This window comes from Ammospiza caudacuta, chromosome 2 (assembly GCF_027887145.1).
Source record: "Ammospiza caudacuta isolate bAmmCau1 chromosome 2, bAmmCau1.pri, whole genome shotgun sequence".
NCBI lineage: Eukaryota > Metazoa > Chordata > Aves > Passeriformes > Passerellidae > Ammospiza > Ammospiza caudacuta.
In genome coordinates this window covers 112,598,556-112,729,205 of record NC_080594.1, presented here as the reverse complement: position 1 = coordinate 112,729,205, position 130,650 = coordinate 112,598,556, and the positions used below count along the sequence as shown (strand labels likewise).

General features: G+C 40.7%; 3 protein-coding genes across 3 annotated transcripts; 2 read left to right on the top strand and 1 right to left on the bottom strand.

Annotated features, from left to right (window-relative positions):
- The first annotated feature begins 3,927 nt into the window (after nt 1-3,927).
- On the top strand, nt 3,928-9,245 carry LOC131571930 (cilia- and flagella-associated protein 251-like). Its single transcript, XM_058824689.1, has 4 exons — nt 3,928-4,437; nt 4,656-4,695; nt 5,946-6,028; nt 6,985-9,245. Exons 1-4 carry the CDS (start codon nt 4,087-4,089, stop codon nt 7,204-7,206), a joined length of 696 nt encoding a protein of 231 aa, XP_058680672.1. The 5' UTR covers nt 3,928-4,086; the 3' UTR covers nt 7,207-9,245.
- Nucleotides 9,246-16,731: 7,486 nt separating this feature from the next.
- On the top strand, nt 16,732-55,635 carry SRPX (sushi repeat containing protein X-linked). Its single transcript, XM_058799960.1, has 10 exons — nt 16,732-16,801; nt 36,574-36,633; nt 42,203-42,394; nt 42,997-43,173; nt 47,773-47,899; nt 49,643-49,764; nt 50,394-50,573; nt 51,074-51,207; nt 52,530-52,651; nt 54,674-55,635. Exons 1-10 carry the CDS (start codon nt 16,732-16,734, stop codon nt 54,852-54,854), a joined length of 1,365 nt encoding a protein of 454 aa, XP_058655943.1. The 3' UTR covers nt 54,855-55,635.
- A 10,702-nt stretch (nt 55,636-66,337) lies between these two features.
- On the bottom strand, nt 66,338-117,625 carry SYTL5 (synaptotagmin like 5). Its single transcript, XM_058800118.1, has 17 exons — nt 117,507-117,625; nt 107,808-108,023; nt 96,180-96,292; nt 94,780-94,909; nt 92,825-92,950; nt 89,850-89,979; nt 87,707-87,836; nt 85,626-85,732; nt 81,665-81,757; nt 77,786-77,851; nt 76,641-76,819; nt 75,214-75,316; nt 72,901-73,062; nt 69,609-69,717; nt 68,234-68,369; nt 67,145-67,353; nt 66,338-66,553 (listed from the first exon to the last, which is right to left on the bottom strand). Exons 1-17 carry the CDS (start codon nt 117,623-117,625, stop codon nt 66,411-66,413), a joined length of 2,271 nt encoding a protein of 756 aa, XP_058656101.1. The 3' UTR covers nt 66,338-66,410.
- Between the last annotated feature and the right edge of the window lie 13,025 nt (nt 117,626-130,650).

Here is a 130,650-nt window from a genome sequence, read left to right as displayed (position 1 = left end):
ACTTCAGTATGTTTTCTTCCATAATATTTAAGGCATAACTATTTTTATAGTTCAGTTTTTGACATTTAACAGTGGAAACTCCCATCTGACATAAAACTTGTTTCCAGTGGTTTCACTGCACAGAGTGCCTGAAATTACAAGTGCAGCATTGCCTTCATTTTCCAGGACACTCACACAACAGCAGCAGCATTAAGGGAGTGTTAGAAGTATCAGGTAATCCATGTTAAGTGCTCTTAACATAAAATTGTGTAATTGGGAAACCAATATAACCTAGTAGAAACCTAGGTGTTAGCTTTAGACAAGTTATGGTGGCAGGCTCAGTTTTTTGCAGGAAACTCTTCTAAGTGTATTTAGCTGAGCCCTTCTGTTTGTCTCTGTGACAATATAGAAGGAAAGCTTAGTTTGGCTCCTTATTGCTTGTAAGTGGAAGGATAAGCTGCTAAATCTCTCATTGGAGTACTCATGTCTTTGAATTTTGTCAGTCTTTTTAAACTTGACAGCTTTCTTTAATCATTAAAGTAAGGGATATTTCTCTAAGGCTTAGAGTGGCTGAGCGAATAACTCCTCTATATTAATAGCTACAAAATGAAAGCCAGTTCAAATACCTGATGACAAGTGGCTAACACTATGTGGACTTTAAGGTTTTAAGCTGTCTCTGGAACTGTTTAGTAAGAAACAGTATGAACCTTAGCTTTTTCAGCAGTTCTGTCAGGCAGTATTTCCAGTCACTTCACATCAGATGCCTTGACACCCTGATCAGTATCAAGAAAATGTTACATGGCTACCCAACCATGTACCTCTAACCTACAAATGGTAAACTGAGCTTTTTGGTTTTGGGTTTTTTTCACTCATCTCTACATAAGATCAGGGTTGGTGTTACTTTCAATGCTGTTTTAGTAAAATGTTAACCCAGTGCATTTTCCCAGCATGGACAGTTCGGGAGTGACGTGGATGTGCACTAGGTTTTTGGAGAGCAGAATGACAGCTACCATAGGGCATGATTCCTCTATCTATTCCTCTTCAATCCTGCATCAAAGCAAGAAGATAGTCTGTAGAATGTGTTTTGTATTTGTCTTTACCAGTGCTCCAGGAAGTTCAGGCCCATATGAAGCATTATGACTATTGCCCAACCTCCTTGGACTAACACCCACTTACTCAGAGTCTTCTGCTTCATAGAGAAAATCCTGTTTGGTATTTATACCATTCATTTATCCTATAGACATGTAAAAGGGACATGAGAATGCTTTTGAGCATGTCAAGCTAATGAGCTGGGCAGGTAATGGAGAAATCTCTTCCTTAAATGATTAAAAACTCTGCTAAGCAATTGCTGGTTTATGGCTGCTTGGCAGAACACCACACAGCAACAGACGTGTAGCTACCTATCTCATTCTCAACTCTCTTTAATAACCTTCTGTGTGGATTTTTAACAGTTTCCAAGGCAACTGGAAACAAAAACATCTCTGTAAAGTAGAGCTTCCTAGAACTCTCCACTTCAAATGGTACACATAGTAGTTACAGCTTTCTCTTCACTGAGTTTTCACCAGATTTTAAAAAGATCTGCAACTAAATTTCTCCCATCAGTGGGACATTTTGAGATTTTCTTCTCTAGAAATATAAAATGATCATGGCAAACATTATTTTGACTCCTTGAGGAGATGTGGAAAGATACCATAAGCCTTCCCTTCTCAAATGCTAATTATGAGCAGCCCATCTGGCAGAACTGTTTCCATAAACTAAGCAGGAGGGGTCTACAATGAAACAATTACAGAAATACAGAGAAACCTAGTTGGCAGCTGTTGTTTGAGCAAGATCTGCCATGAGATGTGTCTCAGTCTTCAGTGAGACTTTTAGCCAGAGCATGGCATCAGGTGAGACAACAGTATAGAACAGAGGGAAGTTCTTTCCCCTCTCTCCTGTGGACATAGGACCATATTTTTTGTAGAGCAATTTGAAAAGAAATGTCTTTATTCTGTATTAACCTGCCCAAAGAAAAGTCAGCAGCAGCCATTTTAGCAGAAGACAGTTATACACCCTGAGTTATACCCACTAAAGCAATATTTTTGCCAAAACCAGTGCAAGTAAAGTCATTTGTCCCCATAAGCTTGGAAACAGCAAATTTATATTCAAGAACGTCTAGTTATGAAGGTCTGGATTTATAGGAAAACCAGAATAAATGCATGAAAATAAATCAGCAAAGACAACTCTTCAAAAATATGTGTATTGTGTTAAATCTGCAAGGCTGTATTTTCTAGATTGCTGTTCTGCTGTACTGATTTGTTATACTATAGGTACAAAATGTTTAAGGCTGTTTCATAGTAACAACCACAGTTTTGTCCTTGAAGAAAATGGAACCTCAAGCTTAAATGAAACCAGTTTGAAATATTTCACGTGTATGCTCTCTACTACTTTTGACTTTGTATGCATGACCTTGGCACAGACAGCTTCTCTCTGTCTCAGCTTTAGAGGTATTGAAGGTATTCTTTCAGCATTACCTTTTTATGAAATGGAATTTAGAGTGAAATAAGAAAAAAAAAACCCTAAAGCATGATGAAAGAGAATAATGAAGAGATTATAGGTATATATATGCATATAAGTATACATATATATGTACTTTAATTAGTAGCCTAGGTTATTAGATTATTAAATTCTTCAGGTATAAGTTTGAATGGTCAGATGATGCATCCTTTAAGGTAAAAGCATATGTGTAGTATAACAATCTCAGATCCTTCTCTGCCATTGGTAAAATCTCTAAATCATGCCTGTAAATGGGCAAGGAGAAATAACAGTAACAGAACTGTGCTGTCAGAGTTATGATGCCAAATTTGCTATTTTAGGAGTACCAGATGAGGTGACAGCCAGAGACACCTGTGAAAAGCTGCAGTAAATGGAAATGGGGTCACTCTGGGAAGCTGTTCAGTTAAACAGGTGGCTTCCTTGGAGTAAAAGGAGTGTCTCTCTCCTCCATTTTTTGTATTTTGGATGAAGAGCATGGCTCAAATAAATTCATCTAGTGTGATTTAAGTGCTGTAGGCTGTGAGCTGGGCTCCAGAATGATGCAGGTCTCCATAAGTCCCCTGTAAGGATGTCTCAGATTCCTGAGATATGTGAGTTGGGCTTAGCAAAGGAGTTCCACTAAAGGTCTCTGTGTTCAAACTTCACTGGTGGTCTCCTCATCACCAGCAAGGACCTTCTAATGACCATGAGAGCAGCTGGAGAGACAACAGGCAAAAATCCAAAGAAGTAAGAGAGAATAGGGAAAACATTAACAACAGATGGGAGACAACATTTGGAACCAGCTGTAGGAAGGAGTTCAATGTAAGACTCCTTACCACACTTCCAAAAGGGTGTGCAGATACTTCCCACCACTTTGCACAGTGACCTTGGCTGCAGTGGAACACAAATGTTCTCCTCTGGGCACTGCTGTGCCTTCACTTGAGTTGTCCTTGGAAGCCCTTGGCTTAGGCCTTTATATTCCTGCATTGGGATGGAGAATGCATATTTAAATATTGCATTTTATGCTGTTATAAGTACATACTGGCATAATAATGACAGTCTGATTGAAGGGAGTAAGAAGGATATAATTGATTCATTTTTCCACACATTTTACAGAAATAGCATTCGTGCTTTTAAATATTTATTTTATAACGACCTTGGCCATTTTATTTTTACTATATTGAAGTTTATCTTAGGCTGAAAATAATTTAAATTCAAATTACAATATCTGTACTGAATCACATGAATCAAAGCTTTGTATCTGGCATTTCTTCATTAATTTTCTTGAGAAAAAGATTTGAATTTTTTTTCAATGTTGGAATTATTACTGCTTGTGTCAATTATGCTCATTTAAAACATTTAAAAGAAATACTTTATTTCCAGAAATAATTTATTTTCATTGCTTTTTTCTTTAAGGAGGCACATATTGGCAAAACATAAGTTAGCTGCACTCCTAATGTTCCCTGGAGGTCAGTTTTTTAAAAACGGATTAAAATTAGCGAACTTTGATTGAGATCTCCTGTGCCTGTTCTTATTCTATCTCCTTAGAACATTCCCTTTTGAGTTTTCTTGTTAGTCAAATTCTGATGTGTGATGAACTGGTATGGGATGAGGATCATGATCATTCTACACCTTGAGTTTCAAAATTATGTTTTGGCAATTTTGTCCAAGGAACAAAACTTCTATGGAGATGAAGAAATAGATGATGATGAGGAAGAAGAAGAAATAGAAGAAGTAGAAGAAATAGAAGAAGTAGAAGAAGTAGAGGAAGTAGAAGAAGTAGAGGAAGTAGAAGAAGCAGAAGGAAAAGAAGAAAGAGGAGATGAAACAAAAGAAAGCATAGAGAAAAAAGAGGGAAAAGAGGAAAAAAATGAAAAAGAAAAGGATCGTAAATCACCCGAGGGAGAGACAAGCAGTTCTAGTAGCACTGTGGAAACTGGAGAGGTAAAGTTATTTACTCCTATTAAGTTACAGGTCTCTGAAAGAATTTGGTTCTGTAACTAACTTGAGTTTGATACATGTGTACCTATCCTGTAAATGCAAAGTTGTTGTTTGGGGTGGTTTTGGTAGAGGAAGAAACACATATAGGTGTTAATAGTTAAACTTTTTTTTCTTTTTAACAATTTTGAAAGAGTTGTTTGGTTTTGTTTTTTGGTCTATAGACAGAGGAGACTACTCAGAAAGAGACCATCGTTCAGCAGGGTAAGAATACAATTCCCAAGAATTGTACATTCTAAAGACAGATAAAAGTTTTCTAAATGACATTATAAAAATACTGGACAACACTGTCCTTGTTCATAGTTGGCAAAGCAGTTCTTGAGAGGTAATGAAATTTGAGGGGCAAACCCCTATTATTAACTGTTAATGATTTGAAAGAAATAAATACTTTTCCCAGTCATGTGCAGGAAGTCCATGAGGACTTTCTCTTAGCAGGACTGAATCCTGTGCAGTGCCAAAGTCATGGTAATTTTGTTGTCTCTCAGAAAACTTCTTTAGGTGCCCTGTGCCTCAATTCAGTCAAGAAGCTGCTCATAATTCTTCCCCATCTTTTTCAGCTGATATTTGCTCATTCTATTCACAGAGAGATTATTTTAGGTGAGATGTGATAATTGCTGAACACTATTCAGGATGCTGAATATGTAAGTCTAGAAGCTCCTTCCAGTTTTCATGGCAGTTTATGGAAACTGAATATTCCTTTATAAAAGCTGGGGAACATGTAATTGGGTGCCCTATATGTATAGGACTTTTTTTTTTTTTATTTTAGAAATTTGGAATAATCTAAAATAGTTCTCTTGAAAGAAAATAACAAGTGTGGTATAAAACAGACCACAGCCCTTATAATGAAGAAGCTATGCCATTTATTTTCAATATTATAATGGAAATCGCTTGTACAGAAGGGATGCTAAATATTTTTCCATTATTCAGTGATTTGGAAGTTTTGGTATTAAGTTTGAAATGTATATGATTCATACAGGGAATATAGGAAAATTTAAGCACAGACACATCAACTGAGATGGAAAGTTTTCCTTTTCCCAGAATTGTTTCTATGGAATAAAATTCATGCTGAACTGTAACTCCTGCCCTAAAATCATCTTTGCCAAATTAGAATATACTTGCAAATAAGTGTGCAAGACATTGTCTCCTGTCAGCAAGAGGAAACTGTGAGTGTCAAGTAAAAATATTTCCTATATTGTCACTGCTGTAAGTGTTCTATTCTTAAAAATTGAGCATCTGGAGAGTAATGTCAGGACAATATATGGAGAGATTAAAAAATAAAAATTGTCTTTTCAGGCTGGGCATCAAGTTTTACTGAATATTCTGATTGTTTTTTCCATTTTATTTAGCTCTACTTCAAAAATAATCTGAAGAGTAATTATTTCTGCTTTTCTGTGATATTTTTCTGATTTCCATGAATCAGAAGAAATTTTATATAAACATTTATGTTATTGTAGAGAAGGAAAGCACTGACAATCATGCTGTGAACAGTTCTTCAGAGAACACTGAGGACCAAAAAACTGGAGTGGGGAGAAAAAAGGTTTGTGGCCTGATGATTCTTTCTAACTTTGCCAGTGACCAAGAAGCCAGTGGGCAGTTACCAAAGCAAATACCTCAACTCATATCATGTGCAAAGATAATTAAACTGCTGAGCAACCTGTTTAAGACTTGATTTTATTTTTTGATAAAATAATTTTAAAATGTCCAAATAATAGAAATTAGTTAAAGCCCATTATGACCTCTTAATAGAGGCATGTCCCTGAGAGAGAGATTGTTCATCACATCATGAACTGGTGAGGTGAAAACTTAGGACTTGATTCCTATGGGACATTATCTAAAAAGATTTCCCCTCCTATTTGCCTCTGAAAGCAGTAGCTGAGCTCATTACTCTGCATCTATTTGCAACATACACTGATTTTATCATCAAATATATCTCTCTATATAGGTGCATGAGCATGTTGAGGAGTAGAATTTCTTACAGGTTTTAGGATTCAGAGGCTCCTGCAGAGGCTGCTGAGTTTCCTGTTGACCAAAGGCCCTAAGCAGTACTTAACTTTAATTTTACTTTAACTTTGACACCAGTGTGGTCTCAATGAGCACAAGCACTGTCATTTATGGCAGTACACACATTTATCAGCAGGCACAGTGAGCACTTTCTGGGACTTCATGTTTGGACCTTGCCTCAGGTTCTTATTTGGAAGAAACCAAAATAAATGCACCACTCACAGCATTTTGTACAAACTGTACAATGTGTAATTTGACAAATTGCAATCACTTGAACTTTTCTGATTGCCATGTGCTATTTTAACACATTTTAAATTTTGCAAATGTTTCTCAACATTTTTTAGTGATTTTGTTTAAAAAAAATAATATTTTACCAAGGAGAAATCTGCCAACCTCATTTAACTTTGATATCTACTGGGTTTGTGTTTTTTAATCTTGAATTTCACTGCTAACTGTTTCAGACATATCCTTTACCTGTTTTTTTCACTCCAGTTTTCCCTGTTTAAGCGAAAGCCACTGACAAGCCAGAAGAATGTATGTAGCAGAAAGGAAGACAACTCGGCAAAGCCACTGCAGAGTGAAGAAAAGGAAAAGGAAGATTTAACTGGTGAAAGCAATAAAGATGAAAATCAGAATCATACACTGGAGAATTCCAGTGAAACTGTGACTAACCAGGACAGAAGGATGAAAGTTAATACATGTACATTGCTGTAAAACTGTTGTAATATAAGAGAATGTGACAGTCTTAAAGCATACAGTGCAATTTTTACTTGAAAACAGATATGACTCGAGATGTTGATGGCTGCTTTTTTTAATTGATTGGATTGCTGTAATTTTAAATAGGCAGATGATTTTCTTGGTATTTATTGGTAATTTTAATAGGTCAAAATTATATACTTATCAGCACCTTGCTGGAGTTCTGTGGCCTTACCTGTTGATGTTCTAAAGCAAAATATGGGGGTTTTTAATGTGAAGAGTTGAATACAGGCATTTTATGGTTTTTGCTAAATAATTTTCTTCTGTTTCAGTCTACAGAGTACCACTTTCAGCATGACACTCTTGCAAAATTATAATATTCTATATATTACTTGGTTTAACAAACTAGTCAAGAATATTTAAGGTACTCAGAAATATACATCTTTCTGTTTTGACATAGAAAAAATAGCAGTAAAACTTTCAAGTTAACTTGTAGGCCATTATGGAAGAAGTTACTTGAGTATGTGCCTAATTTCACTCATGGCAGCAGTCCCAGTGGAAACTGTGTAAGGATGGAAGTATCCTGCCAAACTGGGACAGGGAGAAAGCTTTTATTTCTGAGAAGTGCTGAAAACCTTTGCTCCTGCTGAAATTGGCATAAGCTGATGGGCCTCTCTCCTACGGGATCAGGCCCAGGGAAAACTGGAAACCCTCATTCTTGTTTCACTTGGATTCTAATCCTGTATCCTCTAAATATCCACACCTTAATGTGAAGCTTTTCTCACAGGAAAATAATGCAACCAGAGGTGCTGTGGCATCAGTATGACAGGCTGATCATTATGGGGTAAATATTCATGTTTTTCTCAGGCAGACTGGCTTTTCTTCAGAAGGAAACAGGAGGAGCCAAAAGTCAGTACAAATAAAAACTGCTTAACACCACTGTAGCATTAAGAAGCAGGAGTTCTTTATTCAACCTGATGCTCAAGGGGATATTTCCTCTAAAATATTGTGCAGGCTGAGTACAGAAAAGGCTCCTGTTTAGATACTGTATTTTTCATACATAATCATTGATTTTCCCAGAAGAAACATACACATGACAAATAATTTCCCTGAAATCAAGAATATATTTTCCCTCCCATTTACACACATTCTTCTGTCCTGGAGGTCACTCTGCTGGTCCCTGGTGGTCAGTGACCCCTCAGTGATCCCTGACCACACAGTGAACTGGTGAAAGGTGGGACAACTGGGCTGGTTGCTTTCCAGTTCTTCCTTCAATTTCCCCAGTTTCAGAGTTGCTTAAATTTTATACAATAGGTCAGAAGTGTCCAGAATTTATTTAATCCTAGGAGTTGGTTCACCTGCATGCTTTGTCCTTTTAAGTATGGCAGGTGCCCAGATTCTTTCACAGGGCATCCTCTGTGCTACCACAATCATCATACTAAAAACCTGGATGCTTGGCTCATCCTTTGCCAGAGTTAATTAGGATCCTTTTGGGTCTTTTATTTTACTTTGGGCTACTCCTGGGTTCTGCAGTGAACCTTACATGAGGGGTTTTTCCTCCATTATATTTACATATTTTCTTATTTTTCTGAATGCACATGTGGTTTCTGTTCCACTTGGATACTGTTGAGAAGAGTAAAGTGGAAAAGGAGAAATAAAGTAAATGGTGCCCTCATTAATTTAAATAAACTTTAATTTTTTTTTTTAATGGGAGATCAGTCGCAGAAATTGTTACTGTAAGAACAATTTCTTTTTTAAAGGTGAAATAATTTAGTGAGAAATATTACTTTAAAATGGGAATTACCCTCAAATCTAACACTACAGAAGTTTATGCAATGGACTGCAAGCTGCTGTATGTCTGAGCAGTTTCAGGGATTGGTACATTTTTCTTGTCCACATACTTTGCTCAACAAGAAGCAGGAATATATTAACCCATTCCAATGTCTTTTCTACATGTCTTCATTTTTAATAAAAAAGATTAAACAAATAAAACAATTTATATGTGCATATGTATTAAATTATAGGGTTTTCTAACAAGTTCACAATATTTATATTAAAAATGTGAAGATTTTTTATTACTGAAATGTTTTCTTAAACAGATGAGTAGCAAAAAATTTTATAAACATTTCTAGTACATCTTTCTCTGGTTTTTTTTCTTACTTTCCCAAAAATTGTCAACTTAAATATTTAATTCTCATTTTTATAGTCCTGCCATACAATTGAGATTGTGCTTTAGAATTGCTGGGTTTCTAAAATTTCACCACTAAACCTATCACTAGGTGGAGTTTGTGCTCTTCAAAGGTGTCACCAGCCCCTGGAGCCAGAAATTCTCCTTCTCATGGCCCCTGAAAGAAGTTAAAGATAGTCATTCTGTATCAAATTTTCTGTTTCCAAATTCTCAGAAAACTTTATGTTTTCTGGCACATTGCTTTTGGCATTAAAGTACTCTGCTACCTCAATGTATTTATATAGTGCATTTTGAACGTTTTCAACTGTGTGTCCTTGTAAAAATATAAAGATAAAAAAATACAATTACTCATTTATTTCCAAGTATACATAGATGGACGGTGGTCAACTTCTGATAAATCTAGGTATACATGTTTTATTTAAATTGAAGTGGAATTAGAGCACCTTGCATACACAGATATACATGTAGGTGCACTGAGACATATATGTGTATATTTATGGACAGAGATACACAGATATATGTGTGAATGTGTGTGTGTGTGTGTGTGTGTGCACATGGATGATCAAATGTGTGCCTGACCTCCTGAAATTTCCATTTAATCCATATATTTACATATGCACATTTACTGACTTCCAGAAGCATAGGACTCATTTATGCAGCTGCTGCACCCATGCAAGTTTGTGGTAATTGAAATTTAAAAAGGAGAGAACATGAAAGAAAGCTGATTTAGACGCTATTTTATATGCCCAAAGTTAATAACCATAATTAATTTTGTGCAACTTCTTCCTTTTTATTCCACATCTTACTTGTACAATATGCAAAATACATCCAGTCTTTGTCCCTGGGGAATATTTTATGTCATGTTTTGACATTAGGGTAGTTGAAGTGAACTGAATCCCTGTCATGATGGTAAACCACTCTAAGTCCGGATAATCAAGAATACAGAAGCTAATCTTGCATGACTATAGAGAGACTAAGTATGGGTTCTTAAAACATACTCATGTACTCAAGCTACTTTAGCTCTTTAAACTAGAAATATAAATATAAATATAAACATAAATATAATATTTCTAAATTCCCTCACAGTGCTTTTAGAAACTATAATATACAACTCACTACTTAGGGGAGTTTACAACATTTGCACACTGTGTTATGTCTAAATTCCTTTAAGGGCCTAAATAATGTTTTGATTAAGTATAATGAGACCACCATCAGTGCTCAGTATCTCATAGTGATGAGCTTTAAAGTTCACACCTATCTGCCCTTCAAGACTGTTCTGGAATTACATTTTATTCATGCTATGTAATTACCATTTTTTTTTTTTTCAGGACCAGATTGTAATGACTCAGCAAAAGCCTTGCAAAATCTAAATCTGGATAAACTGTAGTTTTTTGATTTGTACACAAAGAAGTTTTTATTCTTGAGACCATTCTCATTTAATCTCGGAACAGTTTAGACACAGCTGTTTCCAATCACCCTCATCAAAAGCTGAAGAGATATTAAGTTAGAATTTTAAGACATGTTGACAGCATCAAGAAAATAAAAAATACAGAGATTTTGTTCTTCAGTACATTTATTATACATGAGACCATGATTTAGCATTTACCATGATGATTTACCACATACTGATGCATCAGTCAGTGTCTAACTGGGAATGAAATATTGTATTCCCCCCAAAATTTTCTGTTTTTCTGGCTGCCTAAGACACACCAGTCCTTCCAGATGGAATGGAAAAAGGGAACTGGTGCTCTCCAAGATTTGCTACATGTGTACTCCATCCATGGGCTTTCTGCATGCCTGACCCAGACCTTCATATTAAAATTTTCCACAGCAAGGGTTTTGGCAGTGGAAAAGTTACTCTTGACATCTGCTTTGTGCCATTTTTAGGACGCCACCTTTACTGGGACGAGCCAAGGAGATTTCTTCAGATCACTGACATAGGGAGCAAGAAAGTGCTCAGGGATGGGACACACAGAGACTGCTGCCCTGAAGAAAATTTCACTTCCCTCAAATATGCTATTTTTACAGTCAGGGCAGTATCTTCTTTTATATTTTTGACAAGGAGTATGCCATTGAGGTTTAAGTGTGACCTAGGAAAGAAAGTTATTAGGATATATTAATTTTAAGTTTATTGTTTCACACAAGAAACTATGTGATCATGATCTCTGTTATTTAAGTTCCCAGAACAAGAATTTCCATTGGTGTACACCTTCCTGACATTTTTAGCCAATGCTGTCCTCTCCTAGGCTGGCCTCTAGTGTTTCTTTCCTGTCTGTCACTTCAGGAAAGGCAGCTTCCTATTAACAAATGTGAATATGTCACTTAAAATGCAAAGTTAGCCAAGAGCCCTGTACAGGCATGCCCATGGGCAGGGGAGATGCCCTCTGAAAACTGCACTGAGTGAAGAACCAGCTCTGCATGAAGGGATGATCTTGGGCTAGCAGTGGTGTTTCTTGGCTAGCGCTGGGGTTCCTGTCATGAGCTGACAGCAGCAGCACAGTGTGTGAGGAATTTTGTCCATCATTCCTCAGAGAGCACCCTACATGACACTCACCCACCTGCCTCTTTCTGCCCATGCCTTCCTCTGAATAATTTTGCCTTTTTTCCTCTTCGTGCCTTCACAACAGCAGCACCTATGGAAGGTCTGTTCTTCCTGCCTGCTGTCTCCACAAGTCGACCCCAATCTTTGCTTCTATTTCAGCCTCCCTCTCCCAGATTCTGTCAGAGTTTCTGTATCATTATCACCACTAGTAATGGAGGGATGGGACAATTTTCAGGCTAAGAACCATTTATTTCTCAGATAAACATCAGTCTCAGTGAGATTTTAAAGGAGCAAGTATCCAGCCGTAGCTCAAGAGCAGTCACAAGTTCTTTGTTACAAGACAATATTGAACTTTCTAATCCAATGGACAGTCACTACAAGGTTGATTTTGCTTTTCTAACCTATCACCTTTACTCACTTCTACCGCACTGTGGATATTTTGACCCAATAGGTTATCATCACATGTATGCACATACGCTTCTATTATAACTTTTAAATTCTAAACTTATTTTATACAGTACATTACTATGCTATAGACCCTTCACCATCTTACCCAATACAATTTCTTACTTACTTAAGGTATATTCTTACAACTATAGAAACATAAGTTTAAGGTTTTTCTACTTAATGTCTGTGCACTGAATTTTTACATCAATCCAAGCTCCTTCTAAGTCTGCAGATCAAACACTTCAGTGTCTGTGGAAATTTCTGTTTTTCCAATTCCCACATTTCCAACACTGGAGTGCCCCCCACAGAATGGCTCTGAGTGGGATCCCAAAGGGATGAGTGTCTGAGCACAGCCCATGTGCAGCAGGCTGACATCCAGAGGGAAAAATTTGGCCACAAGAGCTGGCAGTGACCACCAACTGGAAGGAGGGTCTGGTAACAGTAAATGTTGAGTTACAAATCAAAATGTTGAGTATTTTTAAGTGCCACTGCCACTAAAAATGATGACAAAGTAATGATAAGCTCCAAGAATTCTAGGAATTGTACAGAAGAAAAGCATTATTATGATTATAATTTTATTTTAAGACTGTCTATTTCTGCAGATATTTATAAGAGTAATTCTAAGTATCAGAGCATTTGCATTCAGTCAGGCAATTCACTGGACTAAAACTGTGTGGTTTGGATTGGGGCCCTATTTGTCATCCTCTTATGATGAATTAGACCTTACTCAACAAAAGCTTCATTACACACATGTGGATTGTTTGGGTATTGTTTTTATTTCCTTATCATTCTTTTACTATTTGGAGAAAAAATATTAGATTGTTACACATTATTAAAATTTGATTTTAATTAGTTTCTCCTCTCCTTCAAAAGTTGTATTTTTATTATCACTGTAACTACAGTCATTACAGCTATTTTGGTGCAGAGTAATACAATTATACTTCTGAACTGCTATTAAAAAAAGCAGAAAAGAAAAATTATGTAATTATATTAACTCTTTGACATAACAAGAATAATTCTTTAAGCCTCCAAGAGCATGTAACTTTGTTTTGAGATTTATTTTTCTATTCAACCAAGACATTTTCACACATTTCAGTCCTCTAGTGTTGCTTGATTTCAGTCTTGAAAATTTTCTTTCACCTCTGAACCGTGAAAACCGGAATTTTCCATGAAAAGCAGACTGGTTAATTCTTGTGTAATACCAGGAGTACCAGGAACTCCAACTCACCACAAGCTTAAATAGTTAGAATTTTTTTCTATAAAAATTAAAAGCTGAACTGGGAAAAAAAGAAATGGACTGTGCCTTCCAATTCAATACATGTGACATTTGTTTAATTCATTCATAGTTCCATACACTTTCTCCTATTAAAAGGTCCCTTAAGAAAACTACAAAAATCTAATTTGTTATTAGAACTTCAACACTTTTTTTAAAGTTGCCTTGAATTTGCCTTTCAAGCCCCAGTCTTTTGGGTGATTTCACATTGTTTTCATTTTATCAGTCATGAAGAATGGATGTTACATTGCTCAGAGCAAACTGGAGTCTGGATGAAGGCACATCTGGGCAATGGCATTTTTCCAAAGTTCATTTCAAATGGGCCATGAAGGATGCATTCCCACTGCTACTTATGCTCACACTTTTGTGTAAATTTGAGCTCTAAGTTGCAGACTGTGTTAGCTCTTAAATCTGTTGCCTTTCTCAGGGCAGTTGGGACCCTCCAGATGCTGGATGTCAGAGGAAAAGCAGCATTGCAGGCACGGCTGCTCACAGTGCCCACTGCAAGAGCCCTGTTCACAGGACAGGCAAGACAAAGAAAAAATTCTGCAATCATCAGTGGTCATGTTGTTTGAGCAGATGGAATTGCACATGCACAATCAGGAGCAACAGGAGAGCAGTCTGAGGTCCCACTGACTCCAGGGAATCAAACAGGATTCTTGCCTGTACTAATTCAGACTCCACAGCTGCAGTCACTGATGGCATCTACTACTGAGACCTCTCTCTCTCACGCTGAGGAGACAGCCCACCAAGGAGGGTTTGCCACCACAATCATGACATTTCTGCACCCTGAAAAGGCTCAACAAGGCTGCCCAGGAGAGGGGCTGTGACCTCTGGGCAGGGTGGTGCTGGGACAGCTGATGGAGAAGCTGCAGCTGCATTCACACTTCTGGCAGTGGCTTCTTGACCGATGCTCTCATAGCAGTACAGATCTTGAGCTCACAGAAATACCTAAATGAAGGCCAGTCTTTTGGAAATGGGCAGCCACAAGGACAATACACAAAGGGAAAGCAAGAGATACCTGACCCATTAAGATCTGCTTCAGGTACCTTTATTATTCAATATCAGAACACTGAACTCTCAGCAAAGCTTTGCAGCACAGATAAACTGATTAAAGCACTCCTTTTCCTGATGTTCTTCTTTAACTAGAGCAATGTTAGTATTTTAACTCTTCACATGTGGTAATCTAAGAATTCCTTAGGCTGTTAAATTGCAGTTACTCTGATGACACTGACATTGGTTTTGTTAACATCTTTCATTTTTTTTGGCAAACAAGTTCAAAACGGATTATTGAGCCCAAGCACACTCAGACTCCACCAGGACTGGGCAGAGAACTTGGAGAACAGTTTGTGCTGAGGCCCCAGTGCCACCCAACCCCACCAGGAATTTCACCCCAGAGGAGCTCTAGCACTCACTCCTGTGCACACCTCAGCCTCAGACAGCAAACTGGGGGACCCAAGTGGGGAGGTATCCAGGGGCACTCCTGATCCAAAGGAAAAGTCAGATGAAAAGAAAATGCTTGGAGAAAGCTGCCAAACACAGCACTCACACAGATTTTTATTTTAATTACCAGCAAGATGACATTTTTCTTAGGTCATTTTGGTGTAACCAGCCTCAAAGTGTGGCAGAATTGTCACCTTCTTTTGTTTCCAGACTAACATTTCCCCTTGAGGAGAGTCTCCTTCCTCTGCAATTCTGTCTCTTATTTTTAAAGAAGTATTCCTTTCCTGACTAGATGGTATTTCACTATTTGTCCAGGAAACAGCACAGAATGTGGAAGGGACCCTCAGAACTCCCTGGGCTCACTCCTCTGTACCACCCCAGCACACAAACTCTGGCTGAAGCTGCTTTCACACACCTTTATGGGCTTTTCCCACATCTTTGCCAGTTTAGATTACACATTAAATGCTCATGGTAGGAAGTGCAAAAAGAAAGAAACCCCAAATCTACCTTTAGTTAAGCTGCAGGGTTGACAGATGTCAAATCAAAAGTGTTGGAACCTATGATGCTCTGCCTGAAGCCTCCACCTCCGTGGGCTTGGAGGGTCTGGGGAATTTGCTTTCATGTGAAAGGCAGTAAGAAAAGCCTCTAGTCTTTGTGGTTATGGAACAAAGCCTGAAAATGTAACTCCGCATCACCCTGGCAGCTCAAAAACCTAGTGAGAAATGTGATGACACCAAACTTTCTTTTCTTACTCTCATGACTTGGGGATTTTTTTTTTTTAAACATTTAAAGCTGGCCATCTGCAAACTGCTGAGCAACCAGAGCAGTTCATCTTGAGAAATACAGTCTATTTCCTTGCACTGCTGCCTGCAAAATCCCAGGCATGCGTGGGCAGGGCACTGCCACCGGGATGGGATGGGATGGGAGGGCATGGGATGGGATGGGAGGGCATGGGATGGGAGGGCATGGCATGGGATGGGATGGGGGCCGGCAGCATGAAAACTCCCCAGGGAGGTCCTACCATGCCAGAAATGTTACCGGAGGGAGCAGGAGGGGTTCATCCTCCCCATCCTGCCCTTGTTCACTGGGAGCCTATTTGCCTTGCTTCCTGCCTTGGAAGGACAGACGGGAGGACATCGGGACAGACACACTGTCCTGGCTCATGGCACCGAGCAGGGACCCCACTGCCGGGCTGCCTGAACAGCAGCGTGGGCAGCAGGGGCAGGGAGGGGATTGTGCCCCTCTGCTCTGCTTAGCCCCCAGCCCGGATGGTGCATCCAGCTGAGAACCCCCGCACGGGCAGGCCGTGAACCGGCCGCAGTGAGCCCCGAGGCGGCGGGACTGGAACGAAGTGATCTTTACGGTCCCTTCCAGCACAAACCATTCTGATCCTGTGATTCTGTAACCCCTGTCCGAGCCAGGGCACCACCGGGCCACTGGGCAGCAGGAGCCCCTCGGCGGGGACAACACACGGCACACCGGAGTCCCGGCGGATCCCAATCCCGGCCCGGGAGGCGGTGCCGGGCAGCGGGAGGAGTCTTCCCAAGCGCCCGGGAGCCGCTCGGTGAATGGCCCCGTCCCATTCCTTCTCCTCCTCCTCCTGCTGCTAGCTGCTGGAGCCCCGCGCCGGGCAGAGCCGCCGTGAGGAGCATGGGGAGCTGCTGGCTGTGCCTCGCCGCGCTGCTCGCCCTGGGCGCCCGGGCCAGCCTGGCGTACGAGGGTGAGGAAGGGGCGGCGGGGCCGGGGCAGGGGCAGGGCCGGGAGCGGGGCCGGGCCGGGGGCGGCGGGAGCGCCGCGGTGTCCGCGGCAGCCTGAGGGGCCGGGGCCCGTCCTGCTCACTCGCTGCCGACCCGCAGCGCTTTGTGCCTCGCTCTATGTCCGGTCCAGTCCGGTCAGCGTGGATGGAGCTGCGTCCTGGGTGTGGAGAACCGCGTTGCTACTGGAGTACTGGGTGCCAGGAAAACTTCCCGCCGTGCCGGGTTTGAGCCGTGCCGGAGCGGGCTGGTGGCAGCTCCCTCTCACATCTGCACCTCCGTGCCGCCGCCGTGGCACTCGGAGAGAGGAGGTGACAGCCGCTCAAAGCTGCTGAACAAGAGAGGCTCTGTGTTGTCCCTAAGTGTAAAGTGTAAGTCCGATGGGCCAGCCCTGCCTCAGCAGTTTTTGGTGCCCGGGTGAGACTGCATGCAGCAAGGTAATATCTCTTTTTAATGTGAACAATGAATGGGTGAGTCTGCCTCGTTTCTTAGGCACCTGGTACATTAAAAAATGCACGCTGATGCCATTTCACTTCTAAGTGTTTGTATTTCCTGTAGCAAAATTTAAATGAGCTCAAATTTAGGTTCCATTTCCATGCAAAAGGAAAGGGGTATGTGATTTCTGCCTGTTCTAAAGCAGATGCATTTTGTCAGATTAGACACTTCTGATTTGGTAGCATGGCAAACAAAGCCAGTGTAAACTGCCGTGCCCTGGTTGTGGTTTAACAGGTGTAGCAGTGAGAATTTGTGGTCAGAACAGAGCCTTTCATGTCAGTGGGTATGGATTCAAACTGATGTGTGTTACTGGCATGAAGGGGAAGGGCAGCAGTGAACACGGGAGAAAGGTGTCTTAATACAACTTACAGCTGCATGTTGGTGATATCCATATTTTGTTTCCTGGAGCTATCCCTGCCTAATACGTAGTTCTGTCCGTGGAGGGGTGTAAAGTGGCATAGGGGTGGTATTTGTGAGTTGACGTTTTGCTTTCCTTATTTTCATTGGCGGGTTAAGAGTGGCTTTTTTCCAAGGGGGAAGATGTTGGAACATGTTTATGCTCTTTCTTTACCAAACACTAAAGTATTGGACACATCAGTTGCTAAATCAACAAAGACCACAGAAGTTCCTGTCCTGGCATTTCTCTGAGGATTATTGTACTGCCAAATTCTCTTTATTTTCTTAGGAAGATGAGTGAATGGCTTTAGTTTGTGGTTCATGTGAATGTCAGTCTTCAAGTAGTTTACAGAGGATGCTAATATCCTATCCTCTGTTTTCCTAAAAGGACAAATGTAACCTCTCTAATCTCAAAAGTCTTAAGTTTTGCATGTAATCTTCAAGTTGGCTGCACAAAAGCCTGCTTGTTTCATCTTTCACTCATTTGAAAGTCCAATTTCCTCCTCATGCTTAGTGTCAAAGGCTCCAAAGAGCTTAAATCGTCAGCAACTGTAATTGTAAACCCTAATATTAAGTGAATGTTTCATGTTACTTTTCTTCTGTTTATTTTTACTAGAGAAATGTGGTATTCTTTCACATCCTTATTCCCAGTATGGAATCTAGTGAAACTGTTAATGGGTTTTTCTCTAATGGTACTGTGTTGGTGTATAACCATGCACATTAGGTACAGAATGCCACTAAGTAAACTAAAATGGACTTAAAAAAAATAAAATCTGTACAGCACGTGTGTGTGGGGCCCTCTTGATTATACAGGCACAAGCTTATTGAACCATTATCAAGATGTTGACACTTTGTAGGCAAAGCCAAGCAGCCTGTTTTGGATTCATGCAAAATGTTTGTAATTCAATAGTAGATTGTTCTTTAAATATCAGAAATAGTCCAATCAGCTCTTGAACTCATAATTTGATAACACTGAAGTTTCTGGTGTAGGAAAGTTATGTTCCACAATTCCAAAGACTATGTTAAACACCACACTAAATATGTGTAATTTTCATGCCCTAAGAATTCTGCTGTCAATTTTTTGATGGCAGGCAAGTAGAAATCAAGCTGGTATTCCACCTGGGAAATTGTAATTGAACTAATTATCTACGTGACATAAGAACGAAAACTGAGAAATATCCAAATAATTAAAATTCTTAAAATACTTAAAAACCTTTGAAGCAGCAGCTGTTTTAACTGTAACTGTATTTTCATATTTTCAAGTTTTGAAAGGATGCTGTGGATTATCACATTGATACATTCAAAGCTAAGAAGGCACTGAGGAAATCTCTCTGGTGGCACTACTCAGAGGAAAGTCTGTTTTCTCCTCAAGAACAGTTTAGAGATGCAGCTTTTGGTAGTTAAAACGAGAGTAAAACCTTTTTCCTAGGGGCTGAAGAGGGAAATGTGCCCTTGGAGCTCTTCAGAGACTTTCTGTGGTGCTGGGGAGGGTACAGCTGTCCATATGTACATTTTTATGGGGATCACTTGTTCAGTATTTGGGGGGTGTGAAGGTGAAATCAAGTGGCACTGTATGATGGAAGGCTGTGGTAGTTGTGTCTTACACTATTGGTAGATGAAAAGAAAAGCTTATCTATGATAGAATGAATGGGTTCTGTGCATTGGAACAGGGTACTTGTGTGAAGGGCCATGAACCTTGAGGGAGATGTCACTAAAATCACTTGAGAGCCATGTAATATTATGGAACTATTTTCAAAAGCTGTATGAGATTTAATTCAAAGAAAACAATATATACATAAGCACCATATGCTTATAACCTATGTATATTCTGGATTAAATATGGGTAGATGGAAGTCAGGTTGTGGAAATGGTGGTTCTCAAAGCTGTGTGCTAGGTCAAGAGCTCATCTGTGAGTGAGACTGCTGAGTGCCTCAGCCCTTCAGAGACAGGCAGTTCTCACCCAGTAGTTTTTATGCTATAAATAGACAAAGGATAGGAGGACAAAACTGAAGGAAGAGAATATTTAAGACTGCTTAAAGTCAAATTGCAGGCTTAAAAAAAAAACCTGGCATCACAATGATTTGATTCCTGCTCCATCAGACCAAGCTGCAGAATGGTCCAGAAGCAATCTCCAGGGCCCTGAGCAGCTGGTGCTCTGCGGTGCCAAGGGTGGGGCCTGTTGTGTCAGCTCAGAGTTCTTTTGTTGTATTTTTCTTCTAAACACAGTTTGCTGGCTGCCTTGGCCGTTCTGGGTGACAATTTGTATGCACAGGATCCAGTGTGGAGCTGCAGGCGCCGCTCGTGACCATGGTGGGCACAGACCTGGAGGTGTTGTGTGCTGGCCAAACCCAGCATGGGAATGAATGGTCTAAGGAAAGGTGTCCTGGTCCACAGCAAGGGGCTTGATCAGCTTTAAGATCCCTTCCAATCCAAGCCATTCTATGATTCTGTGATGTTCTGAATACAAGCAGGTGTTCTAAGGCACGACTTCATCCACAGTTGTGCTTTGGATGGGCTGGCTCTGTCTAAACAAGCTCCAGTTACCTGGACAGTTGCATATGAATAAGACTTCCAGCAGCATTCTCAAGTGACCTCAGGCGTAACAGATATGTCATATTAATATCAATCAATAATGTTAACTCATCTCCTGACACTGCTTTCATATATTCCTGAGTGAAGTGGAGCGTTTTCATGAGCTGTAGTAGTTGCCTACTGAAAACTCCTTGCAGCTTAATAAGCATTACCAAAGCAGTACATTTTTTCCTGAGTGGTCCTTAAATAATCAGGTCATTGCCTCCTCTCTGCTCAGCCTGCTCACTCTTCAGCAGCACCTGGGGGTTTCAGTGCAACTGAAATCTCCAGGGTAAGATCACATAAACAGAGAGTGAAATTAAGGATATTTCAATGAGTTGTTGAACTGTCCTTTCTCTCAGAGTGAAATACACCTTGCCAGAAAGCACAGACAAATTAAGTGCATTTAATGTCCTGGGTAGCCAAGTCTGGGCAAGCACTGGAGGTGGTGCAGGAGGTGCCATAGAACCATCAATGACAATTTTTTTCATGTCTGTAAGCTGCTGTACCCCTTTTCTTGGTCCACTGCAGCAGTAAGTCTGGCATGACAAAGGCTTGCCAAACATCTACAGTGTAAAATCTTGCATTTGAGATAGCCATCAGTACATGTCCTGCCCTCCTCTGGGTGAGCACCCCTGGCTGTGAGTTAACAGGGTGGTTTCCATGGGATCACAAGCCTCTGGGGAAGGGGAGCCTGCTAGTGAGCCAAACCAGGACAAGATTCACATGAACTGTTCTTGGATGTTCTCCTGTGCCCTCTTGTGGTATTTGATGTGAAATAGGCACTGAGGGTGGGTCCCACCTTGCTGCTCTGGACAGTGCTGTCTCTTCCAGCCTTCTGCACATCCTCACTGCCCTCCTTTTGCCTGTTGAGCATTGGCTCAGTATTTGGGAAGAGCTGCCGACCCCTCCTGGCAGTGTGCAGGGCGAATTACAGGCTGGGAGAGGGAAACACCTCCAGCCATGGCAGAGTGCTGAGCTTCTGGCAGCCTGTGCAGCTCAAGCTGGGGGTGGCTGGACATTTTTGGCAAAGGTTTTTGCCATTGGAGCAGATAGTTTCTGTAACTTCATGCTTTTTTGCTTGCTCAGTGAAAATACGTCTTCAGCCAAGGACAGATGACATCTGTGGGGTTCAGGTGGGCTGCTCGAAAAGACTCAAGTTTTTCTGCCTGATACATAGACCTGAAAAATAAAGAATGCTTGAAATTTTGGGTTGTTCTTCTGGGACACTAGACGGTTATTATGAGCTGTTTTTGAGGAGAAAAAAGAAGACCCACAACAAACATGCAGGATGGGTGTCATAAAGATTCTTGATTGCATTCATTTGTTTGAAACTGGTGAGTAAGTGTCTCTTTATGGGTGGATACATCTTTGATTTGTATAGTCTTTGATTTGTGATGTGCTGCTATGTGTCCTTCAGGGAGACACAGAAGAAACTTCTGCAGCTTTGCAGTAAGATATATAACATTAAAATTTATCTTAGTACTATCACTTGCTTCAGATCTTGCAGTAGATAAAAAAATGCATGTGTGAGAGTACTGCACATGTGAAGACTGGATGATTTAGAAGTTTTGTAAATCTTGTTTTGAAGATTCTGAAACTACTGTGCTGTTGATATGGAAGGAAACTCTTTCTTTCCCATTGTGCAAAATTTAAAATTTGTCACAACTCTGAATAGACACATCTCCTTATAATTTGAGCAGCATGAATGAAGACATCTGATTTTTTTCTTCCCTACGTCTTGCCCTCTTCTTGTTCTTTTGAGGAAATGCCATTGTTATTTAGGGTACTGGATTTAGATGTGTTGCACACACATTCACAAGAATAGCACTGCAGTTTGGAAGCAGTGCTGCAGTCAGGCTTTGGCAGCCATGCCGTGTTGTGCTGCCTGGTTTACCCAAAGCCTACACTTAACCAGCTTGGGCTGGCAACATGATTCACTCAGCAAAGTCTGTCTCCTTTTAGGCTGTGTCAAGAGAGTTTTAACCTGCCAGGGTCTGTGCTCCATCCTGGTGTCCCTCGGAGGTTTTTTGTCAGACTTCCTGATGCTGACTGGCCAGATGGGGGAAAATGCTGCTTCCAGCTCCTGCCTCAGTTAAATTGTGAGCCTCTGCCTGTTGGAGTTTTCTTTGGAGTTGTCAACTCAAATATAATTACTCAGTTTGAGTCTGCCTGTCTTGAGTCCATCCATTGTGGCTTTCTAGTTATACTGTGTGATTTCTTAGTGAAAGGGCCCCAAATTAACATGCCTCTGTACAGCTATTCCTGAAGATTAAAACCATGTTGGCTTGCATTCCCTGTTCTAAACTGCCCAGGGACAGATACCAGAAACATTGCACCTGAGTTATATGTCATAGTGAAATGTGTAAATAAGAAAACCATCCCAACAAAAAATATAAAGGTATTTCCCATACTTGCTGGGAAAGGAGTGGATGTGAGTGCCCTGTGCTGAAAGCAGGTACCTTTCCTATTACTGTAATAAGAAAAAAAAAACCAGATGACTTGCTGAAGTCACCTGAACAGGTGACTTGTTTCTTGTGAAGGCATCTGACTGGTAGTTTGCTTCAGCTTTGCAGTACTGATTTCTTTTTACTCACATTAAAGCAGTTGATTGACCTGTGTCTGCATTCCCTTTGTAATATGGTTTGTGCAGAGAGTTTTGACTGAAGACATTCATTCAGCTGCAGTTATTGCCATTGCACCATATCAAGTAACACCATGTGTGTGTATTTAGTTATAGAAATGCTACAGGTGGCTTTTGTGTCTCTTTGGAGTTGAAAAGGTGACCTGGACCTGGTTGTGGCTCTGGGCATTCCTGTGTGCTCTTCTGGCTTGTCTTTCCATTGCTCTCCTTATTGCTTCAGTTAAAGCTTCTGGGTGTGCATCCATTTTGGTGGGTGTCTGGAACAATATTTTGAGTTTCTTGTTGGTACTTGACATTTATTATAATGAGGTAGGAAATACATATCTGGGAGGAACAGGAGATAACCATAACTGGAAACTTACTTTGACTTAGAGTTTAGGGAAATTTCCAGCCAAGTACATCAAATCCTGAGTGTTTCTTTAATAAGGGAAGGCAGCATTTGCAGGAATGCCAGCAGTGTTCCTGGTATATCACTGATACCTCTGTTTCACCAGCGCTCTGGAAGCTTGCAGTGTTTGACTATCTGACAGCTTGTCATCTTTTTGGAAATTGGAACACCTGAATTGTGTTTTGGTCCTGTTTTTAGGAGAAGTGTTTCTGACTGGGGATTCTGTACCTCTCTCTAACTGCATGTCAAAACCAAAAATATTAAACTGTACCTTTAGATGTCTCCAAGGCATTTCAGACCTCTTGGATACCAGGAACAGCATGAGACATGCACTGCAGCCCTTTAAGTACTTTTGTTTCATTCTTATCCAAGCCCATTCTTTTGCAATATTTTTGTCTGCCATATTGTAGGCAAGTCATTAATATGTGTCATACTTATAAAATCACTCAGACATTTTAGCAATAATATGCATTAAAAGCCATAATTTTTTTTTTTGTGTGTGTAATAAAAAGCAACTTTTAACTCTGCAGAAAGATAATGTTGATTTATGGCTAATTTTCATATTGGAAGAGTAAATTGGTTTGCCAAAACAGGTCAGTCCAAAGGAATTGAAAGTAAGTCCTCCATCTGAGTTAGAAAACATTTCCCTATTTGTAAGCCCATCACAAGGAGTATGGGCATACATTTACTTGCAGTGCGTGAATTTTGTGTCTGAAGTACAATCCTGGTCTCTGTTTATTCTTCTGCCATTAACAAAGCTTCTCTTACTGCACAAAGACCATGAGAAGCCAGGACAGGCCACAGAAGAGGATCAAACTTGTAGTATGTGACACATGAGAATAAAATGAAGTATTAATGGTGGATTTTGTGGTGTAGGTGGTGTTCAGGGTTCCAGTTCACAGGAAGCCATGCTCTCCAAAATCCTCTTGGCCTTTCTTGTATGAAGACACCATGGTAAGTGGGGCTGACAAATGGCTACAGAAGTGCACAAATGGAAGAGAAAAGTAAGACCTGATTGCTGCAAAGATGAGTAATTTAAATAAAGTTCAACCTGCAAGTCCTGGGTACCTGTTCCATTCCACAAACTCCTCACCCTCCTCCCAAGCCCTTTTCAGAGCTGATGCAGCAACTCATGTTTTGTGTTTTAAACATTACTTTTAAAACCATGCTACTCAATTCCTAGTCACCTCTCATTTCCAGTGTGCAGAGAGTTGTGAGGAATCCCAGCCATTGCAGTGAGGCACTTTCTGTGTGTGGAGGGGGCAGCTTGGCAGGCACCATGGTGCACAGCAACTCACGAGTTCAGACAGCACTGCAGCTTCTGGGCTTTTACTTGTCAGCCACCTGCAATGAGAGCATTCCAGCCCTGTAACAGGCTCCTGAAACTCTGACAGCTGGAGCAAGCTCCCAGCAGCAGCTCCCTGATGGACTGCTCCTGCTGACAGCTCCTTGCCAAGGCACAGGGCTGTCGAGGGATGGTTGAAACAAGCTGTGCTATATCTGCTTTTTCCCAGAAAATGTTTCCTGTTCCCAGACTGAGCTGGGTTAGTGTCAGGTGTTGCTGGAGGTTGCCCTTTGGCTGTTTTCTTAGTGTCAAAAGTTGAATTTGTGTCAGGTTGCTGTTAAATCCTTACAAATGAGAGGCTGTGACTGCACAGGGGCAGAGTGGCCAGAGGCAAGTGCCTGGGGAGCTGCTGTGTGCAGCTTGTGTGACCCTTTGCCTTCTGCCAGGACTCCCTGCCAAACACAACATCCCATTTCCCGCCATGCAGTGAGGCCAGTACAGGCCTGTGATAGTAGCAGCCAGGGAGTGATGCTGTCTTTTGCACACAAGACACACCACACTGTGAAACTGACTGTACAGGATGTTTCTCATTTTTTTGTGTGTTATAGTAAAATTTTGTAAGAGGTGAAACTTTAAATCATGGAAAGGAATCAACTCAGAAGCACATTTTTACATAGACAACTCTGTGTATCCTTTGGTTATTTGGTCTGTCTGCAATGGAAATCCATGTCAAATCTTGGAGCATTTTTAATGACATGGATTCAGATTTACAAAGGGAAGGTGAGAGCATCAAATCCAGGACTATGAGCACTTGATTTCATGTTTGGGTGGTCCAAATCATTATGGCTTTTTACAAAACCTGTGTTCCTCAGCTGAAGAGGTGATTTTTCTATGAAATGTTGTACCTGGTTGAGATACATAGGAAACTGCAAAAGTGATATTTTTCAATTATTAAAAAAAAAAAGGGGGGGGAAGATTCAAATTTTTCTTCACAGAAGACTTCAGGGTGAGGTTTGTCCTGGTTCTGTGAGGGCTGGTAGTGGGACAGGGATCTCCAGCAGCCCAGAAGCATGAGCAGAGCTGGGACAGGCATCAGCTCTGGCTGCAGGGACAGGGGCACCCCGAGGCCAAGCCCCTGTCAGGGCTGGAGCTGCTGTGAGCATTATGGGCAGTGATACATCTCACATGTTTGGGTAAAATTCCACATTATTTACAGTGTATTAACTCTCAGTAACAATTTAGGCAGTGGTTTCATTTTTTCATGAGAACTATTTCTAGCTTTGTACCTTTTTTGTGGATTATTTTTCCCCCAGTGTGTTTCACATGCTCCCTTTTTACATCCCTCTCTGGTCCACGTGGCAGATTTGCAGATTGTCAGTCTGCTTTTAATGGCAAGCCCTGAAACATCACAAATCAGTTTCTCAGACTTTGATGCTTCTGTGAGAGGAAACAGTGAGAAATACAATGGCATCTCAATCCTGCCATTCTGAGGCAAACACCGATCCTTGGTGTATGTTTCCAGTGTCTTTGACTACTGTAATATTTTGACACTCAGAAGAAACTGGTGTAACAAGAATACCACCAAGTCTGTACATCTGTTGTTTAAAAATATCTGTTCTGCTCCAAGTTTCTCTTGTTTTGTTCTTGGGGTTTTTTCTCTGACAGTCTTTAGTTGTCATCCCAAAGATGTTTATGAAACTTGAGAATTTTTTCACTACTAAACTGATTTTGTGGAAACTAAAATTCATAGAACTGACTATTACAGGATAATACACTAATTATGATAAGAACCTGACCTTGGTAATTTGAAGCTGTCTGGCAGCTTTGCTTGCTGCAGCTGGCCATTCCTGCCAGATGTTGTTCATCAATCCCTGCATATCAGCCTGCCCTTAATGAAAGGGACCCAGAGCATGGCCATCCTTATTAGGTATCATAGCTGCACCAAACACAAACTTCACATTTCCCTGCTGAGCCCTGCAGCTTCCCAGCACGCTCTGTCCTGGTGTCAGGAGGCTGGGGCTGCACCTGCCACTGCACTTTTAGGAGCTGAAGGAAACAGGGCATCATCATCCTTCTTGCTGAGGACCATGGTGCTGGCCATACCTCTTGTATTTTTTGTATTTAAAACCTTTTTATATAAAACCAAGTTGGCCGTGTCCATGTTCCTCTTCTTTCCAAACAGGTTTCTTTTAGGGTTCCTTTTTAGGAGCTTCAGTCAGCTCTCCTGTTTCTAGTAGTGGCCAGTGGATTTTCCATTGCCCTTTTCCCTCTCCTGAAGAAGCAAGATGTAATTCTGGAAACATGGCCTCAGTGTGTTGAGGTCATTAAGTTTGTTTAAGTTATTATATTGGTGTTCCCTGGTCTCCTTTTGCCTTAAACTGGCAGTTAGGGTTCCAAAGGCAGAGGAAACTGAATATTATTTTGATTTCCTTTTATTTATTTACTTTCTAGTTTGGGGCATTTGCAGTTCCTGAGCATTGTCTTTGGCACTATGGCTATGTGTGTGGATAGATAGATTAGATAGATAGATAGATAGATAGATAGATAGATAGATAGATAGATAGATAGATAATCATAGAATATCCTGAACTGGAAAGGACCCACTGGGATCATCAAAGTGCAACTCCTGCTCTGCACTGGGCAGCCCAAAGAACCACACCTGACAGCATTGTCCAAATGCTTCTTGAGCTCTGTCAGGCTGGTGCTGTGAGCACTGCCCTGGGGAGCCTGTTCCATGCCCAACCACCCTCTGGGGAAGAACCTTTTCCTTTTATCCAACCTAAACCTCCCCTGACACAACTCCAGGCCGTTCCCTCAGGTCCTGTCACTGTCCCCACAGAGCAGAGATCAGTGCCTGCCCCTCCTGTTCCCCTCACAAGAAGCTGTGACTGCACTGAGGTCTCCCCTCAGTCTCCTCCAGGCTGAACAGACCAAACACCCTCAGCTGCTCCTCACTCAGCTTCCCCTCAAGGCCCTTCTCCATCTTTGTAGCCTCCTTTGGATGTTCTCTAATACCTTTATATCTTGTTCATATTGTGGTGCCCCAAACAGTGTGTATCATCAGTGAAGCTGGATCTTCTAAGCCAATATCCTCTCAAATGACCTTGGCAGCCACTCTTTCAGAAGGAAATTTGTTTACCCTCTTGATTTTGATGGAAGTGAGAGCATCTTCCTGATGGGGATTTGCCACTGACATGAATATTAATGAAAAAAGAGCAAGGGTTTGTCTCAAATATTCCTTTAAAATCTAATCAGCATTATTTTTTGCTGGCTCTGTGAAAAGAAATTTTGACTCTACCTTAGGATGTGATTAACATTGATTATTTTAAACAAAAGGAGCAAGCTGCTTCTCAAGAATTGGTTTATACAACTTCTGTGCTTTTGGTTGTATTAAATACTGTTTGTTGTGAGGCTGTTTTTAATGCTATTCTTTGTAAAAAAAATTAAATTCCTATCTCCTGTGTCCTGACAGCAGTTGCTTACCTTTTCCTTCAATTATTGGTTTGCTATTAAATTTGAAACTCCTGTACATCTTCTTTTGGATTTTGAGTTCCACCTGTTTTTCTGTTGTCTTTGCTCAGTTTTTGTCCTGTTGACTGCCCTACTTCCCCTGGAGTTGTTCTTTCAGCTGTTCCTCTCTGGTGCAATGCCTGCTTTTTCTCTACTCTTGCAAAGCACTAGTAAAGCATGAGCAGAAGTAGTCCTGGAGTCCTTAAGTCCCTATTTTCTTCAAAGAAGGGTGCTTGCTGCCAGCTTAGGGTTTGTAGTATTTCTGTGTTGCTTCTGACAGTCTGTGTCTCCACTTACTAAAGAGCAGGAGGAGATCACTGTCAGCAACATCACATTTTTCCACTCCCCTTCTGTTTTCTAGGAACTTGTTGGAGAGTTTCCTATATATTACAGACAGCTCCTGATGCTAGTTTTCAAGTGTTGGTGTAGTGTCTGACACTTGAAGCTGAGATTTTTCATAGGGAGCCTTTCTTTTAGTCTGCTCATAAAATCTGGAAAACCTTTTTAAAATGGCAGAGCTTCAGAAATAACGTGTCTGAAGGTTAAAAAACCCCAGTGTATCTGGTACTGTAGTATTCAAAGTTAGAGGCTGAGATGTGCCAGTTTCCAGTGTCAGCATTAAAAAGAAAAAAAGAAAAAAATTTCTTCCATCTGCCACCAATTCAGAATAGATCAGGATTCGTTTTCAACCTCCTCCTTTGGAAAGTTATCCAAAGTCCACTGGAACTCGTCATTAGAGAGACTTTCAGCTTAAATGGTCTTTATTTAATTAAACAGTTACTCATAGTCCTACCTCTTTTCAGTCCCTTATTAGCCTTCCATAGGTGACTTGCTGGTTTTGTGTTTTCAGTGTGCTCCTAAAATGTAAGCCTATGTTGAAGACTCTTAACATCTTAATGTAAGGGAAAAAACCCCGTATTGAAGTATGTTCACAGGAATTATTTCTCTGTTTTCCATTCAAAGTCACTCCCTTCTTCCCACAAGTGAGAGTCCCTTGCTCCTGACTGCAGTGACAATGTCTACATGGATTAACCACCATCTCATGGTGTGGAATAACCACTGAGACACCGCTCCAGGCTCTGACCCTTCACAAAAAACAGTCTTTGCAGAGCCTCCTATATTTTGTCAGACACAGAGTGCAAATTCTTCTGTATGGAACATTCTTCTATATGCATGGACAACCCCATAGCTGCTGTGCCTATTGAAGGCTAAGCCAGAGTTTAGGCCTAGCAGAAAACCTATACCTAAAGCTAAACTAAACTAGAAAAGCATCTGTGATAAGGGTAACAAATATATTTTGCAGTATGCAGCTAAATGTCTGTGTTTTGTGTAGATGTCATGCAGCCATACCTTCCTTAAACCTATTGACTAAAGGATGTACATTTTGTTCAGCTGTATTGGTTTGCATTTTAGTGTTCATGACACTTTTCATCCTCTCTGTGGTAACAGCCTGTGACAGTTTCTGATCATAAAGAGAGATGCTGCCACTAAATGTTTTAGCATTATTTATAGATGAGTACCTTAAGAAAAAATCAAACTTTTAATTCCTCACAGCCTGAACAAGGGAAACATTTTTCTCTCATCTCATCCATGTTAGTCTGCTGCTGGCATAACGAGGTGCCTTTCCAAATGATCAGTGACTTCTTTTGTTTGCCTGCCTTTTCAGAGTTTTTATTTTATTTTGCTGTATTTCACTTTACTGAAAGTTCCTTATTTAGGTGGAGCCCTTTAAAAGGGAGGAAATAAGCTTTTGAACCTTCTCTTGGTAGCTTAAAAAATCAGGGAAGCTAACTCTTCTTTTTCCTCGGCTCCTCATTATTTAAGTCTTTGGACAATGAGTCAAATCAAACAAAAACCAACTCACTGACCGGGCTGAAAATCAATATCACTTGAGGGCAGTCTTCATGTATGTAATAGTCAGATTTTTCCCTTTGAGCCAAGCTGCCAGCTTGATCCCATTCTCTTGATGAATCATTGTGGCACCTTGTGGCTCATACTGCTCAGCCACCAAGGGAACATGGCTTATGTGGGAGACAAGGATCAACAGAGGAGATGACTGATACTTTTCTTGAAGTTGCACTGATGTTAACTCCCAAATGTATCTTTACTGGCCTTTTGAGCTTTTTTTTTTCCCCCCACAGTAATCAGCACTTTATTCCAATAGCAGAGGCCTTTCATCCATATATTTCACTGGTTTTTGGTCTACATTTTCCTCAATTTTCTGTTGAAAACCCAATTTGAGATGTATACACGTTTGATAACTTAAAATTAAATTAAATTGTCACTTTTCATTGAATCACCCAAAATGTCACATCACAAAAGCAATTCAGGGCAAACCAGAATTTCCAGAATTAGGATTCTGGAGTTTTCTTTAGAATTTCCAGAACTAGTATTCTGGAAATACCTTGTTTGTTTTCATTGAATATAAGGACACCATTTTCATGAAGAATATATTTTTTTTTAACAGCTTCAAATGAATAGTATTTAAAAAACAACCTTTGGCCATTTAATGGTGCAAATTGCAAGCAGCATTTGAACATACTGCTCATTCTAACACTAAACACCTGATTACAGGGGGAGCAAATTCATTTGCAATGGAGCAAGGTATGCAGGAGCAGCCTGGGACTGCACTAAGGTTCCTGGATCTTATGGAGGTGTTGGCAAAGAGGTTTGTAGCTTCTTGTTATGTCTGCCAGCTTTCCCTTGACTGCAGCTGTGTTACAGCACTTCTGCCTGCATTGAGTCAGAGCCACTTCAGCCACTTCCACTTTTTATTGCCAGTCTGGAGTGGGAAAAATAAACCAAAATCAGTGGTGGAAAATGTTTTGCTTTGTTTGCTGTATCTAAGGTATCCACATGTGTCCATAAAAGGAAGCAGAATACAGAATTGTATTTTACAGAACTTTTCTGGACTAGCACTAACTTCTGTATCCATACGGTTTCCATCTCACCACTGATTTTTCTGAGAGTAAACTGCATGGGCATGGCCATCTGCTTCTGGATATGGCACTGAGGTGAAGGAAACTCCTTGATCAGGAGTAGTGCTTTTTTTTGTTGCACAACATTTGCCAACACATGAAACAAGTTTTATTTTGTTATCTGCCTTCTATGCAGAGCGATAGCTCTCTGAAAATGTAATTAATCTGTTTGGAAACACCTTCAGGACTCAGTGTCAGCTACAGTGTTTGTTCATAGTCACATCGGTCACAGATGGCAAGGGAAGAGGAAAGAAAGAATCTTTTGGAAGAACCCATGCCTGCATTTTCCTAATCCAGTTAATGATTTCTGTGTTATTGGGTGATTTTACTTCACAAATCATAAACTACTGCTGGCATGCAAACTTCAGGCATCTCTGACCTCTTTTGAGCTTGATAATTCTGAAGTTTTCTGTTCTGCATTTCAGTTGTGCTTTGATTGTGACTTTGAAAGAGCTGTTCTTTGATGGGATCTTCTATGAGGCATCTCTCTTGAAGCAAGTTAAAACCTGTGCACTAAAACATTGTGTTTGCATCTTAATCAATACTGAGACACAGTGAATTAATCTGTGTACAGCCCTGAGGGTATCCTCTTGGTGTAGGATTGTTTTCTGAGCCTGAAAGGCTCTACACCTGCAAGGAATAGAAGCACAGCAGTGCATGTGGCTGTGCATGGAAACTCAAATCTGTGCTATACACCTGTGTATTTCCATATGTATAAGCAGGGAAATGCTTAAACATCTCTGGAAGTTATTCATTTGGGCTAATAAACTGCACATAAGATTATTAACTTGGCTGGCATTCAGGACCATGCCATGATTTTCTTGATATCCTCTGCTTCTCAGTTAAGCACAATTACTGCTGAATACAAAATGGTTGTGTTTCAATGCTTTAAGGTCCATTCCAACCCAAATCCTTCCATGATTGTAGGATTTCTATTATAAAACAGCACCAAGAACAACAAAAAATATATATAAGGCTTCATAGACCAGATGCAACAAAACACCTAACTGTGCAGGCAGTTTTTAAAGAAATACTGAAGTCCCACCAAAGCAAATGGTTTTTAGACATGAACTTTGCAGACCTCTGGGGTGTAATGTTCAGCCAGTAAAGAATGAGATGATAAACCCAGCTTTCCATTTTTAGTACCATCATAAAGATGAGTGCAAGTATTTTTACACACAAAATGTGAACATCGTGACCATTTTGTGCCTTTTCTGCCCCATCATGTGCTTCTTCAAGACTTCTGAGGTCTTAGAGTGACCTTAGCCGTGCCATTCTCCAAGAAGCTCTTCAGTTTGCTGCAGTGGAATTAAGGTTTTAAATTCACATATTTGATTTGCCTTCAGATACTGTGGAATGTAAAACTCTGAGGCAAAACATTGGAGGAACTAAATCCAGATGTTGCAAACTTACTGGTGGAAACTGGTTATTCTCTTTTTACACATGGTTAAACTGATGAACTTTTTGAAAATGGGAGGAATTCCCGGGCACTTTTTCTCTGATTTGAAGGATAGGTTAAATGTGAAAGGAGCTTTCTCTTTCCTCCCAGTACCAAGAATAGCCAGACTACAGAAGATGCCACCTAGGTTCATTTAATTAATGTTGTTTTTGTGTTCTCAAGACTGTCATAGTTTTGAGGTGGCTTTTGGTTTTTCTGTAGTCTGCAGACTACAGAAGCTGCCACCTAGGTTCATTTAATTCATGTTGTTTCTGTGTGCTCAAGACACAGTGTCATTTTAGTTTTGAGGTGGCTTTTGGTTTTTTTGTTGTTTTTCATTTTGCTCTCTTCCTTTTTGTTATTCTGTGAAATCTATCATGCAACTGAAATTGGCTATTATTGCTGTATTTTTAGGTTTTTTTGCTGTTTTTCATTTCCCAGCAGCACTAAAAACGTTGGAAATGTGGTGATCTTTGCACTATAGGCTACAGGCAGAGTGGCTAGAAAGGTTCCTGGAGGTAAAGGACCTGGAGGTGCTGGTCAGCAGTAGCTGAACGTGAGCCAGGTGTGCCCAGGGGACGCCAGTGTCACCTGGCCTGTGTCACCAATAGTGTGGCCAGCAGGACCAGGTCAGGGATTGTCCTCCTGCACTGGTGAGGCACCCACGAGTGCTGTGACCAGTTCTGGACCCTTTAATTCAGCCAGGGCATTGAGGGGCTGGAGCATGTCCCGAGAAGGGGACTGTGCTGGGAAGGCTCTGGAGCACAAGAGCTGTGAGGAGCGGCTGAGGGAGCTGGGTTAGCCTGGAGTAAAGGGGCTCAGTGGGCACCGTGTCGCTCTCTAGGACTCCCTGAAAGGAGGCGTAACAAAACGAGATCTCTTCCACCAGGCAGCAAGCGATAGGATGACAGTACGTGGTATTTAAGCTGCACCAGGGCGGGTGCAGCTTAAAAAAAAAATATTTTTTTTCACTGAAAGGGTGATGACACATCAGAACGGGCAGTCCAGGGAGGTGGGGGAGTCACTTTCCCTGTAGGTATTTAAGGAACGACTGGACGTGGCACTCAGTGCCGTGTTATAGTTGACATGGTGGTCTCAGGTCACACTCGACGATGTCTTTTCCAGCCTAGTACATTCTGTGATGCTATGGAATGTCACTTGGCCAGGCACGCAGTCCCGGCCCCTCGGTGCCCTGGCTGAGGCAGGGCTGGCACAGCAGGGCCGGTCACGGACCAGGCGGGGATCCCGCACATCTCTGCGGGCCAGGACAGCACAGGGGGAGTCCCGGGGGCCACCGGGCAGCAGGAGCCCCTCGGGGGGGACAACACCCGGCACAGGGACACCGGAGCCCCGGCGGGAGCCGCTCGGAGAATCATCTCCATCTCCTCCTTCTCCTCCTCCTCCTCTTCCTCCTCTTCCTCCTCTTCCTCCTCCTCTTCCTCCTCCTCCTCCTCCTCCTCCTGCTGCTGCTGGAGCCTCGGGCCGGGCAGAGCCGCCGTGAGGAGCATGGGGAGCTGCTGGCTGTGCCTCGCCGCGCTGCTCGTTCTGGGCGCCGGGGCCAGCCTGGAGTACGAGGGTGAGGAAGGGGCGGCGGGGCCGGGGTCGCTGCACTGGATTCTGATATAGAAATGACAGCACCGAGTTCTCGTTTTCCGTCGCTTTCACCGCAGTTTCCCGTGCCAGAACTTTGCCTCTTCCTTCTTTTTCTCTGTTACAAAGGAATTATATATAGCATGTGAAGTGTTGTTCATGTGTATGCAGTGCCTGGCTTGGCACTATGTTCTTGTGCCCTGATATTGCCATCGAACTGTACAAGTGAACCTCTGCAATAGAGACAAAATTTTATTTTGTGAATGAAGAAATCATATTTTTTTTCCTGACATAAACAGAATTGTGTAAATCCATAGATTAATCTTTAAATTAAAGTTTTATTTCATGTGTTTTGCTTGACATCTGCCAGAACAAAGCCCGCACCTATTTTTGGCAGGAACCAGCTATGATAATTTTAGCATGGTCCTTATATGGTTTGGTAGCCCAGTTTTCAGTATATGTGAGGCAGAAATGCTTTGAATTGTGCCTGAGAAACTGGAGATGAACTGGCAACGCCTCTTCCATGGCTCTCTAAGCCAAGCCTGTTGTGTATTAAGAAAACACTGATTGTTAGGAAAGAGATATGACTGGCTTCTCATTTTGAGGTAGAAAATGAGCTGGAAATGGGAGATATTGAGCTCCATCAGGAGAGCCTTGTTTCAGGGCAAAAGCAGTGAATCCTTTAAGGCCAGTTTTTCTTAGAAAACTGTCAGAAGCGCTTAATTGTTTCTTGTCTAAGGAAAGGCAAATGCATAAGAGCTCACATAATTCTAAGATTTACTAATTTTAAATGCTAAAGTCTAAAATGCACACTAAAATTTGGAGAATTATTGGTGATAGTACTGAGGTAACAGTTTATAGCCCTCAAAGTGAGTAATTAGCTGAGTATTCCAATTTCTGGCAGAAAAATTGATGCTTAAAAAAGTATTCATTTACATATCAAGGTCTTCCTGAAGCCCTCAGGGATCCCAGTTTGCTCTTTTTGCTATGCAGTCATATTTAAAGTGCAAAGTTTGGTTTTATGTTCAGAAGTCTCTCAGATGTCAGTGTTTAGGTATCAAAATTGAACCTCAACAATAAATATTAAAAATCCAGAGAAATTATTTTAAGTGAAAGACTTCATTGTGTACAAGTCCCTCAATTTCAGAGGAAATTCACTTCTTCAGGTCCCAGCTCAAACTGGTGGAGGGATTCCCAGTGATCCAGTGCTGGGGAAGTGCTCCCGTGGACCAGCTGCAGATACATGGGCTGGGTTTTCTTGAGTCTGGTAGAATAAGAAACCCAAGTTTCACCATTTTCTGGCCAGATATTTTGGGGTTTTTTTAATAAGAAATGGAATCTGTAGACAAATGTTGACAGAAATCAAACTCTTGGGTTTGATTTCTGCTGAACAGTTGCATGCTGTTCACATGGAATCAGTAGCTTATTGAGGTGCCTGAATTAAATAATTTTGTCTAATTTTAAGCAGCAGCTTGTACAGACCATAGTCTCAGATGTCAGCAAATGGTGATGAAATAACCCCAAATTCTGTAGCTGGAGATTCCATGTGAGAAGCTCCTGTGGCCCCTGAGTACCTGCCCATTGCTTACAAGGTTTTTAAAAGGATATCTCAGAGTGGGAATTTGTATGACCCTTTCTTTGTAGAAAAGATTTATCTAGAATTTAGATTAGCTTCATGCTCTGAAGTTGCTGACTTTAAATAAGTGTTGTTTAGGAATTTTGAAGGCTTTTTTGCCAACTGCTTTGTTTTATTGATGGTTTATTTGAGTAGTAGTGCTCCAGCTGGTTTCTGGTTTTTAGAAAGCAGCTTCTACCTTTATTTGAAGTTTTCAGCCATTGCACAGGGTTTTAAAAGTATGGAGCTTTGTTGTCTCTTTATTTGAAAATGCCAGAAGAATGCTTGATACCAAACTGTGTTTTTGATTTGAGTGTAACTTGTGTTTGCAGGTCATGTACCTCAGTGTCTTGTTCTTGGTGTCGGGATCTTACAGGTCATTAAGGATGGTTGCACTTGAGTTATTTACATTTTGCTTTTGCTGTTTGGCCTGATGGCTGTTCACTGCCATTGACACTATGGAACCACTTTATAGTGAAACCTCTGATGAGCCCCCTCACCTGTGCCTGCTCTGCTCTCTCTGCTCAGCATTTCACCTACATGGTTGCTGTAACAGAGCAGCTGTGACTTGGCACATGCCACTTAACATTCCAATAGGAGCACCAAGAGAAATTTACTATTTCACTTCATTATCAAATCCATTTGCCCCTTCCAAATTCACTGTAAAGTAGGTCTGCTATGACTCTGATCTTCAGAGAAGCGCATGCTGATGACATTGCATAGATTATTGCATCCTAATCTTGCATGTCTTTCTCTCAAAGCTTTCTTTTATTTTTAATTTATATTTCCTTTCTTGCTGCATTTTTTTTCTCTTCTTTTTTATTGTAGGATCAGGATATTCACCCCTTGAAGATGATGAGGATGTTTATGCACTCAGTAGATACAAAGGTGAATGCTTTGCTTGTGTGCTAAAGAGGATCAACTGCTTGCTGACAGAAAGCTTCATTCTTTTTACTTTCTATGGATTATACAGTCTTGGTGATCCAGCTCCATGGTTTTTTCTCATGGATATTTAGATCAAGATTTAATTTCTGCTGTTTTTAACAATGGAAATTAGACCAAATATTGATCCCAGCTCTTTCATGCACCCGAGTAAGTAAGTTTTACATTGCCTTTGCTCCTGGGAGATCAGGTTGTGAATGATGAAAATCAGGAAGAGCTTCTCTTTCTTATCCATACATGCTAACAAAACCATCAATGATAAGCTGACTCAAAATCTGGGCTTTCTGATGGTAATGTATAGAAGTACATGCAAGAGAACTTGATTTTCATTACTTTTTTCTTTCCATAGAATTGCTTGCATTTTAGGTTAATCTGCTACCTGAAGTGCCAAGTGAAATGTGTTTTACAAATGCATGTGTGCATTCCAAAACCAAATTGTGTTGCTGGATGAGTGAAGGGATGTGCATATTTATAAAGCAAATTCAGGTTTTCTTCCCTGTTCTGGAAGACTTTGCCACTCAGCAAGAGTGAGGAGTTTTTTGCCGCTACCAGTAAATCTTCCATATGCAGTGGCAATTTTCTAAAAAGGTCTGCCTTTGTCTTAATATCACTCTCCTCTGCCAAAATTCCTCAGAAGCCTAGACACTAAAGAAATGTAGTATTTCATTTGTCGCTTAAATGATAACTGTTTCTTTTTAGTAAATTAATCTGTGGATGTACTAGAGTTATCATCACTTTGATTACTTAAAAATACTGGTCATTGATGTCTTGTTGTACATTATTGATTCTCTGCAAAGAATCAATGGGCCATATAAGAGGTAAGTCATAAAATAATTCAGACATTTATGAACAGCCAAGGGAAGACACAGCTTTTATGGCTATGTTGCTGTTTTCATAAATGTCTCATCTTCCTCCCAGTAAAATACTCAAGTATAAAATTTTGCTCTCAAACATGTGCACAAATAATTCTCTAAAGCTTTATTTAGGTTAAGCCATTTTTTCTTTGCCTTCTAACATGTGATCCTCTGCAGACACATAGAAAAAGAACTCATAGATCATGAAGATAAATCAATGCCAATTCATGCCAGGGCAGGCAAGTATTTAAAATGTGGATTCTGTGTAAATTCCTTTTGTATGGTGATCCAAAATGGATTATTTTCGTGTCAGCCAAAATGTCACCAGGGTAAGTGAAACATAATGACTTGTTCACACAGACATTAAAAACTGCCCCAAGTTGGGAAGCACTTCTGCCAAATATTGAGGAGCAGACAATGTGAATATAAGAATATAAAGCATTGGAACAGAAAAGGCTGATTCTTCATTAGCATACTTCTTTATGTTGGTTTGGGGGAGAAAAGGGATGGAGAAAGACAAAGCAAGGAAAAACAGGCTGTATAGCAAACTTCAGAGCTTCTCCTCAGATGTGCAGTCCAGCATTTTGGGTGTGGCCCATTTCTTAGCAAATAAAACGTACCAATAACAGGAATTGAATGGATTTTTGTTATTGGTGCTCACATATGCAAGCAGCATTGGATTTTTCTTTCTGTGCATGTGCAAGCAAGCACACATATTCATCCTCTTTGCCATCTGCAAACAAGATATTGTAGTTTACTTGGAGGGGTGAAAATCACCCCCCTACTAAACCCTTTTGTCTTCATCTGGATGTTTTACTACTTGCTCAGCTTTCCAGAGAAATATGGCCAAGATTTTCTGTGCCTACGGCATTTTTAAGGAGTTTTTCCCTTCTTCCCTGGTGAACCATCAGCTCTGGTGGCTGGTGTAGCAGCAAGCAGCATTACAGCTGGTCACTTGGTGTGCTGGTTGTGAAGGAAGGGCTCAGCTGAGGCTAGTGTTCAAGGGGCTGGGGGAGATGATGCTCTAGAAAGTGCTTTCCTTCCTGCCACTTGGCATCTCTGATCGCATTTCATGAGGAAAGGCTTCCTGAGTACAGCAGTTCCTGTGTTCATTACAGCTCCAGTGCCACTGCTCTGGTGATCCTCATTCATATATGTTTTCTCAGATACTGTAATGATTAGGCAGTGTCCATAGCTCTAAAGGCAACATTGGGCTTCAGCCATTTCTGTTTGCTGCCTGTTTTCCAGTGGGTTCAAACACAGGATACACTACTAAGTGAAAATTCAGGATGTTGTATTGCTGAGGGACTTTTTAGTTCTTTTTTATGCTGAGGTGCAAACTTTCTATTAAACAAGAAACCAGTATATAGGTCCTGGTAGTTAAAAATTCAAATTTCAGTTGGGTGAACAGAGCCTGGTATAGATGGTGAAGTTCCAGAAGAGGTGTCTGGGAAATCTCTAGCTTTTATAATCCCCAAAGCCTTCAGGAACACAGCTGATCTTGCCTTGAGGCAGGGAACAGCTTATGTACCCCCTTGGGGCCTCACACAAACCTAATATTCTACAAATGCTCTATGTATCTGCATAGCCTTTGAAAACCAATATGTGCCTTCACTTAAAAATAAACAAACTTTGATATAAAACTTTGTTGTATTGTTTAATGTGCTTTTCAAGTTATCTGGGTTTTTTCCAGCAGTATTGCTTGGTCTAACCCCCAATATTTGTAAATGGCTTGTAAACCCTGCCTCACCCACTTTCTTCTAATCACAAGCAGTTCTAGAGTAAGCATTGTAATGTTTTAAATCAAACAGATGTGCCTCCTAAGCTCTTCAAGTTATCTGCATCCAAAAAGCATGTTTGCTTTTGTTTTTCTTTCTGGCAGAATCATTTGGTCCAATGTAAGATGCATTTTGCTTCTTTGTGGGAGCTTGTTTTGTTTCTGGAAACCACTGTAGCTGTAGTGATACTACAGGAAAGGCTTTTTTCCTTTTCAGTGTTGTGTTTGTGCATTAAACTGCAACTTTTACCTGTTAGTTATCTTTTAAAAATATGAATATGTGGGTAGCTGTTTACTCAAGTCAAGTGTGTTTGTAAAACCACAAAAATTTACAGAAAAAGTCAGGCAATTTACAATACCTGAAACAGATTCTTTGCCCTCTTTATTTTTTTATTAGCCTCTTATATGCAAAGCATATTTGTCTTAACACCCTTTACGAAGGAAGTCAGCAATATACAGTTGGAGTTTATACGTGTGGAAAACCCAAGGCAAAAATGTCTTGAACTGATTTGCTGAAGGATTGCGTAACTGGCTGGGGTGAAAGCTCAGCCAAATGAGTTTTCATCCCCCCAGTCCTGCCCTTGCAGACAGTGTTGTCTTAGTAACGTCAGGTTTAAGCCCTTCTGCAGGAAAACTGAGGCCTAGTTCTTATTTAAGGAGATCTTCCAAGCCTGGATATGTAAATAAGTGGAAGTTTGACGTCTCAGAGCGTGGGAAGAACAAGTGGGACAAAAAGGCTGGAGAGTTTGGGCATGAAACCACTGAAGCAGAGATTGTGGGAAAGCTCAGGACCAGGAGGATTTCCCCAGGAGGTGAATGAGACAGAGGCTGTGAATCCAAGATGTGTGGCTTCCCCCAGAGAGTGGTCAGAGGTGGTGCCTGAGACTGCACCAGCAGCCCTGGAGTAGCAGTTAAGGAGGCAGAGCTGGGTGTTGGCATCACTCATTTTTTCAGCAGTTGATTTCTGTTCCCGTTAGCTCACACTCCTCATCTGTTGTCTCAGTTGTCATTTGGTGCACAACAAACATGAAAAATGGGAGCCACTGTGGTACAGCCCCTCAACAAAATGGCCCAAGGCAGTGGATGTGGGGATTTTTTAAATGTGTTGTGGGAGCTGTGGGATAGAGATCAGGGTGAAGGACAGGAAATAGTTCTAAAAAAAAATCAAACCCCCAAGCCAAAACCCACTCTCCACCATAGCACTTTGCATAATTGTAAGGTAAATAGCAGAGGATGCATTTGACATTCAGAAAACAGGCTTATAGGTGGGAAGAAACAGAGCTGGGATGATTGTGTGGCTGAGCCAAAAAGCTGAACTGTACTTTACCCTTAACCTGAGGGGTGCTGTTGGACTGGCCTGCTTGTGTCCTGTGCCTCAGTACCACTGTGTATTTGGTGACACTGGGAATAATTTCACCTACACATCTTTGTAAAGGGTTTTTTACTTGTATTGCTGAAAGACAAAAATAAGCATATCACAGTACAACTGCTTCAGAAATGGACTAGTCTAGAGGAAATGTGCCCTTGGTCTAGGCACATATCTAGATTGATAATTAGTCTCTGATTTTAGTCTGCAGATGTTATTTGTGTTTGTTCAGGACCAGCACTGAAAAATACAGATGTAAAGTGTAGTTTCTGTTGGGAAAGTGTAAATGTGTCCTAGAGAGGTGGCACACTGAATATAAATATTCCATGTATGAGAAATGCTGTATTGATTGTTGTTTTTTATGTATGGTGCTGATCCAACTAGTATAGGAAAATGCAATTAATAACTGTGGGAATTGAGCTAGCAGTGAACATCTGCCAAACGTGATCTAGAATTTTTTTTTTAATATTGTTTGTGACTGTAAGTATGAAGGCTAAAAATCCTGTGTTTTGTTTGTTCAGGGTTTCTTTTTCACCTTCCTTGCAAAATTCCAATGTTTTTTCATGCCCCTCTCTCATGTCACGCAGGATTTCAGCATTTGTCATTTTTCCTTTTTGCTTTGCAGTCCCTCCCTCTCTCCTCTCCCAAGACATGCTTTTCAAATCTTGGATCTGAGAAAGGGGCAGGCTTAGTCACTCTTGTGTAGAAAACTTCTATTGCGGTGCTGCCCATTTTCTTGGTGCACCCTCTTGTCAAAGCTAAACCAAGAATTTGAAACTTTGGCTGGGAAGGGAAATCTCTACTTGATATTCTTCTCACCAGCACTACATGTGGTGGTAAATCCTCGCAAGGTGGGGGTACCCATATCCTGAATATTTTACAGCATAGGCCTGGCCAGTTAATAAAGGTTCATTTGGAGCAGGTTCAATGTGACATGTTGGCAATATGATTTATGTAAGTGGTATCTGCTAACTGTGAGAAGGCTTGAACCATCACTGAGTTTTGCAAGGCAGATTATTTGGAAACAGAACTTGAATTTTTTTTAATGAGCACTAAGCTAAATGTTGAAAGCTGGCAGCTGCAGCTTGATCAGGGTGTTCCTAGTGCAAACTTCTATCAAAGAGCAAACGATCTAACAAAGTTGAATGTGTCTCGTTAAAAACAAGAGGGAAAAACGACTCAGTTGTCATCAAACTGCCCACATGGTGGCACACTTATTCCGTGGACAAAAAGCATAGTAAAACCCCACCTGCCCTCACAACCCGTCCAATATAATGGCTACAATCTTTAATGTTTGTCATAAAAAAGAGCTTTCATTCTTTAAAGGGCTGACCTCCTCATGTATAAGTGCACCTCTGCAGTGTTCTCCAATTTAAAGATTGATGGCTTTTTAAATTTGAGGGTTTTTTACTTTTTGTCTCTGTGACCTTGGTTAAGCAAAGTGATTTTATATTTGTGTCTGAACTTCTACATTTTTCTAATTGCTATGAACTTTTACATTTTTCTTCTCTGTGTCAGAAACACCATGGTGCTCGCCCATTAAAGTGAAACATGGTTATGCAAACTGCAGGACACCTCAAGGGGAATATTACAAGAATGTGTTGGGCACAAGATGTGATATTCGCTGTCAGAAGGGCTACGAGCTGCATGGCCCTCACCAGCTGGTTTGTCAGTCGAGCAAACGCTGGTCTGGGAAGGTGCTCTGCAAACGTAAGTGGTTGCAAAATCTGTGTGTGTGTGACTTGTGCCCCAGCTCAGACAATAAATTCTTATTTGCCATTGAAACTGATTTTTGGATTGGTTTATTTTTATTGGTTTATTTGGCAGAATGCTTAGATATGTAGATTAGTTTGTTGTTGGGGGTCTCACAGGTGTGCATGACATGATAAGCGTCTCAGTGGTACAAACACTCATGGCAGGGAATATTTTATCAATGTGAGATTTTGATTTGTGGGAATAGGCTTATGACAGAGCCATAAAGCTCTTTTAAAATATTGCCTATCTTAGACTTTCTAAGTTGACACAGTTTGTACTAGGTATCTAAATGGACCCTTAAAGTAAAACATTTTCTGAGAAGAGACGAATAGGTACTTGTCATCCCTTTTCTCATTAAATATTGTATCAGAGTTAAATTTGAAATGCAGCTAATGAGAACAGTGTAAAAAAACCTCACATGGAACAAGACTTCCTTCCACTTGTTTGCCAGCTGTGCCTTTATTTCTGTGTAGTATCCCATTGTAACGAGTTTCAGTGGGAGGGTAACAAGGGAGGGAGGGTAACAAGTTTCCAGAAGTCTCTGTTTCCTTTTCCAGAAAAGCGTTGCCCTGCCTTGTCCATGCCAACCAACGGGGGCTTCAAGTGTTTGGATGGTGCCTACTTTGGCTCGAGGTGTGAGTACTACTGCTCCCCAGGGTACCAGCTCAAGGGGGACCGCATCGTCACCTGCATGGACAGCAAGGCCTGGAGCGGCCGCCCGGCAGCCTGTGTGGGTGAGTGACGTGTTGGGGTGTGTGGTGTCATCCCAAGGGACCTGCACACATCAGCTCCAAAAGGCCTTTTGGATCCAGTTCATGGGGAGAAAAAGCTACTGTCCAGTGGGATTCACATTCTCTGAACCTGAGAGAGGCAGAGAAGAGAACGATCAAAACAATTCTTGTCTCATTTGCCTGGCCCGTGTTTGTGCACAAGTGGAATGCATTATGGAAGATTGTTTACCTGAAGGGATTTGGTAATTGGATTCTGGTGTGAGTGTTTTGTTTTCTTGACCAATCTCCTGATGGTTGGTCAGGAGACAGTCATGAGATTTTGTTCAGTTGACTTATTGTTTGGTTTCAGTTTAGATGTAATATGATACAGAATAATATAGTATGGTAAAGTAATTAATTAGCCTTCTGATATCATGGAGATGCATCATTCTTCCCACCCAGCGGGCAAAATTGCACCGATCCTGTCCCTCTTAGGAAGCAGAGAGCAGTTTTCCAAGGGTGCAAGGTTCTGTCACTCAGTACTTTCAGTCCAAAGCGAGTAGCCCAGCATTGGCACTTTAATAGAGATGAGTCTGGTGTAAATGGCCAGCACTTCACAATGCTTGTAATAGCCTTTGGTTATTCCTGAGTGACTTCTTCATAGACTGTGCTTACTGTGCTGCTCTTCCAGCATGTTCTCTGTGCTGGAATCTGTCACACATTCTGCTTAATGATTAAAAACAGGTTTGAGAGTAAACCTGTGGGAACCCAGAGCACCAGGAATATTTCCCTGTCTGCTTTGGGGTGCCCTGACCCCCAGGGGAGCAGTGACTTTGACTCTCATTCATGGAGAAAGTTTCCTAAACTTCAAGATAGACTGGAATCCACAAAAGTGTGAAATAGATTACAGAGAGCAGTGTAGGTGTATCACTTGGTGAGAAATTGAGGTTTTGGGGTTTTTTGTATGTTGTGGATGGAAGCAAGATGGAGGGCACAGGGTGTTGTCCTGGGTTTCTTCTTCATGCTTCTTCTTCCTCCTTCTCCATGGGTTTGGGTGGCACTTTGTGATTGGGCAGAAAAGTCCCCATTGCAGCTCTTTGGGATCAGTGATTGGGTTAAAAGGGAAAATCATCTAGGTGTCAGTTCTTAATTGGATAGTTTAGTCTTAAAAGACCTTGTACCAAGATATTGTTGGCTATTTGTGCCTTCTAATGAAAAGCTGCCAAACTCACAGTAGTGAGACTGCTTTACTGATAAGAAATAATAAACACCTGAGTCTGAACATGAACTACAGTCTAAAGTGCCTTCAATCCAAACCCAGAGAAACCAACATCTGGGATCCCCACAACAACCCATTGTCTGAACTGTTTTTCTTCCCTGGGATCACAGTCTTCAAATATATGCAGAGAATGTGAATGGATTGTAGTTACCAGCATGTTTGCAGTGAGCTAATTTAAATTTCAGCCTAGGTCACTCCAGTTATGACAGCAATTTTCATTACATAGCCAGTGGTCTCCTGGGAACCTCAGCTGGAAGAAGTATTTCCATATACATAAATCAGTAGAGAGATAATCAAATATTGAGATTTAACTTTTCTGACTACTAATGAAATGTCAGCACATAGTGAAGTCTCAGCCTGCTGCTCCTGTTTCTGGGAAGCCTCTGAAAAATGCTTCAGCAGCCACTCACAAAGGAAACTATTTCTTTGGCCATCTGAAATGACTGCTAGTAATTTAAAGCATGTGGGTGGTAAAGTGTTTGTGCTTAGTGTCTTGTGTCTATGATAATTTGGTTTTCCTCAGAATGCCTGTGGCTCAGTCTAGGTTGGCAAATGGCTTTGGAGCCTCTCCACTGTGGCCTGATGTTCATAAAGTATTATTCAGGTTTCCTGTGATTTGGTGTTGTACAAATGTAGAAATGAGCTGCTTGGGTCTAGACTGTTTGTGCTGTCTCTTGTTTTTGGTGTAAAAACAAGCTTTGTCCTTCTCATTGGTGTGGGCAGAGGAAGAAAAACAAACCTTTTACATTTGGAAATGATAAAATATTGTCCTGTATTTCCTGGCACTTTCAGAAGCTCATCTGTGTGCAGAGATGGTGAGCTTATTACAAAGGATCCTGTCTTGCAGAGTAAAGTAAGCAAGTACTTTAAGCAGTAAAGAAAAGAGGCTAAGTTAGCACTAACTCTTCTTTTTTATTTCAAAAATGCAGAGTAGTTGTTGCACAGGGTTTCCAGTCCCAGTTGTTGCATAGGATTACAAGTCCCAAGTAACCCAGTAAAAGTAACACTAAGATTTAAGTTGTGGTAATGCTCCATAGTTTGGAGAAGATCCCTTCAAATCTTGTGTGCACACAGCTCCTGTATGCAAATACTGAGATCTGCTGTTAGCAGACTGTTTAATAAGGTTATATTTGGACCTCTTGATAGGTAGGACAGAGATTTTTTTGTGACCAGACATCACAGACATAATTGTGGCCAGGCATAATTCTAACAGTACAATGACATTTGCAGTTGAAGACTTGTTGCTTAGTGTAATGCAGAAGTTACAGAGCTGCAGCCTACACAGTGGCCAGGAGAGAACTGGCTGAAGAGCTGAGGAGTGAAACTGAGGAGAGCAATGAAATACAAAGGCAAAAGGCTGCTTGATTTCTTAACTTTGATAGACAGTGAGTTGCACTGTGCACAGTAGGGATGCTACTTGTGATCAGAGGCATGGGCTGGTAAACTTCATGTCATGGAAGTGTCCTGGGGATTCCACAGCTTTTGGCATTGAGTATGGCTAAAATTACTTCAGACCTGAACTTGAAGTGCTCTTGAAAACAAGGGCCTTTCCTCTACCCTTTTATACTGCAGTTGGACTGGGTAGCATTTTTGCCCTAAATTATGTGGGCTTTGCAGTACAGCAGTGAAGATCCATGTAGGAGAGGCATAAGGCCTTTCAGTTGTCAAACATGTATTCATTAAAAGGAAGAAAAAAAAGGTGTATTTTTTAAAAATTAGATATGTTTTAGCAGTGATGTACAGAAGTCCTTATAGTTAGTGAGTATTCTGTCCTAACAAAGCAGACTGTCTCCTGCCCCCACCCTGTAAGAGGAAGGATATCCCTCATGTTGCTGAAATAATTTTGATTAAAAGAAAAATCAATGTATGGCTGGTTTTGGTTATTAGTTATCTAAAAATGCCAATACTCACTTGAATAATATTTTCATTATATCTTTAATGCACTGTAACATGTATTGAAATAGATATTTTCCTCTAGAAGATTGAAAAATGTCCCAGTCTTTTCTTCTGGAAAGATTGCCTTTTCCTGCAGTTTGTATAACAGAGGTTGTGGTAAATGGCTGTCACCAGGCTAAGTCATCCTTTTGTCACATCCTGAGCCTGTATTGATGGGATGCTTGTCCTAGTAGTGCTGACTACTGATGTAAGACATTATCATAAGAGTTACTTGGAAAAAATCAAATGCAGCATTGATTCTCCACAAAAATGGTAATTGTGCCAGTCTTCTGTTTCTCATTTTGCCATTACTGCAGGAAAAATAACCAGCATGTTAAGAGTAACATGCAAAGTTACCATGCAGAGATATATTGATGTTCAGTGTGCTTTAAAAATGCTCTTAATCACATCAACTACTGCATGTTGGGGTCTCTAGCTTGTCAGAGTGGCCCTGAGAAATGTTAAAGTATCTTTTCCCAGCCTGGTGCTTGAAGGAGGAGTCAGAGCTCTTCATTTCTCGGTCTCAAGGTTGTTTATTGTATCTTATCTATAAAATTCCTTCTCCTGTCCAGCTGAGGTGTGCTCAGCAGGACAGTCCAGGCTCTCTGCCTGCCTTTGGGGTGGTGTTATGTCTTTATACTAAAAACTACATGTACAATGTTTACAGTTACTTTCCAGTACCTATCACCTGTGTTAGACAGTGAGCTTCTACTCTAAACCAATTTGTAAGTGCCAACACCACAGCAGAAGATGGACGCCAAGAAGAAGAAGCAGAAAGGCAGGACATGCCCAGATCCCTCCATCTTGCCCCCCTGAACCTCCATTCTAAAAAACCTCAAAATCTACTTTTTCACCTCGTGATAAATTCACTATCATTCTACTTTATTTGTCGTGGCTTGCAGATTTTCATCTAAGGTTGGTAACTTGCTCCACAGGTCATAATCAAAACCACAGGCATCTTGGCTCTGTGCCAGGGTCTCTGAGCCCCCTGGCAGGGGTCTTGGCTGCTCAGGACAGCCACAGGGATGTCCTGGGTGCTGTCAACTGCACAGATGGACAAAGAAAAGGATGCAGATAAACAGAACATCCAGACTCCCTGGGTGTGACGTTGGACATCCCTCCTTGGAGTTCAAAGCCATCCAAAATGACTTTTTAACTGAGCTATGTACAGAAATTTACAGTAACTACTTTTAGTTGGGTTTTCTGCATTTGCAAAGGGCTGATCACTGTCAGCTCTTCTTACAAAAAGGTGAGAAGTGAAGGCTCCATGAACCTTGGCTGTGATGAATCCAGGGCTGAGGAGGCCAGCTGGAGGTGGTCCTGGGCTGACAGCAGGGAAGGAGCTGTGGAGGAAATGCAGAGCTATGGCAGATGCTCCAGTGCCCTTCTTTATCACATTCATTTCACAGACACTGAGCCCCCGAGGATCCAGTGCCCGAGCGTGAAGGAGAAGTCGGCGGAGCCCAACAAGCTGACAGTGCGCGTGTTCTGGGACACGCCCGAGGGACGGGACACCGCCGACGGCATCCTCACCGAGTAGGTGAAAGGCTCTGCACTGTGCTCTTCCTCCTCCTTACCCTCCTGTTAGCAATTCAGCAGGCCAGGTACCCTTTTCCCTTCATTCATCCAAGGTGCTTTTTTCTGGCTGTCACATATCACTGCTCTATAAAGAATCGCGTGTTTGGAGGTGTTTTGCAGTTTCTTTGCGGGTCTCATAATTAACAACTTTTCTTGGACCAAGTAACCTTTTGTACATAACAATGAAAACAGAGTAGTGCATTGCAGGTAACAGAAGAGGTAAGTTTGACTGTCTTAAAAAAAACCAAGGTGTGTCACAAAATAAAATCTGCAATCTTCTTTAGGTTTCTTCCTAAGGTAGTGCCGGCTGCTGATGTCCCAGGATTCTGCAGTTACCTTTAAAGTTACATTTCTTGTTTGGAACCTGGATGGATTTAAATATTGGATTTAGAAATTACAGTTCAAAAACTCTTTGTCACTTTCTATGGTTTTACAGTCCCATTTTCCAGAAGAACAGGGTATACTTCTCACCCTTCTCACCTCTACTACTGTCTCTGATTTTCCCATTTTTATCATGCAGGATTTAGGTTAGTCTATCTGGATTACTGTAATGGTGGGAGCATGGAAAATTGTTTCTTTCAGTAAGCAGGTTACATCATTACATTAGTGGACTGGTTAAGCTTAAAAGCTCAAAGTTGTTAAGCTTGAAGATGTTTACAGTTTCATGTGAATACAAAAAACTAATGAAAGACAATGATATTACCCTTTTATTGCTATAATTTAGTAATTTCATAAAGAAGAATTCATTACATAATTAAAAATTAATTGGCATTGAGGTCTGATGTAACAACTTGGTGACAGTTAACAACATCAAAAACTACACCTGGTAAAGTAAAAACTTCAAAAATGTCAGAATGAAGACATTCCTAAGTCTTTTTGACAGAGGAGTGTCTGATAGGCAAAAAAATGGGGAGTATCCCATGTAGACTCTGTCATACAAGTAACTGTTGTCAGCTCAGAAGAGCCAAGCCCTTAGTTCAGTGGAAGCTTTTCCACAAATCATATCTCTATTTTATAAAATATTGCTAAGCTCTTCTTTTTTATACAGTATGCAGTACTTTTCTTAAATACACAGTTTCAGGAGTACAAAAACTTTTCCATTACATGGAAACCTCTTTGGTTACATGCTCTCTGCTTCAATACTGAGATTATGTTTTACACATAATTCTCCCACCTTGTTTGCAAGACAGGGGCAAATTCCAGGTGAAAATGCTGCTGTGGATCACCACACCCTTCTGCTGTGACACTGAATCTCACTTTCTGTTCCATTTCTGATATTAACACTCACAAATGACAATCACTGGAGCAGTTCAGAGCAGCCAGATGGGAATACATCCCCACTGTAAGAGGCTGGAAGTTTTCTTTTTTAGTGTTGACTTTTTCTTGTGTAAGGAGAAGGAAGTTTGAGCTCCTCTGGGCATGATGGGCTTGGCTACACTGGTTTGTTTTATAGGAAGGTAGCAGACCCTGCCCACTCCAACACCCTTGTCTCAACAGGGTGAACTGTAGGTAGCAAATTTAAATACTCTGGTTGCTGCTGCCCAGCTTCTTCCTTTGCCTACTCTCAAGTCTTCTGTCCTGCAGACAGCCAGAAAATCCTATCATGCCACAAACATCCCTCTTTCAGGCTTTTACAGCACTGTGAGTAAATAAATGCTGGTGAATTTATGAGTGTCTGTCCTGTTTTATCTCTTGGTTTAGTGTTATTTTGAAAGGCCTGCCACCAGGGTCACATTTTCCAGAAGGCGACCACAAAATCCAATATACTGTGTATGACAGAGCTGGAAACAAAGGCACCTGCAAATTTCTTGTTAAAGTCAGAGGTAAGGATGATGTTTTACTTGTAAATGCAGACACTGATTTGCACCTGGCTTAGCAGGCAATTTGAAAATGTCCTCATTTCTGTATTTATCTGCATTTGTCTGTGTGTATAAACTCCTGTGATGATGCTGAAAGGGAGAACAGAGTCTTGCTGAAGACCCTGGGGGTCAGCTCTGCAGCATTGCTGCACATCCAGGAAGAGCTGCTTTGCTCAGCCCTGCCTCCAGCTCCACATCCCTTCCCTCCTTCCAGCTTCTCCTGCTACACAGCCCTGTGAGCTGCTGAAACAAAGAGGTGAAGGGCTGGCAGGGCTGCCCTTTCACAGGCCCAGATGTTGACCTCTGGAGTTGAATATACAGAGGTGACCTATGGTTTTCAGCTTCAGCCCTTTGTGCTCCATGACCTTTTGTCCCATGCATACACCTACACATCTGTTTCATTTTACATTAGAGTTGAGGGATGGGGGAGTTCAGGTTGGTTGTTTGGGGTTTTTAAGTGCATGACTAATAACACAGAAAGCAAACAGAAAATGTCTTTGGTACTGGTATTCCACTGACCTGTACTGCCTCAGTAACAAATGGTGATTCATGCTGTGTCTTTCATTTTGTTTTGTTTTTTCTTTTGCTCAAAGTCAGGCGCTGTGTGAAGTTGAATGCCCCAGATAATGGCTACATCAAGTGCTCAGGTGATGGCAATAACTATGGTGCTACCTGTGAGTTCTCCTGCATTGGTGGCTACGAGCTGCAAGGCAGCCCAGCTCGAGTCTGCCAGTACAACTTGGGGTGGTCAGGAGTGGAGCCAACCTGTGCACGTACGTGAGTATTTCACCACTCTGCCAGGAGGAATCCAGCACAGGGGTGCTGAGGGCAGTGAGAATTTGGGAAGAGGATGGGTGTGGGGTGGAATAGAGCTGCTGTGTCCCAGAGGAAAGAAACTTAGGGCAATGAGAATTTGGGAAGGTGCTGTGGGGTGAAATACAGCTGCATTGTCTTAGAGGTAGGAAACTTAGCATCGTTTTTGTCTTCTTTGTCAGTTTGCGCTTAACAGCTGGAGCCTTTGCCACCTTTGACTGCCCTTTCCTAGAGTTTGTTTTAGCTCAAAGCTTTCTACAAAATGTCACATTCTGGAGTCAATCCACTGTGCAAGCTAGAACAGTCTACAGTAAAATTGTTGGCTTCAATGAGGCCAGCATTTTACTCATGTCTTCTTTATTATTGATTCTTGTTCTTGTGTTTCTGCTGTTGAACTCTGCCTCTAGAAATTGACCTGTTTTCAGTGTGCTTCCTAACTTTTGTTTTAATTTTATTCCAGCCATGAATATTAATGTGAATGTGAGGACTGCAGCTGCACTTCTGGATCAATTTTATGAGAAGCGGAGACTGCTGATTATTTCAACTCCTACTGCTGCTAACTTCTTCTACAGGATGCAGCTGGGGATGCTGCAGGTAAAACACATTTAAGAGGAATATGCAACCTTTTTTTTTTTTAAAGAAAGACACAAGAGAACAAGCTCCACTGTTTTACATAAATCCAAAAGCTTCAGCTTTTATATTGTAGCCACTGAAAGATCTGGCTCAAGCAGTCATGGTTCCAGATTAATCCTTTTCACAGGGGTTTGAGTTGAAATATCCCCCCAGTCTTTAACTCAGCCCCATTCTGGATTGTGCTGCCTCTGACCAGTCACTCAATCCCAGGCAGTTCTGGCCCTTCCATTCTCCCCAGATAAATTTAACTCATGCTCAATAATAATTCCCTATCTCAGCTGCTAAAGAAGTTTTAAAAAAAACCACAAACCCAACCCCCCAGCTCTTAAGCAGCTCATGCAGACCAGGCCCCCAGAATTTGCAACTACAATGTAAGGAAATGTGAATAGCTTCAGAAATAAAAAGTGCACCAGCAAACAAAGGATCAGAGACGCAGCACAGAAATCATCCAGAGTGCTGGAGATAACATTGGGGTGTTTTGTTCAAAAAACCCCAAAACACCTGGTAATTTTCCTTCTTATGTGTTGTAAGTGTGATGCCTTTGTTAGCTTTTTGCTGGTCTGAGGGCTAGATCTAAAAGTGTACCTGTGTCCTCAGGGAAAGAATCAGTCCTGTATTCTTTCACAGCTACAAGTGTTCCTATCTTGCTTTTTCTTCTCACAAATTGTAACAAAATGCAGTATAAATAATCATTGAGATATGACTGTGATGATGATTTTTACTGCTGTCTTAAATTATACTTGTATTTAAGGAAAAAAAAAAAACAACCCAAAAGCAGCTCCTTTTAGCTCCTTTTCCCTATTAGATAAACTTGGCAAGAAAATTCAGTATATTGATCAAACTGAATTTAATGGCTATGGTACATTTTCCACTTCTTGGCAGCAGGCAAATGAGTTGGCAGGGAAGAAAACTTTCTACAGTCAACTTCTGTTTCACATAATTTGCTTTGATTGCCAAGTTAGGTTATTGGTACAATGTTTGGCATCCTGGCATCTTCTCATATAACTACAGAGACAAGTTGATATTTCTCCTAGGTGGTCCCTCTATGTTGGTTTTCTTAGAGTATCTGAGAATTTGTTACTTAACCTCCCCTGGAGTCACGAAGCTCCAGTTCTTTGCTGTGACAATTTGAGTGTTTGCAAAACATGCTCTCAAATCAGTTTAAATCATTTAACTGACCTAAGCAGAGGGGACTCTGTGAACCCTTGCTGCACACTCAGAGCATCCCCCTGTTCTCTCAGGGATAACCAACCCTCCCCTCTCTCTCCTCTGAACCCCTGCAGCCAGCACAGTGTGGGTTAGACCTGCGACACGTCACCGTGGTGGAGCTGGTGGGTGTCTTCCCAAAACTGATAGGAAGAATAGGAGTGAAGCTGCTGCCCCCATCACTTACCCTGCAGCTCAGGTAAAGGAAACTCCCACTGCTGTGTGTTTGCACCTTATCCTGCAAGTTGCATTGCTTTTTATCCCTGCAGCTTATTTTGCAAATGCCACGTGTTCTACTCTAATGTACACAGCTAGACACTGCAAAGTAGGTACTGGTGAGCACACTTGGGGATTAATTTGCTGGCTATGTAATTAAATTACAGCAAATTAAAACACAATAACAAATTTATTTAATTATATATATAGTATGACTGTATTCATAGGCCTATAAGTCTGTATTTTTGGGTGCTGTCACTGAAAACACTTCAGAGTCTGTCTGTATTTGTGTTGGAGTTGCTCCTTTGCAAGGACAGTCCCAAATGGCAGAGACAGCTCATCCCCTACTCCAGGGCTGCTGGTGGTTGTGGCCAGGCTAAAGGGGAAACTCTTTCAAGTCCCATATGTAGGAATGAGATGGGCAGTATTTCAAAGAGGAAATTATCTCAGCCTCCCCAGCCTGACTGCAGCATCAGCAGTTCTACTGAGGTGCCTGAACTGTTTTGACTTGGGTTTAGACTGGCAGAGGATTGGCTTTCACTTGAAAGAAACACTTCAAATGCCAGCATTTCCTAAGGACTGGAAGAGGAAAAAAAGCCAACAGTGAAGGCCGCATTGGCAGGAAAAGAAGGAGTTGTTTAGAAAAAAGTCAAGGAACATTTTAAGCAACATGATCTATGATATGCCTGAGGAAAGGGAGTAAGTTTTAATTGGAGACAATGAAAATTGCTGACAGCAGAGAGGGGATTTTTAAAAAATATTTAAAAAAAACTGTTCTCAATAAAAGAAAAAGGATACTTTTACTAAAGTTGAAATGGTTTTCTTGTGGCTCTGTAGAAAATAATGAGCTCTCTTAACATCTCATTCCCTGGTTTCTTGCAACCTTTAATGAAGCTACATTTCATAAATTGCTATAGTATGACCTGCCCTGCACTCAGTGAAAGTTTTTTCTTTGTTGTTGCTTTGTGTGTGAATTACAGCTTTCTAGTTCTGCAAGGTGCTCAAATCAATATGAAATGCACTCTTAAGAATAAAGGTGTTGTCCAGAATTGACATTTCAGTAAGCTAATGAGCACAAGTGCCCCAGTTAAACTTTGGAAAGCACAGAAATTTAGCATTTCAATTTTTAGAAGCATTTTTTCTTAGGTAATATATGGCACAAGATGAATGTAGTTTTCTTTCACTATTGCTTAGCTTTAATGTTTATTTTAGTTTGAATTTAATGGCCAAGCTCCCTGATTGCAACAAGACTATGCCTAGAGCCCTCAAACTTGTTAGGAGGCTAAGGAAGGCCAATTTTGGTGCTTCACACCTTTGCAAAAATCCCCCCAGATTCTTCTTCATGGCAGCTTTCTCTCATTCTCTCATGGCTGTCTGAATTTATTTACCCCACACTAATGATGTTGACTGACTGCATATCCAGGCATCTTCTAGTACATTACTCCTTCAAGCAAAAGATGAAAAGAGCACTACAGATAAACTTTTGTTACTTATGTAGCTTTTGCTACTAGAGGAGTTTAAATGACCACTTCCACCACTTTGGAAAGACTCCTCCATGATTAGCAGTGGCTTTTGTTCCTCTAAAATTAGAGTCACAGATGATTGTTATTATTAGGAAGCAGTGAAAGCAGACTCCAATAATTTTGTCCTGATTTTTCTTACTGTGACTTTTTATACCAAGCAAAACCAAGAAGTGGAAGCCAATAAAGGAAATAGTCTTACTTGTAACTCAGGCTTCATCACAAGGGTTTTTAGGCAGTGTTCATACTTTTTTTTCTTTTTGTCTAACCTTGTTTCACTCCTGTAACAGCAGTGGATACTGGCAGAGAACAGAGCTGGGTGCAGTCACTTTGACACGTGCAGGCACCTGCTCTTTAGCTGGCTCTTTGTTAATGCTGAAACCAAACCTACACTCTGTGTAGCCCCTGTGACCATGCCCACCTTCCCCTGCTCAGCCTGAAGAGCCTGGTGCTGCCCTTTAACAAACCAGTTCCTTGCTTTGCAGGCTGCTGCTGAGGATCCCCCATTTCAGTTTCAACATCGTGGTGATGGACAAGCACGGCATGGACAAGGAGCGCTACCCCTTCCCAGCAACCCCAGCTGAGCTTTTTGCCCTTATTGACAAGTTCCCCTTGAGGAAAGATGAGATGAAACTGCAAGCAGAAATTGGTCACTCATGTCCCTAATTCAGCATTTCAGGGCCTGCAGTTGTCGGTGAATTTTTTTTGATCCACAGAATTCTCTCCTTGGTGCTACACAAAGCATGGCTTTTAATCACTGATGTGATTTTCTGTGTCTTGGTAAATCTGGCCAGCCATGCAGCTGTTCTGCATAGAAGGTTGCTCTTTTGTACTTTCAGTCATCTTTAGATCATAGAATGGTCTGGGTTGGAAGTGACTTTAAATCTCATTGAGCTCCAGCCCTGCTGCCATGGACAGGGACTTGTTGCACTAGATCGGGTTGCTCAGAGCCCCATCCAACCTGGCCTTGAACACTTTCAGGGATGGGGCAGCCACAGCTTCTCTGGGCAGCCTGTGGCAGTGCCTCACCACCTGCACAGTGAAGAATTTTCCCCTAATATATAACCTGAACCTGTTCTCTTACAAGTTCAAGCCATTCCCCCTTGTCTGTCACTCCAGATTCTTGTAAAAAATCCCTCTCCATCTTTCCTGTTGGCTCTGTTCAGGGACTGGAAGGCCACAATTAAGTCACCCCTGAGCCTTCTCTTTTCCAGGCTGAACAATCCCGTTTTCTCAGCCTTTCCTCACAGGAGAGGTGCTCTGTTCCTCTGATCACCTTGGTGGCCTTCTCTGGACTTGCTCTGACTGGTTGATGTCCTTCCTCCTGCTGGGGACCCCACAACTGGATGAATGTGGATGTAGAATTTATTGCCTAATGGAACTTCTCGTACAGAGAGTAAAGAACCGAGGCACGTTTCTGAGAGTTTATTTTGGATTTTTCATTCAGTGTAAAATTGGGGTTTCTTTCTTACTGTTTATAATTCTTTTTATTAATAAAATATTGTTCTGCAAACAGATAGTTGTCTAAAATTCCACTTGGGGGTTAAAGTTGGTCGATTGATACAGAATTTGGTTCAAAATATCTTTCTGCAAACCATTATAAAAGACATTAGCCTCACATTGAAAGTGTATAAGGAACCCACTGGTGCCTTTTAGTTCCACTAAAAAAAGTGTCAATCAAAGACAAAAAGCATGAGCCAGAGGGAACACAAGCATTGATTTTCAGCAGCAGCAGGGACAAAATTGGTGATAGCAGGAGCATGGAAGTCATTGCCACAGGGAATATGATGAAGGAGCAGTGATCAGTGTAGAGGATGGACAGTAATTACTAAGGCCCATGTACTGCAGTTCTTAATGGGAACATATGTTCTTACCTGCTGCACTTCTGCTTGTGGCTTTTAATGTCCAGCAGTCTTGGAGTAGCAGACTTTTTTTCCCCCCTGCACCTTGGAGACAGACCAGGCTGTTGTTTTGATGGCAGGGAAACATTACTCCAGGGAAACATTATCAAGGATTTGTCACTTCCAGAGCTGTGAAAATACTTGTTTGCAAGTCATCACTTTGAAATTAACAAAAAAAGTTCCCCGTTTAATAAAAAAAAATATCAGGAGGCAATCAGAACAGGGAAAAAATTTCTTTTGTTTTATTACAGCCCAGAGTCTCAATAATCCACAGCAAAGAATACACATCATGCATGAAAAGTACAAGGGTCAGAGGAGTGAAAAGTGGGAATTACAGTTTGGATGCCTGTTCACAGGGTATGATACATAATCTGACTGTCTGAGCTAGCACCCAGCATCTGTGCTGTTCATTCCTGCCCCTCAAGACCACAGTCTCTTTTTCCAGTCAAATGCTTGTTTGACTTTGACCATAAGGTAGAGTTGTAAATTTTACAATGGTGTCAGCACAAGAAAAGTTCTTGTGGTGTCAGCACAAGAAAAGTTTTAGCAGTATCTTTACAGCAATCCTTACCAGAATTTGGTCTCTTGCTTCCTCTGAAATGACAAAAAAAAAAAAAAGGAAAGAAAAGAAGAAGGGAAAGGGAAAGGGGAGGGGAGGGGAGGGAAGGGAAGGAAAAAGGAAAGAAAGGAAAGGAAAGGAAAGGAAAGGAAAGGAAAGGAAAGGAAAGGAAAGGAAAGGAAAGGAAAGGAAAGGAAAGGAAAGGAAAGGAAAGGAAAGGAAAGGAAAGGAAAGGAAAGGAAAGGAAAGGAAAGGAAAGGAAAGGAAAGGAAAGGAAAGGAAAGGAAAGGAGAGGAGAGGAGAGGAAAGGAAAGGAAAGAGGAAAGGAAAGGGAAGAGACAAAACTCTTCTTTTAAAAAAGATTGGTCCTGCAAGTGAACTAATGAGGAAGTGGATGTGAAGAGAGGTAAGTCAGCCTTGACACCAGCAAGCAAAAGCTAATTTGTGGGCTGAAGCATGACAGCATCAAGGAGGAGCTGTGTGGGGTATGCCATGGCAGGAAGATCTGCTTCCCAGTGTTAGCAGAGTGTTGCTGAACACCCAAGAGCAGCTGTGAAAGCACGGCTTGGCCCTGCAGTGCTGGTGCCAAAGGCCAAGGAGATCAGGATGCACCCTGAACTCTGCAGGTGGTGGTGCCAAGTTTGCCAGGATGAGCAACTGAGGGGCAATGAAGCTCTGGGCTTTCCAAGTGTTGCTCTTAGGAACAACGGACAAGGTCAGGACTGGTGACAGAAATCACAGAAATGCCATTTCTCTTCCAGGCCTGACCAAACAAACAAAACAAATGTTGAACCCACTGTAAAGGAGCAAGGAGGGTGAGAGCCTGTGAGGTGGTGGACACAGCTGCACCCCAAGCTGCCTTCCCTCTGTCAGTGGTCAAGGGAATCAGGGCTGGGCACACCAAGGACATGGATCTGTGAGAGGAGACCAGAGAGGAGCCTCTGAGGTGGCCCAAGGGCTGGAGCCCCTCTGCTATGGAGACAGGCTGAGAGCACTGGGGCTGGTCAGCCTGGGGAGGAGAAGGCTCCAGGGAGACCTTAGAGCAGCCTGAAGGGGCTGCAAGAGGGCTGGAGAGGAATTTTCAAAAGGGCATGCAGTGATAGAAAAGGCCCTAAGCTAAAGGAGGACAGGTTTAGATGGTAGGAAGAAATTCTGAGGGTGATGAGGGCCAGGAATCTGAAGGTTTTGAGCACCAGGTTGGATGGGGCTGTCTGGAGCATGGAAGATTCCCTGCCCACAGCAGGGACATTGGAATAAGGTGATCTCAACCCAAACCATTGTGTGGTTCTGTGCCTGTGGAGCAGAGGCAGCTCAAGGACACATCCATACACAGGCTGCTGCGGCCCCAGTTCTGACTCAGGCTCTTTAGCATTCACCTACTTAGAGCATGAATCACAAGTGCACGGTTTAGGGGTTTTTTTTCCCTCACTTTCTCACTGAAAAAGGAGAGCAACTGATTTCCAATGATTTAAAATCTATTACAAAAATAAAAATCTTGGATGGGTCTGATTTTTCTCCTGTATTGCTGCAATTCCAATCTGCTGCTGCTCCATGTTGATTTAGGTACACAGTCAGTGCATCCAGTCTTCTTTCCTGACTGCATGAACAGGAGCAGGGCTGTACAATTGCTACAATCAGGGAAGTGATTGCAATCACTGGGCTGTTACAGGAAATTGAATTAAGTGCAGGAGAGTGCATGAGTGATTGGATTACTAGTTATATTCTGCACAGAACATCTCTTAAAATCCTGTGATTAAGAAAAGCTGTTCTTGATTAGTAATACAAGGATTCTGGCATTTTCTGTTGGACATTTTTGTGGGCAACAGTGAAAAGTACTATGTGCCATCTCTGTTTTGGAGTCAAATCAGCCTGCATGTATGGTATACAGGGATTTGGTAGAATGGTCTCTTGGGAGTGTTTGAACCAGGGATGTAGTAGTTCTGGCTTTAGCCCAGCGTTTATATATGCAAATATATTCCAGTCACTCATCCTGTACACTTCTGGTCCCAGAAAAATAACACTACATAAGCAAGGTTCAGTATCTACACCAGTGCACTTTTTTTTTTTTTTAAGGTTTCACAAAAAATTCTCCTCCCTCAAAGTTACAATGTCTGGAGTCTATTTCATACTCCCAACTCTTCTTGCTATAGCTCTAATCCTACCACTGCTGTCAAAATGCAAATCTGATTGAAAACAGGAATATTAGACCTGCCATAAGCCTTACCCTTTCCATCCCACCTCCAGGCTGTTCATTGCAGGAGATGTGACACATCCCAGTGCGTGGATACAGTCATGGCTGGAGGTTCCTACATCAGTCTGGACATTCTGAGTGTGAACCAGAAGACTTCAATTATTTCAGATGAGAAAAGAATTACTGTTCCTGACAGGCAGCATCTTTTACAAACAAAACTATTGAGATAAATTGTGGGAGGCAGCAGTTTCTCAGAAAAAAAGCAATTTTGTAAATGGCCTGATTTTCCCCAGATTCTACCTAATAATCCACCTAATTAGATGAGAACAACCCCTGCTGTCACACACCTCCTCTACAGCTGGAGAAGAGAGACAAATTTGAAGTTGCACATCCCTATTCTTGAAGTTCAAAGCCCTCTGGGACAGAAAGTGTTGTGTTTTAATGAAAACACCAATGATCCTTCACAGCTCTGCACTAAACAACCACAACATGGGACTTCATTACAGCTCAGTGCTTACATAAGAGCATGAGTCAGACTGCATCACATAGTTAATGAAAATGCAGAGCCTGAAGAGTAACCTGGAGGGTATTTAAATACTCTAATGATCACAACCCACTTTTTAAGTTGAGGTGGGGGAATAATAGAGCTCAGGCTGTGCAATCTCAGTGCTTGATCTCTTCCAGCCACTCACCACAGTCTCTGCTCCTGCTGTACATCCACAGGAAGCAAAAAGTGCTTCACACCGTCAGGAGGTGGCGCAGCTCCTCTTGGCCATGCAGCTGCTGCCCATTTCTCCCTGCCCATTTGTGGCTGGAGGATATTTTTATGGCAGCTTGGTGAAAGGAGGAGTGGGAAATCACCTGCAGGGGCTGGAAGGCAGAGAGCAGCAAGGCTGCCTGGTCCAGAGGAGCCAGTGAGGACATAGGCAGCTGAGGAGAGCATATGTGGTTTTCCTCTGGCCTCTTAAAGCAGTGACCCAGCTGCTGCATGCTCTGTGAAACACAGAGGGAACAAATGGGAATGCCAGTGTCCATGCAGAATGTGCTAGTGCACATCTAGTTACCAACATGCCTCCCATTGCCACCCACACAGCCAGAAAGTAACCAAAACCTGAATTTCAATAATTAGCATGGCCCATACTTCAAATTTACAAGGAGAATTAGTCATCTATCACCTCCAAGAGAAGGGGAGGAGGAACTACAGTTCAGTTATACAGGAGGAACAGAGGTGCCTTCAGGATCCTCAGGCAAGTCCTTGAGTACAGTTCTGAGTAAAAGTACAGAGAGCAGAGAAATGGCAGCAGGGCTCTTCCCCTACCTGCAGCTGCCTTCCAGTTTTTGGGTGTCTGACCTGCCCATAAAGGCCAGAACCAGCGCAGGGACGAGCTGGACAAGAGTGGTGTGAGGGCAGAAGACCCTGAGCTCACACCAAGAGCCCACTGAGCCCTGCTGAGCTGGTCTGCCCTCAACCTGGGCGCAGGAGCTGAGCCAGAGGCAGCACAAGCCCTGAGCCCAGGGTTTGCCTCCTTGCTCACTGGGAAGGCACAGCAAGCCACAAAAGCCCAGGGGAACCACAAGAAGATGTAAGAGAGCCTTCAGCCCTGAGGTAAGTTGAAGGGAACACGACTCTGCTGAAAGTGTAAATTAAGGGGTCGAATGCTTGTTGATTTTTCTTATCATGATAATTAAAAAATAAATCAGGACCAGAAATTAGAGAAAATATGCATTTTGAACATACCTGGATGTTCAGGCAGGCAGGACCTTGAACTAGGGAAGAGGCAGTAGATTCAAAGATGGAGGGGAGGACCTGATGAACAGGGGGAGTTAATATACATGTAAAATAATTTTATAGCAAGGAGGAAGAGAATGCTGTATTTCCCTTTTCCTTAAAATTGCATATTTAAAAGAAATCAGATTTAATGCTTATGAAATCAAAACCAGCTTAATTTCTACACTTTAAGTGCTTTTAAGACAACAAAAGGAGAGACAGAGTCGATCAATGGAGTCTCACCTCCAAAAACATGCAAGGCCCTTGCATTGGTCATCACATATAAATGTTGTCATTACCTCAGTGAGATAAGATGGGATACTCCTGGGAGATATATTTTCCTGTAATTCATTTTAGGAGAGACAAAGACACAGCAGCATTTCAGTATTTTAATTTAGAAGACATAACAGAAATCTTGACAACAGCTGCAAATGTCTTACCAGCCATCTTTGTCCACAAAACAATGTACAATGCACAGTACAAAAATGTTCTCAGCAGAAAACATTGCTTTGTCTCAATTTGGGCAAAGCTTAACATACTGCGATGCCATTTACTGCTTCGACTGTTCATGTCCACCAGAATAATTGAACAAATTGCTAGCAACAGATTTTTAGCAGAACCAAGGCAGCACGAGGGATATGTGGCATTCTCTAATTGCTGCAACAAATGACTATGCTTGGCTTTAGGCAAACCTCAACAATAAGAACTATTCTCAAAAATATACAGAGAGCTGTCAGGAGCAGTAGCACACAGCCATGTAAATGTTATTGCCACAAAGTAGGATTGTTGAAATAAATAATCTAAATAAAAGGTCAAGATGCAGCTAGGGTGAGTTTCAAAAACAACCTAAAAAGTCACCTAAAATGCAAGCTGAAATTCATTTTCCAGTGTTAATATACACAGCATAATTAACACTGTATTATCACTTATTAAACAGCATTTGAAAACATGAAATCATCAGGGAGGAGACTCATGGGCACAGTGGTAAGGTTCTGTTAGCATGCTTCTGAGCATCTCCTGCTGAGCAGTGCTAAAGGGCATCACTGCAAATAATAGTCTGCATCCTGTTCTGGAACTCACCATCATGTCTCTGGGGTTCTCAAATGTTAGCATTTATGGGCATAGCAAAAATATAATAACTAATTATTTGGGAAAAAAAGTTTATAAAGTGCATGGGTCAGGTCTCAGAAGATACTTATGTCATGGTGGCAAAGTGCTGAAAATCAGTACTGTGTGTTAGCAAAGGAAAATTTCACTCTTAACCTCATATAGAAGAAAATAAGTGGGGTTCTCCCATCACTTGTGCATGCTGCCTCCTCCCAGATATTGGGGATCAGATTCCAGGGAGAACCTTCTGGTCAGGGCTGCTGAACTGGAGGGAGGGGTGAAGGGAAGAGAAACCCTTGCAAAGATTCAGGTACAACTCTTATTATCTTGTGAGCCCACAAACCAGACAGCTGTGGAAACAGGGCTCTGATCTCTTCTCCAAAGGTGTAAGAAACCCAAGCAGCTTTTCTCTTCATGGATGCTACAAAAAAAATCCAAGCAGATTTTCTCTTCATGGATGCTACAAAACAAACTGCAAACTTTACATTCCTGAAGCTGGGCAATGTGCAGAGCCATCAAGAAGTCAAAATTGCACCAGACAAAACTGCAACCCTGCTGTTACTTCTCCTTATCAATTAGGACCAGTGGATGCTTAAAAGCTGCTCTCCTGTTGTAGTTGAGTTGATATTTTGCAGAATACAGCTTAAAATAATTGCATTTAGCTCAACTTAACCAGTCAGGAAAAGAAAAATCAAAAATAAATATATAAAAATGCTTCATTTGTGCTGCCTCAGCATAATCTGCATTGAAAGAGGCACAGAGGAAAAAGCTTCCAGTCTAATCAATCATGATCAAAACATGCTCACCATCCCAATGCTTTCTCTCTTAAACCATTACAGCTGGAAAAGAAGGATGGAAATGTGGCATCTGAAAGGCATCCAAGGAGGGCAGTGGCATTTGGATTAGCACAGGAAGGTGGCAACAGCAGTCCCTGGTCGTTGCAGCTTTCCTTTCATCTCACTCAAGTGTAACATGGTGGAGGGAAAGGAGATAGGAAGGACATTTCAAACCTATTTCATCTGGTTTTGGAATCTCAACAAGCAAGTAGGTTTAGAAGCCTGAAGTCCCCATTCAGCTGATAGAGAAAATTACCAGAGAGCAGGGCTGGATACCAAAATCTGCTGGCAGAGCTTGGAAAGCCCTCAGCATCAGCTCTTTTTGATAGTTATTGGCACTGTCTGTAGATGTTTACTGGCCCAAATTGACCTTTTACAGCTAAAGTTGCGCTTCTATTCTTCTTAATGGGTTAAACTCTCAAAATTTAACCACGAACCTTGCTAGAAAAATATGTAGTAGAGTAAAATGTGTTTTGTAACACAGTTTCTGCACCCACCATAGATCAGATTTCTTCTCCACTGATGCAGCTTCAGTTGTTCAGGTCTGTGTAGAAAAAGACTTCAGAAACGTCAGCTCTGCTGTATCTGTTTACTCAGGGCACGAGTTTATGAATCAGTGTTAAAATTGTGGCCATTTCCTCCCGAAAATTAGCTTTGAATAAACCATTAATGCACCTTCAATATTACAAATACAGATAGAAAAGGAAGGCTTTGGTCTAATTTCTGGCTTTCTGTCTTTTTTGTTCAGCCTGGTAACACACAGTGCATGATGACGCACAATTATGGGCAATTAATTCAAATATCCGGGAAACAAGAAATCACATCTGCAGTTAATCATCTTGTGCTTTTTCCAAACCATAAACCATCTTTACAGAAGAAGAGAACAAAGAGATGAGAGACATAATTAAATGTGACATTTTCCATAAATCAGATGATTCCTACAAATGGGCTGATAACATCAGAGAACAGCAAAACTTTCCAAATTGCTCTGGTGTTTATCTGATGCTCATCATCTCTCCGAGGCTCTGGTGAGTGTGACAGCTTTTATAGTGACACCATGCTGCAGAACTGTTCCTGCTAACCCAGGAGGTCATTCCACTCTCCTACCCCACACCCCCCAATGGCAATCACCGCCACCTTGGCTGGAATTCCTTCCCAGGTGAAACTGTTCCCTCCATAGGCCGAGCCTGCTCAGAGCCCAGCCTGTGCCTTCAGCTGTGGGCTCAGAGTGACATTTTGGCTCTTTGAAGGAAAAACAGAGCTTAAAGCCCGTGTGTGAGCTGGGTGACACTTCCCAGATGCAGCCATTCACCACAAACTCCGCCTTATGACCAAAATGGGCAGAAGTTGAAGCAGTGAAATACAATTTTTTTTGGTTCAAAGCAAAATGTGATTTAGCCAAAACATTCATGCTTAGGAGATTAGGAAGTATCATTCAAAAATTAGGCAAAAGCTTGTGTTCCATGCAAAAGTAAATTAAATTTAAAATTAAGTTTTTTTCAGTTTAACAAGTGAAAAAATGCCCATTCCAAGGTCCAGCTTGGAGGAATTTTCTTGTTATTATTTTTGCCATTTTCACCATCAAAATTAATCAAGGCAAACCATTCAACAGACCAGTGTTCCTCCACAACTTGAGCTGGAATTTTACCTCAAGGAACCATTTTCTTTACATTCAACAAGTTTATCTGTTTGAAACAACTTCTAGCAGAAGAAAAAAACCCCCCAAGTTTATGACTATATGTCAATGTAATATTATTATTCTCAAAATAAATTCAGGTTTGTAGTACAGGCAACCAAGAGAACTCAAAACAATTCTGTTAAAGAGAGAGGTAGTTAAGGTGTCAAAAGTTAAGTTGGGTCACTTTGGAAGATACTGATAAAAAATAATCTAATATTAAGGACAGACTATGGTGATAAGAAAGAGGTCATAAAATGTTGTGTGCTTGATATTTGTGCTCTAATTTATCAGCTCACAGCACCTGCAGCACAGATTTGTAGAATGACAGAATCATTTAGGCTGGAAAAATTAAAAGTCAGCTAAAACCAAACTAGACTTCCCTCACTGCCCAATTTAAGCTGAACTTCAGACAAAAATAAAGAAAAGATAAAGAAGAAAAATGAAGTCAGTTTTCTTGAGTAACCACTGATGTTTGGTTCCCAATCCGAGATTCTGTGGGAGAATTTTCAGTTTCAAAGATGACTTGGTAATTTCTGAAAATGGTGAGTCTCCAACTGGGCAAGCAATATCTCCAGTGACTTTTAAAAGTCACATCAGAATTTTGAAATAACTTATGCATAAAGAAACAAATAATTTTATTAAAACTACTGTTTTCAACACAAATAAATACTGTTTTAAAATCCAATAATATTATGATTTTAAAAGACTGACTGTAAACTTTCCTGCAGTTTCCAGGCACTTCAACAAGAAACAGCATAAAATATCTTAAAACAAGAAGAATTAATGTTACATTTTAAGGTTTTGAGTTAGTCTCTAAATACATGTACTTAATTGCACACTAGGACAACTACAGATGTCAACATCTCCGGCTGTAGTTGCTTAGCTATCAGAATATATTCTGTTGTTCAATCAAGATTTCTTGCAATAAACTTTGGTGGGAAAAAATGTAGGAATAGCTATAGGTGAACTTACTAGTGCAAATAGAAAGCTGTGTTCTAATTGTGGAAAGTTCAGAAGAAATGCTGTTCATTCAGTTTCCTGATCTTCCTTTGTCTTACACCTTGAGGACCACAAAATTACTGTTGAACAATTGTCACAGTTAATAAATTAATGATTGTATTGGCCAAGACCACTCATCATTAAATCCACTGGGGGATGTTCAGGAGGAAAAATGCCCTACTTGGAATACAAATAATGTGCATGGGCCTGAATGAGACCCCAGTCCATTCAGAGGAGATTTTACAGTTATGCAAATCATTTTGGCATGTGCTTTAATCCCATTCTGTTCTATACAATCTGTTGAATCAAGTTTTAGCTAACTCCATCCAAACCTGGCATGTGTCTCATCTCAGTAACACATCAGATGGGGACTGGCATGTGGATGTATTCCCTCTGTTCAATGACATCAGAAGGTTCTGGCTAGAGCTGTCAACTGAATGAAAACCAGCAGCATCATGCAATTCTGGAAACTGAAGATTTGTTATGATTTATTTTCATTAAAGGCTCTTTGAACCAAGTCTGCCTTTTATACAAGTGCATTAAAATACCCAGAGGATGCCAGGACACCAGCACTGCCCCCCAGCTCCCTGCTGCCTGGTTCTAGGGCAGTGCAACACTAAATTGGCCCTGCTTGGCTGGGTTTTGGTCCCAAGCCTGTCGTGCTGCACCACTGCACAGCCCAACAAGCAAACACCATGAACAAACACTGTTTGCTGTCCTTCATAACATTATGGCTTCTTAATTTACAAACACCAAAGCACAGACTCACTCTGAATCTGCTTGTTCTGTGCCACTGCTGCCTTTGGGGCCATCCCTGAGCCAGAAGGAGATTCATAAACCTGGCATCACTCACTAAATGACCAGCAAGGGAGTTTGCTCAGTCTGAGCAGCCCTCAGGCAGGATGCTCATCAGCTGCACACAGCCACCAGAGGGGACAGACAAAGCCAGTCTGATCTCTGTGCAAGGTCCTGCTCTCACTGGCTTCAGGAGAAAAAATTCACACAAGAAGCCTGGGTAAGGAATGTGTGCATGAAAGTGCAGAATGCATTAAAGTCTCACTCAGAGCCTTAATGTCCAAGGCAAAGGTGCAACCCTTCTCAGGTTCACATGGGCCAAGTGACAGGAGCCTGGACACCCCTGCAGCCAGGAGTAGCTGTGGCTTTCCCCAGCAGTCAAAGTCCTTCAGAGTCTGCGTTTCCCCATGCTGGATCTCAGCATCAGCACCCCTTCCACTGCAGCTCCTGGGCTGTCAATCATCTTCTGCCAGAGGTGCTGCTCTTCCCCTTGGGAGTCCATCCAGTCAACCTCCTTGCCATTGCTCACACCTGGCAATTGTAAAAACATGGGAATTTGCCATTTTAGGAGCAGTTGGATAACATCACTCCTCATTTACAACAGTGTGCAAGAGAAATGACAAGCATTTTACACTTCCTCCTGCACAGGGAGTTGTACTGAAAACACACAGCTCCTGGAGAGCCCCAGTTTGTCATTGAACACCTTCAGGCACATGGGCAGAGGCTCAGAAACCTCCCCACACTGCACCACTAGCAATTTTTCCCAGCACAGGGGGAATGGATTCATGCCTCTTCCAGCTCACACCGTGGCCAGCAGAAGGGCTGCACAGAAGTATTTGGCTCCTTCTCACTGGGATGCTAAGGAATGCTTCCCCAAGTATTCACAGTTCTTTTAGACTGTGCAGAAATACAAATGGACACATGATTTTTGTGTCTCATTCAGTGGAGGAAAGATCTAAATCATCTACAGATTATCCATGTGTTGCCTTTTCTCCATTTTCAAATTGCACAACTTCCTGTGTGTTTTCAAAACACTCAGTGACATTTCTGTCCTTCATACACATGAACCAGGAAAGAGGAGAGCAGAACAAGAAAAGCAACCTGAGTCAGATGGGACCTTACCATTTCCAGTGCTCAAACGGACACCTCCCAAAAAAATATTACTGGAAAGAGACTCCTTGTCCCACACAGTCAGCTCCAGGCAGACATTCCTTATGTCCCCTGAATTCAAACCACTGAAGGCAAAAGTGTGGTTCCACTGGGGGTTCACACTCCTTTTTACTATGGGAGTTTTGTGTTTTGTAGCTTTGCTGTCATCTGGGAGCAGGTACCTGGGAGATAAAGGAAAATTAATATGGAAGTAGATTTTCACATTGTATTTTTAATATATAACAGTCATAGAGAGGCTCAAATGGGATCAGGACCCCATCTCCCCACTGGTATTATGTTAAGCATCTACTTCAAGTGCTTATTTTGCATTTGTGCTCCTTTGGTCTCATACCTACAGTGTCAGTTATCACAAGCAGAAATTGGAATTCAGTCTCCTTGCCTCAAGACTCAACTACAAACTTTTTATTTCAGTGAGGCTAAATATAGACAGAGTCATAAAAACATTGGCTAGAAGGGACCTCTCTGGAGTCATCGTGTCCAGCGTCCATCTCAAAGTGCAACAAGAGATTGTCCAGAAAGGAATTAAAATTATTTTTTCTACTTGAAATGTATGCACTGAGTGATAGTTTCAAGCACAGCAGAAGATCAAGATAAATTCTAAGCTCCTCCAGGGAATTAAAGACAGGATGTTTCCTGTGGGCTCTGTTTAGTAACAACACTCAACCCATTAATATGAATTGGAACATATCTAGAAACCAGCAAACCTGAAAACTATCATTCAGAGCAAAAAATGGCAAAGAAAAATGTTTTATGATATCTATTACTTCCTAAATGTAACATTTATAATGCATATCCTACATTTATGAGAAATCCATTATAATGAGAGATGCAGGATTTAGTTAATTTTTTTCAAACACAAGCATTCTATGTAGTTTGGATTTTGAGTGTCCAACACAAAATGCTGAATATCTAAAAACCTCACATATGTTGTCATACTATATAAATTTTTTGTGTACCCACATGTTTACAGGCATGTGATACAAATCTTAAATTAGATCCAGTGCAGTCATTAAAAAAAGGAGAGGAAAAAACCCCACAAACCCTTTAACAAAAGTGTCAGATGTGCCTCCTGACTTCACTGCTGTTAAATTCTTTGCTTCTTTGATGAGGACTTCTAATATGCCTCCAGATGGCAGATGAGAATCTCCTTTCTTTCCTTTTTTGAAGCCTCTCTTTCCTAAGCATGGAACAAAGTTGCAAAATTACAATCAGATATTATATTTTAGTATATATAATATACTCACAGACTCCAGGCTGAGGCCCTGACTCCATTCTAGTAGATATAATATAACATATCATAACATATCATAACATATCATAACACCTAATAGATATATCAGTCTATATTGTAAGACTGATTTAAAAATGTAAATGATCTTGGCCACATTTTTAAAAGTAATCATCAGGAGTGATGTTAAAATGTACTAATTTTAAAAACTGCAGGCTGTATCTGGACTGAGCTGATAACAATGAGCTTCTAAGGGAGCAAACCTTGAGTAAACCTTACTACAAGTAGAGGGAGGGAATATCATCTGTCAAAAAAAAAAAAAAAAGAAGAAAGGAAAAGAAAGGAATCTAATCCATCAAATGCAAAGGCTAACAAGCAATACTGTCACTGAGACAGTGATATTCCTGCATCTGGTACATCCATGTGCACTCAGGTGCTACCCAGTGATTGCTCTCACTTCAAAGGATTGCTGTTCCACATGCTAACACAATGCAAAGAGAGAGTAACTCTCCTCCCTTGTTCATTGCTGATGAAAATAATGGCTCACCCTCAAGAACTCTGATAAAATTTTACAGGATTAAATTGCAGCAATGATACAGTACGACTGAGCAGAGGAAAAACAGTAAGAAAAAAGGGTGAAAATGAGGAGGCAGATTCAGGTGAATTAAGCATGAACAACTAAGTGAGGTCTCTTACTTAAGCATTGTATATAACTAGCTGAAAAAAGAACTCTCAGACTACAATGCAGACAATTTATTTCTCTGTGGGTGCCCTTGATCATGTTACCTAATGTCTGGATTTTTTTTTTAATTAACTCAGAGCAATGCATCAACCACTGACTGCATATTCCTCTTCCATTCTCTCTTCTTAAGCTCAGTGTAAGAGAAAAGGATGAAGCAAAAGAAACACACACATGGTTCAGAATTTCCATATATAACTATTGAAGCCAGGTTGGATAAGGCCTTGAGCAACCTGGTCTAGTGGAAGGTCCCTGCTCATGGCAGGGGACTTGGGACTAGATGGTTTTTCAGGTCCATTCCAACCCTTAACATTCTGTGATTCTATAAATGAGCATATTAAAGTATGATTTCAATCTTCACCAGTACCATTACTTCACCCTATGTGAAGATTTTTGATACATCATCATCACATGACTTTTAAAACCCTCATTATTAATGTTTGTTTTACCTTGAAACTGCCCCAGAGGAAGCATTAGGTTTCTGTCTGGGGGAATATAACGCAAAACCACTGTCAGTTCTCCTTTGTATTGAAGCCCAAAATCTGTCACAGCCTCCACCTGAAGAGGAAAAAACCAAACCAACCAGAAATCCAGACAAGGTTAATCATTCAACTTTTTCTTTTGATTATAATTCTGTTGAAATATAGCAATAAATCTGTAGAGTGTTTTAAACACTTTTTAAACACATCAAGATGTATCAGCCCACTTTCAGAAAATAAGACATTCAAATTGGAGGCAATCACATTTTAGAAACTTTCTGAGCTAGGGAATGCAAGCTCTCAGAAAAATAAACCCATGTGGCATTAGACACTGTTCAGTGAACACACAGATGAGTTATTTAGCATGAGTAAGTGAAAAAAAACAACAGCAAAAAAACCCCTCAAACTTATTTCTGAGTATATAAACTATAACTGATTTAATCTGATAGTCAGTCTTTATTTGCACCAGTCAGGGTTTAAAATCTAATTAGTTTCATGGATTTTAGAGAAGTCCCTCCTGAGTCAGTCTTTGACGGGATGTGTAGGGAACAAGGGGGAGAGAGAGCAGAGTGCAGCTTTGAAACACAAAAACTTCTTAAAAACTGGTATTCCCAGTGTCCTCTTTGTTTTCTACACAGCTATTATTTCTGCATTTCTACATCTTTTTTATAAATGTTCAAATCTTACCCAGAAGAATGCAATTAGTGCCCTTCAGTCCATCTTTCAGGAGAGCTTCAAAATAATATCACTGACAGGGTACTGAATTTCCATTCACTTTGCCAGAAGTTGGAAACTACATTTTGAAAACTCTGGATGCAACACAGAGAGCTCTGACTTCCCTGGTGGAGCTGGGACCACTCTCAGCAGCCTGGTGCAGTGAGAGCTGTCCCTGCCCGTGGCAGGGGATGGGAACAGGGTGATCTTTGAGACTCCTTCAAACCCAAACCATTCTGTGCTTCTGTGATATAATTTCTGTACATGCTTCAGTGCTTAGGTTTGGGTAAAATGAACCTGATTCTTCAGGTTCTTCAGGTTCAAAGAATCAAATCTTCCTGATTTCTTCAGAGGGATGAAGGACATGGATAAAGGGAAAGGTACCACAGAAGCCTTTAAGGAGTTGTTTATGGAGGAAGGTCTGACCTGTGAATGTGGAAGAATGTCTGACCTGTGAATGTCTGACCTTCTATGAGATGTATTCAGCTTGTTTCCTGACACCCCACAAAGGTTAAAATTCTATTGTCCAGAGAAAACAAGTGAAAATCCCCACCAGGAATTCATAAGGTGTGCACAGAGGGTCAGCATTGCCTTCACCTCACAGACTCCAGGCTGAGGCACTGACCACTCACTGGGCTCAGTCTGCACCCAAGGAAGGGACAGAGAACAAAGCGATTTTAGCCACAGCAACAGGGCCCTTTTGTGACTTTGAAGCATTTTTACAGCAGCACAGGCACTGCTATGTTGCTCTACACACTGAGAAAAACAGTCTTGTCTGACCCCAATGTCCAATGCCAGCTGCTACAACAAAGCACTAAAGAAAACCTGCAGTAAATGGCTGTGGAATAATTTACACATCTACATTTTGCCAGTCAGGCAGCTCACTTTTGGCCTAAACTAAGCGACTTTAGGCTCAAGTTTCCCATAAAGGCATCAAAGGTTTTTTTTATTTAGTTCTGCTTGTGGACAAGCAATTGTGTAAGTCCTAATGCCAGAAAAAAAATTTGTCAGCCTCTCCTCCAAATCCACATGACTCTGTTCTCTCTTAAGCTGCAGAACTATTTCTCTATTTTTTCTGACTTAATCACACTCCTCTGGAAAACAGATCTCTCAATGCTCATAGAAGAAACACGTCTTCAAGTCTCCAGCCTTTTCACTGAAGCAGCTAAATGATTCATGATAAAACAAACAAAGCACTGTAATGAATCCCAGAGAATATTTGATTGCCATTCCTCCATTCCTGTCTCTATCAGGGGTCCATATAGGAGAACAGTGTGTATTGTTTGCATGGATATTAGCCAGTGCTTCTTTTAGTAGTAATAATTGATTTTTTTTTTAAATATCATCCTTGCTGATCAAAAACTTTAGTGTTCTAAACTTAGAACAGTGTTCTAAGTTTAGAAACAATGTTGGTAACAACTTAGGAGGCAGACAAGACCAATTCTGTGTTTGCTTTCTTTGACAGTAAAAGAAGTAATTTAAAAATCCTTTTAATAGTATTGGAAATAATCAGACACCACCTTCCAGCTGGACTGGCTGAAATGCTTAGTGCCTCATTATTTATTTTGCTCAGCAGGAGAGCTTCATTACTATTTTGGTTATTTTTCTGTTAAGATTAAAAGAAATTACCTAGAAATTAATTACAGAGCAAACAGATTCATCTCCCACCTGATAGAAAAGCAGAAATTAAACACTCTCTCCTGAAACCCAAAAGATAATATGATTTCCTTAAATGTAATGAACACAGAAAAACCAAATCATCTGGTCAACCGTGACAATATTAGCTGCACACTTTATATTGTTTTTGAAATTAGAAAGATACTCTTTGTTAAATGTCACTCTAAACCCCTGGAATTCCTGGGGATTACGGCTGCTGCAGGAGCAAGCACGAGAGAAGCCCTTAATCCTCTGGTTTACAGCAGCTCTTTGAATCTCTTCCAAAAACAAAAAAATGAACACCATTGCCAAAGCAGGGGAGCCCTGGGCACAGGAGTCACCCTGCCCTCCCCTGGGTACAGGGCTTGCTCTGTTTCACAGACCTCTCAATCTGCTGGCTGAGCAGCCTCTTCTTGTGCTTTTCTGTTTAAGGTGAGTTAGAGATATTAAGAAGTTGTTTTGTCACATCTGAAAGGTGTAAAGCACTTTGAACTGAAAAAAAGAAAGCTTGTTTCTTTAATAACCTCTTAAGAGTTGGGTAAGGGGAATGGTAGGGAAGTTATTTGTTTTATATGCTATTTTAAAAGATTAATGTATTTACTAAGTAATTTTTTAAATTGGACTTTACTACTTTATTGGGCTTTATTACCTAAAAAAAGCTTTATTTAAAAGTTTTTTTTGTTATTGTTTTTAGTAGCCATTCATATGTGAAAATTTCATGAAGACTTTAAAACCAGCAAGCTGTTACTGAATTAAGAATAAATTTGCTTTTTTTTATTGTCATATCATACACTTTAAAGTCCTGCTTTATAAAAAAGTTCCAAAGGAAAAAAATAACTAATTCTTGTTAAATTTGCTTCACAGCACTTTCACCAGTCCTGGAAACCCTTACCTTGGGCTGGAGCACAAACCACTCATCACCCTGATTTTCAAAGTTCCAGGAATCAAATGGAATTTCCACTTCCCCAAGGAAGCTGTTGCGTCCAAATCTGTCATAGTGCCAGACAGAAACCTGCAGGGTCCTGGTTTCCAGCTGTGAGTGACTGATGACATACTACCAACAGAAAAAGAGAAAAAGAAACTCTCAAAATAAGCAGAAATAATATTTTCCACAAATTCTTTTATGGCTCTAGCTCAGTTGCACCAAGCCCAGAGCAGTTAACAAATGGAGCATGAAAGAGAGATTTGTTTTCCTTGCAAGCAAGATTGATCCAGCCAGAAAGTTCAAAATATTATTGTGAAATCTTTGCTGTATACATCCAGAGATAATTTGTGTTACTATCACTATGGTGGCTTTGGTTTTGGTATTATTTACTGAGTATTTATGACTATAAAGTAAATTACGATGCTTAAAAATATGATCCTACAAGTTAATTCCCTACAGGTTTATATAAAAGAAGCAGATCAACATCTAGGTTGATAAAAAGAAGAAGCCCCACTGGTTCTTTCATCCCTAAACAGATGGTTAACACTGCTTTCCAGAAAGCAACTACTCATTTCCAATTTTTTCTTTGTAGCTTACAAAAACTTGTTCTGAAAACACATCCAGCAGCATCTGCAAGGCATGCACTGAGCCTATCAGTAACCATTGTTGGGTTTGAAAGCTGTTAAAAAACTCATGTCTAGCTATTAATATACCAAAGCTATTAAAAATCTCACATCCAGATACTAATATATCAAAGCTATTAAAAGACTAGCATTGTAGTCTAGCAAATACACAGAAAATTATAAACATCTGGAATTCTGGCTCTGCACACTCTACTTTTAGCAAAAAGCCCATTATTTCCTTGACATTCACCCTTCTCCTAGTGTTAGCTGAATAAACTGATGTCTTATTTTTGCATCAGGAACAATTTTTGGACATGGACAAATACTGTCCAAAAGCTGAATCAGTCGGGTCAGTTGGCAAATTATGTACAGATCTATCTACAGTGCCCAACCCTAGATGCCAACTGTTCCACTGTGAGAAACCTCATATTCTGCAACAAGGGAGTAAAACTCAAAGAGGAAAGATACAAGACAGATTTAATTCTTATTTTCTTTTTTTTTTTTAAACAGGATTTTCAGTTGGGATGAACAACTCTTCCTTACCTACACACATTTTGTTATATTCTGTATTTCAAAGAAATTTCTATGTCCTATCTTCACCCTGCAATTATGTTTAGTGCTATATTACTTGATAAATAAAATCTAATTCTCTATTTTTTTTCCCAGTTCAGGCAAGCCTTAATTTTACTCTATACCATTTAAAAATGAGGCTATAAAAATTCTCCCCTTGGCAAGCAGCATGGCCAGAGTGTGTGGGCCTGCAAAATGGTTTTGTAGCCAGGCCAAGCCAAGAACACCAGCCAGGGAACATCTATTTGCCTCTATTATAAGAAACTTATTTAAAGTGTAACTGAAATTAAAAAAAAATAAAAAATCAGGAGAAACTAAAAGGAGTTTCTGGTTCCATGGTAGCCTGCTGGATAACTCTTTCAGTGGGTAGGAAAGGGAATCGAGGAATTTTGAGGTCAAGATGCCAGGGAGGCAGTGAAGGGGCAGCAACCCCCTCATTCCCACCTGCACCACAGAGCCAGGGAGGTGAATGAGAAGCTGGTGAGGAGCTCAGAAGGTTTCAGCCTCTCTGGTGGAGGTGGGTGAAGGGCAAGGAAGGAGAGAGCTGTGGGCACTGTGTCCTCAAGAGCATCAAGCCCACTGCAATAGAAAATTACCTTCATCACAGGTTTTAAAAAGACAAATAGTGAAGCAGATGCTAACATTTTCTTATCACAGTTAGTTCTGCTTTAGAAATAAGTTATACGTCCCAGAAGAATTCAGATCTTACTGCAAAATGTTATTTTCTCTTCTAAATCCGTTAGACAGGAAGTTCTAATCCAGCTTTGTTTCAGCATCAAGCATATAAAATCTTTAAGGTGGTTTTAACAACTCTAAGCTCAGGCTAGATGGGAACATCAACAGTTTTGAAAGAGATCTGTGGAAATTAATGGAATTTTTAACCATAAAGGAGAGAACCAAACAAAAGTTTCTTAATGCTGAAAGCCAGAAATTGCAACTCATAGGTTTGGTAGATGCTTTTGCTTAAACACCTTCCCTTTTGAGGCATTTCTTCCAAGTTCTAATCCCTGTACTGAAACACATATAGAAAATACCTGTGAGCACAAGTGAAACATTCATCAGAGCCTGAGAGAGAGAGACTCCTCACCTTCAGTGTCTCATTAAATTCTGGGTTGGTGCTGTTACTTTTAATTTTGGTCTTGCGCTTACTCTGGCGGGACTTGTCGGGCAGGAGGTAGGCTTTGACATAGCTGCAGAGCAAGGAGCAGAGAGTTAGCCAGGAGTATAAAATTGAGCACAGACCTGACAGAAGGTAGGCTTTTCATAGCTGCAGAGCAAGGAGCAGAGGGTTAGCCAGGAATGTAAAATGACCAGTTTGAGCACAGGCCTGGCAATCCTGCATCAGCAACACATATGAGGAAATTAATTTTTGCAGTGTGAAGAGTGTAAACACATCACAGAGAATATGCAAAATGTGGAGAAGTATGGCCCCCTCCTTACTCCTACAAAGGTTAAGTTAGATAAGACCAGAATAACAAAAGGCAGAGTTAAATTAATTTATTTATTCTCAGAAATGCAACAAACTTTCCTAACAATTTCCCTTTTGCCATATATGATTACCAACTGGTCATATATGATTACCAACATATGACAAAATATACACTAAAACACAAGATAATTAAAAACTTGTAATTTATATGCCACAGATCAATCATTATTAGAGATACTAACTGTTACTTTCTCATGAGGGAGTTTACATATTATACCGAAAACTATGATAAGGAACTCAGAAAACAGCTGGGATTGTTTAGCCTGGAGAAAAGGAGACTCAGGGGTGACCTTATCACTCTCTAAACTCCCTGCAAGGTGCCTGTGCTCAGGTGGGGTTGGTCTCTTTCTCCAGGCAGCACTGACAGAACCAGAGGACACAGTCTTGAGCTGTGCCAAGGGAAATATAGGTCAGATGTTAGGAAAAGGTTTTTTACAGAAAGAGTGATAAAGTTCTGGAATGGTCTGCCCAGGGAGGCAATGGAGTCACCATCCCCGGATGTGTTCAAAAACAGACTGGATGTGGCACTGGGTGCCAGGGTTTAGTTGAGGTGTTGGGGCTGGATTGGACTCAATGATCTTGAAGGTCTCTTCCAACCCAGTGATTCTGTGAATTTTGTGAAAACATGGTATTTGCAAAGTGAGTATATGGGCAAAAATACAAAGTTATTTCCATTTTCCTTGCCTCCAGAACATCACTCCTCTCATATACTTCAATTTGACGATGGAAGTAAAAGAAATTTGATGCTGCCTGCCTATACCTTCATACTTTTTTCCCTTTTAGTATAAAACAGGTTGGTAATTTAAGCACTCTTACTGTTTCCCCAGAACAAGTACATGTTGCCTTAAGAAGCACACATGAAATGCCCTTCCCACAGGGAGCCCAAACCAAGCCGTCACCAAAATGCTGCTTGTACCAGCTGGATCCTGTGAATTCCCAGGCTTGAGTCCCAAGCCCTGGTTAGAGCCAGGGTGGGATGTGCAGGGGACACCCCAGCAGAGCTGAAGGAAACTCTCAGTGCTTACGGGTCTGTCCTTTGCTTCCTCTCATCTGCAATGGCCAGGTTCCTGCAGCTCCTCACCAGGACGTTGAGGGCCCCTGTTTTGTAGATGTAGCTGATATTGAGGAGGATTTCCCCGCTGACCTTCACGTTGCCATAGTCACCAGTCTCACTGTAAACACTCACCATGCTGTTGATGCTGGTCTGGAGGGGAACAGAAAAAGGGCTCAGAGCCTGAAACACTCTTCTCTTCCCCAAAATCTGCTATTTTTATTTTTATTTTTCCATAAAGCTCCAGCCTTGCAATATGGTCACATTTTTTTAGGACTTGCTATGGAAACAGATATATATCATAGAACAGAATTGCCACGATTTGATGTGAAGGGAATAAGAACTGTAGTTAACACTAGTTTAAATGTCTGGGTGGATGTTTTTCCATGCAAGACTTAAACTTATTTATAAACATGACTGAATTTAAATTACCACCTCTTAATTAATATATGGACTGAAGAGCAGAAAGGCTACATAAATTGGAAGTTCACATAAGCTCCAAGCAGAACAACAAAAATTTAAAAGTCACTTCTCTGGCTCAGCTGTTCACCTCATTCTTAGTGAGTCTCCTAAGACAACTGCTGGCAGAGTCCTTGGGAAAACTTACAGAGATACTTCCCATAATGGAAATAGTATAAAACCACATTTATTTAAAGTGACACCTGTCTCTAATTAACAATTCTAAAAGAAGGAGCAAAATTCAACCCCTACCCCATTTCTGCATATTTTGTAAAGTAAAAAAAATTTTATCAATAACACCACAATTTTTTTTTTTTGCTACAGCATAATATATCATCCCTCAATCCCTCTTCCTTCATAAAATGCAAATAATTGCTATGAGGATTCCCTCTTCCAAAAGTTTACGTTTAGGAAAGAACTGAATATTTTTTAAAGAAAACTGGAAAAATATGCACACTGCCAGAACCAAAAACTTTTGAAAAATCTGGAATGCATTTCCTTTTGATTCATTGAATAAAATTGCTCCAAAACAGATATAACCACCTAAATTCTGACACCCAGGAACCTTGCAAGACAGCCAGGTACAGCCTTCAAGAAAAAGGGAGAAAAGAGAGAGAAACCTTAAAAGTAAGCTAGAGCAGAGGATTCAGGATAACTCACAGTGTCACCATCTGCTTCGGGAACATTTAAATATGTCCATTTTCTCTCAGAACCTTCTGGGGAGTTCTTTAAGGAAGGCAGTGCAAAAGATCAAGAGAAAAGAGCATTAGACTGATAAGAAAGAGTAAGTGCAGTGAGAAATCTTTATCTACATAGAAAGGTAAAGGAAGTTTGTATTGCAAAGCCGTGGTGAAAAAGCAAGAAAAAGGTAACACCAAATGAGAGAATTCAATATTGAAGGATGCATGGTTGAAAGAAATTACATAGAAATGTAATTACTGTATCATCTCTGTATCAAAATAAAGTTATGTTTTAGAACAGTAGCTCAGCAGGTTTGGATTCATAATGGAGTACATTGGATTTGTTCTCATTTACATGTGCATGCCACTCCTCCCTGAAGCCAGACAAAATCTAAGAATTCCTCTATTTGCAGCACCAGTGCTTTTGCAAGAAAGGGCAGTTTCTCTGTGGAGTTCATAAGAACAAAGGACAATTGCACGAAAATGTTGAAAAATGTCACTTTTTGGGGGAAAAAAAGGTGATTCATTATTGGGGGAGACTTTTTCCCTCCTCTGCTTGGCAGAGCAGGATCTCACCAACTGTGTCTTGATCCATCTCCTCCCTGCCAGCTGCAGGGAAGGGCACAGTCCAGGGAAAGGCAAGTCCAGCCACACAGAAGGAATTGGTTTGTGACAAAATCCAGCTCTCCAAGCACCCTGCCCAAGGCCCCTGCAGCACAGGAGGCTCAAGGGATAAACAGTTCTGTGTCAGTGTGGTAAACAACAACAGACAGGAAAAAGCACTATTTACATAAGCAATTATTACCCATAAATTTGATTTTATTCCCCATGTAGGAAAAATAAACAGCAAAAAAAGGTGGGTTTGATGTACTTATGGTGGCTGGCTTTATCCTTAATTAAGAAATAAATACATAAAGAAAAATGCTTGTCCTTTTAATACTTTTTATAATTGTCTGAAATTCCATTAACTGGACTGGTTAAAATTACTGGAGAATAATCAACACATACCAACCAATGTGACATATTCCCTCCAATTTCTAACATACCTTGAGCTAAATTCCAGCCTTTACCATTTATACATTTCCACCTCTAAAATACATAAAAATATCCTTTTACAATGTTAGGGATTTAACCACTCCAGTGTTTTCTAAAAATGCCTAAATTATCCCTGCAACAATTTGTATGCCCACTTCAGAAAAAAACCCAAGGTTATACCAATACAAGGAGGTGGATGAGCTGTTTTCTACTCCAAACACTTCTCTCTCTAATCCAAATATTTTTTTTTTTCCTCAATCTTTATGTAAGCAGGCAGTAAGGGATAAATTGCTGGGTTAAAAAATGCCATGATAGTAGATCTGAAACAAATAGATGGCACCTGACCCTTGAATTCATGCAAACACAATTTCTGAATTGCTTGCCAAACATGAAGAAAATTATTCAAATTTAGTAAAACTTGATAAACTTCACTTTTTGCCCCCCACTCCCAGACTCTGTTCTGTAGAATTTACACTGGACATTGCATACAATAAATGTAAAATCCCTAAGAAAAATATTCATATTCCTATTTAGTAAGTAGCAAACAACATATGAAAGACACAGAGTCTCATTTTGATACCTCAATAAGAATGATATTTGTTTTACATCATATCTTATTCCTGCAGTAAAGCACTGTAACATTTTAGTCTCACTGATGTGGTGGGTCGTGACAGCACCACATAAATATGTGGAGGATGAAGGATGAAGAAAAAACTAAATTTTTAAATTTTTAAAACAGTTCATGCAATAGCATTGGGAAAACACAAAATAGAAGACTAACAATGAGATACAGGTTCTCTTCAATGCCACTTTCCACTTCCAATTTTGCTCATTCATGTTGCAGGCAGATTTCAAGTGTATTTTATCCTTTGTGATATTTCTTTCTTTTCCTCAATTATTCATTGTAAGACTAGCCATATTTATTTCAAATTCAAGAAAGAAAATAAACAAAAAGTGAAAAAAGGGAAAGGAAAGGGAAAGGAAATGGAAAGGAAAGGGAAAGGAAAGGGAAAGGAAAGGGAAAGGAAAGGGAAAGGAAAGGGAAAGGAAACCATAGAGTTATGAGTCTACTGTTCATTAATAAGATTATTTCAATGTGACTTAATAGTTAACAGTCATTTGACAGATAGCACAGGATAAAAAATATACTGGTCAAGAAGGCTCAAAGGCTTAAAACAATCAAAGTGAAGGTAAAAATATGATGGGGAAATGTTAGTAACACATTAAAGGGGAATAAAGAAATGAACCTGTAAAATTGCCCTTCTATTGCAGGGAGAAGCAGCTGGCCATTCACAACTTTACCATTAACATTACATGCAGTGACATTAAAAAACATGTCATGGTGAATAAGGAGAAACAGAAGCATTGAGATGTGAGATTATCTCAAACCTACAGCCCTGGAAAGGCTGCACTTTGCTTAAGAGAAAGGTCAGAGGGAAATCTACAGCAAAGGACAAAACCCAGCACATGGACAGAATGCTGCCTGAAGCACAGAGGGAAGGATCTCTAAATGCAGTTCCTTCATTAGAGAAAACACTTAAGCCCCTGCAACCCTCCTATCAATATCCAGAGGAAATGAAAATCATTCTGTCTATAAAATCCCTGGGACCAGCAAGCACAGGAGGCTGTGAGTCACTGCCAGCCTGGGCTAAGTGGGTGCAATTAGCCCAGAGTGCACAGGCTACAGGTGCTCAGATGTGCTGTGTCTGCCTCTCTGAACAGCAAAAACCAGAGGGAAAAATGGTCTGACAGAGCAGATCTAAGAATCAAAATGCTCTGTGAGCTTAAGTTCAGCCAACTCCATTTCTTTGGGATCAAGAGCTTCACTGGGGATTTCCTTGGCCTTCCTTGCACAGAGACTGATGGGGTGCACTCTAGAAAGGACAGTTCTTTGGTTATTGTCATAGACCAAATTTTCTCCTCCCTTTTAGTATTCAGACTCATCTTCATCCTCTTCAGCACTCACACACTCTACATAGATTTCGTGGCAGCTTTGTGCAGTCCAGAGCTATTCTTAGACACATAAAGCCATAAATAAGAGTGGCCAGAGAGGATTCTCTGAAGGTATTATTAGTTGCCCACAGATCCCAAAAATGAGGTACACAGCAGATAGCAATAAACTAGACATGTCAAAGGCTGCTTTTATTATCTATTTTCTTTCCCAGTGATTAACAGACTGCATAATGAACAGCAGAACCTTCTTGTACCACTTTTGTTGCTACCATCAGGTGCAGCCACCCCTTTATTGTCACCAACCTAATCCCCAAGCACCTCTCCCCTGCAGTAAAGGGAAATACTCTCCAGATGTGGGTGGCATAGGAATCATGCCATGAAGAACGAGAGAAACCGAGCTGAGGGAGGGACAATGATTCCATGGAAGTGGGATATGTGCAAACACAGACAAATGTTTGTGTCCCAAGAACTGAAAGATCAGAGAGCAGTTTGAGATGGACCATCCCCCCCAGCCCCGTCTCTGTTTCAATTTAATTAAGATCAAGTGCTCCTCTGCAAAGCTGAGCAGTCACACACTGCAAACACCTTTGGCTTGCCTTCTCCACATGTAAGCTTGAAAATAGCCCCAGCATATGAAGAAGTCTGCTAATGATATGCAAAATAGTTTTCTCTTTCCATGTCCTGCAGAGAACAGCATTTTAGCTTTGAGCAGCATTAATACTATAATAGAAAGTCTATCTGAATGTTAAAAGATGTTTCTCAAGTGTATAATGAAAGATGAATGTGATAAGTGATATGAAACAATTTCCTTTCTGGAGGAAATATGGTCTTTTGTGGAAGGACAATGCATGTATTCTACCCAAGATCTTACTGTTGATAATCCACTTGTCATATGTTCGTGCTTTCTTGGATAACAAGAGGCCACTATGTCATCAATATCTTCTTCTGTTTCATCCAGATAGCCCTAAATGACAAACAGGCATTTTAGTTGTTGTGTTCTGCACTGTGTTTGGTCAGCCTCTGTCACTTAATTTTGGTTCATAAGTTTTCCACTTTAAGAAGATGGAGTTGGATGCACTCAAATTCTGTTCTGTAAAGGAATTTTGGTTCACATTTTCCACATCTTTGCACAGACACAGAGCATAAGGGGAAGAGACAGCTGTGGTTTCAGGATTCAGTTAAAGAACTGAAAATCTTCACACATAGACTTCATATCTTATATAGAGCCAGTTGATTAGCATTTTAAAAAGTAATTAAATTTCTGTATTGTATTAATAATTAAAAGGTGGAAAATCAGTAATTGCATAGCTTCATATAGGTGCTTGAGTTTTAATAAGCAGGACTGAAGTTTATCTTTAAGCTATATACAGAGAAAATTGCTCATTTAAACACAGCAATGAAGTAAAACCTAAACCAAATCTTTAGATGTGATTGGTGGTCCTAATGGAACTCTTACTTAAAATAACAGGAAAAATGCCAGCAGGCAATTATAATCCTATTAGGCATAGCTTGGAAATCTCAGTGTTTCCCTAAGCCTTATGGCAGACATATTTTGAAAGACTTTGTTTTTAATTTTAATAGAAGTCAGATTTTCAAGTTCCTTATATCTGCTTTGCAGCTATAAAAACTTCACCTTTTGACCCAGCTCATTCTCTATTGCTTAGCTGCCCTCACTCTTTGAAGCTAACCAGAGAAATACTGGATTCAAATTCAGGAGTCTCAAAGACTTCTGTGTTAATCAGCAAAAACAGAGCAGGCAGAAATGCTGCTGGAGAGTTGAATTCACAGTTTGCATAAAAAAATTTGCAGCACATTTGCCATAATTTACACGAACCTGGCTGTTACATCTCTTCTCCTTTGCTCCAGTCACTGAACTGGATATGAAAGCACCTAAAAGAGATTTTCTAATACTGCTTTCCAATTGTTACTGCATATGTAATATTGAGCAGACGGAAATCAGAACAAGCTATCAACAAAATTTACATACTGAAGAAAACACTTAGTTTCATGTTCCTATCATGAGCTTGCTCTGTTGGTCTCTTATCTTTCTAATCTTTTGAAGGCACTGTTAGTACCCCACAGAAGGAAAAAAAAAAAAAAAAAAGAAATAATAGATACCTTAAACTAAATGAAAGGAAGAACCCTTGGAGACCTAGGCACAACAGCAAACTATTTCAGGGAGACAGACAGCTGAATCATTCAAAAGTAAAATCTCCCAGAAACCTGAAATAAACAAGCAAAAAAACCCAACAAACCACTCCACCTGTAATTTCTATTCTCCTCATTAAGATCAGATTCTAGGTGATGTAATCTAGCTTTAAATTTGGAACAAGAATATAATTTTCTTACTTGCCTATGGAGCAAGAAGAAGAAATTTTATACATGGAAAACTCTTTTCTTTACACTGTTGTGTGCGTACCAGTGAACTCGAAAATAAACAATGCTACATTTTTACTGCAAAATAATTAAACAGAGGGGGGGAAAAAAGTAAGGCAACATTTTCAGATTTTGTGTTTCAGTCTAGACACTCAAATTCTAACATTGCTCCACAGTGTCCTAACATGTGCTGAATACCAATTTCTGCCTGCAAGCAGAAATCTGAAACTTAAAAAGAACAATTTACTTTAATATTTAACTTACTCTCTTAATTTATTTTGCACCAAAAAGATTTCATTTCTCAGGAGTTGTTACAGAACTGCAACTATGTAATTGGTTGCTGCTATTAGCTTATTAAAGTTGAAGCTTGTAGGATATTAATCAGATGGTCTCCAGTGGGGGCTATAAATGCACATCATCCAATTACTCCTAAAAAAGCAGCTGAGCATGCAATGAAAACTACTTGGTCAGGAATTCAACACACACCTCTCCAGAAATGTGCTCACATTTGAACACAACACTGGATTTAGCTGGTTCCCCATGCTCCTTGATAAATCTGTACCACACCATGTGGGTTTTGGGGCTTGTCCCTTTTCATTATCAAAAGCTATATTAAATAGAGAAGCAAATATCCATTAAATTTTCCAGCTGATTTCTCTGTGTGGGTAATGGTTTCCCTGATAAAGGTGGGAGCAAAGGAGCTAAAAGCTTTTCCCATCCTTTCAGCTGATAAATTCCAGCAATCTGCATATCTTATTGACATGTGGCATCTCCCATAGCACTGCTGTCAGCTCCCATCACCCAGGAACAGGAGACTGAAGGACCTTAGCTGGAAAAGAAGGAGGTGTAATTCCAGCTTTTCTTAGGCTGCAGGAGCTGTTGTTACCATCATACACCTTTCTTCTTTTCTCTTACATCAAATAAACTAAATTCCAGCAGGAATACATCTTTTATCTCAAGCCACTACTTCCATAATAAATATGAAGACTCTGAAGGACTCCTGTGAGACAAACTACACTAAATGAATGTGGTAACACAAAAGCTGATGAATGCAATCAATTCATTTCATAAAACAGAGAAAGTGAGGGTATGGGTAAAAGCAGAGATCTGTGACTCCTGTTATGAATGAATTTTAGAGGGAAATTAGCACCAGACTCTAGAGCAGCTAAATCAAGGTTATGCCACAAGAGAGGTCTCCTCTGCTAGCAAAGAAGCTACAGAGTTGCAGAGATGCAATCTGAATTTCATTCAGTCAGCAAGAAAGAAATACAAAACAAAATCTCTGATTAAGAAGAGAACATTTAAACAGGGAAGGAAAGCCTCTCTGGATTTGTCATCCCCGGCAGCTGCCTCAGAGAAATATCTAATTTGTAGCAGTGAATTAGAGCACAGAACAGATATAAAGAATATAAAGTTTGCTTTTTTTTATTTTGTGCTTTTCTTCTGCATTATTTTCCAGCTTCTTAACAAAGAACACATCAATTTTTTTATTACAATTTTAAAATTAACCACTTATTTTTTGAAGTTTTTCTTCCACCAACCCCTGACACACAGGAAGGTCTTTTGTTGATTCCTCAAAGATTAACCCAAAGCAATGCTGCAGGCACATTCTCTGGCTGCTACTAACCCAAGAAAAGATGGAAATCCCAACACATGGTTTTCTACCAAGACTCTAATTTCAACACCACAGGAAGGGGAGATATCTGCCATGGCCAATGCTCTTCTGGAAAGAGCAAATGGAAGGGTGGGGCTATGACAACAGGCAAAATGCATCAGCTACCAACACACATTTGGAAACTTTAGAATAAACTGTGATTAGGTGAAGAATTATTTAAATAACTCCCTCCCCCATGCATAATTAATAAGCTTGGATGTTCTTTTATAGCACTGATGCACATCTGCAAATTGCCTGTCTTGGATATGTGCATAAGAGGAGATGGAAGTTGTGAATCCCTTCAGGAAAAAAAGCCCATAGAATACACAAAAAAAGGCATGGAGATGTATGGAAGAGTCAACAGGAAGATAAGGCAAGCAACATTGCCAGAAGAGAAAGTTGGGCCTTCCTGCTAAAATGGAAAATCAAACCAGACAGAGAATAAAGCCTTTAAACGATGAACTTTCTCAGCATCAAAATTAAAACTTATGCAAATATGAATTAACAGAATTTTGGAGCATGGGCAATTTAGTGCCTGGAATTTATTTTCAAGCTAGGTTTCTTTCATCTGTGAACTCAAACACCCAGCAAATTAACAAAAAATTGGAACCATGACTGTTCATTGAAATCACTCTACAGCAAACATACTCAGAGGATGACACTATTAAAAAACTCATTAAATATCCCTGGAAGAATGTCCTGCCTTACCCACATTTTATATAGATACATACACAGTCTTGATTTCATTGGTCCAAACAAAGAGAATTTCCAGCAGATGAAAATTTCCATATTTATAACTCACCAGTTCCTGATCTAAGGCACTAGGTACAGATTTGCTTCTTATGCTCAGGGTATCCTCATTTCCTTCAGAGAAAGATTCACTCAAATCTATCTCAGATCTGCTACGGTCTGGGAAACAAAAACAATTTAAATGTTTGCTATAGTTTTTACAGAAATATTCCATTTCATCTTCCATACAAGTATTTTCCCAACCCCAATGTTTTTTTAACAAAAAAAATTAAAACAATATTTTAAGTATCTGTCAAATCTATGGCAACTGAACATCACTATGATAAATGGAGAAAGAAATATGCTTTCTGATGCTGCTCAGCCTTCTGGGCAATAATTTTACCCCTGTAGTATTTATTTATCTACTTTAAATGTCTTCTGTGGTTGATACCATGGATCATCAAGATTTTGACTTTGGTAGGCCTGCTAGCCTGGAATGCTCAGGTACTCCCAGTATATCTCAGTTGCCTGGAATGTTGCAAAACTCACTGTCCAAGTATTCACAGTGATTGCCACATCTACCACCACCACTAAAAGCTCCCCAGCATCTGCATGAGAATCAAATACCTGGGGATACAAAAGGATGTAGAAAGTATTTCTGTCATTAGCAGTGTTCATGGTGTAGAAATTAGGAGGGAAATAATAGTTTCAAGAGCTCCAGCAGTTTCTCTCAGTCCTACAGGTCTCTCATCCACTCTATAGCATAAGACATAGAAAATCTTTCTCTAAGGCCTCTTAGTCCTCCCCATATAAGTCTTTTGTGTGACTGTTTCAATATATTTAGAAAGAGAAGAGGGGGAATTTTTGCTTCCTAAATAAGTAGCCATCTGTAACATCTCTGCCTGGAGTTGCACTGAACAATACTCTCAGGGAAACTCTGACACTTTCAAGCTGAATTGTCTGAGGTAAAGAGCATTGCCTCCTTGGATTAGCTCTGCGGGATGCACCTCTGGGTTCCTGCTTTGGGCTAAATCCAGCTACAACAGTGAGTCCTGCTGTGTTTCAGAGAGAAGCCTGCACACCCAAACCCACCCCATGAGCCCTGCAGGAAGCTGACTGAGTGCCTGGGGGAAGCAAAAAACTGCAGGGTGCTCCTGCCTTCCATTTCAGAGAGGAAAAAAAGGATTTCCAGCCACTACTGCAAAGTGGCTGTGACAGCACCTTCCTGTGTGAGCCCTTTCTAGCTACCAGCCTACAATGAAATGAGGTAAATTACAGATGGATTGGCTTGTTCAGAGCATCACTTATAAAAATGAACAGACAAGAAGTCTGTGAGGGGCTTGTTCTCTGACCACACATTGTTTCCCAAATTTGCTTCTGGGCAAAGTGGCTGTGAAATGTAATGGCAGCATGTCACAGACATCTTTTATGAAAAATCCTTTCCTTAGGATTTTTCCTCCTGAGAAGCTGAGGCCTCAGGAACAAAATGTAAACAACGTTTATCTGCTGCTGTGGAATGCAACAGGTGCATCTGTGATTGGTCTAATGTAGTTATTTCTAATTAGTGGCCAATCACAGTCAGCTGGCTCAGACTCTCTGTCTGAGACACAAGTTTTTGTTATCATTTCCTTCTTTTTCTATTCTTAGCTAGCCTTTTGATGAAATCCTTTCTTCTATTCTTTTAATATAGTTTTAATTAATATATATAATGAAATAATAAATCAAGGCTTCTGAAACATGGAGTCAGATTCTCATCTCTTCGCTCATCCTCAGACCCCTGTGAACACTGTCACAGCAGCAGCAGAGTAATATTATATACTAGTAGTATTTCATACAGGGGGGACACACAGAGAATAACTAAACAACATGCAGTTGTGAATGAAATCTTGTAACAACTCTAAGAGAATGTGGTTTACCTAACAATAATGTTGTACCAATGTTTCTGGGATAAGGATTCCTATTTTTAATGTAAAACTTGTGAAGGGGTATGAACTTGATTAGTAACAGGGAAGTGTTTTCAGAATGAACAAGTGTATGGAACTAACATTTGGTTTTCCAACATGTTTCAAGAACAAAAGGAGAGGAGTCACAAGAATGGGCATAATCCTGTGATAATAAAGGCTGCCACAAAGAAGAAAAAGACTTAATACTTGCCTGATGACAAAGATATCCTAGAAACTGCAATGGAAGGTGTTCCAGATGGTTTCCTGCAGTGCTTCTTTACTAAATCTTCAGGTACACTTTCACTTGCTGGAATAATCATGTCATTTTCCAAGCCTGTGTCCTGTCCAAGAAGAAAAATGCACAAGCCATAAATACAAAATCTAAGTTTATTCGCTATTAGTTTATTAAAAGCATAACTTTCATTAGATTACAGAGCCCAAAGCTCCTTTGACATCCGGTCTATTACTAAATATATTTAGATTTCAGTCTAATCTGCTTTGCTTAGCACTGATGATGCATAAAATTAGCACAAAGATGCAATGCTTGCTTACATTCTGAGTTTGCAGCTGAAAAATCAGAGTAAAGTATCAGGGAAAACAAATACTCAAATCTATTAGAAGCTCACTTAGCTGATAAATCAGGAAAAAAAGGGAGAGGAGAGGAGAGGAGAGGAGAGGAGAGGAGAGGAGAGGAGAGGAGAGGAGAGGAGAGGAGAGGAGAGGAGAGGAGAGGAGAGGAGAGGAGAGGAGAGGAGAGGAGAGGAGAGGAGAGGAGAGGAGAGGAGAGGAGAGGAGAGGAGAGGGAGAGGGAGAGGGAGAGGGAGAGGGAGAGGGAGAGGGAGAGGGAGAGGGAGAGGGAGAGGGAGAGGGAGAGGGAGAGGGAGAGGGAGAGGGAGAGGGAGAGGGAGAGGATGTGTTTTGTACTAGCACAATGATTTCAGCCAGGGCAAAACCAAAAGCACTTGAACTAGTTAAATTATATCCTATACTTTAACCCCTAAATTAAATTTATGGGTTAAAGTATAACCCCTTAAATAAAGCCAATATCCTTGATATCATTCTGACCTCTTGCCTACTTGTAAAAGAAAAGCTAATAACATAACTCCATCTAAATGAAATGGATTTTTCAAACAAATCTAATGCACATGAAAGTAAGTTAGTTGATGTGCCAACAAGAACATAAATAAAACAACTATTCATTTATTCACAGCTCCCAAAACTGCTCTTCATATACACTACCCTAATTTTTTATTAGGAAAGACCACATATTAGACTAAGTATCTGGAAGTTGGAAAGAAAATTGATATGTTCAAAAGGGCTCTGATCTAAACACTCATCTACCTTTTTTCCAAACTTTAATGGTAAATACCCTGCAAGAGACCTAACAGCACACGAGAGGAAATGTTCTGATAACATGTTTATCACACATTTTGTGTTATGGAATTATTTATGCAGAGCTCAGTGTCCAAATCCAGAAAAAACTAAAATCAGTTTGGCCTGATTTTCTGCAAGGGCTGGACTTGCAAAATTCCCCTTAGCAGTCAGTGGGAGAATGCTAGATTGTGCATGCTTGAAAATTATCCTTATTTTACAGCACTTACTCAAGGCTCCAAAGTTCCAAAAATGCTTATTCCTTCCCTTGTGACTCCCAGTTCAGAATCTGTAACTCATTATCTAATGTTGGACATCCAGAGCAATTTTTAGGCAAAAGAGAAACTCCTGCCAAACCAAAAACCGCCTCACTGATAACAGTACGAGGAGCTCTGCTCTGGCAGGGACCTCCACAGCAGAACTGAGGCAGAAATCAGACTTTCTCTGTCAGGCTCATCCTTATCAATGCTGGGTTGACCCTCAGCCAGAGGAATAATCTACAATGACTCCATGATTTCAGAAGGCTGAATAATTGCTTTATTAAGCTATAACATATTATTTTACATGCTATACTATACTAAAACTATACTACTAATGTATTAAAGAAAAACCCACAATCCTTTCAGACAGTCATGACAGACAGTCATGACACATGTCACACCAATTTGACCTAATTGGTCAATCAGTCCAAACAACCATCAGCAGAGTCCAATTAACAAATCCTGTTGGTAAACAATCTCCATAACACATTCCACACATGCCAAATATCAGGCACAGTAAATAGAGATAAGAATTGTTTTCTCTCCTCTCTCTGAGCTTTCTCACTGCCTTCCCCAGGAAAAGTCCTGGGAGAGAGAATTATGTCTCTCTCTGTTCAAAGAGTATGCGGATAGCACATATCCTTACTCTCCTGCAAACCGGCCTCCCAGGGCAGATCCAGCCCAGTGCCCCCGTTTGCTCCCCGAGCCCAGTGCCATCCTTACCCCGCTGCAATCCGCGGTCATGCTGCGCTTGGGAGAGCGTGCCAGGGAAGCCTTGGCAGTGCTGCCTCTGCCCCTTGCATGTCCTGCAGCAGCCCCTGCACTGCTGCTGCCCAGGGAGAGCGTGCTGCCTCTGCAGGGGAGACAGAGGAGGGAAGGGTTATTGCTCTGAGCAAAGTCAGCCAGCTCATTGAGCAAACCATGGCAAGGAAAGGGCTGTGCTAACTTTGTGAGAGTAACAGAGCCCTGGTGGGCTGGGGGATCACCTGGAAAGGAAAAAAAATACAGTCAAAGATGAATTAAAATTGCTCTACACATACAAGTCATACAAGTATTGTCAGTGCTTCTGGCAGAACTGCAGATGCCTTAATGGGCAGCTCCTGTCCAGGCTGCAGGAGCTGTTTGTCCTTGTTCAATCCATACTACATTCACATCCAGCAGGACGAGAGACAACTCATGCAACCTTCCTACCAGGCTGTTCCACTGGTGTCAAGGGAAACGACAGTAACATGACATCTCTGGATGTTTTACAGCCAATTTAATGCCAGCACTATCTCCAGAAACTCTAAAATCCTTGTCCATCCATCCATCCATCCATCCATCCATCCATCCATCCATCCATCCATCCATCCATCCATCTCCAGAAAAACACCCACTTATTCACTGTCCTGTTTCTATGTAGTTTTTTTGGTGATGTGGTTTTTTGGTGTTCAGTTATGACTGTAGACCCAAACCATCTGACTCTTTCAACCAATGTAGAAATTTAGGAAGGTTGGACAGGTCTTCTTGGATGTTTCACATTAGTAAAATGTGAAAGACTTAGTATTAGTAAAAGTAATTAGTAAATTAGTATTTTAGCATAAAAGTACTAGTAAATTAGTAAAAGAGACAAAAAATCATCTGTGACCAGCACACCAGACTCCAGTTTCTGTCTAACATCACAAAGGGTGAAAATTTTTCCATTGAACATTTTCTGTTAGAAAATACTGGTAAACCCATGTGAACACTGAGGGTAAGAAAGGGTAATCTGTTGCACTTTTAAAACCTTTTTAAACAACAAAAATTATTTTAAAATGTGTCCTTAGTTCTTATATCAGTCTGCTATTAGAGAGAGATTTGACACATTTTATACATGTTAAGTAGACAACAGAAAAACAGTGTTGTGACTATGCCAGACTTCTCCTCATGCTAGACAAGACCAGAGTGCAGTGGGGTGGAGTGCCTGTGTAAACAAGCCTGAAATTTCCACACTATTTCTCCTATGAGTATCCTGACCTGATGCAGCCTCCCAGTTCATTCAGCAGCAAAAAAATTTACAGCATGCAGCAGTAAACATTTTTGCTGGAATAGAAATAAACCAAGAGAAGAAGTGAATTCATGGCCTGGGTTTCCCTGTTCCCAGCTCAATACATCTTCTCTTAAACAGAAACATTAAAAAAGAAGAATTCTTTCTTGGTTTCCCTGCTGGTAGGTGAAATACTTCCAATTTTGACAATATTACTCTGGGCTTTGGCAAAGGACACCAATTTCACTAGGTGAGAATGAGATGGCAAGTAGAGAAGAAGTTGTGATAATGATTCAATACCCCTTAAGAAGTCTTGCACTCTGGCTCTGAGAAACAGCTAGAAGATGATTATTTATGTGAAAGTGAAGCAAAGCAATCAAAGATAAAAGCTGTCTTTATAGACTACTTCACTCCTAAATCTGTACAGAGGGTTTATCAGGTGCTGAATTCCACCACCCAAACAAAATTATTTTGTTTCATTTATGGTTAACTGCATGATAACTTTCTTGTACTTTGGCACTCAAAAAGAGCTGCACAGACCTCTTACAAGCATCCCTTTGTCCTTATCCTGGCAAACTCTCAGAGAAAACTACTAATATTGCATAATCTCAGTATTAATCATAACAGACACCAGATTCCTGAGGTTTTGTCTCTTAGATCCTTCACTCACCTCTACTCTATTCAATGAAAATGCAGAAAATGAGCAAAAAATTCCACTTCTGGTCTCATAGAAGTCAGGTATGAGTCTGTTAGGGTATAGAAGGCCTAATAAGCTTAATGAAAAAAATTAGTGAACTGGAATGATTAATGAAAACTAGCTTGAAAGCTGGATTGGCTGGTAGGTGCTGCAGCACCCGGTGGAAAAATAAAAGAAATCAAATTATCAACAAGAAATCAAGAAGATTGTCACCATCAGCTTTAGACATATTGCAGAACATATAGAAACTGGGATTTGAATTGTAGGTAACAAAGAGAAGCAAGTTCTTGCTTGAACAAGAAGGTTTATCTATGTGCATACTGAAGTCCATGATGTTCCTTTTACCTGTTATCCTTTGTTCCTGCATATCTCTTTGGAAACACTAGTTTAGAGGCAGGAAATTGCTATTAGAAGTTACAGCAAATTGTTATTATTTTGTTAATCCAAATTGTAAAATTGCTAGGTGTGTGCACCTGAACAAAAAATGTGGGTTTGTATCCAGTATGGCTGTCTAACTGAACAAGGAAACAGTGAGCTGATTTTTGGCTTCATTTTGAAGGTAGGACATGACAGGAATGTTGCTCCTGGAATTTTATAATGCCATCAGAGGCACTAGCAGAGATCTCTTAAACCCAGAAGAATTATAAAATGACTGGGACAATAGTCATGGAAAGAGAAGGGCAAACAACCTTTGAAGAAGAAAACGTAAATTACAATCAATTAACATTTCATTAGTAAATAAAACCAAGGAGCCTCAGTTCTGTAACATGAACACAACTCATCCATTAAAATCCAGAAAACAAAACCAATGTACTGACATCGGTCACCACCTGAACACGAGGAGAGCAAGATAACATGAGTGGAGACAATTTTTTTGCTTGTTGGGTGTTTTTTGGTGTTTTTTGTTTGTTCCCAGACAGCACCCAAGGAGACAGAGCAGCCCAGGGCCCTGGCCCTGGGTTGGTCCCAGCAGGAGCTGTCCCAGACTCCGCTCACCTCTCAGAGCTTGCAGCTGATTTGCCTCCACGCAGACCTGGGCTTTCAGCCTCTGAGCCTGTGCTCCTCTCACCTTCATCCTTTCCATATGTGATTTCTCCTTTGGTAACTGCCCTGATAACCCTCCTGTTGAGAACAGGGAATAAAAGATTTTGTGATAAAAGTTGTGATGCGTACAGTCCAGTAATTTAATCTACCCTATAGACAACTCTGGATATAAAGGTCAACAAAGCACCAAGTCTGGTTATGAAACTAGTTCCTGGGGGAAAAATTTTGTATTTACTAGAAACTGCATTTTAAGACACCAAAACACTAAAACATTCCTGCTATTCAAGCTTAGAACCAGAACTGCCTCTTCTGAAAATTAATCTTTTTTTGGGGGGGGGGGGGGGGGGGGGGCGGCGGTTGGGGTGTTTATAGTTAGGAAAGTATTTTTGACTAAGTGTGTGTATTTTCTCTAGAAAATTATGCTATGTATATTTTCTCTTTAAATATTTCTAGAATTTTATGCATCAAAAGCCCTAAAATGGCCATTCCTAAAAAAAACAGAACATCTCTCCCTTATCCTGCAAAACATGACCTAATGGGACAGAAATGAATGAAATTAAGTTTTGCAAACTAATGGTATTTCTCATGACTGAAAAGTTATCCCATTACACTGTCAGTAGCAGCTGGCCCCAAAAGAGTCTTGCTAAAAGAAATACACTCATGAGATACACACACATGGAACCTGAAGGAGGAAGAATCAAGCAAGAGGAACAATAATGAAATATTTCTAAAAGATGCCACCAAATACACTAGGAAAAGCAAGCCAAATTCTTGTAGGATTAAGTTTCTGTTGTGGGGAATGTCACTACCAAAAACATTTCTGTCCACAAACAGAAACAGCAGCACTAAATTAAATAAAAATTATAAAAATAATTTTTTCTTGTAAGGGAATATGATTAATTGGTTTGCTTAAAGGATTTAAATGGAAGGAGGATTAGAAAAGTAAACTTTAATGCCCTCTTAGTATAGCTAGCACTTAGCATGACTCAGAACAAAATCTATTATAGAAGATTCCTTGGGCTGTTTCTTTTTTCACTGTAGTTTAAGAGGCCAGAAGCATTCTGACGCACTTTCCCCCTGTATTAAAGAGAGATAAATCACTGCTGTTAATTTCTGGAGTCTCTGGAGCAGGTTATTCCATACTCATCTCTCCTTAGAGGTAAAAAAATGTGGAAAGAATCCACCTGCCCTATCTTTAGGATTTCTGATAAAATGTGCTCTTCCTTTCAAAGAAACAAAGTTTTCCAAATACCATTGGGGCTCCAGCCATGATATGAAATTCCATTCAGGTTTTCTTCCCACTCATCCAATAGCCCCCAGCTAAGTCCGGACAAAACTTGTGCAACCACATGGTCAATGCATTGGCTGTGTCCCCTGAGAGTGAATGCCCCTCAAAAGGCCAAACTGGGTTAAACCCTGCAGGATGAGCAGCAGCACCTCTGTTTATTCACTTTCACACACACATTCTTAGGCTGTACTTGCACAGCTGGAAGCTCCAAGGAAAACTTGGGAGCCAAACTGACCAGTATACATTAAAACCAGGTCCTACAAATGCTAGTTTTTGCATTAGCTTCTCTGGCAAGCCTGCCTTTAAGGACACTGTTACTTCTGAGTAGAAACAAGAAAAATCCAAAAGTAAAATTTACTTTTTTTCTGCTACCTTTATAGCTGAAGGATAATTGCTGATGCATTTCCCAGGAAACAGCAATTTAATTACAGTAAGTATGCCTTTAAACGAAGGCAGATTCTCATCCCAGGAAGTTTGACACTGATGTGGAAGACTGGAAAAACTCAAAAGAAAATCTATCCAACCATATACAGCTAGTTTTAGATTTATCAGTTTTCAAAAAAACCCAAAACCCAGAAACCAAAATAAAAGCCTACAACAACAAAACCAAAGGATTTACCCAATCTTTCTAGGTCTGCTAAAGACAGATTTGTGCCCATTTGTGGAGCAGACTGGTACATCTGGCTTTTCTTCATTCTCTTGGGGTTGATTTTTGAATGTTCTTTCATCATCTGTATTGGAAACTGTGTCTGCAGTAGAGGGAGGAAGAAAATAAAAGGTGAACTTCTGCACAAATAACACAGCACATCAAACAACCTACAAAAACAGATAATGAAAAAGCCTTGGGGGATCTTTGTAATAAAATAAAACTTTGGCTTGAGATGTTCCTCATTACCAGCTCTTGAACTACATTTCCAGATTTCTCAGTGACAATATTTAATAACCAAAGGACCTGATATTTAATTTTGAAATGTACAGTATCTTCTGTGTTGAATGAAAGAATGTCTTCATAATTAAAATGTTTGTTTACCTAGGAGCAAGGTATGGGGAAAATGGCTTAAATAGATTTTTCAATATATCTATCAAGTATTAAAAAATGACATACCCAATGTGACCACTGAAATAATATCAAGGATTTATACACTTGCCACCTTTACAGTTTCTGAGGCACAGTGATATTGGCAAGGTCTGTATTTTCCAAGGAGCAAGTTTGCACCATGAATTTTTTCCAGTGGCAGTAAACCAGTCCCTCCCCTTATAAGCTAGGGGATAAAGCTGAACATAAATGCTGCATCTGAAACAGACTACCCAACAGCTTCTGTGTTCAGAGTGAAGGAGTTAAATGAGTACACACCATCAGCATTCAGGAAAAACTCCAATTTCTTACACCAGTGGTCCTGTGGTACCCTGCAAGGTACCAGAGCAGCTCACACACACTGGGCTGTGCTTGGCCAAGACAGACAGACAGACAATTTACTGTACTTAAAAGTGCAGGTGGAGCTTGTTTGAGACACTTGGGCAAAGGGAAAATCTGAATACCAGGTAGCCTGGATATAGCCCATGATCCAACAGACAGCACAGGATCTCAAATTCACCTTTCTTCTTCAGAGTCGAAAAAGAAAATTTGAGGGATTTTTACACACCACTGTCACAAATAAGAGAGCCAAAGGCAAAAAAAATGATCAGGCTGAGATCTCTCCATACAGCCAAACTTCCTGGCAGGAACTGAGAACAAACTTTCTCAGTTTGGACAGTGAGTTTTTGGACGGTGAGTTTCCACCTGTTTTTCAGCAGTGAGTTTTTCAGCAGCTCCCTATCTCCACAGAGATACTTCTTTCATACAGGCCTTACCTTTCCTGAATATTACTCATTCATAAATCACTGTATAGGCACAAATAAAAATATTAAGATTAAAATACTGATTATATTTCAGTCAGGAATAAAATGCAAGTCAAACACTCAAGAAACAAGGTTTTGAACTTATAAAGCACAAGCAAATCTCCCTCTCAAGGTCCCTACCTGGGAATTTGTGAAGGATTGACTGTCTGACAAGATCAGTTCCAAGATTTGATTGTTTGAAGCGCTTTGCTCTCTCTTCAAAAAACCATTCCCCTGTCACTATCCGTAGCTCTCTGTGAGAGGAAAATGAGAAAAGCCAGAGACACATAAATATTAACAAACTTGGCCAACCAAAGCTAGTGCAGTTATCAATCAGCTGCCACACTCACAAATTCTGGGCAACATTTGCACAGTTCAAAATAAAGTGTAGAGAGATTGATTGTAGAGCTTGGAATAATAAAACACTTAACAGAAAAATATCACCTTACTTTGTGAATGGAAAGGAATTTTTAGTAGATGGAAATTTACTTGGCAAAAACGTGTTCCAACCACGTTTACAAGATTTCTGTAAAATACACAGAACATTCTGTCATCCTAGTCTTTTGTGAACTACTCAGTGTCACAATTTCCAGTATTTCCAAAATGACTAAAGACATAGAAACAGCAACACTGAATTGAGGGAGAAAATTCCCCACCAAAGCTCCTGCCAGATGAGTCAGCAATTCATGGACCCTATATGGTTACAGAGAGGTTGCTCCAAGTCCATATATATTTTTCATTTCTAGTTTTATATGCTGACACTATCTGCAGTTCCTTCACAGGGCAGTGCTGCTATGATTTAGCTGAGTGCTAGCAGCTCAGAGCAATGAAAATTTGTCTTTGCTGCTGTTCTGGATGATGCTGCTTTTTCTGGTTTCAAATTCTTTTGCCTATGCTAGCAATTAAGAAAACCTGTACTGGCATTTCTGGGTTTTTTGTTGGGTATGTTTTCATGCTGGTTGTTTGCCTTTTCCTGAATTAGTTTCATTATGGCACAGCATCACCATTTCTACTGCCTCACTACACACAATTGGTGGTTAAAAGCTACTAATCATGAATACTCTAGTAAAAAACAAATAAACAAACTAATAACCCCCAAACATTAAAAACTGATTTAGCTCCAGACTAAATCAGTTCCTGCTTACTGTTCATGTTCCTGCTTACTGTTCAATAAGAAAACTTTCAAACCTCTACTGGAGAAGAAATCATCCAGTCCCTTGGGCATGAAAATTACTACAGATGGATTTAGAGCACTGATCAATATCTTCACTATTAAGTTATTTCTGAGTCATGCCTGAATGCAGTTTTACCTGAAAAAATACTAAAAATTACACAATAATATCCTGATACTGGTGAAAAGACAAATATTATCAGTTTGTCCTAACCTGTTAATGAATCATGCATTTTTATGACTCACTAAAAAAAAAAAATTAGAAAAATCAAATGTCCACTAGCATAGAAATAGATTATTGCCTTATCTTGTTGTTGCAGACTCCTAGTGAAAAAGCCCTCCATAATTCATCATCACGGTCACTCAGTCATTGTGAAAGGTATTAAATAAAATCTTTATGCTTCTACTGGGAATTTTTAAATTACTTCTGTTGGTTCCAAACACTGAAAAGGATTCACTTTATTAGAAACTATGCCTGGCCTGCTGGCTTAACAAATGTTTTTTTCTCAGAATGTGTGTTTTCACAATTCTCTAACAGCACTTACTTCTCTGTGCAGTTATTTTATTGCAAGACTTCTGACATGTTTAATGTTTTGTATTGAACCATAAACCTTCCAGACCTTTCACTACACCATCAAATTCCATTGCAATGTGAATGACATATCACATTGCAGTATCATCTAGCCAGTAAATTTGGTTTTTTCCTCAGTTAGTACCCAGTTTGACCACAAAACTCCACAAGTGCTGCTTTCCCCTTGGATGGAGATTTCACCCATCCCTGGTATCTTACCAGAAATACTTAACTTGATCAAGGTCAGAAAGAATACCGCCCACATCCTTATCCAGAGAAGCATCTTCACCCATCTGCAAGCTCTGACACCCTGAAGGAGCTGTGGTCTTCCCCCAGGTTCAGCAGAGCTGGAGAATGCTGCACACAGATCTCCAGGTTTTACAGCCAAACCTTGCAATTGTTTCCACACAGCCCTGATAGTGACACCACCTGGGGTGCTGTGGTTCATGGAGGGGCAGCTCTTTGCCACAGAGCCATGGAGAGCTACATTTTCTGGCCAGATGTGAGCAGTGATGAGGGAAAGGAAACTTCTTGTGTTTCTTCTTTCAGCCTGGGTGGAAGGGTGGCTGAGACCAGAGCATGCTCGTTTTACTGTTCAGCAGTTTTGTGATCTGATGTGGAAATTTGAGCCTGCAATAGCAGGATCAAGAGCTCAGGGAGAAGTCTGGGGGCTGGAGAGACTGCAGGAGCTCCAGACAAGGAAAGGATGGCTGGGGCAGCTGTGGAAGGAGACCAGGATGGAAGTAGATGGAGGACTTTGGGCTGTGCAAGGAAGGATCAGCAGTGCTGCTGCTGGTGGAGGCAGGTGCTCCTCAGCATCCATCCCTGGGAGAGGGCCCTCCTCTCCTCCATTCCACTGTGGCATGGGACCTTAGAGCTCACCTTCAGACTCCCTCTCTGTGTCCCCACTCCATCCCACACCTGAACCTCTGCTGCCTCTCTCTGGTAGGAAAGCAGCCTCCAAGATGGGAAAGGCTGGCACCAGGCTGGCAGTGAGGAAGGAGAACTGCACAGAAGGACTTTCCCTTCCTTTGCCATCCCTGTGTAACTACTGAGCCAATACTCATCTTCCTCAAAACGTAAGCTCTGCAGGGAAGGGACAGATTAGTCTATTTGGGCAACAACAGCTGATCCCTCTATCTTCTGGCAAAGGATAACTAAGCAATCTACTTCTCTTAATAATCTCTGTTATCTGCAAGCTGCCATTATCAAACAGCCCCAAATTACACAGATTGCGCCCTCTTGCTTAGCCAAGGATGTTCCTGGACATTGCTGGCAAACAAAAATTGGGCCCCAAGGAAAGAGGAGGGTGCAAATTCCTTTTTCAGGGCTGAGAAGGCAAAGGAGTGCGACAGTCACTACACCGGCAGAGCTGAACCTTGTGCCCATTCAGGTAATGACCCCAAACTGAACTGCCCACCTGCTTCATTAGACTGATGTTATTAAAATCCACCTTTTTGATGAGGTGCCAACTCCTTGCTAGGGGTGCTCTGAAGAGGCTCACACCCATTCTGCTCTGGTTTCACCAGAAGAATGAGGTCTCAAAACACAGACAACTGCCTCAGCTGAGTCTCAAAACATGGCAAAGGGAGGGAGAATTGCCTGCTTCAGTCAGGTGCTTCACCCCTCTGGCCAACCCTGTTTATCCACAGTGAAAGGGAAAAATCAACAGGCACTGACATCCAGCCATTGTGCGTGCTGCATGAAACAAGAGACCTCAGCCCTCACTTCAGACCTTCATCCTTATTTCCATCAGTGTTACTGTCTGTCTTCAGATCTTAATTCAGCTGGCAGAACATTTTTTGCAAAAATGTCATTACTCAACAGATCATTTCTACAAAAATATCACTTTCTAATGAAATAACAGGAAAGTCCCCAAGCTTTGCAGATTTGAATTTCTAGTATTGAATATATTTTCCATGTATGCTGAACAATTCACACAAAGACTTCATGTTCATGTTATCTTTATCACTCATACATGTCAGGAGTACCTACTAAAAGAATTTTTGCTCTACACATAAATAGAAATTACTTCAGATCAAATGATTTTCTAAGTCTCTGACTTGAAGATTGAATTTAATAATTGCATTTGACATTCTGAATCAAAAAATTGAAGAGCAAGAATTAAACAGTCTTATTATAATAATAATAATGTTATTTTCATGCAATTATGACAAGGGGAGTCTCTCTCCTACGGAGATAGAAGAAAGATGCACTATTTCAGATACAGGATTAAAATGAACACTTTATATCTAAAGAAAAGGAACCCTTTTTGTCTTTCTATTTACTCAATAGCACATTGAATCAGTGCTTGCAGGTTTGGCTTTGGTGTTTGCAAAATGGGCCCAAAGTCCATGCAGACTGCAGATCATAGTATGTGCATGCATTTCTGTACTTTCTCAGTTAGATGTAGCTCATGAGGTAAACAACATGTGTAATTTCTACCAAAATAGGATTTAGATTGGCCTTCCAAGGTGTTTAGCAGATGCTGAAATCAGTAGCTTTAGAAAAAAAGGAAAACAGTATTATAAACTCTAATAACAGCAATTTTTGCATGATTGCTCTTTCCTATGCTCAGAACAGATAGGAAGATTAACATTCGGGCAGTTCAATTGAGTACCAAATTCTTTAGGTACCTGCTAAAGTCCTTCTACATTAATTACTGATCCACCTACTCCCATCATCATGGGAGAGGGAGCAGGGATGGTTCCCTGCTTCTTCCCCCTCTGTGATCTCCCACTAAACAAATTAATGACACTCTGCTCAGTTTAGAAACAGAACCCATAACCTATGGCCTGCCCCTCAAAAACTCAGATTTTCCACTCTCATTTCTCATTTCTGTGAGGCACTTCATGGTTAAAAGTCCCAGTTAAGAATAAAAAAATCCATTTCAGATGGAAAGATCCAATTGTTACTTTCAATTATTTCTTTAGGGCAAAGCCCCACACTGGTAAAACAGTTTCCTCTCCATTTAATCATCTTGTCTATCTCACATCCACAGCAGATGCAAAAGATTCAGCCTACCTTCTTTCCATCCCTGTTTCTCAAGTTATTTTACTTCCTCCTCAGGAAGAAAATGTGGGGAAAAAAAGCAAAACCAAAGGCTGGATAAAATTCAGCCCATGTTTGAACATAGCAAAGCCCTTATCATATACCCTCACATATCCCTATCTTTGTATTCTACTCCACACAGTATTATCTGCAACATAAATTAATTCCACTGTAAGTTTTATTATGCTGTGAGGCTATTAGACAGAATTTTTTGACCCGGTGAAAAGAAGGCAAACTTGCATAGAAGTTACTAAAATAAAATTATAAGAAATTTGAAAAGCATTTGCATAGTAAAACATTGGAAATGCCTCTATTTTTAGGCTCCTAATGGGAATAAATGTTACTAAGAGATTCTGATGAATTTTCATGACATGTTAAGACAGCATAATTATTTCAGAGATTAAGATAAATTTTCCATTACTGCTTTGTTCTGCTGTAATAGCTTGAGCTAACTAGACATTTGACATATAAAGGCAGTGCTCCCAGATACCTAGACACCCTTGCAATGGGAAGAACAGACAGCATCATGGTGTGAAATCAGCCCTTCAGAAGACACCTGGAAGAACTCTAGTTCCTTCAATCTATTGATCATTTTGTCTGCCAAATTTAAAACATAAAGTGGTCATAATATAAGAAAATGCAGGGAAAAAAAAAAAGATACTTTAATGTAAAGTTTCTCTTTTAACACCCATGTTTGAAAGCTCCTGATGACCTCAGTTCCTTGCACAGAGGGAATGGAGCAGAAATCTTCCTTTTTCAAGTGCATCACTACATACAGGCTGGATTTACCTCATTAAATAGTGCAAAAACACAAATATCAAACAAAATCACATGGATAAGGACTGTCTTGTTCTCTGACCATAGCTGGAGAACTGAGTTTGACTGAAGACTTAGCTCTAATCCTTCCTGACCTGTAAATGCTTTGTCTTGAGACTTTCCATTTTCCCTGGTAATAGCACCTATGAGGGACAAAATCCAACTAAATAGTTTTCTCCTTATGGACATTCAAGGGAGAAATCCTTTGACAGTAACTCTAAACTGTAAGACAAGACTTACATATAAACCTGTTTGTTAAACTTAAAAATACTGATGAACCTCTGTCACTATTCACATTCAAATATCTTTCCTCAAATTCACTAAATTTTTTTGAAAGCTTTTCAGAATGTAATTAATGTATTGTAACAAGCTTCCCCATCACCAGAAGCTGTTTTTCAGGCAAGTCTGTCTCTGGAAAAATGACAGATGAAATGCTCTAAGTATTACTTTATGGAAGTCAAATTCTCTTGTTGCCAGATGATGTTCTGATTGACAGATGAAAAAAGAGATTGTATTATTAAATGAACTGGTGTCTCACCCCTACAGCCATCATCATGTAACTATGTTGTGCTTGGGTTTTTTTAATTTATTCAGATAATAATATTATGTTTTACCACATACTCATAAAATTGGCGTATTGAAATTACTGTTCTCCAAATCAAAGTGAGCAAGCTTGCAGTTTGCCACCATTTTTTCCCCTTTTTGTGGTAGCTGGAAATAAATCCATCATAACTCTTAAAGCAATAACTTTTGATCCCAGGCCATGATCCCATTGACGCCAGGACAAAATGCCCTTTCACTGTTCTGAAAGTATCCCAAACTCCAGTGTTAGGACTGGACAGGCAGGACTCAAAAAGCTCATAAGGAAAGAAATGTCAAAATGTATTAAACAAAGCAACAGGCAGAAGGTGGCTGATATTACCTACATTCTTTTTACTGACAAAATTGTTTCTGCGACCACTCTGGATTATCTGTGTAATTCAAGGTATTTCTGCAGTAATTTGAGCAGTAGATGTCTCTTTGAATGCCCACACTCCCCACCCAGTACCAGACCTTCTGCTCTCACACCAAATGTACTCATTCGGTTTTCCAACAGTTCTGAAAATCTTGTAGACATTTCCTGCAGGTGTGATTCATGACTATGAGAAGGGCTTGTACAAGTTACTGTTATAACCATCACCTTAAATAGAACTTAAAGGACACTCTTGAGCACAATTTGAGGAGCAGAGACATGAAGTAGCACAGCACCAAAATTGTAAAGGGCTCACAAACACTCCTCCCTGACTTTTAAGGGTCTCACAGTCTGTATGACAGCAGACATCACATCACAACAACAGTTTAACCTGGCTCTGCTAATGGAACAGCTCAGCAGGGGCTGGAGTCAATACAGACATCAACATAACCAAAGCTGCTAAAAAAGGGACAAAGGAGAAGGACAAATATAAAAGTGTTCCAACACTCTTTGGAAAGCATGGTAAAGCAGTCCAATTTGACTGACACAAACACTGCATGTAGGTCAGTGCTACAGAGCTAAACGATTTTTCTCCTCTTCCTACCTTTTGTTTGCTACTTATAAAACATAAATGTCTCTTAACACCGTATTATTTTCTCTTCCTTGCCTTCTGCCTTTTCAACTTGTCAAAGGCCCTGTTAGCTTAATCAGCTCCTCTATCAAATGTAATTAAAAGAGCCTAAAAATCCTGATTTCCCCTGCATTTCTCACTTGGTAGAAAAGCAGAACTGAAATAATTTAAATGAGAACTATGCACAATGATGTAATTGAAATGCCTTTCCCAAACTTCCATCTCCACACTGCCCACACAGAAGATTATCTCTCTGTGTACTCCCAGCAATGTAAAAGACATTTTACATATCATTAACTGTCATGAAGCCTTGCAGAAACACTGCATATGAACAAAAAGGAAGGGGAGAGAGAGCTTTCAATTTAATAAAGATACTCAACATGGACAGAATGTTAACACTTGAAAAGTGCAGCACTTTGCAAGCAAATTACCCCGTGGTGTGTAATAACCTAAAGGCAGGCTTCAACCAGAATTAATTGTCAGGATGGCTGCTGAGGCCACTGCTTGGCTCACAGAGCTGCAGCACAATCAGGAGAAGCAGAGGTCACACGGGCTTTGAGAATTTGCCTCACTCATCTCTCAGCCCCAGAGCAGGACCATCCTTACTGATGCCATCATCCCAAGAGAGGTTTATCCAACCTGTTGTAAAACAACATTCTGCAACCCTCCCAAGTTATGTCAACATTCACACCATCTAAATTACATCCTTTCACTGCAATTAAGTATCACTCTTCCTACCCAAACAGGGGCCTTGGAACAGCCTGTAAGCCACATTCTGTAGATTTAAAACTCAGGTATTTTCTCTTGCCTAGGCTGAACACTTGTGACTCCTTCTATTGCTCTGGACATTCTGCGTGCTAAGTTTCATTATTTTCTTCTGAATTTCTTCAGGTGGCCTGTCTGAATTCTGATACACAGAAATGGGCAGGTACTCTACATAAAAGATGATTTTATAATGTACTTTATAAGCCATAATTTGGCTTGTACATCAATGTGTGATGCTCAATTTTTCTGCAGTGGAAAATTCTGTTGATTCATGTTCAGCTTTTATCCAGTACAATACCCAGATCCTTTCCTAAGGAACAGCTGCAGAAGCTGTTTTTATTCTCATTTTATGTTTCTGCAGCTGCATTTTTCCCCAAATGTAGCACTTCCACATGTCCATAGGGAGCCATCCCTTGCTTTACCTTCAAACCACTTCTGTAATTCTAAGCATCACTTTGAAACCACATCTTGTCCTTCAGCATGCCTGGAGCACCTCTCAGCTTTATGTCTCCTGCAGGTGTAACTGGCAAATCCATCTGCTGCATCAAGGTCCTTGACTAAAATATTTAACAGTAATAAGCCAGGAAATATTCTGCTCTATATCACTGGTTTTATAAAGGATTTTTTTATTTGTATGTGTGGTGCTTTTTTGTTTTGTTTGTTTTTTGTTTGGGGTTTTTTGGGCTTTGTTTTCTTGAGGTTTTTTTTGACAGTGAAATGTCCATGCGGAGAAGAGAGCTTTACGGTTTTCCAGGCGGGTCTGCAATCACACTGGCAGAATTTATTCCAGGGCACAGCTACCCTAATTTGTCAGCCTATTAGAAAGGAACAAGAGAGAGTATCAAAAGGTTAACTTCAGCCAAGTTATAAGACAGCAACCAATCCTCCTCTGTCACCTGTCAAAGGTGGAAATTAAATTGGTTTTGACATCACTTGTTCTTGAGCCAGCTCTTACTCCTCATCCTGTCACCTTCTCACGGCTTTCAAACAACACTGCTACCATTTGTTTCAGTGTTGTTATAGAAATTAGAGGTAGTGTGGCAGGGTCAACAAATCTCTTTTTCTTTTCTCCATTTTTAAAGAGCAGCATTGTGTTTGCTGTTCTCCATGCTGTCACCTCACTTGCACCCCGTCACTTCTGAAAGGCACAGCACTGACATTATCCCAGGAACTGCCTGAGGCAAAGTACAGGGAGCTCAGCCAGTCCCTACTGATTTAAAATCATTTCACAAATCAAACAAGTAAACATTTTTTGTCTTACCAGGCGAGACACTCTCCTTTGGGTGTGCCCCACTGGACGCAGAGGAGTAAGGCTCCTACTTAAAAATGGATGCAACTTTCTAAAACTAAAGTTTGAAGACACAAACCCTAAACTCCATGCTCTGCTGTGTTAATTTTTCACTGTCTATGTAGCCAAAGTCTTGACAGAATTAGCGATTTGGGTTCACTTCCTGAAACAATTCGCCCTTTCTGATCCTGTTAGTTTGAAGGTGTGTTAAAAAAATTCTGTACATTTCTTTTTTTATCCCATCTCTTTCTTACACCATCCAGTCCTTACACCAGGATACATAACTGCGTTTTGTCGCCCGACACATTTCTTCTTTTCTTCATGGTTATCTTACCAAACCAAGCAAAAAAATCCCATATTACCAAACTAATCTTTCCTTCATGATTATCTTACCAAATCAACATAAAAAATCCCATACTACCAAACTAATCAAGTGAATTATTCTTCCAAGTCTTTGGAAGACAAGCTCATTGAAACTGGCTTGGAATTCAGAAAAGAGATAGTGCAGCAAATAAAAGCCCCAGCTAAGCCTCTCCCCTTGTGTATTCTCTGTAAGGGGATGTACAATGGTAGCACAAAATCACTGCCAGGGCTGTAAGCTCCACACGTGGTGTCCTGGTTTAGGGCAAATTTGGGAGAAAACCTTCACAAGGGGCCCCTCCAGAAAGCAAACCCACACATCCCCTACCCTCAGCTGGTTCGGGAGGGATTTCTCAGAGACAAGTGGAAAGAACCTGTTTATTTAACAGGCACAGCACCCCCAGCACACAAAATGAACAATACAGGATGACACCACTCTTTCATTGCTCTGACAAAGATGACAAATTCAGAAAGTCTCTCTTGGGGGTGGTCACTCTGTTCTCAGTCCCTCCGGCGCTGGGGCAGCTGCTGCCCAGAGTAGGCCCCGCTGGGCCACAGGGTGCAAACTCTCGGTGCTCCCAGGGCCCAGTCTGGAGCAGGTTTGAGTTGGTCCAAAAAAAGGAAAGGAGAAACAGTCCAGGGAAAAATTTGAACTGTTTAGCTAAACTAACTAATGAGCAGAAGCAAGAGCAAGAGCAAAGCAGAAGCAAAGCAGGAGCAAGAGCAAAGCAAAAAGCAAAAGTAAAAAACAAAAGCAGCACCATGTACTGCCCCGTCTGTGTGTCCCGCCAACCATGGGGGAGCAGCTGATAACAAAACCAAAACAAAACCTTCACTCTTCAGAGCCAGTCTTGAATCACAGAATCACAGAAATTCTAGGTTGGAAGAGACCTTTAAGATCATCGAGTCCAACCCATGTTCTAACACCTCAACTAGATCATGGCACCAAGTGCCACATCCAGTCTTTTTTTAAACTCTTAGAGGGACGGTGACTCTACCACCTCCCTGGGTAGATGATTCCAGTATTTGACCACTCTTTCTGTAAAATACTTCCTCCTTAATTCTAGCTCCAGCCTGAACAACCCCAGCTCCCTCAGTCATTCTTCACACAGCTTGTGCTCCAAGCCCCTCACCAGCCTCGTTGCTCTCCTTTGGACACGCTCAAGCATCTCAACGTCCCTCCTAAAGTGAGGGGCCCAGAACTGGATGCAATACTCCAGGTGAGGCCTCACCAGTGCTGAGTACAGGGGAAGAATGACCTCCCTGCTCCTGCTGGCCACACCGTTCCTGATACTGGCCAGGATGCCATTGGCCTTCTTGGCCACCTGGGCACACTGCTGGCTCATGTTCAGCCGACTGTCAACCAGCACCCCCAGGTCCCTTTCCACCTGAGCACTGTCCAGCCACACCGTCCCTAGCTTATATCATTTCAGGGGGTTATTGTGGCCAAAGTGCAGGACTCGGCACTTGGACTTATTGAACTTCATCCCATTAGATTCTGCCCATCCATCCAACCATTCCAAGTCCCTCTGCAAAGTCCTCTGTCCCTCTAACAGATCAACACACGTTCCCAGCTTAGTGTCATCTGCAAATTTGCTAATAAAGGACTCTAAACCCTCATCCATGTCATCAATAAAAATATTGAACAGAACTGGCCCCAGCACAGATCCCTGAGGGACACCACTGGTGACTGGTCGTCAGCTGGATGCAGCACCATTCACCACCACTCTCTGGGCCCGGCCATGCAGCCAGTTCTGAACCCAGCAAAGAATGCTCCTGTCCAAGCCACAGGCTGCCAGCTTGTCTAGGAGTATGCTATGGGAGACAGTGTCAAAGGCCTTGCTGAAATCCAAGTAAACAACATCTACAGCCTTCCCTGCATCCACTAGGCGGGTTACCTGGTCATAAAAGGTGACCAGCTTGGTCAAACATGACCTACCCCTCCTAAATCCATGCTGGCTGGGTCTGATACCCTGGACATCTTGTAAATTTTGCGTGATGGTGCTTAATATAAACTGTTCCATTATTTTGCCAGGTAAGGCACAGAAGGCACAGAACATAATATCCAGCATAAACAGAACACACCAATGGGGATACAAACATCACAATGTCACCCTGGGACACTTAGGTTAAAACACCCTGGTTAGAGAAGTGCCCAACTTACGCAATCTTGGCACACACCGAGCACTTCCAGTGCCCCTCTGCCCCCAGCACCCGGCAGGAGCTGCAGACCCTCAGCTGGCAGGTCTGGCACAGCTCTCCCCTGTCAAAAATGAAGCCCAGGCTCTTCTGGCAGCGAACACAGACCCTGCTGCTGTCCTGCTGAGAGTGGCGGTTCCCGCCTTTCCTTCTCACCTCCAGAAGCTCATTTTTCAGTTTCCTAGAAGTAAAAAAAAATAAAATGTTTTAATTTGGAGATTCAACTCAATGATCTATAAGAACTTATTAACAGATTAATATTTTATGCTAAAAATATAAGACATGAGTAAGTCCAATTGTTTCTTTTTGTATTTCTTGACACACACATGACACAGAATAAATCTATTCCCCAGCTGTCAGACATGCAGTCAAGAGGAAAATCTGATAGATCACTATGAGTAAATGCAGATAGCTGAGCAGTTCTGGACAACTGATAAACCAACTTTGCTTGTTCTTCATCAATAATTCAAGTCGTGCTGAGCCCAGGTTGACAGCAGCTCAGAACTGAGACTATCCAGTTCATGCCCAGAAGGAAAGAAGGAAACATTTTTTGCAATTAGTGTGCATTTAACAATATGCCAGTGCAGAGTTAGGTAGGAGTATATATGCAATTCTGTACCAGGTATTTAAAGCCTTGGAAGAGCCCAAATCAAAGACCTAAATAGGTAGCGGTGCTATGCTGTGATGCCGCAATCAAAGTACAAAAGGAAAATGCCACTTTAAATAGTGTGACTTTCAGATCTTACCGGTTCTACCACTGACTCCACAGAATAAAAATATTTGTGTTTAAGACTAAATTTTGAAGTCTGTAGTTTCAATGGCCAATGAGTTGGGCTTTAACAAGAAAATAACAAGCCACTGTAACTAAACTCAGTGGCTGCTAAATTCTTTCAGTTTTACATGCCTGGGTATTGCCGTGTCCTCATTACCCCACTCTTCCCTATGCTGTCTTTCATGCCCATCAGCAGCCAGGAGCCCCCAGTGTTATCCCTCAGTCATGAAGCACTCCAACACATGTGTCATGTACACACACAGATGCTTAAAGGGGGATTTAAAAACCTGCTGCCACCTTCACCTAAAGATCAGAAAAAATGTCAGAAGAAAACTACATGAAGGATAAACCAATGAAAGATTACAGGCTGCAGCCCAGTAAAGGAGGCCAGAAACATTGCTTGGGCCACCAGGGAGTCAGCTCTGACAGAATTAGATTATTTGTGGACACACTGCCTTGCTAAAAGATTGGCCAGCATTTGGCTTCCCACTGGGATCCCATGAGCAGCAGCTGCTCCGCAGCCCCCTGACCTGTGAATGCTCAGCCTCTGACAGCTCTAGACAAGGGCATGGCCAATTCCTCCGGGCAGCAACTGCAAATCCCAGTCAAGGGTTTTCCTGTGCTGGCCTCTATCCAGAAGTGAGTGCTTCACCCAACTTCAGACCCTTCTCCTACATTCAATCCAAACAGCCTTCCTCTCATGCCTGAGCCTTCAAAACTCTGTCCAGGCTTTATGTGCTTTCTTGGTACTTTGCTTACTGTACTTGCAGTTTTTTGATTGCATCTTACATCTCCCCACTTCCTGCAGAGATGCGTTTGGTGCCAGGCACGTGTCCATTTCCTTCTGTGAGTCAGCTTCAAATGCAGAGAGTGTTGTGCTGTGCTGTGAAAACTGCCAGTGGTGCTTGGTGCTGCCACAGTGCACAGAGAAAGGAGATGATCCCTATTTTTGCCAGCCCCATCCTTGCATCTACCTTCCAAACATCAAAAGAGAACTCATCTAGTTCTTCTGGACTGAGAACTAAAGGCAACCTGTGATGGTGCTCACAGGGGTCTTAGGCTGAGGGAAGAGACAAGGATCTGACTCCATGTTTCAGAAGGCTGATTTATTATTTTATGATATATATTATATTATATTAAAACTATACTAAAATAATAGAAGAAAGGATTTCATCAGAAGGCTAGCTAAGAATAGAAAAAGAAGGAAATGATAACAAAAACTTGTGTCTCAGACAGAGTCAGAGCCAGCTGACTGTGATTGGCCATTAATTAGAAATAACCACATGAGACCAATCACCTGTTGCATTCCACAGCAGCAGATAACCATTGTTTACATTTTGTTCCTGAAGCTTCTCAGCTTCTTAGGAGAAAAGATCTTAAAGAAAAGATTTTTCATAAAATGTGTCTGTGACAGCAACCCACCCCCAGAATACTCTGGACAACACCACATCTATCTGCTTGAATAACAAATACACCTTTAGGTACTTGGGAAGATCTCTAATTACCCCTGAGTTTATGGTCACTCACATCTCACTAACCATCAAACAGCACTCACAAATGTTTAATGATTTTATGACACCCTCCAGCAATGTGGAGTTGTCAGAGATAAAGTGCTGTGGCCACTCCGAGTGCCAGCTGATCTTAGGGAAATTTGTTGATTGATTGTGCTTTCACACAGTCAGAGGTATTGCAGCACTTTCCAGGTTCAAATTCACCTTGCCCTGGACTTTTGCAATGACCTCAGGAGCAGGAATTCCAGGAGATCTGTCTGACCTGTGAGGACTGAGGCCAAGAAGACGTTGTGCACATTGGCCTTTTCCACATGCTTTGTCACTGGGTCCTCTATTGCACCAGCAGCAGGCCCACACCTTTCCTTGCTTTCCTTTAGCCTCCATTTTCACAATTACAATGTTCTCCTGTTTATCTCACCTAATTTGATTGCCAAACTGGACCACCACTTCTTTACCTGATCATTGGTCATTCTCTCTCTACCTCATCTTTTTCATGGTCTCCTGTCAAAATTGGGACTTTTATACAGCAGGGCCACTGAGGAATGTTCAACAGAGAGTCTTTGAGAGAAAACTGCATTTTTACTTTTTATTCAGGTTTGCAAGGATTTCGTCAATCACATACCAAAGAACTAATAATTCCGTTCCGGGTTCTTTTGGCTTCATTACCTGCAAGCAAACCAAGCACCCGATCCTTACCCAAGTGTCAGAGTAACTCAGAAGATAAAAAATTGCTCATGCTCAAATCTCAAAAGGGTCAGAATACTATGCACAAGCAAAGGCTTATTTTTTCATAACAGATTTCTTTCCAGTGGCTTAATTTTACTGAAAAAAATAAATTAATCATGACCCATTGCATTTCAGGAACTTGACACACAGTTATTGGCAGATGCCATCTTTTTGGAATAATCACCGTGTCCTGTGCACTGCATCCAGGTGTCTAATGATGAAACAGAGCCTCCACTGAACTCCTTCCACTCCAGACTTCTCCTTCCCCACTGCAACTTTCAGGCCCTTCTATGCTTAGTTAGAAGTATTATTAGGCAAAAAATCTGTTTTAAGTAGTTCCAATTTAAAATTGGGAAATGTCTGTAGGCCCAAAACAATAAACAGAGCATTTTTTTTAATAGTTTGCTTAGAGACCAACATCTTGGAAAACATATCAGTGTTCTTGTGACATTACAAAGACATTATTCCTGCTATTCAGGAGGTGTGATTGCAACAGTATTTCCCAGTGCTTATGTGAAACACAATCTAAAATTCTTATCAGGTGATAGCTGATCTGCTAACAGTGGAAATCCTGAGAAGTGTTTGTTTTCTTATTTTTGAATATAAATTGCCTTTGATGACTTCCAGGGAACTGAGACAAAATAAATGAATCCACAGTTACTCCACTCAATTAAAAATTAAGAAATAAAAATTTAAAAAAGAAGCAAAGAGTGCATGGACAGATACACAGGATGTGAACATTCGAGATTCCCTGTTTTATTTGTTGAGCTGAACTTCTGATTGACTGCAACAAATACATTCATATCTTCAGAAAATAAAAAATGAACTGTCTCAAGGGCCAGGAAGAGCAGGAGGAGGTGGGCGAGTAATTTGACAAAATCCATCGTCATAACAGTCCCTAAACAAGCCCAGCTGAGCTGCACTGATTCACTGTACTGAAAAGGGATAACAAATGCAGCCTGTAGCTGCACTGACTTACCACTACATTATTTCCCAGGGCAGGAAGCAGCTGGATTATAAACACCCAATTTCCTTGTGGCAGTCTAACATTTGCGCTCTCCATAATTTTAATGGAATACATTTAAAGATGGAGTTAGATATTTTTAATCACAAATATTAAACAAGAATTAATCTTTATCCACCTTCTCCTAGTAATATGAAAAGGAAAATAAAACTCAGCAGAAGCCAATTTAACAGGCTTCTGAGAAAAAGGATCCTATCATTCATTGAAGGTTCTAAACCTTTCATTAAAATGGCTGTTTGATAAAAGATAGCTATTAAAAATAAATTTGCTTCTGCCAAGCTTAATAGAATATGTAGCCATTTTTCTAAACTATATATTTATATTAAGATCCTTATACTGTCTGAGAAAATATGTTAAGCACATTGGAGAAGAGCTCTGTTGTAACCAGATTCCAGGTAACACTGAATGCCTCAACCTGAGCCTTTCCAAAGGTGGCCTCAAAGGCCAATGTAAAATACAGCAGGAAACAAAACAAAACAAAACAAAAACCACCACAGAAACTGACTCCCAAATTCACAGCTCTAGGCACAGTTGTCAGGGGCACAGGAATCCCTGAAGAAGTCGGGTCTTCCCCTACAGATGCTGAAATCAATGAGGCAAAGGTTCCTGTTCCTTCCCAAATGCAGCCTCAAGGGATGAAATATTCTCAAACCCCTATAACACTGCAAAGAGGAAGCAAGGAGAAACCTTAGCAGACCCATTTCTTATTAAATTAAGCTTTACCCTAGAGAATATTTATGCCTCAAAAATAAAATAGATACACTGCTGCAAGAGGCAAGACATTCTTTGCCCAAGCCATTCACTTAAATGAACACCATAATTTCCTTTTAACTTTGTAAGCATTATCCACTTCTTTATGTTAGGTAACTTTTCCTTTAATACCAAATTGACTGGTCTGGATGGTTTTTTTCTATTTCAGTGGGATTTTAGAAAACTTTATTTTGATTTTTTTTCTAATTTATCTCCTCCCCATTAAAAAAAAACCAAAGCCAAACAAACTGTTAAATGTAATAGCATACATAATTCCTGAGTTTGATTTTTCAGATTTCTCCTGGATCTTCTTTCTCCCCATTTCAAAACCCTTTCTCCTCTGAAGATGTAGAGCAGCATAATCCAAGTCTACCTAATTTTATTTTGCCGTACTAAATTTCCAGAGTTTAATGGGTCATAAAATATTGAATTAAAATTTTAAAAAGGGCAACCCTTTCCCTCCCTCAGTCAATTATTATTAAAGAGTTTGGCAGGAAAAAAAATTGAGTTACTTTTGTACAGACAAATAGAAACATCCTTGTTCTGAACCTGTGCAGCTGCTAACTTTGATATTGAAGAACTTTTTCTGTGCAGGAACTGGCATCAACATACTTGAGTATGAGGAAGAAAGGCAATTTTCTTTCCAGAGTGATTCTCAGTACTTTCTTCAAATTCAGCCAGATTCCCTTCACTGTCTGGCACAGCATGCAGGAAATAACAGTAAATATTGTTGGGAATTCACAAAAAGAACTGGGCTATTACCAACTTCCATTGAGGTCTCCTTGAATTATAAAATATGAGTCCTTGAAGTATTTTTATACTTAATAAGCACAGGTTTTCACATTTTGTTTATGTAGCAGCTCAACGTGATAAAAATTGTGTTAAGAAAACCTAAGTATGGAGGCACGTTGATGACAACACAGGGAAACAAACAAAGAATGAATTTATAAAGAAAAAGAGATCTGGCATAAGAAATGACAGAACAGAGCCCAGTGAAAAGAAGGAGAGCAGGCATTGGAACTGAAATTATACTGGCTATCATAATGATGGCAAACTCCCATAGATGGAACTTTTTCTGAGTAACTCAGTCACTTATTCTCTCAAATAAAAATGGTCACTAAGATAAAAACCAAAAAACACAAAAAACAAAAAAAACAAAAAACAAAAAACAAACAAAAAAAAAAAAAAAAAACAAAAAACAAAAAAACAAAAAGAGAAAAAACAAAAAGAGATCTCCTGTTGTTTTCTTCCAGTCCTCAATAAAACAGACTCTCCCAGCATATGAAAATTAATCACCATGAGAAATTCTTTCACCACTGCAGGATTGTGGTTCTCAAAGAACACAGGACAGCAAAACAGGCACCTCCATCCTTAGATGCAATAGTAACAAGTAATAGTAACATCCTTGCTTGCAATAGTAACTGTCCTTGATGGAAAAGCCTCTGATTCAAAAATAACAAAGTGTTAGACTGTGTTAAATACACCTCATAAACGACTGGGATGCCAGACAGGAATTTTGCAGCTTCCAGGTACAGATGGCCAATGAGCTTTAACACAAGGACTCTCTCCTTGAAATATTTATAAGCATGCACCATATTACATACATTATCCTGCAACCATTTTGTGCTTATAAACAAATCCAAATGTATACTCAGCAGATCAATCACTTCCCATTCCAGTCCTCCAACTTCTGCTTTTCTAAAGTACTGCCTGGAGCTACCACATGGTGGTATCCATGCTAACAATTTCTCCTATATTATAATGAACTTAATACCATAAATTGTTTCCATGGATCTCTTTGGACTGATAAGAGGATGTCATTTTAGCCGGATGAAAAGACAGGAATGCTAACTTTCCTTGTCAGTACAGACCTGGGGCTGGTGCAATTCTTACACAACTTCTGGTAACCTAAATGCTGACAGAGAGGTTCAAGCCACAACCCATTAAAGCCTTTTTTTTGGACAAAACTGCAATTTTCTCAGCACAGCAATTGTTACTTTATCTCCTCTAAAAGCATGGCATTTGTAGCTGTGCTTCATAAAGAATGGAAAAGAACTTTGTATTTTAAACCCTAACAAAATAGTTAAGGTAAGAATTAATGATTTTACTAAAATAATCTTAGCAGTTGAAAAAAAACATGATGGTAATTCAACTGACATCAAAAGCATCATAAAGCAATGCTTAGAACACTGCAGGTTATTTGCACAAATAATCTATTAACAGCTTCAAATCAATATTCAAAGAAAATATCCAGTCATGCAAGATGCATCTTAGAGTTAAGAACATAAATCATAATCTTTATTAAGGAGGTTATTTGTATTATCAAAACTAGAAAAGTTTCTATGTATTATCAACAGAGAAAAAGGACTTGATGACTTCTGTGTTTCTCTCTCATGTGGGTGAAATAATTGTGCATCAAACAAAAATACAAGAACAGCCACCTGCCCTCCAGAAAACAAGTATGAGCAGCCATAGTAAAAGCAATCCTTAAGCATTTCATTATTAGGATATCCTCTTGCATTTACCATTGCTTTCACAATGAATAGAAAGGTCTTTTTAAGTTAAAAGGGCTTTTGAAAACTAATGGGAAGAGAAAAAACCAAAAATTATTGAGATAGATTCAGAAAGAATGGAACAGGATAATAAGAATTCCTCAGTACAAAGTACAAGTAAGCTTCTTCCCAGAGTGGAAAATGCCTTGAAAATAAATAAAAAGGGACTTGCTCTTTGCAAAGTACTTCAATAAAGTATATAACAGATTGTACCAAATGGAATTTTAAAGACAACAAATGGTCCCCTGAAGTATGCTTATAAGCCGTGATTATAGATCCTTGCCAAGTTGTACTGAGAAAGAGAAAATAAAAAGCCTCATAGGAAGCAGTTAGCTATCAAATTCTTTATAGTTTTTATACTATGGAAATCTTTTATAGACCACATTGCACTCTTATCAGGCAAAGTATGGTCTAGTGACAGTAAATAGGAAGCCCATTGGTTCACACACAGGTGCTAGAAGTGTGAATAAGCACCACATTGCATCATTAGTTATTCTAATTAGCATTTTATTTCAGATTAGCTTGACTTTGAGTATTTTCTTAGGATGCTTCTTTACGAAAATACTGATAGGCCAATACCACCTGTGACTTCACTGAACTGTGCTGAGCTGTCCTCTCCAGGGGTGCTGCAAGCTCAGCAAATATGGCAGATTGAATTCCAGAAATGCCATAAGAAGCAGGAAAAAAAAAAAGCAGCAACAAAAGAAACCTCAAACTAACCAAATGAAATGAAGCAAAAAACCCCACAAAACCTCAGGAGTTTTAAATTTCCATTTGAGATTGGGAAATGACAATAGTAGAAAAGAAGCTTTCAGAGGCTTTATGAATCCAGTGATCTGATCCTCTCCATACTGATGCCTTTGACAGATAATTATTGGCACATCACACATTTCCAAGGCCACCACCTCAGGAAACCAAATTAATTTATTTGAAATTTTTATTTTATTACTAAACAGAGCAGAATGCTCTGGAACAAACAGTGCTCCATCTGTTTTCTTTTTCATCTCACAAACCATTAAGGAGACAAAATGATTAATTTTTCCTCACCACCGTAAAGAAACACCATTTCTCAGCCCCTCTTTTCAGATGAGCCACTGTGCTCCCCCAGGTAAATGGGCTGCACACCAACAGGGCATTGCACTCAGACTGGGTTCAGTTGAAGGAGAAAAGCTTTCAAAACCTGTATCTAACTCTGCACAGATTTCCAAATAATGGAAATTCATTAAATTTCCATTAATTTTCAAATAATGATTTTAAACAGTAGGAGCTTCAGCAGGTGCTGAACATACACCTTTGCAATGTCTAAAATGTCTTTGCACAATGCCTAAAATGTTTTTAGAAAATAAAAGGCAAGAACAATGAAGCCTGGCCTTGGGATTCATGGGCAGAAACCAGCAAAGGCTGGAAATTTTCCCTGTGTCACTTGTTATATCCAGCAGCCTCAGCAACACCAAGTGCTGCATCCCTCCACACTAAGCCTCTTTCCCAGAACCAGCACTGAGAAACTCCAAAAGGGCAGTGGGGGGGAGTGAAATGAAGCATCCAAACCATCCTTGAAATGCACAGGGACCTTTCCAGAACTGACACTTAGCTGAACTAACTCAAACTGAGCTTTCTAAAACTGCTGACTCAGCCTGCCTCCTCACCTTGCTCTCTGAACTTTACTTTTTACTTTTCTGAATAGAAAAAGAACGCATGGACTCTATTAATACCTTGAGACTCTACTTCTCCCAACAGTGACTTTTGAGATAAATACCTGAGATTTTTAATTTTATTTATTAGTAAATCTAAATAATTTGAAAAATTAGGTGTCCCTCCTCCCTATTCTGTGAGCACCACAGCAGAAAGGAGGACACCATCATGCATTTGTCCCATGCTCTAGGAAGTCCTGAACAGAGGCAGATGCCAGCTTTCTGTCCCTCTGACACCTTCCAAACTTCTGTCCCTCAGCCAGCTTTGTAGACAGGCTCTGTGTGCAGCTCATCTCAGAGGGAGAGTTCCATAGCCTTACTAAAACTTCCCATTTACAGAGGGAAATTCAGCCAAACCAGACTAAATTTACACAATCTGAAATTTAAAAAAACAGCATTACGTACTTTGGCACTTGTTATCTTTCTTATACTTTTGTCTTGAAGCAATGCACATGATTTTTGTTTACTGAGAACCATACTAGCAAGCAATTTTCTTTTTAAGATGCTTTACTTGAACATCCAATTACCTGTGTCACCTTGCAGCACTCATCCTTGTATGAGGCACGTAGAAAACCTTCACTGGGTACCACAAAAACATCTACCAACCATATATGCAAAAGCAACAATAAAAAAGTTACCTGATTCTTTTATCTTCAACTTTTTTCAAGTACTCATCTCTCTTCAATACTCCCAAGATTGTTTCCCTTTCGTGTTCCAACAGAAATGACAAATTGATGATCTCTGAGTGCTTTGTCATGGTCCTTCCACAGCCACTCCAGCGATGACCACTTTTGGCAATCAATACTGCAAGGATTTATTTGCACAGGTCCAAAGGCACCTTTGTGGCAGAGTTACAGGATCCACACAATCAAGAGGTATTTTGGAAAATGCTTCTTTGAATTAACTGGGTGTCAAGATTGTATTGCTTTTCCTTCCAGCTACACAAGAAATAAAGGTTTTTCCTTTGTTTCTTCCTTGGGAAAGGCAGTCATGTTCCTGGTTCCTGGCTGTCCCCTGGGTCCTGGCTGATGCTCACTCCAAGCCTTCAGATTTCATCTACTGCAGCTGCAGAATCAGCTTCCTGAAGAATTGTAATTTGGAGCCACAAAATCACTGGGTATATTTATATCAAACTACCTGAAAGTCAGAACAAATTGTGTGGGTGATTTTGAAATTACCATCAGAGTCTGATTTGACAAAAGCTAAATCTAGCAATGGTTTGGAAGTCACTGAATAATGGCCTACAGATATGAGGTTGTTTCAAGGGCTACTTAAACACAACTGACATAAAAGTTTGGTGTTTTTTCCTAAGAAAAGAGTAAAAGATTCACTGTTTCTGCAATACAGATCCAACTATCAGGTCACCTTCGTCAGTAAGAGCACAGGACAGGAAGGTGATACACAAACTGAAGCACACAAGTCATTGCAAGGCAGAAATACAAGTCAGGAGAGCCAGTTTTGAGCTTCTCATCGCTGCAAATTGGGAAACAAGCACACCACAGACAAATACTTTTGGTCAGATTGCTTTCTTAGACATACAACAGCTAAGTAATAAAACCACACATGGAAAAAATACTTTTATTCTCTGCATTTATTTTAATAGGAAAAAACAACACACACACACACACACCCAAAAAAAACCCTAAAGCTGGACCATTAAGTTTGTTCTTCAATTCTTGAAAAAGGTGTTTCTATTCATACCATAAGACCAAGTTACTTGTAAGCAAAAGGAGGAAATCCAACATGTGAACTCTTCTTTGTTATTACCAAGAAGGTCAGGCTCTTCCTTGAACTGCTTAGAAAAATGCCTGGTGAAAGCACTTTAACCCAAGCAGATCATAACATCAGCAGACTGGGGAGCATGGGGCATCAACACAAATCTCACAGAGTCATCGTTTGTCTGGTCAAGGACCTCTGAAATTCTGTTTGCTGATTTTCCTTGCAGGGGCAGCATGGGTGACATTATTTTCACAGGCTTTTCTTATTTTTTACTGGGGAAAAAAGGACCGAGCTTTATTGGAAATGGAAAGCCAAGAGGCAAAGGGGAAAGACTGAATGAAACAATTAGAAATTAGGGACAACAAAAGTGTTAAAAACTATCTCTGACCCACTATTAACCCATTACTGGGTTGATGGCGTGCTACAGGTAAGCAGTGCAGTGGGATGGCAGGCAGGCTGCCAAGAACACTCTACCTTGTGAGATATTCTGGCAAGGGGAGCTCAGGGGAGATAAAAACTGCTTGATAAGGTTAACTTGACATCTAGTAATTTCTTATCAGCTTTTCTTTTAGCTCTAAAGAGATTAGTACTGCTACCAGACCAGACAAAAGCCTCAAATATTCCCTTTGACTTAGTGTGTTGCTGATCCTTGAATGTCCTGGGAGATTATTCTCTCAGTGCAGGGAGGCGCACATGACATCCAAAATTTCTAAAGCCATAATTGGGAATCCAGTTATTTCGTTTGCCACCTGGAGGGTCAAATACACAGAGCCCAGAGCAGAACTAAGCACTGGTAGGAGTGATGAGACCACAAACTCTCAGATAAATCAGACAAAATTTCAGAGAGTGCTACACATTCCTGGCTAGATGTAAATCAGCTGAAAGATCATTCCATTTAGTTTCTTACAGGGAATGAATCGTAAAACACAGTGGTCCATTCAACAAAACTGTGGTATCTCATGCTGACAAATGTATTATGGTGAACTCTGTGAATCTTGACTAGAAATCATTACAGTCTTGTTTGTAAAGACAACAGAAACTATGTCAGAGTTTGCAATGTAGAGAAAAATGCAAAGCATTATGAAGTTTATCAGATGGACAGAGAGACATAAATTATTTTCATGTTACCCACATTAACAGAAATATGTTTGTAGTAGATTCTATTCTTATAGAATGAGTATAATCAACTGCAGTTGAATTCTATTCACAATGGTTTGTGTGGCTTTCTTTGTGTTTTTTACTGAACATTCCATGCAGTTTATCCTTCAGTCACATCTATGACAAAACCTTGTGGATTTTAACTGTCCTTATCACCTAACAGAGGGATTTGGCAGCTATCAGGAAATATAAGTTTACCTGCATATGTGTTCAACCAGTTTTATGTAGATTAAAGTACATTGTCAATTAGCAACAGAATCCTCCTACAGAACCAGGATGGCTGCCTGTTTAATTGTCTCAGTATTAGCAGGATATAAACCTCACCAACGAGAGTTTAAAAAAGCAGCATCCTCCAATTACCTTATTGCTTTTGTGGACAGCACACTGAGCACAAATGCAGGTTTTGTGTTCAGGCTGCAGTGACAGAGCTGATGCTGGAGCAGCCCAGTTTTCCTGCATGCCACCTGTCCAACACATGTGCACTTACCAGAGAACTGACAGAAAGATTCAGACTCACCTCACCTTCCAGATTTTCTTCTGCACTATGAAATTGCCACTCAAAAATATGATTTCCTAACCAGATACTCCCTCCCTGATGAAACTTCAGCAAATACCTCAAGAGAAGCTCCTCTTTGCTCAGACAGGCTTCCTTCTACACATGTTGCACTCATGATCTCTGCCTAGATAAAATTCTGTACCCCAGGCTAGCTGAAGTAGTGGCAGCAGTTAACTTTGCATAAAACAGGTTTTCCCAATTCTTTTATAATTTTTAGACAATATTACCCTTGCCAGGCTAATTTTTAGGACTGAAGATGCTGCAGGTATCTTTACCCCTAAGGAAGCAGATCTAGTAAAAAATCCTTGGTCCTGCATTCTCCATCACTTCTGCCTAATTAGACAGATTCTGTTTGAAGCTATAAAGGCTGTTGCTTGTTTTGCCTTGTGCTGGTACAAGATGTGCCCAAACCACCCCCACCTCACAGGAGACCACCTGGTCTGGCCCCTACCCTCTGTGGCACATGTAGTTGTTAAACAGGAGAACAGTGACCTGTTCTCCTCTATTGGAAAGCAGACTAAAGAGTACAGAGACACTGTTTTCAATAATCTACCACTTAAGACTTCCCTGCTTTATACAACACATTATTAGAGATTAGGCCTGTATTTCAAATTAAGACTTAATAGGAAAATTTGCTCTTCTCCTTTCCTGTTGCTACTTTTGCTCTCTCTCTAAATGGTCCAGAATAAATTAGCTGACAAAAGCTGAATCATGAATCAACCTAGGGCTCCAAAACAAAACCAGTCAGCCAGCCTTTAAAAGGTGACAATGCTCCTTTTAACATACTTGTGATGTTTTATTAAGCAGCCCTGGGGCTGATTAGGAAATGTAGTTGCTTTCATCCTAAAGTGAGTGAAGATTTCACATAACAGAGCATTTGAGGAGCACTAAAATGTGAATTAGGACGCTGGGAAAAATGCAAACCTCTCCTAAAAGGATAGGCTTTGCTCTAATCTCCATACAATATGTAAAGAGAACATTAATTTCTTGATTCAGAGTAAAGCAAAGATCTGATATCAGGTGTGCAGAGGAAGGAGGCACTTCTTTCATTCCTGCTGCACTGTGACATAATCCCAAGGCTGTATGGAAGTGAGCTTCTCAAGCAGGTGGTTGTTGTCTCATGAGAAGGTAGAAAAGACTTTCCCCAAAGCTTTTGCCACTTCTCTTACCTCATAGAAATGTATCTCCAGAATGGAGTTTTACTCTTTGAAGCTATTGTTGAAGGAAGATACATTAGAAATAACATGCACTTATTAGCATAAGGCAGCAAAATTAGACAAAAATTAATAAAAAGGTACAGTTTATCCTGCACATAACTGCATTCACTGCACACAGGTATCATATCTATCCAGAGAGCATTTCCTCATCCTCCCAAGACAAAAGAATTAAGGATTGCCTAAAAAAACCCAACAACACAAAAAAGCAGGAAAAAAAAAAAAAAGCTTTACAATGTGGAAGAACACACCACTTATTTTTGCTAACTGTAGTCACACAGTTGTTTGTGACAATTACAGCACCCCCAAAACTGAACCTCCCTGAGGGGCACCAGTTCAGAGGCACAGGAGTTATGGTGAATCCTCTTCAGTCAGTGAGGTTTGCAGTTACCACAGGCACAGTGACCATGAATGTTCCTCCTGGGCATCCTCCTGAGCCCAGCAAGACAGCTGTCCTCTGCACTCCAAAACACCTCTGCTTCATCTCTCCCCCATCTTCCTGGGAAGGAGGAGAAGCATCCTGCTCCCTAGAGACAGAGATGAAAGGAAGGGAGAGGAATTATCCTCTTTTCTTCAATGGCTCTGTCATCAAATTGCCTCATGCAAGAAATTGCTCCCACTGTTGAACCATTATGTTTACTTAGCTGGAAGCCAGGACCTGGAACAATTTAGTGACTCGGCAAGAGAGGAAACATTTTCCACATGCACTGACTGCAGTGGCACAGGACCCACAGCATTGCCTCACCCTGAGTGACAGAGCCTCCACCTGCTGCTGGCAGGAAACTCTTTGCAAGCAGAGAAATATTGTTTGCACTACACATATTTACTAGCATGGGTGTATTTAGGATAGGCACAAACTGTATCTTCCTACTGGTAAGGAAATTCCTACCAAGAGCAGCTGAATGCAGCGTGGTGTGGTGGCTGTGATTGACTTTTGCCACTTTAGAAGCTGAGATGGATCATGTCCTGACAAGGCAGCAGTCACTGCTGGAAACAAAGCTGCATGGGGCACAACAGCCTAGCTGGAAACTCCACAGGAACAGGATTAGTGGCATTACTGACTCTTCCCTGTGCTTCAGGAAGCCACCTCCCAGCTCAGTGCTGGCGCTGTGGATCACAGCATGGTGAATCTAAATCCAGTGCACGCAGCTTCAACACTCAAATGAAAAGAGGCACATATCATATATGTGCTGCTTAAAACACACAAATCCTCTGTACACTGAGTTCATTCACATGGGAGTCTGAAGTAAAACTCAAAACTAAGGTGGCATCCGTAGGCAGCCACCAAAGCACGGTCCACATCCACATCCACAGCTGTTTTTCTCTTAGGTAGCCACCAAAGCATGGTCCACATCCACAGCTATTTCTCTTTTTTGAGGCCCACAGACACATGTAAGCCAATGATGGAGGAAGGAGGGGAAGGGCTGCCCACGTTAGTTCTAATAAAATGGCAGGAAGACATAAAAAGGCACAAATATAAAGCTTACCATGCTGAAACTGTAGTGCCCAGCTTGGTTTCTCCTGCTCTCACTTAAGCCTGCTGCTTGTAGAATGCCATGAATAGGAGCAAGAAAAACCAGCTTCACTTCCCAGCAATGTGTTTGCAGAGGGCACACGCCCAGGTGAGCAAACCAAGTGTCAGCAGGTGCTGAAGGACCAGGAAATGCTTGCTGCACAAAATCTACAAATTTGTAAGGTGAGATAGAGCCAGTCAAGACACCAAAGTCAAGTGGCAAGAAAGGAAAACCAAGCCACACTTGTTGAATGTGATCTTGGTTAGTTGCACATGAATTGGACTGAGTGAGAGCTCTGGTCAGTATTACAATGTACATAGTGAGCAGATTCTTTGGTTAAGAGCAATCCTCAAAGACCTTTAGAGTAGGAGCTGGAAGTCATGTATTGCAATAAAGAAAGGATCATGTCCAAGTGACAGCAACACTGTTTGAAGAGTCATTTTAGGCACAAGTCGGTATCAAGTGCACTGGAATGAACACAGGTTGAGAGAGAAGTTGAAAATATGATTCCTTATGTCTGCTGCTTTCTAATCAGAGCGGTATGAGAGTGTTTGACTTCAGAGTAATTAGAAAAAATCAGATTTGTTAATCAAACAAACCCAATGGATTCAGAAGCAGTTCATTTTTCAGGTTGGGCACAATTCCAGCTGTCTGGAAATGTCTTGGCAGAGCTGTTGTGTCCCTCCCTACAGGAGTGCACATCTCTGCAACCACAGGCAATGCCTGCGAGCTATATCTAATTTCTACAATTACTGTAATAATATTTCCAAACCAAAATCATGAGTGTTTAAAGACTAAAGCAATAAAGTTAAAGCTCATTAAGTCTATGGAGCAGACCTTGCTGTGTAAGAAAGCAGTAAATTAACTTGCCTGACTGTGCAAATAAGAGAGCTAGGACTAAGCTCAGCACTGACAACCTGACCATTCATTAAACATTGCTCCTTCTGCAGGTCTCAACCTGATTGTTTTTCAGCCTTGATAGAAAGCATTAAGTAACACCAAAAAAAAACATTTAAAAAAAATTACATGTTCTGTTTCCCTGCTGTAGAAATTTAGGCTCATGTAACTGCACAGTCAGGTTACAAGCCTCAGGAACAGAGAACAGCAATGCCCAGAGAGAGCTCATTGGAGACACTGCTGGCTGCCACCCCAACAAGCTTGGCTGATTTTTCAAACTGGGGAAAATGCAGCAGCCATTCAGGCAGGGGATCAAGTGCAGAGCAAACCACAGGTAGAGAGAACACCAGGCAGTTTGTTGGGGAACATAAGCTCATGCTCCCTAGAGATCCTACAAAACAGTGAAAGAATTTAACTCCTTCAGAGATGCTTTGGAATAAACAAATATCTAAGAATCTTTTCTATATTAAGAGAAGATTCAGGGGTGTGACTGTGTTCACAGGGGTCTCAGGTTGAGGAAAGAGACAAGGATTTGACTCCATGTTTCAGAAGGCTTGATTTATTATATTATGATATATATTATATTAAAACTATACTAAAAGAATAGAAGAAAGGATTTTATCAGAAGGCTAGGTAAGGATAGAATAAGAAAGAATGATAACAAAGGCTTCTGGCCTGGACTCTCTGTCCCAGCCAGCTGGGCTGTGATTGGCCATTAATTAGAAACAACCACATGGGCCAATCACAGATGCACCTGTTGCGTTCCACAGCAGCAGATAATCAATGTTTACATTTTGTTCCTGAGGCCTCCCAGCTTCTCAGGAGAAAAAATCCTAAGGAAAGGATTTTTCATAAAAGATGTCTGTGACACAGGGGAATCCGTCATGTTTAAAATAATTTATTTACAAACAGGAGGCAAGGAGTGGGAAGAATGACACAATAGGGTGGCAACCTTTTTCTTTTGTTTTGCTCATGATTAGGTAAATATGGTTTACCTTCCTGGTTGAGTATTCAGCCAGAAAAGAAGATACTTCCCAGGGCAAGAACGGAAAGAAAATTCAGTGTGTCAGTTTGCCAAATCAAAGAAACCAAACAGATCTGAATCAAAGAATGAATGAAGGAAAAATACTTCTGCTATTGTTAAGCAAATAGCATCTGTGCAATGTTAAATCAGCCATGAAAATATGAGTCAGGGCTTGAGTCATCTCAGTCTTATTACTTAGTCACAGTGTGTGAAGGCAGCAATTCATTCAGCACTGAACTTTACCTTAATACGTGTAAGTTAATCCCTGCATCTTTGTACTTTCTGTGATGAAATGGAAAGAGAAGCAGTAAACTGAGGTCTAGAATAGAATGGACTTATACACAGTTGTAAAAAAAGTTCTAATATTGACCTCACATGTTTTGCTTAATGCATAAATTATGAATTTAACCAAGACTCACCATTATGAAATTTAACTAAGACAAGAAAATGTATCAGTTTTTTACTTCTAAAAATCTGTAGCACCCTTTCCCCACATTATAATACACATGGTGTTTTGGGAGCAGGAAAAAACTTGTTGACATTGAACTATTGTAGAAAATGAAAGCAAGTACAATGCCAGCAAGATTTCTAATTCTTCTTTCTAGCTACCAGTGTTTCTTTACAATGCCAACACAGTTCAGGGGAAGTTAAATTGATACTGATATTGTGCTATGACATGACTGCATTTGACACCAGGATCACAGGAATGGAGCAGCTCACACAGGACAGCAAAAAACCCCTCTCATGTTCATTACAGATCTGGTTACAAATTTTATTCATCATCCTTAAGTTCCCTGTCTCCTGTTCACTGGATTTTGAGGCTGCAGCCACCACCAGGTGTTGTGAGATCCCTGGGGCAGTGGTCTGTACTGCAGCACTGTTACAGGCAGCTTCATCTGACATGAAGAAGAAAATGCATGGTAGAACAAATGCACTATTTTCATTCCTTAACAAGACTCCCTTATAAAGATATTTGTTTCTTTTAACTGCAGCAAGTGATTGACTGAAATATCAACAGGTTTACTTGATTTTTTTCCCCAGCAGAATTTGCTCACCAAAAACCAGCAGCAGATATGCTGCGCAGAAATGGATGATGGTTCTTCAAATGCACAATAGAAATCTATTTGTGTCTTCAAATTCAAATATTTTCATTAATTTGCTGAACTAAGAGTACTCCAAAGGAAGTGCCTTCACTTCAGCAAACATTTCATTTTGCAGAAAAACTCATGACTCATCTGAGCTTTAGTCCACTTGAAAAAAAAAGAAATCTTTTATTGATTTTGCTTTTTTTGTGAACGAACCAAAATGAAATTCTCTCTGAGCTCTGCAAGAGGGCTGCAGGAAGATTGCTGAGGAACTGCTGCAGAGTCAGAGAGGAGAGAAGCAGAATCTACTAGAGGAGACATTTGGGAAAGCATCCACCAAACCAGTGAAACCACTCTGGGCTTGGGGAGAAGGTAACACAGAGCTGGCGTGTGAATGAGGAAAGGTGCATGTGGAGTGTCTGTAGGAGATGAAAACTCTATTCTCCATTATTTCAGCCTGTTTGATGCCAAGTGCTCATTTGCCTTTCTGCCACAACAGGGTGGTGTAGTAACACTCATTTTACACTATTCTTGACAGTGACTTTCTATTTGACTTAACAGAGCAACTGGATTTGCATTTTAATGAAAAGGACTAAGTTTGATCTCCGTGCATACCAGGGGTATCCCATCATACACCATATGACCTCTCTGTAGAGGTGTGAAAAATCCTTAGGAGATTCACCTGTGCAGGGCAGAGGTGGAGATCAGGATGGTTTGTGGATTTTAGACTAGGTAACCATTAAAGGTCCCTTCTGATTCAAACCATGACTCTATTCCATGATTTCTCTAATTTCTTCTGACCTAATCATTCCAGTCCCTCTTTATAAGCAGCAGAGAGAGTTAGGCATTTCCAGGGCATGACTCACCTCATCTTTCCTCATACAAACATTTCACAAAGGTCAGAGCAGCCCCTGTCTGGGAGCATCCATTTCTCTCCACTGACTGTGACGAGGATGAAGCACGACTGCCTCAAACGCAGGCATGCAAAACACGTGAGCAAATGTGTCCTACTTCTCATTTCCAGCATAAAACGGGCTGCTCACAAGGACACTTGTCCAGACACCCACCAGAGGATATAAACAGCCTAATCAGAGAATGGGATGAGCTTGGAGTGTTGCCTAGTTTTGTTTTACATTAAATACAATGCTACAATGTTTTTCTCTACAAGCAGCAGATAAAGGTAACAGGTCTGTTAAATCTTCCATGAAATGCATCAGTGTGTTCCTCCAGAGTATCTGCCTCAAAATGAACGTGGTCAGAAAGTCTGCATATATAAGAATAGAATTTTCCAAAATTGTTGTGGCAGGCAGGAAAAAGCCCCACAAAAATCTGGTTAGAAAATTCTATGTATTCTCCCAGGTGACACTGCTGTTTGTCTGAAGCCTGGGTTATGCCTCAGCTGTCAGAGCCCTGGGGATCCCTCCCAGCTGGGCACAGGAGGTAATGGACTATGTGGAGTTTCCTTCTGCTTCCCAAGGTGAGATTTGCAATAAAATGTCCATCCAGAACAGCCCAAAGTAGCAGGAGATGCTCTGTGGGGAGCAGCCATGTGTGGTTCATGGCTGAGGAGCAGAGTTGGATCAGTGAGAGAGGAGCTGGGCTCTGCTGCTCGATCTCTTTAGGAGCCCAATGAACCCACAGAGCCCTTTCAGCAACAACCTGCATGGACTGTATGCCAGCAGCAGGCACAGCTCAGCATCCTTTTTCACTCACTGTATGACAAAGAAGTGGCAGATTCCTCTGAGAACACTGTTATTCAAACCAGAGGAACATCTGGGATGGCTTTCATTGCCATTTTAAAGCTCTGCCTGTGCAGTGCAGCCCATCCAGTGCCTCAGACGGGTGTCCCCCGAGGCAAAGCCATGCAGCTGAAGCTGCCAGTGCTGAACAGACTGTCTGGTTTCTGCCTACTTTGCACTAAAAAGCAACCACAACTGCTTGGCAGCACAGTCTCCAAGGGTAGGGTAGGTAGAGCAGCAACCAGGGACAGGGCTGGAGGAGTGAAGGTCAGAGCTGCACCAGGGATCACTGTGTGGGGAGTGCTCCAAGCCAGGAGGAACTGGGGGCAGCTGCTAAAGATCACTTTAGAGAGCATGACAGGAGAGGCCAGATGTCCATTGCAGAAATGCCTTATGAACCTGAGGCCTCGACAAGTCTTTGCCAGCAATCTGAATTTTTTAAACAAACAGCATCTGATATACACAGTACTATGACAGTTTTTCATAACTCTAAGGAAAGGATCAGAAACTTTCTCCTCTACCCTTCTGGCTGTGATTTGCCAAGGAAATTCCATAATATAATAGTAGTGGGTGCTGTGCAAACAGCAGGAAGAGACAGAAGCTCTCAAGAAGCAGCTCCTACTCCAGCACAGACCTTCAATCATGTCTCTTCACTATCTGTCCCCTTTGTTGCCATACCATACACACCATAAACATCTCCCTCTTTCCAGCTAGATGTGTAATTGCAGTGGCATCAGAAGCAAAAGAGTTCAAGAACCTGGAAGTGAACTTCCATACTGTCTGCCCATCCTAGGGTTGCTTGTCCAAATTTCCAGAAGAACAAGTGTTGGGCACAAGCAACTACTACTGGGTCACCAGCTTTTGGGTGAAAAGGGAAAAAAGAAATTATTCAGAAGAAAGGTTGCACAAAGCTGCATTCACAGGGTAATAATCACAACTTGACCTTTCTGCAGCATTTTTATACCTCCTTTTGGCCAAGATTTACTGCAGCCATCTGCATAATAACTGTTTCAGCCTTTTAATTGCATTTGCAATACTGACAGCTTATGCCGCTTGAAATTATATCAAAATTTGTTATTATGTGAGGGCTAAACTAGCCAGTGGTCAAGGTCTGAGACAGAAAGCACAGTGGATGGACACTTACAGTAGAAAATCTAGAAAAATCTTGTAGATCAGAACAAGTTCTCTGGGATGGTCAGTGTGCACAGAGAAGACAACCAAAGTCTGCCAGCCCAGAAGGGATGGTGGCCCCATGTCCTCACCTGGAAAGAACACCTCCAGGATGGCTGGGACACAGTCAGGAGCTGCTCATAGTGGTGTTTCTTGCCACTGGTGCTGGCTCTTGCTACCCCACAGCAGCCATCCCATCACAACTTGACTGTAAAGCCAATTTCCTCCTTTACCAGTACAGGTTTTGAGTGCTAAGGATATATTTATGGAAGCCTGGTTAATAATTTTCAGTGTGAATAGGGCTGCATTTTTCCCAGTGATCCAGTGCTAGATACCCATGTTCCACAGCTGAGCATTTCTCCTCGCATATCATGTGCAGCAGCTATGGTTTAATAGATGCCTTCAGGGAGTGCATAGGAGTGATAAGGACACAAATTTTAGCTTGGGACTATTGAAAGGTTAATAAGGTTTATCTATTCAATCACTGACTCATTCAGAGCAGAGATTTGGGGTAGGTTTTGTTATTTTCCCCGTCAGTGTACCAGCTTTCTGCTGCACACAGCTCATGCTCTCAGCCTAGCAGGGATTCCTCTCAAAAGGATTCCTAAATGCACCTTGTCAGGGGCAGACTACCTTGTATTCCAAGATACTCTGACCAAAAAAACCTCCTTACATGATAAATAGACATGACTATGGGAGAGGAAAAGACTGATTTTTTTTGTGATTTATGCCATAATAGATCAAGGGATCTTTCCAGTCTGCTGGTTTTGGAACACCACTCCCCAGTGGATACTGCCCTGTGCTCCTACAAGCAGATTTTGGTGACAGACAAGTATTTGGGTCTCCTCAGAGACTGAAGGGGAAGAACATGTCAGGACTAGAAATCTGTTATTTTATGACTGAAGAATAAGCTTCCCCAGTTTTAAAAAAGTCCATAGTTTTGACTCTATCTACATTTTTAGTCTTTCCTCTATGATTACTGCAAACCAGCAAGTTCAAACACACTTTTCCTCTTTAATTTAAAGTCCTTAAAGGATTGTTTCCAGGAAGCAGAGTAAATAACCACAAACAAAAAAGACATCTCAACAAAAACACTTTCTGACCATCCTAAGTGAATAGTCTATAGCAACTCTTACCTTTACCACTTGTGAAAATCAGTGATATTCCAACTCTCAGCAATTAAGTTTCTCTCTGTGTGTGCGCAATGCCCTTAAGCAATTGTTCCTTTCTTGTGAATGATATTCCTGGAATTCTTCAGGAAACAAAACCAAACCTGTAAGTCACAGCTTTTGGTGCTACCTCAGGCTTTCAGCTGTTCAACATCTTAAAAATATTTCAATTTTTATTCAGCTCACTTGGCACTATGAAAAGATTTTTAAAATACAAAACCACAAATCTCGTTTTCTACAGGATTTCTGTTCCATTCAACAATCAGGAAAGATAATGGCAAGGGAGCTGCCCAAAATTTCTTCCAAGTTCCACCATTCAGCATAAAGCTCGTGTCTCATACGTGGAGGTTTTATATCTTACTTGTACACACGTATCCATGTGTACAAACACGGATCTTTATATAACAATTTTGATGTAATAATTTTTATTTAGAAAACCAAAATCCTTTAAGTTAAAATCAGGTCAGGAAGGGAAACACTTTGGTAATCAAAATATCTTTATGTCTGACACTCCAGTTACAGACAGCCTGATTTTTC

Bases quoted from the DNA above. Each gene is read 5' to 3' on its own strand.
- LOC131571930 (XM_058824689.1), top strand. From the start codon at position 4,087: ATGAACTGGTATGGGATGAGGATCATGATCATTCTACACCTTGAGTTT. The intron at 4,438-4,655 runs GTAAAGTTATTT...TTTGGTCTATAG, and splicing joins GCACTGTGGAAACTGGAGAG to ACAGAGGAGACTACTCAGAA. The intron at 6,029-6,984 runs GTTTGTGGCCTG...TTTTCACTCCAG, and splicing joins CTGGAGTGGGGAGAAAAAAG to TTTTCCCTGTTTAAGCGAAA.
- SYTL5 (XM_058800118.1), bottom strand. From the start codon at position 117,625: ATGACAAAGCACTCAGAGATCATCAATTTGTCATTTCTGTTGGAACAC. The intron at 81,758-85,625 runs GTGAGTTATAAA...TTTGTCATTTAG, and splicing joins GTGCCTTAGATCAGGAACTG to GGCTATCTGGATGAAACAGA. The intron at 69,718-72,900 runs GTAAGGGTTTCC...TTTCCTCTTCAG, and splicing joins GGTTTGTGCTCCAGCCCAAG to GTGGAGGCTGTGACAGATTT.
- SRPX (XM_058799960.1), top strand. From the start codon at position 16,732: ATGGGGAGCTGCTGGCTGTGCCTCGCCGCGCTGCTCGCCCTGGGCGCC. The intron at 43,174-47,772 runs GTGAGTGACGTG...TTCATTTCACAG, and splicing joins CCGCCCGGCAGCCTGTGTGG to ACACTGAGCCCCCGAGGATC. The intron at 52,652-54,673 runs GTAAAGGAAACT...CTTGCTTTGCAG, and splicing joins TCACTTACCCTGCAGCTCAG to GCTGCTGCTGAGGATCCCCC.